We start from the raw sequence: 144,179 nt of genomic DNA on the forward strand, positions 1-144,179 counted from the left end.
CCCTCTGCAACTTAAGAGTCAGGGAGGGAAGGGGGAACTGGCAAATGAGACAGAGAAGGAACAGGCAGGAGGCAGGAGAAGAGCCCAGAAAGAGCGATCCCCTGGAAGCCAGGTGAACAAAGTATGTCAAAGAGGTTGAAGTGACCAAGCACTTCAAAGGCCGCTGATAGGTCAAACCTGAGAACTGAGAACTGATCACTGATTTTAACATCCCGTGGAACTCACTGGTGATCTCGGCAAGAGCAGGAGGCATAGAGCCATGTGGATCCGGAGCTCAGCAGAGTGAAAACCCAACCACCTTGAAGCCTTCAGCCTGGTGTGTCTGGCTGGCTGCCTTCAGCCACGGTCAGCAGCTCACCTGGTCTGGCCCCCGGGACCTTCCTCCCTCACCCAGCACTTGTGGGCTGTTCTTGCCTCCATGTTCTTTCCAGCCCTGGACCAACACTTCACCTACTGGAAGCGCTGGGATTCTGGAATCCCCTGTGTGGGAAAAGGAGACAGACAAAACAAGAGAGATGAAGAGAGAAAAAGAAGGAAGCTTGAGACAAAATGAGTAAACACTGCTTTCCATTACAGCGCAAATCACCTGTCACAGGACGCTGTCCGTCACTGCAAAGAAGTGCAAGTTGGTGGGAAAACGGCTAACACGACATTTTGTTTATCAGTTTACAAAAGGACTTTCCTTTCGTTCAAGTAAAAATAGATTATCATTAAACTAATGTGCCTAGTTTACCAGAAAGAACCTGAAAGGCCAAGAAGAGGCTGCCTGCAAGTTTAAAGTATGTGTCTTTGACTTAGCACCGTTCACCTGCAAACGACGTAACACACGTACAAGAGGGACCACACCGCGGGTTAATCTCTCTCCTCCTCACTTTTCTGCGGCTGTGGTTTACATTTTACTTTTACATGCACTATAAGGCCTACACTACATTGTTCCTATTTCTGTTCAGTCCACTGTCCTTTAAAGAGATTTAGATAGGGGTGCCTAGGTGGCACAATTGGTTGGGCGTTGGACTCTTGGTTTCTGCTCATGTCGTGGTTTCCGTGTCAGGGTCTTGGGTCGTGGGATCGAGCCCCGGGTCAGGCTTTGCGCCCAGTGTGGAGTCGGCTTGGGTTTCTCCCTCCCTTTCTCTCTGCTCCTCCTCACCCACGTGCACACGCGTGCATGCGCGTGCTCTCTCTCTCTCTCTAATAAATACATCTTTAAAAGAATAGAGATTTAGATAATAAGAAAAAATGTGTTATGTATTTACCCACACAGTTGCTCTTCCTTCTCTATGTAGTTCCATATTTTCATCTGGTGTCACTGACCTTCTGCCTAAGGGACTTCTTTAACTTTTGCTGTAGTGCAGGTCTGCTGGTGATGAATTCCTTCCTTTTTTGTATGTCTGGGGAAAAAAAGCCTTTATTTCACCTTTATTTATGACAGATACTTGTGCGAGTTACGGAATTCTAGTTAGTGGGTTTGACTTTGTTTTCATGCAGTACTATAAAGATGCTCCATACTGCTTTCTTTCTTTCTTTTTTTTTTTTTTTAAGATTTCATTTATTTATTTGGCAGAGAGAGACACAGCGAAAGAGGGAACACAAGCAGGGGGAGGGTCAGAGGGAGAAGCAGGCTTCCTGCTGAGCAGGGAGCCCGATGTGGGGCTTGATCCCAGGACCCTGGGACCATGACCTGAGCCGAAGGCAGACGCTTAACGACTGAGCCACCCAGGCACCCCTCCACACTGCTTTCTTGCCTGCATTTTTTTTTTCCAATAGGAAATCTGCTGTCCTCTTTGTCTTTGCTCCTTTATACATAATTCCTTTGGCTGCTTTTAAGGTGTTCTGTTTATCATTGATTTTGAGTAACTGGATTACAATGTTCCTCAGTGTAGTTTTCTTCATGTTTCTTATGCTTGGGATTTACTGAGCTTCTTGAGTCTGTGAGTTTATAGTCTTTATCAAATTTGGAAAAATGTTGGCCCTTGTTTCTTCAAATATTTTTTTTTCTGTTCTGCCTCTGAAGCTGATCTTTCACTGGCTGAGGAGGCAATATATGTCCAAAATGTTCTGGGGAAAAAGGCATAGGTAGTTACAAAAAAAAAAAAAAAAAAAAATCTCAGGCCTGGAAGCCAACCAAGGGTGTTCCCGCTGGGGCTGCAGCAGCGGGAGGGGACCCAGTGGAGGTGGCCCCCACGGCACCATTTCGTGTGCTGACCACCCAGCCCTCTGGCTGCCAATGTCAAGAGGAGCACCACGGTGCCCAGTGCCCCCCCCCCCCCAACCTGGCCCATAGTGACTCTGCGGCAGATTATGTGTTGGGGCTTTCTTCCTCATCACCTGGGTCGGGATGGTGGTGGCTGTGGTAATGGATGTCCAAAATCCAAAGCAGGTGGACCAGGTTCACCACCACCTACTCCCCGTGGATAGCCGCAGCTACTGAGGAGCTACACGAGGCTGAGCAAGAGCTACTCTCTGATGTAGGAGAACCACCGCCCCCACCCCCGCCAAGGTGCAACGTGGCTGGCAAAAGCAGCTACCAGCACAGTGGACACCATTGCAGGATGTCAAGATATGACCTGACCCCTTTGCCCTGATCTTCAGAGCCGCAGAGTCCTGGAGTGCCCAGGGCCCTGCCCTCTGCTGCCCCCTCTCTGGCTTGTACTCCCCCAGCTCTCCCTGCTGGGGACTGGGTCTCCCTCCTCCTGCCCATTCCCAGCATTGCCCATTTCCTGGGTGCCTGCAGCGCAGCCGGCCCCCACCAGCACCTCGGTCCCCACGAGGCCTGCCCTCCTTCGTGGGCTCTAAGCCTACCTCCCAGTCTCAGGCGCTAATGGGAACTTTGTCCTTCTGGGGTGGAAGGGTGGCTAGGAGCGGGAGCTTGGCCCTTTGGGTGGGCACCACTTTTCTCTAACCCTCCCCACAGTGGTTTCCATGGTGACAGGACCTGCCCCATAGGAGTCAGTAGGTACACTTTGTAACTAAAGTGTTTTGTGGCCCAAAAAAATGTTTTAGAGCAAGACAGCTTTTAGAAAAACATATAAATAGCATGTAAACAACAGCCATTAAAAAGAGAGAGAAAAGAAAACTTAAAAAAGAAGGAAAATGATAGATAAATATGAAAGAAGAAAATGTTTACACACTGGCAAAAAAAAAAACAAACTAAACAAAATCGAAAGATGAATGTCAAAGGGGCACCTGGGTGGCTCAGTCGGTTAAGTGTCTGCCTTCGGCTGAGGTCACGATCCCAGGGTCCTGGGATCAAGCCCCGAATCGGGCTCCCTGCTCAGTGGGGAGCCTGCTTCTCCCTCACCTCTGCCTGCCACTCCCCCTGCTTGTTCCCTCTCTCTCTGTCAAATAAATAAATAAAATCTTTTAAAAAGATGAAAATGACAAAAAGAAGGGAGAACACACATGCAGCACATACAGCAAGGGGCTAATTAGCTTACTACACAAGAGAATATTTACAAATAATAAAATTAAGAAAGATAGACAGGAAGAAAGGAAGAAAGAAGTAAAGAAAGAAGCAAAGGAACAAAGGATATAAAAAGTAGTGCACCCCAAATAAGTAAATGGTTAAGAAACTTGTAAATGTGTTCAACTAATGTTAAAGACATGCCCAGTCCAGGGCGCCTGGGTGGCTCAGTTGGTTAAGCGACTGCCTTCAGCTCAGGTCATGATCCTGGAGTCCCTGGATCGAGTCCCGCATCGGGCTCCCTGCTCGGCGGGGAGCCTGCTTCTCCCTCTGACCCTCCCCCCTCTCATGTGCTCTCTCTCTCATTCTCTCTGTCCCAAATAAATAACTAAAATCTTTAAAAAAAAATAAAAATTAAAATTAAAAAAAAAAAAAAAAAGACATGCCCAGTCCCATGTATCGTTTTTTGCCAACAGATTGTCAGAGATTAAAAACTTGGTAATGACCCACCATCAATGTTTGCAGGGTTAAAGGCACAATACAAATGCACACCCACTATTTACCCCAAAGATACAAAAGTAGGGATCCGAAAGGGTACGTGCACCCAGATGTTTATAGCAGCAATGTCCACAATAGCCAAACTGTGGAAAGAGCCAAGATGTCCATCGACAGATGAATGGATAAAGAAGATGTGGTATATATATACAGTGGGATATTATGCAGCCATCCAAAGGAATGAGATCTTGCCATTTGCAACGATCTGGATGGAACTGGAGGGTGTTATGCTGAGCGAAATAAGTCAATCAGAGAAAGACATGTATCATATGACCTCACTGATAGGAGGAATTCTTAATCTCAGGAAACAAACTGAGGGTTGCTGGAGTGGGGGGTGGGGTGGGAGGGATGGGGTGACTGGGTGATAGACACTGGGGAGGGTATGTGCTCTGGTAAGCACTGTGAATTGTGCAAGACTATTGAATCTCAGATCTGTACCTCTGAAACAAATAATGCAATATATGTTAAGAAAAAAAAAAAAAGAAGAAGAAGAAGAACGTAGCAGGAGGGGAAAAATGAAGGGGGGGAAATCGGAAGGTTAGACGAACCATGAGAGACGATGGACTCTGAAGAACAAACTGAGGGTTCTAGAGGGGAGGGGGGTGGGAGGATGGGTTAGCCTGGTGATGGGTATTGAGGAGGGCATGTTCTGCATGGAGCACTGGGTGTTATGCACAAACAATGAATCATGGAACACTACATCTAAAACTAATGATGTAATGTATGGGGATTAACATAAGAATTAAAAAAATGCACATTTAAAAAACAAACAAACAAAAACAAATGCACACCCACATATCACATAAATACTTAAGATTATAAACCAAGTAAACTCTTTAATAAAATACATTCCTTTCTCTTCCCTTAATAAATATATCTCAATCACAATCTGAAAGGCCAGGTTCAAGTTTAGAGTTGTCATACTCCTCAGACTTAGGCTTCTGCCCCAGATACAGCTCTCAGCCCCTAGTCTATCACCTGTCCCTCCTTTTCCCACCCCAGCCCCATCCTCCACATGAGGCCTTAGACCTATATGTGTACCCCCCAGCCCACACATCCAAGCCCCTCTACACTCCATATATGGTTACCCCTTGGCCACCTTAGGGTCTGGGATGAGTGGACCAGCAGTACACAGTCTGGAAGATGGATCTGGAAAGAGCCTATGCAGACCCTAGAAGGGCTTAGGGCTCTTCAAGAAGGAAATTCTGGGGTCTCAGATACACAGAACATGGTTAATATGGGTAGGGGTACAGGCTCTAGGTGGCCATATCTCCTTGACCTCATAGGACACATGCCCTATAGGAAGGGCACAGCCAGAAGAGAGCCAGAATAGAACTTCCTACAGCTGAGACCCATGGCAGGAACCCCCTGGCCCTCATCCCAGGGAGGTAGTAGATGAAGGGAAATAGGCAGGTTCATACACTAGCTGTTACAAATAAATCTGGGGCGAGGAGAGAGCAATTTGGTAGTATCTTCCAGAATTCAACCCGGCAGTTCCAGTTCTAGAAATGTGTCATCTGGACTTACTTGTAGAAGTGTCCAGTGGTGTGCGCATTATTATGTTCACTGTAACACTATAAAATCAAAAAGCTGCAAACAATATATCAACCACATGGTAAATGGGTAACTAAATTATGGTATACTCATGCACTGAAATGTATTTTGCAGCCACTAAATAGGATAGGCTGGTGTGAAAAGAGCTTCACTATCTATTTTTAAGTGAGAAAAGCAAATTAGGGATCTGATGTGTAGTATGATCAACTGCGTGCATGTGTGTGTGTGTGTGTGTATTCTCCTTATATTTGCTAAAAATCTTTCTAGAAGGAATTACAAGAAACTATGAAGTTATTACCTCTGGTAAGTAAGAGCACGGATTGATAGGGGCAGTTTTTACTTTACACCTCTGTCTGAATTTGTTGTCACAGCAGTCAATACTTTCATAATTAAAACAATAACCAAAAAAGCATTGACTAGAACTTTTCAGGTGCATCCAATAACAGCCTAGTCTCAATCAGGGACAGCGACTGAGAACCTACCAAGTGTGGGCAGTGTGCTAGGCACGGGGTGACACAATCATGAGTCCGAGAGTCTCCTTTTCAGTCTAGTGGAATTCTGTTCAGCCATTTGCAGCCAGTTATTTCTCCTTCTTCATTTCCAAGATGGCAGGAAACCCAGGAGAAAATACCCACCGAAGTGTTTCCTTCATGGATTTCCCTAGCGGGCTGCCAATGTGCACAGTGGGTCATTGGCCCCTCTAACTGCTGGTTCCCACACAGCTGGCCCAGGGCCCCTCAGGCTCAGTGGGGAGCTCTGGCCCTGACCTGGCCTAGGCTCACCAATGTGGGCAGTAGATCAGAGGATTTTTCGTTTAGTAGAAAAACAACTCAAAGTCAACCCTTCCCGGCAGTGAGTAAATATCAACATCTACAATTCAGAGAGAGGCCCAAGTTGATGATCTCTACCCAGTCATGAGGTCCTCCATGGCTAGTTCTTGATTATTGGTCTGGGAGCTCCTGGACCTCAGGAACCAGACTGGATTCGTTTCTGTATCCCCCGATGCCTGGCACAGTGCCTGACACACAGGGAATGCTGCTCAGACGGTGGCTGTCCCCTCCCCCGGGCCATATCACACCTCCTTTGCAAAGAGTTGACTGTCCCTGGCCTTCATTCCTTTGGATTTGGAACACTCACCTCCCTGAACTTGGTCCACCCCCTGGCAGAATCTGCAATATGCCTCCATGAAAACTCACCAAATGAGAACTCTTGATGACTTGCTTGCTTCACTACTGAGAGCTTCTAGAAAATTTAGAAAGTAAAGATTACTAGTCAAATAAGATCAAAAGTATATTTCTCTCCACCCTCTTGCTCCAACGGGACCCCCGGGGAAGCTACCCCCCTGGTGGATCTTCTGGCCTCCGACTATAGATTGATTCCAGCGTACCCCACTTCCTCAGCCTTCTTACCCCTTCATAGCCATCTGCCAAGGCAAACCCAGGCCTTTCCACTTCAGCACTCGGCACTGGCTGTTGCTTTCTCCAGGCTTCTAGGGACCACCCAAGAGTTTGCCTCAACCCCCGGGGTCCTTGCCAGGGTCTGAAATCCATCATCCTGAGAAGGTACCCCCAAGTCAGCTCTTGCTTAGCCAGACTTCTATCGCAGCCCCAGGATCAAGTGCCTGTTGCCTGAGCAACCAGCCTTGTGGACGACGCCATGGCCAGTTTGGTAATGAGCTGCCTGGTAGGCCCTTTATCTCCTTCCTGGCTTTTTCCCCTCACTCTTACTTTCCCGAAACCCATCTCTCCACCCCCACCCTGCAAACTTTGCCTCAGGCTCCATTTCCAGGGGAAACTGGGCTAACTAAGGCAGGGATCTTGATTTGACCTGCTCTGAGAAGAGAGGCTTTCTTCCCGGCCTTTGGACTGGGGAGTACCCAGAGTAAGTCCTTCTAGCCTAGGGCTGGAAAGGGAATACCCAGCCTTTATGGAAACAGGTAAAAGGTTAGGAAGGGTAACATAAAGCCTAAATAGACATTTAGCAGGTTCAAAATATAGTCCGTCCCTGAAATGACACGGCATTTTTTTTTTCATTGAGAACAACTTGGGCATAATGCTTAGCTGAGGCACGCCCAGGCAGCAGAGGGGAGTGAAGGAGAAGGGCCAGACTGTCCCATAGGCTGGCTTGGTTCACAACCTATTGTGTATTTCTGCTGTTGGCATGGCCATTGATGCCCCAGATCCTGTCAAGAGTATGGTGAACTGGGGAGTGAGGAGGGAGTAGGGGAACCTGTTTCAGAATTTTAAAGAGGCTTTAGTGGTTGGAAGAGCTGCATGGCAAGAAAGCAGGAGGGGAGTGCTCATTAGGCAAAAGCTGGTGACCATCACACCCAAGTTCCTTGAGACTTCAAAATCACAGGCTTGGCTGTACATCTGTGGAACCCAAGACCTCTTCCAAGAATGGCTTTGTATTCAGTAGGAGAGGAGGGGCCCTGTAAAGGAGACAAGAACTCATCATGCCCTGCAGGGGCAAGAAAGATCTTGGGGTCTTAAGTTGGCAAACTTTAAAATGACTGTTTGGAAGAGGCCCTGATGGCATACTTTTGAAAGGGGTCACCACATTTGTCCAGTAAAACATTGACTCTATCCTATTCTTGAGACTCCACTTTTCTTTGACTACTGTCAGGAAGCAGTCTCCTTATGGAGAGGCTCATTTGTTCATCATATTCAACCAGAAGTGACCAGGAAGTTCAAAGTCAAATGATAGGTCTGGCTTTGTATCTCATTTTTGAATAATAAAACCAATTATTTCTTCTGGGACTCCAACTCAGTGTTTGATAAAGATACAAGATCCAAAGGGAAATCGGGGATCTTGAGCAAAAGAAGTTCAGATTAAATTTTCACTTAGTGTAAGATGCTCCTGATTCTACGTCATGGTCCTCAAGGCCAGAAGAACAAAGAAAACATAAGCTAAGACGAATGAGAAGGGGCCATGCCCCAATGCATGGCACTGTTGAAAGAAGGCAGGAAAATGACAGTTGCTGGAGCAAGTGAATGCTGGAAAGATGGTTCTCAATCCTGGCTGCACCCTGGAAAGGCCCAGGGAGCTTTAAAAAAAAAAAAAAATGCTGATGTCGGGTACCACTCCCAGAGATTCTGATTTAATTGGTCTAGCGGAAGTCCTGGTCCTTAGACATTTTAAAAGCTCCTCAGGTGAGGGGCGCCTGGGTGGCTCAGTTGGTTGACCTCAGCTCAGGTCTTGATCTCAGGGTAGTGAGTTTAAGCCCTGTGTTGGGCTCCACGCTGTGGCACCTACTTAAAAAAACAAAAAACAAAATGACAACAAAAAAAACTTAAACAAACCACAACAAAAAATAAATAGATGCTCCCCAAATTCAAACGCGCAGCTCAAGGCTACGAACCCTATGTTAGAGGAAAGATACTTCTGTTCTTGAATCTCTTTGTCTCCAGCTGTTACTTTTCTCCTCATTTTTAAGTCTTTCCCCCCTCATAATTGGCCAAGGCGGCTTGCTCCAGAGCTCAGGTGGGTTGTGCTGACGGGTCATGTCCGGGAGTGGAAGCCAGCTCTCAGGGCCTGCTTTCCTACCCACCTGTATAGGAATTCAGCCCAGGCCTCCCAAACCCCAGCTTCCCCTTTGCCATGCTGAGTAGAATAAATTCCCACCCTCCTGCCAGCACGTTGCCTACAAAATAATGCTTGGGGGAGAGTGCCTTGCATAGTCCAGAAAGTTTCACTGGAAAGAAAGACAGAAAAGGGCAATTTGAGGTCCATGCAGGCAAAATTCTCATTTCCTTCTTAGTTTACATCTCGGTCAAGAAAAGCCCTCAGCAGGGAGGGTTGAGGGCTCTTTCCCCACTGATAAGCCTGCACCCACAACACTGGTCCGGGGCAAGGGCCGGCTGAGCAGCTGAAACCGTTAGGCTTATTGTGCTTTGAAAAGCGTATCAGTCTTCTTTCAGGTGCAGATAAACTATTTCTATGGAGACCCATTTGGAAATGTGAAAGCTCTTTGTAGAAAGGAATAGCAGTTTCTACAGAGTTCTGCATTCTGGATTGCTATGGCTTTTACTTCCTGGAGAACTGATTACCTTAAAAAAAAAATTGATGGGATCCTTTTTAGTTTATTTCAACTGAAAATGAGCCATAGACTTCAGAGGCTGAAGAGATAAATGTTTTTTTCTTGAAAACAGAACTCATTTGGGCCATTGGATTGTAGGGCTCTTGAATCTGGTGTACATGAAGTGCTGGTAAAGGTAGATTTTACTGTCCGGGGGTGGTACTGGCTAGGTAAGCCATCACGCAAAGGCCATGCTACTTCTTCCCTTTTGAGTAAGTCCCCCAGCGATGGTCACACCTAAAAAGGCAATGGTTATTGGGAGTTTGGAAAGGACAGCCCACCTAGGGGGTGGGAGGAAGGATAAGGGGGAGGGCCCGCTGTGGGTCTGCTTCTCTTCGCTCTTTGAAGGCACTCGGGCCTTAAGAACAGTCTGGAGCAATGGTTCTCACACCTTCACGTGCACCAGAATCAGCCCTTTTCTGATTTGGCGGGTCTGGGGCAGGGCCTGAGGATCTGCATTCCTAACACGTCTCTGGGTGACGCTGAGGCTGCTGGTCTGAGACCACACTTTGAGACCCACTGACCTGGAGAAGGGAAGCTGAAAAGAAGGTTGCACTCTAATGCTGGAAAACTCCACCACTGACACCAGCTCCCCCTCCCCCAAGGGCTGTCACCGGAGGCCAGAAAGAGAACAGTCTCTTCTTAACCGACAAAAAACAGATGTCTGGTTCTTTTTAGGCAGAAGTAGTTCAGACAAACACCACCAGATACTAAAAGAAAATCATGTTAGTAACATCTTTTTATGGTGGTGACTTAAAACACCATTTCTAGCCTCTGGTTTTGGGCCACTACCCCCACCATGGTCCAAGGCCTGGAATGCCTTTCTGATTCTCCTCCACCACCCCCCATAGCGCCCCCCGCAGGTGGCCTGACAGAATCTCAATAACATCTTGGCAAACAGAAGTTTCGAAGTTTTGGTAGCATTTAGAGTTAAACAGGAGTCTTAACCCCAGTGTTGCCACGAACTAGCTACATCTCTTCCTCCCTCTCTGGGCCTTGGCTTCCCCATCAATAAAAGGAGGATTGTGGACAAGATAGTAAGAGTGAAAATGATAAAAGTTTTGATTTTTATAGTTTCCTTGGCACTGGCACACATATTATCTTCGTTAATCCCTGTGAAATCATTTTTATTCCCTCCCCTTTTTCACAAAGAGAATTGGAAAACCACAGTCACTTTGAGGACTCATATAAAACATAGCCACATAGAAACTTCATGAAAACTACCACGGAAGACATGGTCCCTTATGTTATTCAGTGTCCCTTGTATAATAATTTATGTTTAAAATTCCTCCTAAAGTTTAGTGCCTGATAAACATGTCCCTTCAGAAGACATAATACGCATTGTTTTACAAGATAGAATCAACTTCATAGCCCTTTATGTTTTTCTTTTTTTCCAGTTGCCAAGAAGCTGAGAGCTAATTATGCCAAGATTGTAATAACCAATTTAAATCTCAAATTCGGGGTAACCTTATCTCTCACATCCTCTGTATCCTCATGCCTTAATGTTTTCTTACAGAGATGACCTGTGATTAGGGTGACAGTGTAATTTACCATTTCAATGGGACCCTTTCCAGAGTAAAAGGGAACAATGTTAATGATTACGCCAGGGAGACAGAAGAAAACCAGGACAGTCCCAGGCAAACTGGGAGACGTGGTTACCCTACTTATGATTAGAAATAGAATGGGTAAAAATTATACACAAAGAGCACTCAATTTGACCTTGTAGGTGCAGGAGTTTTGGGTCTCATTAAACTCAGTAAAGTCACACAGTGAAGACAGATTTCATTCATAGGAAACAACAGCAAGGAAAAAAAGGCTCTGAATGTATTTCAGACTGAGGAGGGAGAGGGTGTAGTGCTGAGAAGCTTCTCCCTTCAAGCATGCTTATACCAAGTCATTTCCTGAAGCCTCTGCCTCCTAGGCACATGGAAATATGTCCTGTGGCAGGTGGTAGCTCTCAAGGTCCTTAGAAGAGGGGGCTTAGGCAAGGCAATCTGTTTAGAAGGGAAGGGAGGCTTTAATCTGAACTGTGTAGCTCTTTACTGAAGATTGGAAAAAACGGTCCATCTCAAAGAATGGGATGGTGTTGACGGAGATGGTGGGATGGAAAAGCCAAAGTCACCAGGCAGTCCTGCTGTGTTGCAGAGCTTGCCCCCCCAACATTGGCCTGCTCACACATTGATAAGCTCCCCCCTCTCCACTCACCCCTGCTGAAGACAGGACTGGTCGTTGCGGGTCCACGGAGGCACAGATGGAGACCACTTGCGGGTTGGTGCTCTCAACAGACAACCAGGTGCCCTCGTTCATACCCAGACACACTACCTGATGCCCTTCCCACCTTCCCCTTCTTTAGTCACAGAGGCTGGGGAGCTTGTTGCCTCCAGGGGAGTCAGGGGTGAGGGGTGGGCTGCTCCAACACCCAGAGTCTTGGGTGTTACAAGAGAAGCAGAGATAGATGTGCTCATGCCCAAGAGCAGGCCTGACAAACCAGCTGTGCAGGATCCAGCTTCCCGGAGCTCAGGAGTCCACAGTGCCCGCCCTCCCCGCCTCTCTCGGCCGCACCCACTCAAGCTCCGCCCCCTGACTCCCCCGACAGATGGGCGGGCTCACCCAGGCGGCGGGAAGCCGCGGCGTCTCTTCCAAGAACTACCACTAGAGGTCACTCTTCCCCAACATCAGACGAGGCGCAGGGCAAGGACTAGCTCCGGCTCCGGCTTAAACTGCTCTGGGAGGCGGGCCGACTAGCCCTGGGCCGAGGTGCCGCCGGTGGCAGGCCCTCGCCCCAGGTGGGAAGGCCCTCCTCGGAGATCCAGCAAGCTCTGGGGTTGGCCCAGGGTTGCTGAGGAGAGGCAGCACTGTGCTGGAGGCAGGGGTGAGATGCGGGTGGAGGCGGGGAACGGCCCATCTTCACAGTCTTTCCCCTCGTCCAGTCCGTTCCCTTGTGGAGAGAATGCTGTGCTCTGTGGGGATCAGAGGGACTGCCCAGTGGCAGGGCCGGGACTCATCAGATCCGGGGAGAAAAACTTTCTGCAAGAGATGAAACTCCCGGGAGCAACAAAGGCCAGCGCAGTCTGCAGAGCGCACCAGCTAATGTGTGCAAATTGTAGGGTGCTAGGCACGCACAGGTGTCCACGCCCGGTTTCATGGGCCTGTTACTCTCTGCGGGTCCGGACACCGTGAAAGGGAGGCTCGGGCATCCTGTACGAGCCATGCTGGGCCAGGGCTCACAGGAAGGCCCCTAGCCTGGCTGGCCTGTGATTCCCTCTCCTTGTGCTCTCCTTTTCCAAGGGTTTTTCCCGGAGGCCCGGTTTTCTGTGTGACAGCGGTGGCTTCCCAAAGGCCATTCGACAGTCCTTAGTTTTCTGGTCACAACCCATTTTCAGCTGGAAGCCAGAGGGCTTACTCTACATACAGATGGAGACACTGAGCTTTCAGGAGATGACATACCTTGCTGAATTAAGGAAGAGATGGAGCTAGACCCCAGGCTGGCTCATTCCCGAGGCCTGGCCGCCCGTTCTCACAGGAGAGCTACTTACCGTCCTCACAGGAGAGCTACTTACCGTCCTCAGCAAAAGACACAGTGCTGAGGAGAAAACTGCCGGGGCTGGAAAGTTTCAAACCAGGCAAGGACTCAAAGCTAAAAAACAAACAGAAGCAAGCATTACCGCTAAGCCCCACAAGCAGCCCCTGAGTCACTGGGGCAGAGCCAAACCAACCAACATCCATGAGCCCCCTGGCTTGGTCTGCAGAGGGTGAACAGATCAACCGCTTGCCTCTATCAACCCAAGTTCTTTCTCTCTTTCTTTCTTTCAACACATGGATTGTTTTATTTTCAGGACTTTTTTTCTAACTCAACATTGCCCTTTGACTTGATTTTAGACTTCAGTTTCATGGTCAAAGTATACATCCTGAAGGAATAATGAACTTTTCTTTACTTAAAACAAGGACAATAGTATTCTAGCTGATTCTTGTATTTTTTAAAGCATATTAAAAATGTATCCCCAAAGCCAAGATGCATATCACCACCTTCAGAAAAAATGTGTATCCATCATGGATATTGCTTAATAATGGATATCTGTGATGAATACGCATCTGTGTGTCAATAATAGTAAACATTTTCCATAATGGAATGTCTATTTTTTAATTTAAAAAGTATGGGGCGCCTGGGTGGCTCAGTCGTTAAGCGTCTGCCTTCGGCTCATGTCATGATCCCAGGGTCCTGGGATCGAGCCCCGCATCGGGCTCCCTGCTCCGCGGGAAGCCTGCTTCTCCCTCTCCCACTCCCGCTGCTTGTGTTCCCTCTCTCGCTGTATCTCTCTCTGTCAAATAAATAAAATCTAAAAAGGAAAAAAAAAAGTAACCTAAATGTAGTTTAATTAATTCCATATGTAACACCCAGATATGAGCCTGGGTTGTTACCTGTATAGGATATTTTTCGAATATTTACATCTATATGTAACCATAGATTCAAAGAATGTGATTCAATTATACCTTCTATTTTCTATTTTTATTATTTTTTTAACTTTTTTTCTTTGTGACTCCCCTTCACCCATTTTCACACCCCTCTAGCCCCCCACCTCTGACAACCACCAAACTGTTCTCTGTATCTGTGAGCTTGATTTACTTTTTTAGAGTCCACATATAAGACAGATCATACAGTATTTGTCTTTCTCTGTCTGAGTTATTTAACTTAGCATAATGCTCTTGAGAACCATCTGTGTTGTCTCAAGTGGCAAGATTTCACTCTTTTTTATGGCTGAATAATAGTCCATTGAATATACATATACCACAATTTCTTTATCCATGTATCCATCAGTGGAAACTTAGGTTGTTTCCATACCTTGGTTATTGTAAGTAACACTACAAAGGACATGGGGTACATATATTTTCCAGACTTTAGTGTTTTTGTGTTCTTTGGATAAATACCCAGAAATGGAATTGCTGGATCATGGGGTAGTTCTATTTGTAATTTTTTGAGGAATCTCCATACTGTTTTCCAGAGTGGCTGCACCAGCTTGCATTCCCACCAACAGTGTAGGAGGGTTCCCCTTTCTCCACATCCTCACCAACACGTGTTATCTCTTGTCTTTTTGATGGCAGCCATTCTGGCAGGCCTGAGGTGATATCTCACTGTGGTTTTGATTTGATTTCCCTGATGATTCGTGATCTTGAGCATCTTTTCATGTGTCTGTTGGCCATCTGGATGTCTTCTTTGAAAAATGTCTCTTCAGACATTAGAACCAGCTGCGGAGTGATTTTGACAATCATGAAGCCCTGGCTGCACCCAGACTCAGGAGGTCAGCCCCTCTGGCCTGGGGTCTGGAGAGCGGTGGAAAGCTCCAGATTCATTCCACCACTTACAACCTGAAAACAGTGGGCCACAGGAAGTCTTACTGGTTTCAGGTAAAAATAATAACTGAAGATGTGGAGCAAAACAGCAAGCACCACCAGCATCATCCAGGCAAGGACAAGTGTGCAGCATTTGAGAATGGAGGAGCCTCCACTGAGAGAGTAAAGGTTTCACAGGTGTCCTACTGGGAGAAGCACCCCAGGAGCGACCCCTTGCTGATAGGGATAGCAACCTCAGAAACCCCTTTCAAGGATAAAAACACATGCAATATCTTATAGAGGAACAGTAAAACAGCTCCTTGCCTCCTCTCAACAAAGCAGATTTTTTAAAGATTATTTATTTATTAGAGAGAGAGAGCACGAGCAGGGGGAGCGGCAAAGGGAGGGGAGAAGGAGACTCCCCACTGAGCAGGGAGCCCGATGCAGGACTCAATCCCAGGACCCTGGGATCATGACCTGAGCTGAAGGCAGATGCTTAACTGACTGAACCACCCAGGCGCCCTCAACAAAGCAAATTATGAGCAGCTCCTTGGAAGAAATTCACCTTCAGCTTATTTGGTAACTGCTAATAACTAAAATACTCTACCTTGGGAGGGGGATGTCTCTTCAGATCCTCTGCCCAGTTTTTAATCAATTGCTTTTTGTTTGTTTGTTTACTATTGAGTTGTATGAGTTCTTTATATATTTTGGACATTAACCCTTTATTGGATATATGATTTGCCTTTTTTTTTTTTTTAAGATTGTATTTATTTGCAAGAGAGAGAATGAGAGACAGAGAGCATGAGAGGGAGGAGGGTCAGAGGGAGAAGCAGACTCCCTGCCGAGCAGGGAGCCCGATGTGGGACTCGATCCCGGGACTCCAGGATCATGACCTGAGCCGAAGGCAGTCGCTTAACCAACTGAGCCACCCAGGCGCCCATGATTTGCCTATTTTCTCCCACTCAGTAAGTTGCCTTTTCATTTTGTTAATGGTTTCCTTTGCTGTGCAGAAGCTCTTTAGTTTGATATAGTCCCATTGTTTATTTTTGCTTTTGGTGTTTTTGGTGTCAGATTTTTAAAAAATCATCACCAACTCTTATGTCAAAGAGCTTACTGCTTGTGTTTTCTACTAGGAGTTTTGTGGCTTTGGGTCTTATGTTTAAGTCTTTCATTCTTTTTAAGTTAATTTTTGTGTATAGTGGACCAGTTTCATTCTTTGGCATGTAGCAGTCCAGTTTTCCCAACATCATTTATTGAAGAGACTGTCCTTTCCAAATTGTATATTCTTAGCTTCTTGGTCATAATTAATTGACTGTATATATACATGGGGTTATTTCTGGGCTCTCTATTCTGTTACATTGTTTTATGTGTCTGTTTTTATGCCAGTACCATACTGTATTATAGTAACTTTGTAAAAGAGCTTGAAATCAGGGAGTTGTGATGTTTCCAGCTTTGTTCTTCTTTCTCAAGATTGCTCTGGCTGTTCAGGGTCTTTGTGGTTCTATAAAAATTTTAGGATTGTTTGTTCTATTTCTGTGACAAAGTGCTCTTGGAATTCAATAGGGATTGCACTAAATCTGTAGATTGCTTTGGGTAGTGTGGACATTTTATCAATATTAATTCTTTCAGTCCATGAGCATGGAATATCTTCCCATTTATTTGTGTCTTCTTTAATTTCTTTCCTTATGTCTTATAGTTTTCAGAGTACGGGTCTTTCACCTTTTTGGTTAAATTTATTCCTAGGTACTTTACTCTTCTTGATGCAATTGTAAATGGAGTTGTTTTCTTTCTGATAGTTCATTGTTAATATATAGAAATGCAATAGATTTTTACATATTGATTTTATATCCTGCAACATTACTGAATTAATTTATTCTAAGTTTTTTTGGTCAAATCTTTAGGGTCTTCTATACATAATATCATGTCATCTGCAAATAGTGAGAATTTTATTTCTTCCTTTCCAATTTAGATACCTTTCATTTATTTTTCTGGTAGGACTTTCAGTAATATGTTGAATAAAAGTGGCATCCTTGTCTTGTTCCTGATCTTAGAGCAAAAGCTTTTAGTTTTTCACTGTTGAGTATGATGTTAGCTGTGGGCTTGTCATATATGGCCCTTATTATTTTGAGATACACTCCCTCTATACCCATTTTGTTGAGAATTTTTATGATAAAGGGATGAATTTTGTCAAATGCTTTTTCTGCATCTATTGAGATGATCATATGATTTTTATCCTTCATTTTGTTAATGTGGTGTATCACATTGATTGATTTGATTTGAACCTGCCTTACATTCCTGGAATAAATCCCACTTGATCATGGTGTATGATCCTTTTAATATATTGTTGAATTTGGATTGCTAATATTTTGATGATTTTTGCATAAATGTTCATCAGGGATATTGGCATCCTTGTCTGGTTTGTAATACGGGTAATGTTGGCCTCATAAGATGAGTTTGGCAGAGTTCCCTCCTCTTATATTTTCTAGAAGAATTTGAGAAGGATTAGTATTAATTCTTCGAATGTTTGGTAGAATTCACCAGTGAAGCTATCTGGTCCTGAACTTTTGTTTGTTGGGAGATTTTTTTTTTTATCACTGATTCAATTTCATTGCTAGTAATCAGTCAGTTCAGACCAACTTATGTAAACCAGTTCGTGTAGGAGATGAATCTTGTAGCTTAAACCTGCCCTAGCTCTTGGTTGTCTCTCAAACCTGTGTGCTCATCTCAGCACCCTATTATGTTTTTAAATAGCTCCCGTAGTTAAGTATCTGCCAAGACCGGTCAGTGTCCCAAAGGGGAGGATCTCAGCACCTAGCTTCAAGCTGATTGAAACTAGACCCTCAGGCAGCAACTCTTGAAAATGTGCAAATATACAGAGTCCTGGGGGACCACAAGCAGAAGCCCTGCTGCCACCAGAGCCAGGTAATCTGGGAGCATCCACCGGAAGGCAGTCACAAAGATCGGGGCTCTAGGCAAGTGTTTAAGCTCTTGTCTGGGAGATAGCAGCGAGCTGCAGCAAGGCTGAGGGAGAGTACCAAGCTGGCATCTACAGCCCGTATTCCTTGAGAGCAGCTCTGTAGGCCACTAAATATGTATCAAACCTGAAGCCTATCCCTCAGGCCAATAGGGTCAGGCAAGGAGGCTCTTTCACAGAAAGACTGGGTGTGTGCAGTGTCCTGGGGATGGTAGCCTACCAACTGTCTCTCTGATTGTTACAGTCCTATGCAACCCAGGAATGGAAGTCCCCTGGCCACCAGAGCCAGGAAATCAAGGGCCATCCCCTGGGCAGCATCCATAAAAATGGGGGAAGCAAACCTAAAAATCAGGAAATATAAAAACCAGCTTTTAAAACTATGTAGATATATAGAGTCATGTAGCACCCGTTAACTAAGCCCCACTGGCCATGAGACCCAGGCCATGCAGAGGTGTCTCCTGCCAGCAACTACAAAAATCAGAGCATAAGACAAGGGTATAATCTCCCTTTTGGGTGACTCTGAATGTTATAGTCTCATGAGACCAGGAATGTAAGCTCCCTTAGCTTAGAGGGTCAGACAATCAAAAGGTATCCCCTGGGCAGCAGCTGTAAAAATCGGGACACCAGACACATGTAAAAAAAAAAAAGAAAAGAAAAGAAAATGTCCCTTCCAGGAGATATTGGTGCTTTGGTGTGTGGTGGAGGAAGAACACAAAGATGGCGCCCACCCATCGCTGGCCCTGGAGAGTGTCCAAGCAGGCTCTGAGATGCTTGCCTCTCAGGCCGATTCTTTCATATAAGCAGGTAAGCATCTTTACCTTAAGTCTGGGCACCATCGATCTACTGCCTCTGAGCTGGGCCTGCGGTGGGTGAGTCCGAGGGTGCGAGCCCTTCGGGACCCATTTCTCAGAGGGATACGGTCTTGTGGGTGTCAGGACCTGAGCCCAGCTGCTTTTCAAAATTAGATCCCATCTCTCAGGTGCAGGTCTTAAAATTTAGGGTACCTGATATGGGGTTCAATCCCTCTGCTCCTCATGGAGAAGCTCTGGGTTTTGAGTTCCCTCCCGACTGTGAGTCAGGTACCAGCAGTGGGGTTTACGGTGAGATTGTGTTCCAGCCTTCCTACCTACTTCTGTGTGTACTGCCCTGGGGCTGGTGACCTGCCAAGCCTCATTTGCCGATGTATAGTGACCACTCAGCCAGCCTTTGGGTTTTTTTTAAGAGGAAATTGTTCCATATGTAGCTGTAAATTCACTGTGTCCATGGGAGGAGGTGAGTTCAGGATGTCCCCACATCACCATCTTGAACTGTTCGACCCACACCCACCCTCCAAGCTTTAGGGAAGTGCAGCTATTTGCGTCTTCAGTTGGAAAACAGATAGTACATGGTGCCACATAAAGCCCAAGGTAGACTGGAGGTCTTCCTTCAGCAGCTGTCCAAACCAGGCATCCTCAGGGGCCACCAGCCAGGCTCATGCTGTTGCATACAGCGCAGACCCAGGTAATGGCAGAACCAGAGTGTCTAATGGAAATGTTGAATTTACTCACCCAGCTGAGCACTGGCTCTCTCTGCAGCTCGAGTATGAGCTTCTTGACAACAGGGACCATGGCGATTCATCTAGACCTATTTCCCCCCCACAAAACCGGATGCTAGGCCTACAAAGGGGGTTTCCATGAGTACTCAGCAAATCCAACCAACTTCTTCACTTCACCACTGACTTGAATTAAGCCTCAGCTACTTCTCTTGGGAGAAATTGTTTTTCTGGAACGTAGGGAGGACCCTCAGATATAACAAGTCAACATTTTGAAACACAATAACCATTTAAAGGCATCTGTTTAATTTTTTTTTATTAATTAACTCCTGGAGAAAGGACTTTGCACAAGCAGTGCTCCGTGTCTACCAAGAGCGTATGTTGTGATCATATTTCTTCTCTGTTTCTCTCTCAAGAACCAACAATTTTTTCCCCAGAGAGTGCCTTCCTCAATGTATTTCAGTACCCTTGAGAAGCCGGTTTGTGCCAGAAAGGAAGGAAGGAAGGTAAGCCCTGAGAACAGGCTCCTATATCCACTCCTCTTGACCTTGAAGATCTTCTTTAAAATATGAGGGAATGAGACAAATATTCCTGAGGTTTTTTATATCTTTTTCTTGCTAGTGGATAAAAAGGAAGATTCCTTCTATTGCCAAGGTGTCCCCAAACCCCAGCCTGTGGCCACAAAGAATATTATCATAAAAGTCACATTTTAATGTTCCGTCACCCCATAGCCACCTGATTCAGGACCTCAGCCCACCACACCCAGCGTCTCCCTCCACCACCCCACTTATTTCTGGGAGTCCCCCAGCTAGCTTAGACATGCTCAGCGTCCTCTCCCTCACAGACTTTTCTCCAGCCACTATTCACGCGCCTGCCAGCAAAACCGCGTGCGAAGCCCCATCAGCCAGCGTCCTCTGGCAACACTGTTGAGGTGCCAATGTGTTTGGGGTTCCCTCCCAGTTGCCAGCACATCGGAGGTTCAGACTCTGAAGCCAGACCAGGCTGGGCCTGACCACACTGGTCTTTGTCTTTTCCTGTCTTTCTCTCTCCTCCACCCCCCACCCCAACACCCGCAAACCTGCTTCCTCAGGCCCCTTTAGCACTCATTCATTCATCTGTTCATCACACCCGCTCGGCAGTTCCCGAGAAGGCCTCAGCAGGCTTCACCTCTCAAACTCAGTTCTACAGCAGAATCAGCATAACCCTCCAATGGACCCTATCCCTGGACTATACCTGGAAAAAAGGTGTTAAAAAGTTGACCTTGGCGACCCCAGCTTCTTATGGGCAAGGGCAAAAGGACTTGGAAAGAAATTGCTGTCTGTACTTTAATTCCTGAAGTATTTCTACTCTTACGTTACTAAATTTAAACATTATTCAATATAACACCTCCCAATAGAGAACATTAATCAGTGCTAAGTAAGCAAAAACTAAAAATATATCTATGTGCTGTAAGCTGAACTGAGTAAGACTATATTTGGGAAACCCAAAAAAGGAGTTGAATTTGGAAGGGAGAGAATCTAGGGTGCATTTTTTCTTCCTTTCTTCTGCTTTCCGTTAAAGTTGATTGAATTTTTCTTTTCTTTTTTTTTTTTTTTCTTTTAAGATCTTTTAAGATGAGAGGAACATTGATGGTTAAGTGGTTAACTCAGATAAGTGACCACATACATTGTATCAGCATGATAACCAAACCCTGTGTCTCCTTACAACTGTCTTCCCTGAGAACAGGATCCTTTTCTCAGGCCAACTTCAGTCTCCTTGAACCATTTGACATAGAGTTACAACCTGTTTGGTGCTCCTTTTCAAAACTCTCAGTCTGGCCAATTATTATTTTTAAAACACATTTATCAAGTTGAAGGTTATATGGCAATTAAGCCTGTAAAGGATACTTATTAGACTTGGTGCAGTTGCTGGGAGAAAAATGTACGTCTCTCTCCTGATTCTACCCCTTTCGTGCTCGAAATAGGACCTGAGTCTCTCTGTGGGTGGCCTGTGACAAGTACTAACTTAATCATTTTTCCCCTTCTCAGAAGTCTTTATCTTTTGCCAGGTACCTTTTTTAAAAAAAGATTTTATTTATTTATTTATTTGAATGAGAGAGAGAGAGAGAGAGAGCACAAGCAGGGGGAACAGCAGAGGGAGAAGCAGGCTCCCCACTGAGCAGGGAGCCCCAGGCGGGGCTCAATCTCAGGGCCCTGGGATCATGACCTGAGCTGAAGGCAGACTGAGCCGCCCAGGCGCCCCTTGCCATGTACCTTTCAAAGAGAATATTGTCACGGGCAGTGAGTTTCTCTTCCCCACCAGTAGGAAGGACATGAGTATCATCCCACCTGCCAGTATCAGGGTCCCCATTTCAGAGGCAAGGGGCTCCCCTGCATGTCTCTCTGTTCTTCCTTAGTTCTCAGATTGATCAGGCCACTCTACTGAGGGAATGGAGAGATGCTTTGAGGAGGGCAGTGACAGACATGCCACTAGATTGGAGGCATTTGCCTGGGGGGGACAAAAAGACCCCCCCTCCTACTAGGGTCATCTCCCCCAACCTTCCCTTATACCACTAAAGGGAACAATCTGGACCAGCCATTTCTGAGAATAATAATAATGGAAGTATTAATAGAATACTGATAATAGAAGTATTAATCTCTATTAATCACTGGCTACATGCCAGGTGCTATGCTAAATGTTGTACATATATTATTCCATTTAATCCTCATAGGTAGCTACTCAATCTTGCTCCTCTCTAGAATGGCTACCCGAGTACCCCCAGCCCCCAACAGTTCAGGAAGTTTCCTATGACCCATAGCCCCCACCACACTTGGCAGTTAGTCAGCTTTGTAACATCTGCCAATCTAATAGGTGTAAAGAGATACCTCTTTGTTATTTTAATTTGTATTGCTTTGATGACTGGTTTAAGTAAGTGTGCCTCTTATCTATGGGACTCTCAGCTGATTTTTTTCCCCCTTCTGGTGTATGCTCAATTGAAAATGTTTCCCAAGCCCTTTTCAGAGCTTCCCACAAGTATCATGTGGTTTTTCTGCCTTGTTTATTGTCATCACAGTTGACAATCAGATGTAATCAGAGGCTAACTAATTATTTCCTCCAGTCATTGGCTTACACAGTGAGCGGTATTATAAACATGCAGGTGCCTACATTTCAGATCAAAGCTTCCATCAGCAAGACTTTTGCTACCATTGTGTTTTCTGTTTAATTGTAATAAGTAATTCAACAGCAAGACGTTTTAATCACCATACTGGGGCTCTGGACTCAAGAAGGGAAACCATTCCTTTCTCCTGGTATTTGCTGCTTACTAGTAACACTTAAAAGTCACCATTCTGTCTTCCCCTCTCAGGGAAAGATGGATGCGGCTGCATGAATTTTCTGTTTTAGATCCCCAGGCGGAGTCTTGAACATGTGAGCGATTCTGTGAGCAGGGTCTGGCCTATGCCATACAAGAAGCTGGCTCGAAACAAATCCTCTCCGAGTAACAAACCAAATACAAAATGATATAAACTTCCTCTAACTACGTTACCATTTCTAAACAACATTTTGGGTTTCATACTAAGATGCCTGTGTTCCCAGTGCTACAGGCCGACTGGCCCAGTTTGGCAGGATCAGGATCGAGCTCCATGAGTCCTCTAGGGGTGGATTCTTATAAGGTCAGATGTGTAGTCAGATTTCCCTTTGCGAGTCCCTGGACTCTGGTGGCACAGTGCCAGAAACTGTTTTTGCAAGTGTGGGTCATCTGTTTCTCTGGATCAACTACATTTCCATTCTGGGGGTGTTCTGAGTTCTAGGGGGATCTTCACGCTATGGTCTCCTTCTAGTCAGGCCTGATCTGCACAGGTGACCAGATTTTGCTACTAGATGAATGACATTGAGCAAGGGACAGTCTGATGCTTCAAGAAGCAAAACATGTTCCCCTCCACGTCTCACCCCCGCTGATGCTCATCATCTCAGCTATGGATATGTCAGAGGAGAATGGGGTTGTCATGGTTTTAGAAGAACAGCTCGGGCACCTGGGTGGCTCAGTTGGTTGGGCGACTGCCTTCAGCTCAGGTCATGATCCTGGAGTCCCGGGATCGAGTCCTGCATCGGGCTCCCTGCTCAGCAGGGAGTCTGCTTCTCCCTCTGACCTCCCCTCTCTCATGCTCTCTCTCTCTCTCAAATGAATAAATGAAGTCTTTGAAAAAAAAAAAAAAGAAAGAAGACAGCTCACTGGCAGCTGCCCCATTGTCTGGTAGCAGAAGGGAGGGTTGTGTCCGGGACCACAGTGTACAATTGTGCTGTTTGCACACTGCACATGAAGGCCCATTAGAGCTGGTGAATCCAAAGGTCCAAAATCCAAGCTGTGTGTCCTAACTTAGAGCTAGGACTTCCTGGAAGAGGTAGCACAAAGGTGCCCCGTAAGCTACCAGAGACCCCGCAAGACCTGCGTTAGATCCAATAGGGCTGACCAAAGACTTAGGGAAGGATGAGAACAGGCTGAGGTTGTCTTGAACCCAGACACTGTATTCTTTGTTCCACCCTGTAGAAATTATATGCTTAGGAGGCTGCCTGAGAAATTGCGCATGAGTACCTTCCGATCCTGGGACAAAAGGGTTATATTAGCAGTTCTCAGTGAAGGCAGTAGAGATTTTGCCCCTGAGGGACATTTGGCAATGTCTAGAGATCTTTTGATTGTCACGATGGGGGGCTACTATTGGTGGTTAGAGGCCAGAGATGCTGCTAAACCCCTTACAATACACAAGACATTCTCCCACAATAGAGTTATCGGATCCAAAATATCAGTAATGACCCCATTGAGAAACCCTGGGCTATATGACAGTAGAGGGGTAAGTGTTCTCCATTGATGGATGTGTGGTAATAATGTGGTTATTTTAATCTAATGTTTAAGAAGAGCCAGCTGTACACTTTAGATTTGTCCTTTAAAGTAAAGGTTCCTCCCCTACCCCAAGCCCACCCCACCCCCTCCCTCATTTCCTTGCACCTGTCCCCCCTCTTGTCACGGAAGACAAGATGCTCAAAAGAAACTGCTATATATGATTGTGCAAGTTTCTGTGCACATGTGTCTGTGTGTGTGAGAAACAGAAACAGACTAAGAAACAGAAAAAAAGCACCTAGAGATGCAGAGAGATGTGCAGAGAAAAACAGATAGTAAGGGAGTCAGGTAAGGGATAGATGGAAAGAGAGAGGAAAAAACAACACACAGAGGAGTGACACCTAACTAAATCTTTTTTCAACAGATACCACCTAGAGCATGCCAGTCTGGAAATTCAGTGATAATAGGTGAAGGTCCCTGTGTTCTAGGAGCCCACAGTCTGCAAGAGACAGCGGCAACAAAGCTGTAATACCTGCGGAAAGTGGAAAGCTCGCGATAAAATCATAAAGCCAGAAGGAAGGCAGAAGAGAGGCTGACATTCTGCCGGGTGGGGGGAGCCTAGGGGGGGTGGCCATTGAGATGGGAAGTGGGTTTGGGGAACAGTAGAGGGTCGGGAGGTGATGATGCGGGTGGACTCAAACAGTGGAGAGGTAGAAGTGGGTAATGAGGTTGAAAAGAGCAGCTATGACCCGCCCCCATCATCTCCCAGAGCAGGGTCAGACCTAGATTCCATGCTTGAAGCTGTCCACAGGGAGGATGCCCAGAGTTTCTTGTGCGGTATTTCCTCACCCCTTTCAACCTTTACTCAAGTGTTACTTGATCAGTGAGGTCTGCCCTGAAACATTTCAACCTACCTTCCTGACATTCACAGCCCCCTCATCTATCTTTTTCTATAGTACTCATTATTGAGGAACATACTATATAATTAACTTATTAATTTCATGTCTGTATTCCTTGACTAAGAATATAAGCTTCATGAGAGCAGGAATTTTCTTTTGTTTACTAATGTATCTAGAACAGTGCTATGTGACTATTAAGTGCTCAATAAATATTTGCTGAATGAACGAGTGAATGAATGAATGAGCATGGGGGTTGGAGGCATACGGCCCCTTCCCAGAACTTTATGTTTCTGATGGCTGCTCCTCAGGGGGTGTAATAGTCCTCTAATGTTGATAACAAATTACCACAAACTTAGGGGTTTGAAACAACACACCTGTCTTATCTCACAGTTTCTGTGGGTCAGGCGTCCAGGCACAGCCTAACTGGGTCTTCTGTTTAGGGGCTCACAAAGCTGCAATCTGAGTGGCTCAAAGTGGCTTTCCTGGGGAAAGGGCTGCTTCTAAGCTCCCTGATTGTTAGCAGAGTTCAGATCCTGTGGCTGTGTGACTGAGGGCTTCAGTTTCCTGCTGGCTGTTGGCTAGGGGCTACCCTCAGCACCTGGAGCCCACCTGCAGTTCCTTGCCATATGTGGTTCCCCAACATGGCCACTTGCTTCCTCAAAGCCAGTCAGGGAGATGGAGACTCTAGCAAGATGGACGCTACAATTTTATGTAACATAGTAATGTAATCACATACATGGAATCACCCACATCCTATCTCCTTTGCCATTTTCTACTGATTAGAAGCAAGTCACAGGTCCCACCCATGCTCAGGAGGGGATCACACAAGGATGTGAACACCAGGAGGTGGGATCACAGGGGCCATTTTAAGAGAGAGTCCACCACAGGAGGTAACAGCTGGAGGGGATGCTTCTCCTTTGAACACAGTCCCTTGGTTTTATGCACAACTCAACCTCTGCACCGTGTTAGAGTTATTTATGTGTGTGTCTGCCTCTCCCACAAGGTTGGGGGCAGGAACTGTTCTTGCTCATCTTTAGAATCCGTTTCTAACACAGAGCCTGCTATGTAAGTTATCAGTTTTGGATGAATGGGTAGAAGGATGGATGGATGGATGGATAGATAGATAAGTAGATGGATGGGTGGATGGTGAATGGATTTATGGATGGATAAATGGAAGGAAGGCAGAAAAGAAGGAAATGTGGTAACAAAACAAGGATGAAGGCAAAGCACCTGACAGAGGGGCCATCCACTGTGAAGTAAGATGTAAGCACTAAGTTATGGATCTGCTCACAGTCTGAGCCTTGTTCCTGCAGCTGCCCCTTGGAGTCTTTCTATCAGGGCTGCCAAGAGACCAGAGGCAGGCAGTTCCTCTCTCCCAGATTTTCTGTTTTCTCCTCAGGAAATAGGAGTGCAAAAAATCATGAGGGATGTCCAAAGGTTCCATGTATGAAGGCACCAGTGAAATCCTGCGGTTCTTTGTGACTTTGGCAGGTCTGGAGGTAATTTCCTAAGAAATAAGCTGAGAGAAGAAAGCATTCCTTTGCAATCCTCTCCAAGGCTCCAGGCAGAGGCTTTTGATAACAAAGTGCTTTGTGCAATAAACACTGAGTTTTGACCTGAACTTCTTTGAGCTCTTGCTACTGTCTAGAATAGTGAATCTAGGCTGTTCCAGGCCCTGGCCTCTGAGGCCGAGTTGGAAGCCAGGGCATGGCGCTCCTCGTGCGGGAGGTAGGATCTCAGGCTGTCCTTTCTCTGTGGGCACTGTGGGAAGGCAACAGTTGGGCAGACTTGACTGACGATGCTTAGTGTGTTTCCCACCCAGTAGTGCCTCATGGGCAGAAAGATCCTGACATTTTTTCTGGCTTGGCGCTTTAGATGGGGTGACCTTGGGTTAAACCTTTACATGTGCATCATTCCCCCCCTTTTGCTTGAATTTTTATGATTTCGTTCACCTGTTCCATGACAGGTAATTTGTTTTATGTCAGATGAAGGCCATTAGTAGTCAAGGTGAGTGAATTGTGACAAGGTCACACTGGAGACCATGATGTTTATGTCTTTGTTAATTAGGGCCAGACTATAAGCCTGAGGAACTCTATTGTTTTTAACAGTGACAAGTGAGCTTTGCATGGGTCCATATTTGTAAAAACCTTTGTCTTTTGTGAATCTATAAAATGTTTGGTGCTTAGTCTCCTGAGGGGTAGATGAGATGCAGAATCTCTGGACATTCTGACCGTGAAGAGAATGTCAGATTCCAGGGTAAGTTACTAACTTTCAAATAAAAATTTTACTTTAGATTTCTCTTCTTGCATTTCCTTTATAACCTATCAGCATGCCAGCACCAAGCTAAAGCAGTTTAAAACAAACCTGGAGAAGCCGATGAATAACAATGGGCTTTTATTTACTGAAATTGCCCTGAGAGCAATACAGTAAGAAGAACTTGGAATTTCCAAAACACAGTGTTCATCCTTGTTTTGACAGCAATATCCTTGTTTGACAAGAAAGAGGCTTTACTCTGCTCCTCACCACACTGGCTTGTCTCCTAGGTTTTAGCTGGAAGCTCTTCATCTAATCTGTAGAATTCCAAACAGAAGGAACATGGTTCCTCTGGATCCCAAACCAGTAACTAGACCTGGAACCATCCTGAGAAACATGAGAAGAAGACCCACCGGTTCCCTGCTGGGGCCTCTGTGTTCTGAGTCCACACTTCAGGACCCAAGCTTTAAAAGCTGACTTTGAACAGGTGGAAAGCTTTTGCGTAAAGCCATGCATGAGTACCGGTCCTCCTCCTGAGCGCACAGCACTTCACTTGGCAGGTGTTCTCTGTAGGGAGAAGGGTGTGCACACACACACATACCAGTGGTTTGTCCCAAGCACGTCCTGCATGTTCTCAGGGTCCACCTTTATCCCAACCCTTCACCTGACTCCTATCTTAAGTAAGGTTTTTGATGGCACAGCTCAGGCTCAATCTCAATAAATCATTCTCAATAGTGCCTGTTAGAATGAAAGACTTGCCTTCCCCCCTTTCAACATCAGAACAAAAGGAAAGAAAAAGATAAAACTCAACAACTCCCATGCTCCCACGGAATCTTTTATGATTGTTTCTTTCCTCTTGAACAGGGGTCTCTCAGGCTGCTAGCTTTCCATCTCTACTCCTATTTCCTCTTAAGAAATTTAACCTCTATGGAGTATTTTTCAAATGCATGAAAACTTCTAACAAAAACTGCTTTCTCAATAGGTCCATGTCCTTTTGACTTTCTAATATTTAAAAACGCATTTGGATATAAAGGCCTTTCCCATCTGTTTTGTCTGGAATAGGTCCTACTCTCTTGTCCACCCTGGCCCATTTTTTTCTATTTACACAGCCCACTCATTTTTTTCCCCCAGTTTCATTTGTTTATTTGATTTTTTGGTCTGTCCTCCCCTGTTGGGCTGTAAAGCTTTATGGAAGCAGAGACCACCTCTGTTCTGCTCTTCACTATAGCACCAGCAGCTAGCAGAGAGAATCTCATTAAAATATTTGTTGGATGGAGGAAGGAAGAAAGGAAAGAAGGGAGGGAGGGAGGAAGAAAGGAAAGAAGGGAAGGAGGGAGGGAGGAAGGAAAGAAAGAAAGTTTACAATAAGTGATATAGCATGGTTTCCTTAGCTAATTAAAAGTGAAAGGCAGGGCGCAGCAGAGCAGAGGGTAAGCAATGCCATCTTTGGAGAACGGAGCAGAGTGCAAAGGAGCTGATAGGGCTGATGAGTCATATAAAGGTGGCTGTCATCCTGGAGGAAACTGTCCATAGCTGGCCCAGGAAACAGAGAAGCCGAGGGAGGATCCAGGGGAGGGTGGGCGCTTGCGTGCCCCGTCACGGCTTCATGCCAATGAGGCAGGCCACTAGATAAACGACAAGGTGTGTGTGAGCTACAAGATGGCCGCTGCTTCATTTTCACCCTCCAAATCTCACGTAAGAATCCCTCTTGTGCTCTACCCTAACCAAAATCATACCAGGAGAGGAAATGTGATTCAGCCCAGCCAAGTGGACACAATGCTAAGTCAGCATCCACTGTGTATTGCCCGAGTGAATGAACTTGAATGACAGCAAGAGACGTTTGGCCACCTGGTCTCACCAGAATGAGAGCCCCATGAGGGATGGGATTTTTGTGTTCCATTCATTGCTATATTCCCAACGCCTGGAGGGGCGCCTGGCCTGGGTACATGCTTAATAAAATTTGTGTGATGAGGGCGCCTGGGTGGCTCAGTTGGTTAAGCGACTGCCTTCGGCTCAGGTCATGATCCTGGAGTCCCCGGATCGAGTCCCGCATGGGGCTCCCTGCTCGGCAGGGAGTCTGCTTCTCCCTCTGACCCTCCCCCCTCTCATGTGCTCTCTCTCATTCTCTCTCTCTCAAATAAATAAATAAAATCTTTAAAAAAAAAAAAATTTGTGTGATGAATAGTGAATGGATCTGGCCCAAAGTCGAAGAAACCTGTGTGGAGTCATTAGAAGACACAACCAAATGAAGACTTTTCTATGCTGCAGGGTGTGGGAAATGCATGAGGAGCCATTTTATACATTTAGCATAAAGGAGCATAAAGTGGAACAGAGGGAAAAGCATATTTCCTTCTCTCACAACGTATCCAAGGGGAACAAAATATAAAACCATTGTCGTGACAGCAGGGCAAATATCATAAGTAGTAAGTCAATTACAAAGAAGCCTGGCTCCTGCAAGCCAAGAATCCTGGCTAAGGGGGAAGCGAAGAGAGAGGAAAAGTTAGAAGCATTTTCTTCACAGCCTTCCTCAAGGTCCGTGTGGGGTGTGACACAGCAGAGTAGGTCCTCCAGGGGCCTTGCCGGGCTGCGCGCCAGGGACAGGCACAGGTACCCCACGAACAGCGCTGTCAGTTAGAGCCAGGCTGCGCCCTGAGGGAATCGGGAAGGCCAGCCCCCTGGGGGGGTTTAGCTAGCTCAAGCATTCCACTCCTCTCAAGAAGGTCTTGCATGAATTCTGATGCCACCGCCTCTCTCGGCTTTTGTCTCCCTACTCCTCCATGAGATCTCAGCTTTGTTTTAAGAGATGTCTGCCTCTCGGGGCACCTGGGTGGCTCAGTTGGTTGAGCGACTGCCTTCGGCTCAGGTCATGATCCTGGAGTCCCTGGATCGAGTCCTGCATCGGGCTCCCTGCTCATTGGGGAGTCTGCTTCTCCCTCTGACCCTCCCCCTCTCATGTGCTCTCTCTCATTCTCTCTCTCTCAAATAAATAAATAAATAAATAAATAAATAAATAAATAAATAAATAAATAAAAAAAAAGAGAGATGTCTGCCTCTCTACCTCTGTGACTCTATTTCTGTATGTCAGAGAGACTGAGTGTTAACCAGGGTTTTGTCTGACTGCTGGGATTACTCGCTCCTCTACATGCTTTTCTTCTTTGTGGTGTTTTCCACATGTCTTGCACTGAACATGAATTACTCCTCTAATCACACACACGAAAAATAGTTACAAAATTGCTTTAAAGTACTCTAACTAAGGGTGGGTGGGGCAATGAAAAAGAGAACTATTTTTTGTATGTTTTTAAAATAAATATTAACAGTATCTTGGGGCGCCTGGGTAGCTCAGTTGGTTAAGCGTCCGACTCTTGATCTCAGCTCAGGTCTTGATCTCAGGGTCATGATGAGTTCAAGCCCCACATTGGGCTCTATGCTGGGCATGCAGCCTACTTAAAAAAAAATTATATATATATATATATTTGCATATATTTATACATATATATATATGTAGCAGCATCTTACAACTCAACATGAGCAACTTGAGGTAGATGCTACTTGTAAGTTATACAATATCATGGGTGGGATACCTATTGTATATCAACAATATGGTACCTGTACTTCCTCTAGGCATAGCACCCTGGGGAAGTTCATCATCTGCCAAATGTTGTTGGTTATCAACTTGAATTGGATTTTCTTTGATCTTTATGCTTTATACGCTCTATTTGTGTGCAAAAAATGCAACAAGAAATTAAAACAAAAGGAGTTAACTTCCTGTTTATTATGTGTGGTATCTGCATGGCTAAGAATTAAAGATGTCAAGATATGAGGGCATGAAAAATGCAATTGTCACTGTGTCCTGGATCTAATAAGCAGTACAAAGTAAAAGAATAAAAACAGAAATGAATATTTGGGGCATATTTGAGGACCAAGCTTTATAATTCCGCCCTATTTTCATGGTTGGTTAAAATCCATGACAGTAGATCAAAGTTTCTTTACCCAAATCTCCCTAAACAAAGTACTAGAGGTGGCCTCAGTAAAGTGGATACAGAAGATTAAGATCATTCTAGACCTTGGAGAGCTAAGTTTTATACATTTCCTCCTGCCCTAATTCTTGGTAGAGGTGAACCAATAAGAGGCACTTCTGTTTCCCAAGTTACAGTCCTGGTCTTTCTCTGCTTCTCTTTTCTCAGGTTTCTTCCTGATTTTATCATTGAGTGCAGCTGCTTCGGTTGAACAAGGTTGAAGGTCCTCCTCAGGGATGAAGGCTAGTGTGGGGCTAAGCTCACTGCCCTCTTCCATCATTTGTCTCCAGGCAAAAGTTGAAAGTGAGCACCTTGGGAAGGGCACAAGGGGCAGAGACAGAGGGAGAGTCAGGAAAGGGACCCTTGCTGCCTGAGAAGCATGTGGACAGGGAAGGTCCAGCCCTCGTGTAAGGGGAAAATCGTGGAACCATTGTATGTATGTGCCTGAATTCCAGGTTTGGTTTGCAGTAGACGAGAGAATGACCTTTCTCCCCACCACCCAATAAAAAGCCTGGCTAAAATCATCCAGGCACTTCTCTCTACCTTCTTAGATTGGCTCAGGGCTCTCACTAAAATTCCCAGGCTGGTTCTGATCTGACTGCTAGAGGCTCACCATTAAAAAGCTGCCTTTCTCCAGGAGTCCAAGGGCCCAAGCCCTCAGCCACAACCCTTAATCATGTGTCTCTAATAAATCCTTCCTCTCAAATAATCAGTTCTGCAATTTGGGAGAAGAACCAACCAGACAACTCGGATCCTGCAAATAAACTAACCTATGGAATCATGGAATGTTCCCATCCATTCTTGACCAGTTATTTTGTGCTGGAGAGACAGAATTTAATATTCACCAGATGTCCACTAGATTGAGTGCTGAACAAGCTCATGGGGGTAAGACCATGAGAATGATACAGAGTTGAAATTCTTCTGTTGTCAAAACAAACTCTATGAAGACAAGATGCACTTGGAGTTTGACTCCATCTTCTGTCTTGTGGTGGGTTACTACAGTTCATCAGGAAAACTGTTTGGAATTTGTAAAATCTCCAAATCCTGCCTTGGGGAGTCTGTGCCTCTTGGCTTCCTTACAGAGTTCCTTTGTGGCCATAAGATAGGTTTAATAATCACACTCTGGGTTGCACAGCTGGTATTTCTCCCATCAGAATAACATAGTGCAGAAAAACAGAACCAGTGTTTTGTACTTCCTCTTCAGATAAACAATTTCATCTGAAAAGAAGAGCAGATCCTATTTACCCATGACTCTGGTCCTATCCTGTTGTTGGGGCTGGAGGGTCTGCAGCAAACGATTTCAAAATAGAAGCATCGTCCTGTTCTCTCCAAATGCCCTCCTTCCTCACCCTCTAGCCTGTCTGGCTTTTCTCCCCCATGGTGACTGCATATAGAAAAGAAATGGGGAACCAGTGATTCTTGGTGCTTCCAAGGGGCCCCACGGGCCCTGTTGAGAGCTGATGGTTTGGGGGGTAGGAAGCAGCCAGTGGACCTCAAATATTTAGAGATGCAGGCAGGTTATGTAGGGATCCAAGGATTTTTAATGGTTCCCAAGCTAATATGACCCTCCCTAACTTCACTTTCTGATTTCCCTAACCTACCGGGGGTCCTGTCTTCTTCCCATGACCAAATCACAGTCATAGAATGTTAAAGTAACAAGCAAGAGGGTGAAACCCTTGATCTAGGTATAAAAAGTGCCTTGCCAAGGTCAGCTGCAAGTTCATGACAAAGCTGGGCTTAGAACCCTCCTGTCTTGATTCACAGACCTGTGCTCTTTCTAGAAGCCCTAACATGAAAAGGATTCTTTACACAAGAAACAACAGGTGTTGGCAAGGATGTGGAGTAAAAGGAGCCTCTTGCACTATTGATGGGAACGCAAACTGGTGCAGTCACTATGGAAAATAGTATGGAGGTTCCTCAAAAAGTTAAAACTAGAACTACCTTATGATCCAACAATCACACTACTGGATATTTACCCAAAGGATACAAAAACACTAATTCAAAGGGATACATGCACGCCTATGTTTATAGCAGTGTTATTAGCCAAGACACAGAAGCAGCCCAAGTATCCATCAACCGATGAGTGGATAAAGGAGATATGGTATATACATACAATGGAATATTATTCAGCCATAAAAAAGAATGAAATCCTGCCATGTGCAACGACGTGGATGGAGCTAGAGAATTTAATGCTGAGCCAAATAAGTCAGTCAGAGAAAGACAAATATTGTGATTTCACTTCTATGTGGAATTTAAGAAACAAAACAGGGGTGCCTAGGTGGCACAGTTGGTTAAGTGACTGACTCTGGGTTCCAGCTCAGGTCATGATCTCAGGGTCGTGAGATGGAGTCCCATGTGGGGCTCTGCACTCAGTGCGGAGTCTGCTTGAGATTCTCTTCCTCTTCCTCTGCCCTTCCTGGTTATGCTCTCTCTCTCTTTCTCTCTTTCTCAAATAAATAAATAAAAATCTTAAAAAAAAAAAAAAAAGAGGGGTTCCTGGATGGCTCAGTTGGTTAAACATCTGAACTGAAGGCAGACGCTTAACCATCTGAGCCACCCAGGCGCCCCATCAGTTGGTTAAACATCTCACTTCAGCTCAGGTCATGATCTGGGGTCTCGGGATCAAGCACTCATCATGCTCCACACTCAGCGGGGAGTCCACTTGTCCCTCTCCCTCTGCCCCTCCCCCCAGCTCATGCTCTCTCTCTAATAAATAAAATATTTTTAAAAATAAAAAATAAAAGAAACAAACAAGCAAAGGGGAAAAAGAGAGAGGGGAAAACCAAGAAACAGACGCTTAACTATAGAGAACAAACTGATTCGGGTTACCAGAGGGGAGGGGGTGGGGGGATGGATGAACTAGGTGATGGGGATTAAGGAGGACACTTGTGATGAGCACAGAGTGATGTATGGAATTGTTGAATCACTATATAGTACACCTGAAACTAATATAACACTGTATGTTAACTAATTAGAATTAAAATTAAAACTTTAAAAAAAGAGGATTCTGTAACTGAGCTGTTAGGAGATTCTCACAGGTTCAGTCCCTGGGTATAAATAATAATGGCCGGTCAAGATACCAAAATGGAAATAAGACAAACTAGAATAAACCTTAGTTGTATATAGCATCATTGAGAGAAGTCTACAAACTCCCTCAAGCCCAAGAGTAGGGTCTAGTAACACAGTGGCCATATTCAGTCACATGAATTTTCCTTTCCCTGTTCTGTCCACCTGGTGACCATCTGCAGCATGATTCATCCCTAACCCCACTTAGCTCCAGGTCCCTGGGGCAAAGAAGGGTCCTTAAACTGTTCAGGTGCACATAAGACCACACCCGTGAGAAGCAGCTGCACGTCCAAAGGCAGCCTCCTGATATGCAAACCCACACTTTGTCCATAGATCCTGCTGAAGTCTGAAGATTTGGTAGTGATCTGGTTATCTGGTTAGTTAATCAGAATGGGTGGCAGTGAAGCCATATATTTCAAGTTGGAATGTTCACTTTGCCACTTGAATTATTCTATTTGGCAGTCTACACTGCAGGATTCCTAACGTAGAACTGAAAAGTACCCTCCACATATATGGTTTTCAAGTCTAAAGTCTTGTGTGTATCCCTCTGTTCCACAGGATGTCTTAACGTAGCCATTCATCTCCTGGACCAGAGATGTGCTTCCTCCCAGCCCAAACGGATGCCGTGGGAGGCCTGGTACAGCGACCTGGGCTGGGCTGACCCCGCCACTCCATCTGCTCATGGGGACAGTGCTTCCTTTGTACCATTGTTTGGTTTTTTGTTTTTTGGTTGTTGGTTTTTTTGTTTGTTTTTTTTTTTTACTTTTCCTTCTGCCCGGTTTCAAACCCCGTTCCTCAGGACCTCAGTTGAAGCCAGCCTTACCCAAGCACATCCTTGCCCCAGAAATGGTAATTCTTCCCTAAGCAGGCCATGACATCTTTTCCAATGATCCTCCCGAAGTGGGAGGGTCCCAGGAAATCCAGTCGCTTTCCCTCAAATGGAGGCACCAGCCTCTGGAAAATTCCACAGCTCCGGGCCCTGGTTAGTGGGGAAAAAAAGGGGCGAGGGGTGAGTTAGGGTGGTGCTTACATCTTTAGGCCATCAGTGGGGTTCTTTTGAGTGTTAGGGTGAGTCTCCAGGAAGTGAAATTCTCAACCTGGAGTAGTTACTATGACAACAGGAGATCATCTCAGGCTAAATTATAGAGAAAAAGGCAAAGTGTATGTGTTCATCACTTAGGGTTGTGAGGTGGGAACCTCCTTCAGGCCCGGAGTCTTTCTTTAGATGGGCCACTTGAGTCTCAGAATTACTGACTTAACAGAGAAATCCCTTTAATCAAGACCCAGCTCCGAACACAGCTCTCACTAAGGTTTGGACGTAAGGTGTGAGCTTAGGGACACCTGCGCCTTCTCATGGCAAATTAGATGGTGGCCTGCGCCAAGGCATTGCCACTGGGGAGAGAAGGAATGAGACATAAGTTTAGGAGGCTGGCTGGAGAGAGTGAGGTGCCTGAAGATATGTGGGTGTTGAAGAAGAGTGGCTCAAAGATGGTACCTACTTCACGGGTTGCTGTAAGGAGTAGAGTTAACGCAGAGTCCCCACAATGGTGTCCTCGTATAGGTTCCTAAGAGAAGCGCTTTCCTCCTCCTCCTCGTCCCTCTCCGTTTCCACTAACGGTACGACTCTCCCACCTGGAGACCTCAGAGTACCCACCCCAAGGAGGCTGCTGTCTGAATCTGAATCTCACGACTGAAGGCCACGGATATGACCCTGCCTCTCCTGGTCCCCGCAGAGCAGATAGAAGTAAGTGTCTTCTCTGCAGAGCTGCACCAGGAAAACCCTGAAAGTCATTGTCTCACAGCCAGAATGTTCCCTTTGTTCCTCTGAGACAGAACCAACATCTCTGGGAGGGACAAAGAGGCAGCCTGACTCATGAGCCGAGCAGACGGCTGGGCCGAGTGATGGGGGCACAGTAGGTAGCTGGGACTGCAACCCCTGGGATTGTGATACTCACTGTGGTCTACGTTACGACAACATGCAGGACACCTTCTTCAAAAGAACACAATTATTTCCGAATGTCAGGTGCATATTCAGCCTCAGACCTCCCGAAACACACTCATACTGAGCTCCCCTGGGACGTCTTCCGGGCCCTTGGAGAACTAGACCCGAGTCTAACCACATTTTTTATTTTTTCCCCCCACAAATGTGCTCGTCCCCTCATTTATTCAACAAGCACGTGTCAAGCTTCCACCTTGTGCCAGGCACTGTGCTGGAAGCTGGGGCTTCAAAGACATGAAGCCCCATCTCTTCCACCTACAGCCTTGTATGGAAGGCAGGCAAACTGAAGACTGGGATGCCATGAGATGTGTGACAGTGAGCTGGTGCAAGCAGTCCTGGGAGCACAGAGGAGGGCCACAGAGCCCCGCCGGGTTTCAGAGAAGACTTCCTGGAGGATAAGCACGAGTTGGCCAGGCTTTCTAGGTAAGGGAGCACCAACAGGATGGCTCAAGGCAAATAAGACCATGGCTCAGTGGTTCTTACCTTTGCTGTACACTGAAATCATTGGCAGGGCTTTTAACAATTACTGATGCCCAGACCCTCACACAGATTTAAGTGTGACTCTTTGGAGGGGGCGCCCAGGAATCAGTCTTGTCAAAAGCACCCCAGGTATACCTCGGGGTTAGGGACCAGTGGGTTAAGGAAGAGTCACTAACACAAGACCTTTGGAAAAGAAAAGCCCAGAGTGTACTATAATCTAACAGTTCACTCTGCCAATACTTTTAAGACACTGGTTCTTAGACCCGATGCAAAGCACACAAGGCCAAGGGACGCACTGATACGTCCCCGAGTCTGTAACAGACTCGCTGTACAGCCCCCTCCAGGAGATAGAGCCCATGAAAAACCATTTGCCATTCTTAAAGGACGGTGCTGTGGTTCTCAAATCCAGTAATACTCTTCTTATGGCTCTGATAAGGACCTACTGGTAAATATTAGTTTCTGAAAACTCAAAAGAAGGCTTTCGATCAAACACAAAACTCCAGACACAGTACAACACTGCTTTTGACAAAGTAAATAGTAAATCAATAAATCCAGCTTGGCCATCTTCTTGGAGGCTTGGAAGAAGACACAGAAGTCCTATTCTTCAAACTGGGGCGTGTCCCAGTCTGAGAGGGAGAGGCGCTACCTTGAGCCAAGAGCTGACTAAGAGCTCCCATTCACTGGAAGGCGAATGTGGAAATGGGTGTGAATCCCAGTTCAGCCACTCTCGCTGCACCATATTGGGCAAGATGTTTAACTTCTGGGAGTCTGTCCTCTTCTCCGTGACGTGGCTATACTTATATCTACCTTACGTGGTTGCTCTTGGCTTAAAGGAGATAATGTATGTAGAGCGCCCAGCATAGTAAGTGGCCAATATCTAATAGGTGGCTTATTAGTCAGCGATGCCTCTTTTACCCAGGATCTATTCTAGCATCACACTTTATTATGAGAAACTGTGCTATAGGAGTGGAAAGAGCACGGGAGGTAGAAGGCCTGGCCAGGTCATGTTTCTTCTCCTGCTGCCATTCTTCCCTCTCCCCTTTCTCTCTCGAGGCAGCACCTGGTTCCCGAGACACCTCAGTCTGCAGGCCGCTCCTGCCTCTCAGGGTGGTCCCCAGATGCACATCTGGGCATGTGACTGGTGCCGCCCCTCTACTCGGATGATGACAGCATGTGAGAGCCAAGAGCCTGGGTTTCTCTGTCTGCAGGTCGGGGCCCCAGCCCAAATGGGAGGCTCTATCACCTCCTATTTATTGACCCCTCTGACCAGCATTGAGGAACTGCTCTTTACTCTTCCACGCTGTTGGACTTTGTTAAAAGAAAATTAGTTCCGGGGAGGTATGTTAATGGAACTTAATGTCAAATTAAACAGGAACCCCGGAGATCCTCTGGCTGGTTCCTACCTTTTTGTGCCGTGGATCCCTTTAACAGTTTGGCAAAAATGTCCACGAACCCATACAATAAAAGACACAAGACCACAAAGGAATTCAATTATACTGAAATACAATTGTATCAATTTTCCACGGAGTTCCACCCATTCTATACTGTAACGCCCTGATAGCCAAAGCCCTCACTGACAACTTGGGAAACTCTCCAAGGTCACCCAGCTATGAAGTGAGACAGATGATAGGGGCCCGTCTCCCTACTCTTGGACCTGGGCTCTTTCCACCAACTTACTTATTATTTTAGAAAATTAAGAAAAAGAAAACAGAAATCGTACTGCTCTGCAGGGAAAAATCCTGAATTTTATGCAAGCTGGAAGGTATGGATGAGGCCCTGCTGCCCAGTGTGTATTCATACGAAACTGACCTTATTTTATAGAGGATTGCAAAACCGGGCAAAGATTGTTTCCCAGCAAACATCTGGAGAAACCTAAGACCACGATCATTTGAGGATTTATCTAATACACTGGTAACTGGCAGCAGATGTCCCAGGCGCACAGATGATAGTGTTGGATTATGGATTTAAATGAGTCTGTTCAATCCCTCTGCCTCCACGTGGCCTTTGTCAAGGAGTCTGGAACATTAATCTCGGAGCCTGCTACAGAAAACTCAGCTCTCCTGCTTCCCTCAGCACTTTTTAGGAATAAGTGAGCAATTACTGTCATCTCTCTCTGAGGAGAAGGCTAGAAGGTATTTAACCTGAGCAACCCCCGACCATCCTAGCTGAGCCCTTTCATCCCTTCCGATGCAGGGGCAATAGAACAACACAATGGTCAAAAGTAGGCGTTCAGGGTCGCACTTCAGGGGTTAAATTCTCACTGCATCATTTTAGAAAAGTTGCTTGACCACCTCCTCCCCCTCAGTTTCTTTTTTTTTTTTTTTAAGATTTTATTTATTTATTTGGCAGAGAGAGAGAGAGAGCACAAGCAGGGGAGGGGCAGAGGGAGAAGCAGACTCCCCGCTGAGCAGGGAGCCTACCTGGGGCTCCATCCCCCAACCCTGAGATCAAGACCTGAGCTGAAGGCAGACGCTTAACTGACTGAGGCACCCTGGTGCCCCCCACCTCGGTTTCTTAATCTCTCTCATGTGAATGTTACTAAAGCCTGCATCGCAGGGTGTGGGGACAGTGAGGGTGAATTTCTGGAAAGCCTCCATATAGGACCCGATGTATAGTGTTGAATAGTTAGGAGCTATTATTATAATTAGTTCTAGGTTGAACGCTGCACCTCCCCCACTAGGACCCTTACTGAATAAAGCAGATGTTAAGGCAGGTGTGATTAGCGGACTGACTGTGTTCAAAGAAGCACATTCATCATGGTTGGAGCAGACCTGTTTAGTTTCTCCAACGTATCTCGGCAAGATAAGTGACTCAACCACAGTCACACGAAGGGAAAATCCTGCATCTTCTTTCCACCAACTCCACATACCTCCTTGTACCTGCTGCCTTCCTTCTGGTTTCTGTAAACCCAGAACCTGTCCCTCTCAAAACGCAGTCTCTCCACCTGTGCTCTGGGTCCCGGCCCCTCTCTCCTCAGGGTTGCTCCTGCAGTCTCCACCCGACACCCGCAGAGTCAATACTTCTCTACTGGGTCATCGCTGTGTACATACTCTTAGCATCTCCCTTAACCCCATGTCTCCTTTCAGCTACTAATTTCTCTACTTTCCTTCAACTTTACATGAGATTTGTTGTCTCCATGTCCCCTCCTCAATGCACTCAAATTGGGCTTCGGTCCCTACTATCCACAGAGACTGCTACTGTCAAAGTCACCAATGACCTCCATGTTGCTAAATCCAGAGGCCACTTCTTTGTTCTTACCTTCTTTGACCTTTCAGGAAAAGCTGATTATTTCCTCCTCTTGAAATGTTTTCTCTCTTGACTCTGTGATCCCCTGCTGTCCTCTTTTCCTTCTGTCTTCTTTATTGGCTCCTTCTCCTCTCCTCTCCTCTCCTCTACTACTACCTTTGGTAACCCCATCCAGCCCCATGGCTTTGGAGACCATCTATGGGCTTATGATCCCCAAATCTCTACATCCAGCCCTGACTTTTCCCCAAAGCTTGCCTTGGATATCCAACTACCTTCTTAACATTTCCACACAGACATAATTTATCCATGAAGAACTCGAGTTTTCCTTCCCAACTTGCTCCTTCCTCGGTCTTCCTACTTTTAGTCATTGGACGAGCATCCATCCTGTTGTTCAACCTATAAATCTAGGATTTGGTCTTGATTCATCTTTTTCCTCATCTTCCATATTCAATCTGTCAGCAAATCTTGTCCACTTTATCTACAGAGCATATTCCAAATTCATCCACTTCTCTCCATTTTCATTACAATCACCCTAGCCTAAGTCCATACTGCCTGAATGACTGCAATGCTCCCAGCTGATCCCTCTGTAACCATCCTGATATCCATTCTTGGAAGGAAAGCCTGAATGATCTTCTCACACTATTGCTTAAAACCCTCCACTAGCTTCCTATTGTACTTGAAATAAAATCCAGATTCCTCAAAGCAGGATATCATACGGCTTCCATCCACCTCTTCAAACTCATTCTCAATCACGTTCCTCCTCACTCTCTCTACTCCAGCCACACTGGTCTTTCTGTCCCTTGACAACACAAACTCTGTTTCCACCTTAGGACATTGGCACTGGCTCTTCTTCCTGGAATGCTCATCCCCATGGTCCTTGAGTGACTGGCTCCTTTTCCTCTTTCACATCTCAGCTGAAATGTCAGTTCTCAGAGAGGCCCTTCCTCACCACAAAATTGAAGTGGCCACCCAGACACTCCCCATCACATCACCTTTTACTGTCTGTGTGCTGGACTCTCCCCTGGGAGACAAGAGTTAGGACCTTGTCTTTCTTCCTCACCACTACATCTGCAGAACTTAGAACTGAGTGCTGCACAAATATTGTTGAAAGAGTGAGTGAATGGGTAAATGAATTAGTACCAGAGGTGGGACCAGAACCCAGGTCTCCTGTCTCCCAATTCAGTGTTCTTTCCTGGGGCCATGGCAAGCTGCAGCTTTACCTGTTTTGTTTTGTTTTGTTTGTTTGTTTTTTTTTTTAAAGATTTTATTTATTTGACAGAGAGAGACACAGCGAGCGAGAGAGAACACAAGCAGGGGGAGCGGGAGAGGGAGAAACAGATTCCCCACCGAGGAGGGAGCCCGATGCGGGGCTCGATCCCAAGGTCCTGGGATCATGACCTGAGCCGAAGGCAAACACTTAACGACTGAGCCACCCAGGCATCCTGTTTTATTTTGTTTTGTTTTGTTTTAAATAAGCTCTAGGCCCAATGTGGGGCTTGAACTTACGGCCCCAAGATCAAGAGTTGCATGCTCTCCTGACTGAGCCAGCCAGGGGCCCCGCTGCTTTAACAGTTTGATTGCTTTCTTGCTGTTCACCAGATGCTTGGCACCATTCAACTCTCAACTGGTTCCAGCTCCTAGTGATAAAGGAAATGGCTCTAAGGTCACAGGAAGGGGAGGAAAGAGGCCTCTGAATAGATCATGAAGTACACAATCATCCCCACAAATAATGAGAATGGAACATTCTATTATTCATTCAACCCTCCAGTAATATTTAGTAAACATTTATTACCTACCTGGCGTTAGGCAATCAACCAGGCATAGAAACACAACCCTACTCTGAAGGATCTGACGGTCTCCAGAAGGAGCCCGTAGGCCTGTGGCGATGCCCGCCTACCCCGCCGTGGTGCGCCTGAGTACAAGCATCATGCGCCAAGAGCCAGGACGGCTGAACAGAGTGGGCAAGAGTCGGGAAGACGTCCCAGAGAGTGGAACTCTGAGCTGAGTCTCAGAGCGGGAATAGGTGTTATTGGAAACCCTTAGACTGGGTTTTCGCATGAAAAGTACCGTTGTATTGTCCCTTTAACTGACAAAAGAAAAATCACTTCAGAAGGGCAGGCAGGATGACTCCAGTATTTGAGAGAACCACTTATTAATGAAGACAGGTTTACCAGGGAAACACTTAAAAAAAAAAAAAAAAAAAAAGATGGAATGGTTTTCTATTTCTTACTACAAAAAGTCCACCGAAACAAATTCATCTTCCCTGAGAGTGTTAGAGTGAAACTCCTGAAACAAGCACCTCGATGATGGCAGATCACCCACCCAGAAAGCTACTTCCCTGTGAAACCACAGACTGTGTCCTTGAAGAAATATGCTGTCAGGTAAAAGCAAAGTTTTGCAGCAGGTAAGAGACTGACAGAGATTCTGGATAGACAAAGAGATATGTTATTACATGAAAACAAGCAAGTTTCAGGACACTGGATGTTGTGGTTACTATTGTTACTATGTTACTATTGTTACTATGTTACTATGTGGTTACTATTGTTACTATCTGTGTACGAATTCCCAGGGAGAATAATTGCAAACATAACAATGGTCATGAGGTGTGGGATTATGAGGCACTTACAGTTTCTGAGTCCTACATTTCGGTACTATTTTATTTGTTTACAATAAATGTGTACTATTTTGGATTTAAAAATAAAATAAAAACTAAAAATAAAGATTTATTTAGAACATAGGTCTGATTTGTTTTATGATGCATAGAAACTCATGCTTGGCTCTACATTCCAGAAACATGCAAAGAGAGGATTTCCCTAAATTATATCATTTGCCAACATTTAGAGGAAAAAATAAACTGAGATTCAGAAAGATAATGTGATTTTTCTCAGGCTGTGACTCCTAGGCCAGTACAGTCAGCTGATTCAAGCTGAGGAATAAAAGGTAAAATATAGGGGCGCCTGGGTGGCTCAGTTGGTTAAGCGACTGCCTTCGGCTCAGGTCATGATCCTGGAGTCCCGGGATCGAGTCCCGCATCGGGCTCCCTGCTCGGCAGGGAGTCTGCTTCTCCCTCTGACCCTCCTCCCTCTCATTCTCTCTGTCTCAAATAAATAAATAAAATCTTTATTAAAAAAAAAAAAAAAAAGGTAAAATATATCGGGGTGCCTGGGTGGCTTAGTCAGTAACGGGACTGACTCTTGGTTTTGGCTCAGGTTCTGATTGCAGGGTTGTAAGATCGAGCCCCCCATTGGGCTCTGCACTCTATGCAGAGTCTGCTTGGGACTCTCTTTCCCTCTCTCCCTACTGCCCCCCCCGCACTCTCTCTCTCCTTCAAATAAATAAATAAAATCTTTTATTTTTTAAAAAATTTTTAAAGATTTTATTTATTTGAGAGAGAGAGAGAGAAAGCTCGAGCACAAGCAGGGGAGGGGCAGAGGGAGAAGCAGACTCCCTGCTGAGCAGGGAGCCCATGTGGGGCTTTATTCCAGGACCCCAGGATCATGACCTGAGCCGAAGGCAGACGCCCAACCACTGAGCCACCCAGGTGCCGCATAAATAAACCTTAAAAAAAAAAAAAGATGGGTGCCTGGGTGGCTCAGTTGGTTAAGCGACTGCCTTCGGCTCAGGTCATGATCCCGGGGTCCTGGGATCGAGTCCCGCATCGGGCTCCCGGCTCGGCGGGGAGCCTGCTTCTCCCTCTGACCCTATTCCCTCTCATGCTGTTTCTCTCTCTCTCTCTCTCTCAAATAAATAAATAAATAAAATTAAAAAAAAAAAAAGATAAAATATATCGATTTCCAACTTACATATTTGGAAACTTGAGCAACATTGCTTTGTGGAAAACGATGTGGTTATTTAGAATAAAGGAAAATATTCTTTTTATGAGGTTAATGAGAAATTAACTGTGTATTTCTTTAATGACAGGCAATTCCTGGTAACAAATGTGATGCAGGTCAAGAAGACACAGAAATTTACAGGTTAATAGTTTCCCAGAAAAACAATTCAAATAAAAGTCTCTTTTTCTTTCTTTATTTATTTGAGAAAGAAAGAGAGAGAGAGAAACAGCATGAGAGGGGAGAGGGTCAGAGGGAGAAGCAGACTCCCCGCTGAGCTGGGAGCCTGATGTGAGACTCGATCCCAGGACTCTGGGATCATGACCCGAGCTGAAGGCAGTCACTTAACCCACTGAGCCACCCAGGCGCCCTCAAATAAAAGTCTCTTAATTACCTCTAGTTCCTTTTGCAGACCTTAGAATTCTCAGTAAATTCTTTTTTATTTATTTTTTTAAAGAAGGCTCCACGCCCAATGTGGGGCTTAAACTAACAACCCTGAGATTAAGAGTCACATGCTGTACAGACTGAGCCAGCCAGGCCCCCCAAAAATGTTTTTGTTCTTTTTTAAGTAATCTCTACATCCAACATGGGGCTGGAATTCACAACCCCCAGATCAAGGGTCACACTCTCCACAGCCAGGCGCCCCTCAGTAAATTCTTTGAATAGGTAGATCCCTTCCGTTCAATTTATTTATTGAGTGCTTATAATGTGTTCTTGCACTGGGGGGTACAGCAGGGAGTCAAAGAGACAAATTCTCTGCACTCGTGTTGCTTATATACTAGTGGGGAAACACAAGAAGCAAAAAATACATCGAATCAGGGGTATAATTTAAGCTATAACAAGGATATAATAAAGCAGGCAAAGTAGTAGTGACAAGAGCACTATTTTTCAAAGGTCAGGAAGGCCTTTTAAAGGAAGTAACATCTGAGCAAGGACGCGGGAGGAGAGAGGGCAAGAACCAGCAGAGCACTGAGGGACCCAGCAAGTCAGGGCCTGAACAGAAATCAGAACTTCTCCTGTTCTGTCTCATGGGGTCTGCTATGTCAAGGATTCGCTTTTGTTGCTGTTGTTGTTATTTTCATGTGTATAAGGCCTAGTGCTATAAATTTCTCTCTATTGCTTAGAAATTGGAGAATGCATTTTATTTGGGAATTGAAGTCTCCTACAAAGGTACTGTCTTATCTACGTGCCCCCCAAAACACCTCCTGCCTTATCACGAAGGCACAGAATCTAAGTCCTAAGATTCAAAGCTGCTCATTCCACCGAGAGGGATGAGGCCCAGCCCCATCTCTGTGGAATGAGCGACTTAAGTCCACTTCTACCCCAGGCAAGAAGAGGCCACGGAGAATATGCAGCTGGGAGGGGATGAGCCGTCCGGAGCGAGAAGCTGCGCAAGATACACCTTTGGCATTCTCAGCTCTTAGCCCCAGCTCTTTCCCAACTGGTCATCTCCCCTGTACGCTGAGCTCTGGCAGAGACAGAAATGACAGTCCCTACCTCACCGTGGGGAGCCCGAGACTCAGAGAAGTGGGTGGCTTCCCCAGGATCACAAAAAAAGCCACCTGTAATTCTTAACTTTCACCCTGTTGCCTGAGCCACATTCCAGGCCAGAGACCACATGGGGTGGAATTCATGCTCCGTGTCAGGAAATGAGATTGTTGATTTTTCATTTACACAAAAATGAAAAATAAATACCAGATGCTTGAAAACATGTTGCAACTCATCTTGCTGGAACTTAAAAGTGCATTCTGACTGAGAAAATTAAATTAGAAAACCCACAGAGCAAAAAAGATGTTTTGAAAGAAATGCACTTTGTCTTTACATCCACACACACACAGTATCTCATTGTTTCTTTTGCAGGGAGCAGCTGTGAAGGAAATTGGGGGAGGGAAACGGACAAAACATCCCATCTCTGTGTTTGGTACAGAGCTAAGCTTTTAGGCCAGCCTTCCTGAGCTGGAGGGGGTGTGGCAGGCATTAAAAGTAAACATCAATGACCCTATGAAGCTTATAAAATAGCTTGGGAGAAGCCAGTCAACAAGAGAACGAATCCTAAATTGAATGAGTTTGCATGTGGAAACTGCCTTCATCTTGACAAAAAAGGTACGTACTGTGGTTTTAATTTTCATGTATGATGAATGATGCTTGAACTAGAGGCAGTCTTGGCTTTTCACTGCCCCCTTTTTGGCTAAAAATAGTAACTAACAGGATGGAGGGTTTGTACCAGCTGTTTGGCAAATTTCGTCTCATTTTTCCTCAAGCACCCTTACAAGGTAGATACTATTCATGCCATTTTCAGACGATGCAGCTGAGGTTCCGCTATCCCAAACCACAAGTCTAAGAGAAGACTGCCAACAGATACCAGACTGGGGTGCCAACCCCATGTTGACTCATCTCCAAGTCTTCTGCTTGCACAGGGCACCCTCTTGCATGCTATATAGACAAGAAGAAAATCTTCCCTACACCAATACTGGACTAGATGAGTTCTCGGGGAGTTGTCATCCACCGGTGTGCTACAGTAAAATTAACTGAAAAGTGAGCTAGAATTAATCCTGTGAATAGGAAATGCATTTAACAATATGGTACAAACCTGTTTTCTTCAGAAGACATATTTTCTTGTTAGATTCAATAGCTAAATGGGTTTTTTAGACCCATTTACTTGTGGAAATGTATTTTGTTTTATCACGTGAAATCTAAAAATCTAGTCCTTCATGATCGGCAGCTCTTTGAAAGCAGGGACTATGTCCTCACTAATACTCAGGTGTTAAGAGAACAGGCTCCGGGGCACCTGGGTGGCTCAGTTGGTTAAACGACTGCCTTCGGCTCAGGTCATGATCCCGGAGTCCCTGGATCGAGTCCCGCATCAGGCTCCCTGCTCAGCGAGGAGCCTGCTTCTCCCTCTGACCCTCCCCCCTTCTCATGTACTCTCTCTCTGTCTCATTCTTGCTCTCTCAAATAAATAAATCTAAAAAAAAAAAGAGAACAGGCTCCTAGGAGACCTGGTGTGAGTAAGCTCTGGCTTCAGAGCTTCGCGGGAAGTAACCTGGGCTCATTAACAGCATTGAGGGCAAAGAGAATGTCAATGCAGGACCCTAACAGGTAGGGTATGGTGGTGATACAGTGTGGGGCCCACTCAATATACTGAGGCCAGGGCTTCTCCATGGGGAAGTTCAGTGAGTGTGAGTATACTCAAGAGGTATCAGTTCACAGAGTCAGTGCCGGCCCAGGGTGGGTGCACCATAACCTTAGCGGAATTATTATGAAATAATTTAATATTCAGTTAAAAGAGCATTTAAATTATATTTATTTTTAAAATATGTAAACTCCCCTCATTAAGACAGTCTTCCTATTAGTATTAGAAGATGATGCAAACATACAGGTCACACATAGCCAAGTTCACAGGTATATGTTAATAATGTGACTTACCTCTGATGCGGGATGGGGCCGAGGCCCCAGAGGGAGGGCCTCAGGCCCATCGCCAAGAGGGTTCTTGGCCTTGCACGGGGAAGAATTCAAGGGCAAGCCATTGAGAGAAAGGGACAAAGATTTATTAAGTATAGAAGAAAGCAGCTACCTCACAAAGTAGCAGTCTCTCCTTCCAACTGAGGAAGAGGACTCCCCTTTGCCTCTAATAAAGGATTTTATACGGTTTTTTAAATTAGCTAACCATATAGGGAGGGGCTCACTCTTTAACTTTGGGTTTATCATTTACATTGGGTGGTGTGTTTTTCCATTGTTTTAGGATCATGAAATTACCTGCAGGGAGCAATTTTAAGAATGTCGGACCTTTGTGGCTTTTACTGCCGGAGGGGTCTTGTGGTCTTCCGTGAGTCGGATCTTGTTAACTCTTTTTACGACCTGCCGACTCTTAGGTTAAAGGGTCAACCTAAAGCCGAAATGGCTTTACTTTGCTCCTCTTGTCTCCGAGCCCTCTCCCTCCTGCCTCCCCTTCAGAAGGTGCTCAAGAAGTGTGGAGTGAACTAGAATGGGAGGGGCCTGGAAAAGAAACTGTGGATGCCATCAACCCTTTCTCTCTACAAAAAGTTTTAACCATAGGAATAAAACTACGGCAAGAAAGAAGCATCTTTGGAAAAGATGCGAGCAAGGGTAAGAATTAGCTCTGAAATCCTCCTACAGAGCTAAAGCACATGTTTCAGCCCACAATAGAACATTTTTTAATATTTGTCAGAGTAAGACAGGGAACTGGCTTTTGGTGTAACTGTCACTTGGTGAAATGAGGCTCATCAAGGTTGCAGAGGGAGGTGTTTATGGAAAGCCACCAAAGGCGGTGTACAGAAGGCAGCATGATTCAAGGTCGCTGCAGGACGGACAGTTGGCAACGGCACCCGAGTCCCAGCTCTCTGCCCCTTCTGGCACTCAACTTCCCATGTGTAGGGGGCTTGGAGGGTGGGTAAAGGACCTCTCAAGTCCTGCCAGTTTGGGGGACCCTGTAGAATGTGCATAATGTGTGACCATCCTTTGAGGTTAGATCTTCTGGGCAAGGCACTGAGCTTGGAGCCTACTGAGGGCCAAGAGTAGAGCTCCATGGTTCTAAGAATTTCTTGGAGATGGATGCAAATTTGTGTCAGTTCAGGCAATTCCATCATCTCCCAAAAGGTTAAAAGACAGGTGTTGTTTACGTGGTGGTAGGAGCTGATGGGAGATGGATTCTCAGAGAAGGTGGGGTCCTACCACCGACTTGGCTTGCTCAAGGGAGACTCAACCACCACCCGCCACCACCATCCCCGGCTGGCAGCTTTACTCATTATGTAACTGTTCCTTTGAAAACGGAGCAACGAAACCTCCAGAAGAAAAGCTATCGATTATTAAAGGTTATTTGGAGGTTTAACCATAATAAAGTGGTTATAATTAATCCTGTTATGACACCTCCTTTTAAATGCTCAGATCTGAGAACATTTTGCTTGCATTGATTCAGTCCTCTCCTTTGCAGGGAGAAAGGCAAAGAGCTGGAAATAGCTCCTGTGGAGCCACAGTCAAGGAGTCACACAGAAGAGAACAGTCAGGGCAAGAAGCAGGGAAGGGCGCTTGGGCCAAAATGCCTGTTGCCAGCTGCTGGCCCGCCTCTAGCTAAATACACATCTGTGTCCCTGTCTATTCAACTAAAAAAAAATAATAATAAATGCACATCTATGGAAGATATCCCCAACAGAGGTCCAAAGAGAAATTCAGGAAATAACTATTTGTTTCTGCTTTTCATGCTAACAACAACTAGCATTTATGAAGCATTTTCTCTGTGTCACACACCACCCTAAATGCTCTCTCTGTAGCATCTCATTTAATTCTCGCAAAACTTCATGAGGTTGGTATGATTGTTATTCCCACTTAATAGACCAGGAAGCTAAAGTGTGAACTGGACACAGTTATACTTAGTATGTGGCAAAGCCCGCATTCAAACCCATTCGGGGTGACCGTGGGGTTCCCAGCACGCGGCTGCCTGTTCAGGTCTCAGGCTTACTCCTGAGTTGGTAAACAGCCCCCCAAGATGGGGTAGGGGTGTGGGGTGTGGATCAGGGAGGCATTTCTCTTATGACTCTCATAAGACACTAAATGTCATGCACGATTTGTGTTCATCTTTTTTTTCTTGCATGGTTCACTCAACAGCTTCCACCTCCCCCTTTGCCTACCCCCACCCCACACTGTTTCTCTCCATCAACAAGTCTGGACTGTGCCTGACACTGCCAGGTTCTGGGAGTGTCCATCCTTGAAAAATGCATACTTGGGAGGGAGAAGTTGCAAAATAAATCCAACGAGCTCCAACACCAGGCAGAGTGTGCTCTCCTGGAGGGAAAAAAGGTCTGGAGAGGCTCCCGGGGGCGGAAGGGCTCACAGCGCCATTGACTCAGGTGACCCTGCAGCGTGACTGTTGCAAAGGCTTAGGGGAAGGTCCCCAAACAGGTCCCCAGAAATTATCCCCTGGTGACTGTGTGTCCTCGGGAGGCCCAGAACGACCGGAGCTGCTTTGTTTCTCTGAACTCCAGGTTCCATCCTCAGCCCCAAGATGGTGAGGGAGCTGCTGCTTTCCGTGCTGGTCGGCCTCTTCAGTGCTGTGGACGGACAAGCCTTCCACCTTGGGAAATGCCCGAGCCCTCCAGTGCAGAAGGATTTTGATGTGAATAAGGTGCGGTAAAAGGCTAACCTCCTATTGGTTTGAATAACCATCCTCTAGGCTTCAGTGTGAGTATTCTGCTTTGAGTCCCACAGCAAGCCTCGGGGTAGGTACTTATCCTATTGGGGGATCCCCCAAAGCAGACTCTGAGGCAAGAACTGGGGAGCAGAGGGTTTGGGGAAGATGATCCCAGGAAGCACCGTGGGCATGTGGGGAAGGGACAGAGAAGCAGGACAGCAATAAAGGATGCATTTCTCGACAGTAACACTGTTAACAACAGGGTTCTGTCCTGCTGGGGATCCTCTGAGGAGATGTGTAGAATGCTCCTCAGATTGTCGCACGGAGGGATGTGAGCGGGCTGTGGGTATTCCCGTGGTGCTGGCAAGGCCTTCCGGCAGAGGGGGAGGCATGGGCTCAAGGTGGGCAGCTGGCGGTGTGTGGGAATTGTCCACGGTGGCCGAGGTGAACCCAGCTAGGCTGAGAGGACATGGGGCAGTTAGTTCATGGGCAGCAGCTGTTCCGGAGCTATTATCCGCATTCTACGGATGAAGAAGCTCAATGTCACACAGCTCATCACTGACCCAGGTCACCCGGCTAATCACTGCAGAGTGGGATTCAAAACCAGGCTTCGCCACTGGGCAGGACAGCCACGGATTCCTCACACAGGGCCTAGAAGAAGACAGAACTCCCCCAAGAGGCTTTTTTGTTCCCTGCGCTAAAAAGATACCAATATAACCAGATCCCCCATATGTGGTTTTTCTTTGTGGGATCAGGCCCAGCCTTACTGTGCATATGTGTACATATATACACGCAGGGAACTGCCGAGGCAGCGACTGGGTAACACGAAATGGCTTCCGTTGCTGCGAACTCATGCCTAGAATCTCCCTCTTAAGACTTTCTCCTTAGCGGAAACTTTGGATCTTTTTTAAGAGGCTGTACTCATGATGGGTAACATTAAAATTGTTACCAGTCACTCCCTCCTCAGTGTGAATGAGTGTTGGGACCTCTCAGGGGACGGAGTAGGTAGAGGAGTGAGGGAAGAGAGCTCAGAGCCCGTGGGCTGTGGGGAAGGAGCACCATCAATAGAGAGTCACACAGGGGAGGTAGGAAGGAGACACACAGTACAGTTTACATTGACTTACTCCAAAACTATTACGGGCTGGTCCCTTTATTGAGGTAACCCTGCTAAGCCACAGGAGACTTTCCAGAAAAAATCCAGGGAATTTGAATTATATTTCAATTTGGGGGTAAAAAATCCCAAGACACTTTGAAAATTATAATTGATCTATATTTACAAAAGTCTTTTGAAGAATAAAGCGGGATGTTTAAAAAAGTTTTATTGAAATATAATTCATATACCATATCATTCACCTGTTTTAAAGTTCACTTTCAATGTTTTAATGTTTTTTTTTGTATAATCACAGAGTTATGAAACCATCACCACAATCAATTTTAGAGTATTTTCATCATCCCTACACATAAACAGTCACTCTCCATTTCCCCCTCGCCCCTCCCTGCCCCAGGCAACCTGTCTCTATGAATTTGCCTATTCTGGACATTTCATAGACGTGGAATCATACAATGTGTGGTCTTTTGTGACTGACTTCTTTTACTCAGCATAGTATTTTCAAGGCTCATCCATAGTGTACTATGTATCCGTACTTCATTTCTTTTCATTGGCAAATAATATTCTACTGCATGGATAATGCCACATGTTATTTATCTGTTCATCATTTGGGTTGTTTCCATTTTCAACTATCAGGAATAATGCTGCTATAAGCATTCATGTACACGGTTTTTGTGTGTTTATTTTTGTGGGAGTTTTTTTGTGGACATATATTTTCAGTTCTCCTGGGCATATACCTAGGAGGAGAATTGCTAGTAACTCCACGTTAACTCCAAAAGGTAACTCCACGTTAACTTTTTTGAGAAACTGCCAGACTGTTTTCCAAAAGAACTGCATCATCATTTTACAGTCCCACCAGCAGTGTCTCACACCAATTTCTCCATATCTTTGCCCACACTTGTTATTGCCATCTTTTTTGATTATAGTCCTTAAAATTTTAGTGGGCACGAAGTGGTATCTCATTGTGGTCTTGATTTGCATTTCTCTGATGGTTAATGACGTTGAGCATCTTTTCATGTGTTTATTGTCCATTTGTCTATCTTCTTTGGAGAAATGTCTGGGTCCTTTGCCCATCTTTTACTTGGGTTATTTATCTTTTAATTATTGAGCTGAGAGTTCTTTATATGTTTAGATACAAGTCTCTTATCAGATATTGGATGTGCAAATATTTCCCACATCCTGTGGATTGTCTTTTCACTTTATTGATGTGAAACTTTGATATTGGATATTCAGTTGTCCCAGAACTCTTTGTTGAAAAGACTATTCTTTCCCCATCAAATAATCTTGGCATCTTTGTTGAAAATCAATTGGTCATATATATGCAAGAGTTTTTTTGGACTCTCAATTCTATTCTATTGTTCTATACGTCTATCCTTATGCCAGTGCTATACAGTATTGATTACTATAGCTTTGTAGTAAGTTTTGAAATTAGAATATTTGAGGCCTCCAGTTTTGTTCTTCTGACTATTCTGGGTCCTTTGCATTTCCATACGACTTTTAGGATCTGTCAATTTCTGCAAAGAAGCAGAGTTGTTTGTATTTCTCTTTTATAAATACTGCACTGAATCTAGATCAGTCTGGAGAATATTGTCATCTTAATAATTTTAAGCCTTCTAATCCATGAACATAGGTTATCTTTCCATTTACTCTTGGGTCTTCTTTAATTTCTTTCAACAACGTTTTGTATTTTTCAGAGTATAAGTTTTGCGTTTTTTGGTTAAATTTATTCATAAGTATTTTATTCTTTTGATGCTATTGTAAATGGAATTTTCATAATTTACAGTGTTCGTTGTAAGTGTAGAAAGCTATTTGATTTCTGTATATTGATCTTGTATCATTTAACCTAGCTGATTTCATTTATTAGTTCTAATAGTTTTTGTGTGTGTCGATTCCTTAGGATTTTCTATTACAAAATCATGTTATCTGCAAATAAAGGGAGTTTTACTTCTTCCTTTCCAGGATTCTTTTTTCTTTTCCTTTTTTTTCTTTCTTTCCTTTTTTTTTTTTGAGACAGAGAGAGAGCGCCCGTGTGCGCACAAGCAGGGAGGGGCAGAGGGAAAGGGAGAAGATCCCAAGCAGGCTCCACAATCCGGGTTCAATCCCACAACCCCAGGATCATGATCCGAGCCAAAATCAAGAGTCGGAAGCCCAACCGGTTGAGCCACCCCAGGTGCCCCTCCAAGATTCTTTTTACACGTTGCATTCTCCTTATGTGGATAGAGAAATAGACCCAAAACCATGAAAGGGCTTTCACAAAAATATTATAAAATTATAAGGGAGCATGACATGAAAAGCAATCTTCCACCTCTGAGTTTCCTCTTTTCTGGAAAATCATGCTTCCTCAGTTTTAATTGTGGAGCACTAAAGTCACCTTAACAATAATAGAACAATTTTAAATGATCTGTATAAAATGGAGCTTTTTTTGAGGATGCCTAGGAAACCAAATGACCTCTAACCTTATTTTTGGGTGCTTTAAATGAATGTTAATTTCAGTGGTTTTAATTGACAGATATGCTTTAATAAATGAGTGGAACTTTATGTCACAAACGTATATATTTGAGCAAACAGCCATGTGACTGGAGCAATACTGCCCCCTGTTTGCAGTACACTCTCAGTTCAAAGTCTGACTTTTTTGAAGGTGAGGGCATCTCTGATTTTCCTTTGTTGAATAATACATTTTTAAATTTCTAAAATACTTTGAATTAATATTTTGACTAAGTAAATATATCCACATGGTTCAAAATTCTAAATGTACCAAAGAACATTCGATGAAAAGTTTTTCTCCTACCCCTGTTTCCTTCCTACCTCAGTTTCCCTCCCTAGTAGCAGTCAGTAAAAACAGTTCATTGTGTATCTTTTGGGAGATAATGTATACGTCCACATATACATACATAAATGCAGTAGGCAGAATGATGTACACACCCTGATCCCTGGAACCTGTGAATATGCTACTTTCCACGGGAAGGGGGATTTTGCCGATGTGATGAAAGTTATAAACTTGGAGATGGCAAGAGTGGCCCGGTTTATCCAGTGGGCCCAGTCTAATCACTGAAGGCAGAGAACCTTCCCTAGCTGTGGTCAGAGAGGCATGATGATGGAACAAGAGTCAGAGAGGTGCAATGTGAGAAGGATCTCTCCCGCTTTTGCTGGCTCTGAACATGGAGGAAGGGTTTCACCAACCAAGGAATGTGGGTGGCCTCTAGAACTTGGACAAGGCAAAAAGACAGAGTTCTCTAGAGCCTCTAGAAAGGAACACAGCCCTGCTAACACCTTGATTTTAACCAAGCTCACTTGATGTACGGAACTGTGATGAACAGAACTGTGAGACCATAAATTTGTGTTGTAAACTTGTGGTAATTTGTTACAGCAGCAATAGAAAATGGATATAATAACCTTTCCCCCCATTTTTCCATATAGTCCGTTTTTTACCCAGCTCTTTTTCCATTGAATGTATCTTGGAGATAATTGCATATGACTCCTCTAAGAGAGGGTGTATAACATTCCATTGTATGAATGTGCCATCATTTATGGACTCAGGTCCCCTACTAATGCTCACTTAGACTCTAGTTTCCTGTCTAGTTCTTACATATAGTACCACAACAAATAACCTCATATACGCACTATATGCATTTTCAGCTTTGCTAGATAATTGCCAAATTACCCCCCGTGAAGGTTGTAAATTGGAGTAGTCTCCATGCAAGGCAATGCATGGAAGCATGAAAACACCTGTCTCCCCTCACCCTCACCCACTCCGTTGCACACTTCCTTTAAGGCTGACTTTGTGCACGAAGGTATGAACTGAGACCAAGCCCCCAGTGGAAGAATGATACCAGTCTTCTAACTCCTGATCACCTGCCAAAAGCCTTTGTGACCAGCTCCCTGTCCGGGGTCATATGAGGAGAATTCAACCAACTCTGGAGTCCCAGTCCCCCACAGTGAACATATCTGACTTTGCACACAATTCAAAGATGCCTCGTAGAATCACAAAATATTTGAGGTGGCACCTTACATCACCTGGACTGCTCCCTCTCTTTTACAGAGTCTAGAATTTCACATAGATTTTGGCTGGAGGGGCAACTGACAGCATATCTAAATAAAGAGCACTTTAGGAATAAGATGTGGCATTCGACCAATGCCTGCACATCCGATTCACTTACTCTCCTTTGAATCAATATCTTGCTCAGTTGGTGTTGTGAACAATGCAGCCCATTTTGCTTGGTTTGCCGGGAAAGGGCTCTGCTCTAAAAGACAACAATAGGGAAGAGTTTGCAGGTCCCCAGAGAGCCACAGGGTTTTCTCTGCTTATTGTTATCTCTGCAGTATCTTGGACGATGGTACGAAATTGAGAAGATCCCAGTGAGCTTTGAGAAGGGAAGTTGCATCCAAGCCAACTACTCGCTAATGGAAAACGGAAACATCAAAGTGGTAAACCAGGAGTTGAGGTGAGTGGCTGTGGTTTCAAAAGCAACACAGCCCTGGAGCCAGCCTGCAGATAGCTGTCCTGGGATGACCGGGTGTCCTTGCAGTCTGGTTCGGGGGGATGCCGATGTGGCTGGGTCTGCACTCCTGCTCACAGCAGGTCCTGAGATGAAAACTTTTGGCAGGCGGAATCGTGGGGACTAGAAGCCACTCATTTATTTGCAAGCCCACTTCCTGAACATCTTACTGTATTGTGTACTTACTGTATTGTGTACTCCTTGTGAGTATTATGTTACTGTTGTATGTGTACTCCCTGTGAAAGGCACTAGGGACTCAACAGGAATCCAAACTGCGGGGTTCCTGCTCTCATTGAGAAATAGATACTCTCATAGCAAAGGACAGGGGCGACCTTCTCATCTGATCTCCAAACCAAGAGAGAAGCCCTTGTACATTATCTACTGACAGAGGACATCCAGCTCTGCTTGAATCCTTCCAGGAACTGATGGTTGCTCATCGCCTTCCATGACAATTTATTCCATCTCCAGGCAGCTTTGACTATTACAGACATAGTCCCACTCTAGTTTATGTGAACAAGATAGTCTGTAGCAGTCTACTTTTCTATTACTGACGGCTTCTAATGGATTTCTATTTGATAGAAAAATTCATACTTTAGAAAGCACACATAAACTTTAAAAAAGCCCCAGAAAGTGCTCCTAGCCACCTTCCATCAACAAAGATAAGAGCAACAATAAATGATAGTAACAAATATTAAGCATTTCCTATGTGCAAGGCACTATTCTGTATGTGTATGTATACACGTGTGGACCTCTATGTATGTACATGTAAATGAATATACATATTCATTTAATCCCCACAGCGACCCTGGGGTAGGGACTATACAATTCCCACAGCGACCCTGGGGTAGGGACTATTATTAACCCCACTTTTCTAGATGAGAAAAACTGAGGTACAGAGAGGTAATGTGCCCAAGGGCCACACAGCTTATAAGCAACAACACTGAGATTCAAGCCCGGGGAAGAAGTGAAATGGGGAAGAGGACAGAGGACGCATGAAAGGAAGGCTGGGGATGAGGGGTTGTCCTTCCTGTTCCCTACAGGATCTGAGAACTGTGTTCAACTCCAAGAAAACAACCACACCCAGCCTGGAATTTACTCAGGCTCCCAGACGCTTTGTGTGGCCATCCTCTTATCCACTAAGCTTCCTGTGAGCCAAGACACAGCGGGGTGACTCCCTGGCCCTGCATACATCATAGAAACAAAGTAAAAATCTTAAGGGCCTGTAAAGAGAAAACCAGCTTATTTTAGAGCCCAGGAAGGGCTACAGGGATTGGGAGGCAGGCGCCCATCTAAAGTTGAGATGACCTCATTTCAAATATTTTGTCCCATTCCGTGGCCAAGAGTCAGACAATGACAGATCCCCAAACCCATGAGAGTCTTTGGACTGTCCTGTGGAGCTGGCCGGGAGTCCTCTTGAACTGTGTCCTGAGTATTAGGTTGCTCCGCATGTAGGGTCACGTCTGTTTAAAATACAAGGGCACACGGAGGAAGGTTTGCTGGTTCGGGGAGGGGTGTGGTTTTCCTTTCGGGATACTGCAGGATGGGCGGAGACGCAGCGCAGAGTCTCAGCAAGCTGCTCTTAGCCAGGGTCAGGGGATTTGAGAGCTAGAGCAGTTGGCACCGGGCTCGGAGCTGAAAGGCTCTGGCTTGGGAGTTAGGCTGCCCCGTTTCAAATCCTGGTTGTCAAATACTAACGATGTGATCTTCAGTGAGTTATGATCATTCTCCAAGCCTCTGTTTCCTCTCTGTAAAATGGAAATAATCATAGAACCTCCCTCCACAGGGCTTTGTGAGCGTTGGATGAGGTAACACGTGTAAATCACTTAGTGTTTGGTGTGGAGTAATCATTTAATAAATACAGCCTATTCCGTTAATCTGGAGCTACCCTTGAAAATACAAGTGTATTTTTTCCATGAACAAAGTGTGAGTTTATGATCAGAGACTGGTGTTTTGAAAACTGTTCTGGACAAAACATAAATGATGAAGGAAGGGGGGAAAGTCTGTTGAGAGGAGTCTGGTTTGTTGCTAAGCAACTGTATGCAAATGAAAAGGGACCATCTTCCTGTCTTCCCAGCTGAGTTCCAGGGGACAGTGCAGGGCCTGGTCTCCAGCCCTACTTGATGACAGACTCTGCATCCAGCAGCATCAGAGTACATTTGCCATCCGTCCTTACCTGTTGCTTATTGTCTGGTTTCTGGGACATCGATCGCCAGTCACCATAGCTTACCGACTTTCTAACACGCAATTGCTCTAGTTTTAGTTTGCCCCTTGAGGAGTGGTGAATGGGCTGGTCCTCCGTCAGCTTCCTCAGAAGAGCACTGTGATGTGTGAGCACCCTCCTTCGGTGCATCCCTAGGCCTTTTCCCTGTCCCCGAGGTCCCCGGGGTCGTAGCACGTCACTCGGAAATGGAGTCAGCTCCCTTCAAAAGAGTGAAAGTACTTCATCCAATCTAAGACCATCACTTTTAAGACACACCACCATTTTATAAACCACTAAGAAAGAAATGACCAATTGTATGTGTAAGGTGGCATTCGGTGTAAGATGTGCGTTTCTTCACGTTTAACTAAGTCTCTGAGAATCACAAATGTTTCCTCGCTGCTGTTTTACCTGACTTGTGTCAAAACCTCCCACACTCAGTCAGAAGCTTTGCAGGACTGGCTAGGGGTCTCAGAGCTCAGGCGTATGAACGCCTTTATGGGACTGATGTCCCTGAGGCCCCAAGAGCAAGGAAAGCTTTCAGATCTCCAGACTTCTAGTAATCACAGCAGTCCTTGTTTTTTTCCTTTGGTTCATTCTCATTTTTAAAGAAGCGAATCTTCTTAGTGTATTGGGTTGTTTTGTTTGTTTGTTTTTCTCTTCTCTTTTACTCCCACCCCTCTGGAGACTGAGAGCAGGAAATGGCCTTGCAGGACTCGAAAAACAGGCCTAACGGGCAAGGGCCTAACATATTATCTGGTCCTGGAGCATTTCAGTTGTTGCTTCTTATCACTCTTCCTCCGCTTGGTCTGAGACAGTGACAAAGGAAACGGGACAGAGCCTTCCTAACTATCAATCACAGTCTTGGTGTCCTGGTCCTTTAGTGTTACACATCTTGCCTTTCATTGATTTTTGGCTTCCAATGAGTTAAGGTGTTTTGTTTTGTTTTAACTCATTACAGATCTGATGGAACCGTGAACCAAATTGAAGGTGAAGCCACCCAGGGCAACCTTACGGAGCCTGCCAAGCTGGGAGTTAAGTTCTTCTGGTGTAAGTATTCACTACCCTCAGGAGGTTTCAGGGATAGGATGTATGCAAACTGAAAGCTAGAGCCTTTTCTACCTAGAATGGTAAGTCAGAGCCCCGGGCAGGAACACTCCTGTCACATCTGGGTGTCACCTGTAGTGACTTAATACATAAGTATTTGTTGAGCACCTGCTACTTGCCAAGCTCGGGGCTAGGCACCGAAGATGCGATGATGAGCCAGACAGCGCTGGCCCTTGTCCCCGAGGGGCTTACACCCCAGTGTGGATACTGACAAGTACCCAGGCAGTTTACTGTAAAACTACCATGTTTCAATAGAGGAAGCACAGACAACAGCGCAAGGGCATGAGCAGTAGGAGACCCAATCCTGTCATGTTTCCCAGAGGGGATGGAGGCCCGAAAAATTAGTACTTAGTAGTAGTTAGTAGTGGTGTTATTAGCAGAACAATTGATATGTGCAAAAGCTTGGAAGCAAGAGATGACAAGAGTGAAGGTAACTTTGAGCCCTGGCTCTGTCTACCACTTTCTCGCCACACCGTGGCGTTCCCTGAGGGATATTTGATCATGGGCATTTGCCCTCTGAGCTCTGGGCTAACTGAGGAATGGACCCAGGCAACAGAGAAAGCACCAAATATTTGTTTTACTGTTGATACCGACACACGGGAGAAGCCAGCTCAGAAATGTGAGACTTCCTAATGCCCAGATTGCTCGAGGGTCCCTCTCCCCACCCAGGAGGCGGACACTGAAGTCACAGCTGCAAGAGGAACCCCTCCTCCCACCCCCCATCAAAGCCCTGCAGGGGGGCAGAGAGGAAGCTCTTAGTTTATACACCAAGATAGGAAGGCTGGGAGATGAAAAGAGTTCTGCCTGCACATGGGACCACGGCAATTAACGTCACCTCTGTGCCCGGTAGCGTAAAGGTAAAGGAGATGGCACATGCTCTGTAAGCTGCAAGGGGCTTCATACATGTCAGTTTCTCTTGTTTATTTTCACAAAGAAGATAGTCAAAGTGCAGAAAAGCTAGATGATGGAGGCAAGGTCACTGGACTAATTAGAGGCTGACTTGGGACCAAAACCTGGGACTCCCAACTCCCCTGAGGGATGGGGATGGGAGGCAAGGCCAAATATCATGTGCACGACCTTCCAAAGGAAGCCCGGAACAGGAGCTCGAAGAGGCAGGAGCTGCCAGGAGGGCAAGCAGAGGAGGAAGAGATTTACTCTGGTGGAGGGGTCAGATGTTTGCACTGGGTCTTCCAGGGTGTGGGGGACATTATGGGAAAGGCTGTCCCAAGTGCAGGAATGGCAGGAGGAAAGGCCTGCAGAGAGAAGCCCAGAGGATGGGCAGGTATGTGGAGCACAAGACTGGGCAGAGCCTCAAAAGCCATGTTCATGGGTTGGAGTATCTTCCATAAGCAGTAGGAGGTTGTCAGAGTTTCCTAATAAAGAGACAGGGCAATTTTCTTTGTATTTTTATTTTTTTTAAAGATTTTATTTATTTATTTGAGAGAGAATGAGAGAGAGCACATGAGAGGGGGGAGGGTCAGAGGGAGAAGCAGACTCCCTGCCGAGCAGGGAGCCCGATGCGGGACTCGATCCAGGGACTCCAGGATCATGACCTGAGCTGAAGGCAGTCGCTTAACCAACTGAGCTACCCAGGCGCCCAACAGGGCAATTTTCTTTGCTGAGAGGAAATGTCTGGGTAAATGTGTCTTGAGGGCTAGACCCTGTGGGAGGAAGACAGCCTGTGAACGCCTGGCTGTGTGCAGGTGGGGCAGGATGCTGTTGCCAGAAGAGGTTGGAAGACATATTGCCCCCCCCGGCTACTCAGAGCTGCAGAGTTCTCGGTCCAGCCGGGAACACACAAAGCAGTGGAAATTCACGGATAGCAGATATCTGATGAATACAAGCTCTCATGGGTGAGCCCGGCAGGCCGGCACCAACAGGGCTAGAAAGGTAAGTCAGAAACGGCACTCAGTGTGGGCCCCATAGCCTTGTACAGGCTTCTTTCCACCAGGAGTCCTTCTGTTTTCATATTTATAAACAGGTAGAAAGTCAGAGAGAGGAGGGACCTTGTTGGGTGGTCATCCGGACTAGCCCTGTTGTGTTATTTTCGTGCCCAGCTGGGTCCTTGATGGCCAGCCAAGCTCTGACCTCTCACACTCAGCCTCCTTTGTGCAGCTTCTCATGGTCATTCACAAGGGTTGAGTTCTGGTTTGACTTGGCAAACAGAGGGATTATTTTTGAGTGGAGGAGGTGGGATGCTTGAAACCCAGGAAAGCAAACCACACACGACGGCATACGTGTCCAAATCTTTTGTTCTTATGGGCTCAGCACACAGCTTTCTCCCATGTGGGTTCATTTTCCACTTAACTTTAACAAGGTGGGCTATGACTTTTCCTTGCCTTGGACCATGGCTGTGGAGGTAAGTTCATAGAGAAAGTTTCTGGATTCAGATGGAGAAGGTAAATCCTCCCTCTCTTTTCATAAGGACCCTTTAATGCTGAGCTTTTGATACTATGCAGATGTCAATCAATGAATCTTTATATGCCCCTTATGAGGAAGAGTTTATAACCTGTTACCACGTGATTTACCATATTCTTAAGAACAGAGGAACTTTTGAAGGTCACACAGAAAGAAAAACAAACAAATCAACATTAGTCCTTAATTCCCTCCCCAGGCAGGTTCTAGAGGAAGCTGGGAAGCACAGACTTGGAAAGCCTGGGGCCGCTGACCTCACATCCTCTTTTTTTCTTAAGATTTTATTTATTTGTCGGAGAGAGAGAGCACAAGCAGGGGGAGCTGCAGGCAGAGGGAGAAACAGATTCCCCGCTGAGCGGGGAGCCCGATGTGGGACTCAATCCCAGCACCCTGGGATCATGACCTGAGCTGAAGGCAGATGCTTGACTGACTGCGCCATCCAGGCGCCGCTGACCTCGCATTCTTGATTCCACTTATCTAAGTGGTACCCCCATTTGCACTAGTGCTAAGAGCAGCCTGTTAGCTTAGGGGGTCCGGCAGAACCCCCCATTGCCATCACCTTCTGCAGACCGACCTGCTCCCAGGGAGGGAGGATCCAGAATGATGGCTCTGAGCTCTGGCTGCACACTGGAATCTCGGGGGAGCCTTCAAGAGTCCCAACCACCTCCACATCAGAATCTGGGCAGGCCTGGAGGGAGGTGGCCTAGGATTTTTCAAAGCTCCCATAAGATTCCCACATGAAGCCAGAGTTAAGCACTCATGTAGAAGAACTAGGACCCTGGTTTCCAGGGTCCTGGAGATGAAGGTTCTCTTGCCCTGGCCCTCTTAACTCCGCCCTCCTCTGGTTCTCAGTGATGCCGTCGGCTCCATACTGGGTCCTGGCCACCGACTACGAGAACTACGCCCTCGTGTACTCCTGCACCACAATCGTCTGGCTTTTTCACATGGATCATGTTTGGATCTTGGGGAGAAACCCTTATCTCCCTCCAGAAACGGTGACCTATCTAAAAGATATCCTGACCTCTAATGATATTGACATCGAGAAAATGACTATCACAGATCAGGTGAATTGCCCCGAGTCACTGTGAGAGGCTCTAAGGGAACCTGCATTCACTCCGTGTTACTTCTTTTGCTTTGCTTCCCCCTCCTCACTCCATCCCCCCCACCCCCCCATAAAGACAAACCAACCACAGCAAATGGATGCAAACACCAGAAGGGAAATTTGACAGCAGGAGCCCGCGGAGAGAAAGTCAAGGAAAGTTGGCCCAAACACCTAGCCATGTACCAGTCTGTGACCTTGCCAGTCTAATAATAAACTTGTTGCTGACCTGCTGTGCTCACAGTAGATTCTGAATTGATTTTTGTGGGGTCTTAATTACAAGCTTATGTTTGGAGATCTTTGAACAGTTCTGTTAAAAGAAACGAAGCAGTGCACAGTTTAAAGGAAACAATCCTGTTTCTGGAAGGGGAAAGCTGGTAGCAAAGGCCTATGGAGGGTGGCCTGAATCCAGGTGTCTCCATCCTGCAGTGGGCACTCCTTTAGGGGGAATCATTTGCATTTTTTTAGTCTCTCAGAGGCAGTTTCTTTGAAGTATTTACTTTCTCATCAGGAGGTCCTCAGAGTCAGGCTAACGTAGGGGACCATCTTGGGGTCTGTGCAAGGGAGAATCGATAAGGGAGAAGATGATGGGGATTTGTTTTTAAGAAAATAATTTTGCGGGGGTCTTGCATTCAACTGATATTTACTGAGGACCAACTGCTTTCCAGGCACTGAACCCTTGTCATCCCACAGAAGCTCCCAGACCAGCCAGGGAGACTAACAAGTATAGATGCAAATACAGTCCAAGCTGAGGAGTGCAGAGGTAGCAGCACGCTGAGGGAACTGTGGGGGAGCTCCGGGAAAGTCTCAATCCCTGCAGGACAGAGGCGCCCACAGGGTTGCACAGTCATGCCTCTGGGGGTCCCAACTTCAGAGAATCGGGAACCACCTTGACTTTTGGGTGTTTTTTTTTTTTTTTTTACATCATGACTTTTAAAATCAGAAAGACCTCAGAATGCTCCCCCTGCGATTTCACTTAGTTCACATAGTATTTGTAATCTACTAATGCTTTGGGAAATGAAGATAAAATCAAGCCATCTTATTGGAGTTTTGTTTTTTCAGCATGAACATAAAGTATGAATTTCCTTGAGCACTGGAGACTCTTTAATGCTTTATATTAAAGGTTACAAAAATCCCCAGCATCTCAAGAGGTACAATTTCCATTTTACTAAATAAATACGACCTCATATTGGAGCTTCCAGTTCGACATTCCTAAAGTCTGAAAACAACCAAGCAAAAAGGCAGGAAGGGGGCGGTAGGTACTGAAGGAGAAGACCCTCTCCCCAGCTCTGCCTGCCAGTGTGCCCTGTGCTTTATCATGCCACCCACCCGACCAGAGGGCACTTGGCTCCTCCTCTCAAATACTGTTATCCCCAAGAGTGTTACCGGCCTGTCTCTTATCTCATGGTACAAAATAAGTTGTGACTGCCTTCCTCTTAACAGCTGTCTGGTAACATCAAAGACCATGAAGGTAACTACAGTTAGTACCTTTTACAGTGTGTTGCCCGATACATAGCCTCAAAGTGCGTATGGGAATGAGTTACTGACTGGATGTGTAGATGGATGGACTGGAGTTTCCCCATAAAGGAAGAGAGACCTCTGAAGCAGATATCAGGGGTGACTAAACCAGAGAAAAAACTTTTGGGAATCCAGAGGGAAGCATGTGGGCACCAAGTAGCAAGAGGAAACACGGGGAAAAGAACAAAAAACCCAGAAGGGAGAGGAAAAGAAGGGAAGTGGGAAAAACAGCAAAATAGACACAGTAGTAGAGAATAAATCCCCATGTATCTATGGTTGGCTCTAACAGTCATCAACATCTCACCAGTCTGGTTTCGGCTCTCCCCCACTGCCCCCCATATTTTTGCTAGAGGGTTTGAAGCAAATCCCAGATATCACATCCTCTTATTTTGCCCATAACTGCCTATGCACAAATCTCTAGCAAATACAGGTACTTTTTAAAGAAACAAAAAAAAAATGTAAGGTTATGTGTTATATCCTGAAGGTGCTCAGAGAATGCAATTTCAATGTGATTGAAAGATTATTTTATATAATCCAGATGAAGAGAAGAAGCATGCATAAAAATGTTCATCACAGTTTTACTTGTAGCAGCCCCCAAACCAAAAGGAGCTAAACTGAAGCTAACACTAACAGCCGAGGAATGGGATCCTAAATGGTGGGACCTGACGTAGTGTGGTTCATTGAAGTTCCTAGTTATGAAGACAATGCAGCCACAAGAGAGCTGGGGCCTGCCCACCCACACGCATTGCTTGGGGTGGGGGGTGGGGTCCCTGAACACAGCCTTGCTGCCTGCAGAGCTAGTGTCTGGAGCCACACCCGCTGGACTAAGCTGTTGGTCCACCTGAGCTGGTGACGGCCAATCCACAGGCTGAGCAGAAACCTCTGACTCTTGCGGCCTAACTGGATGGAAAAGACAGATGAGGTCAATCAAATCGGGACTTGACTTTAAGTGATCTGAAGAGAGGATGATTGAAAACTCTGGAACCGTAAGGTCATGTTGTTTGCGGTGCCCACTGTTGGTGATGCACAACTGAAGTTACGAGAGTGTGGAACGGAAATGTGGAGATGAGCAGGGACCCCACCTGAGGCCCCTAACAGCAGCTCCGGTAGCTGATGGCTTGCTGTGTCCCGGCTTCAATTCCCATGGAACTTAGCTGGCTTAGGTTCTTGTCCTGGGATTTGTGCAAGATTAGCCACACACACACCTTTTTTTTTTTTTTTTTGAGATAATTTAACTTGACTGAGTGAATGTTCCTTGCAACTGAAATAGCACTAAGACAAATGTGTTCACATTATAATGTTGAGTGAAGAAAAGAATGTACCATTGTGTCTATGCTATACTTACAGTTACATGAAATGAAGGCGTAAAATCAAGGACTAAAAGTGAACAGAGAAAATGAAAGCAATATGTGTTAGAGTGCTAGAATTACAAGGTGATTTTCCCCCTTTGTAATTTTTTTTTTTAAAGATTTTATTTATTTATTTGAGACAGAGAGAATGAGAGACAGAGAGCATGAGAGGGAGGAGGGTCAGAGGGAGAAGCAGACTCCCTGCCGAGCAGGGAGCCCGATGCGGGACTCGATCCCAGGACTCCAGGATCATGACCTGAGCCGAAGGCAGTCGCTTAACCGACTGAGCCACCCAGGCGCCCCTGTAATTTTTGCTATAGGTGTTTGCACTGTAGGCCCTAAAACTTTAGACCCAAAGACTTCCTTCTAGTTCAGCCTGACCCTCTGGCAAGTCTAGCACCAAGCAAGAAATAGGCTTTTTCTTCTAGTAACTACCTCAGACTTTCAGGCCTTTCTGGACTGTTCTCCCATCCCACCATAATCCCAATACGTTTGAGATGATGGTTTGTTGTGTGCATATAGGATGTGTTATTAAAGCAATCTTTATTTACTACCAACAAGGTCCTCTGTACACTTCTAGGAGACATGAAGAAGGATATCAAGTAGTTTAGAAAGTTATATTTGCACAGTTGTCTAAACATTATATAATTTTATAAAAGATTTCCCCCAAAAAGCAATCCCTTTCACCTTGATAATTGTGACAAACTATTAAAATTTTTAAATATTTGGGGGGTTTTGTTTAAGATTTATTTTATTTTAGAGAGAGAGAAAGAATGTGTGGTAGGGGGTGGGGAGGGCAGAGGGAGAGGGAGAGAGAGAATCCCAAAGCACACTCCCCACCGAAAGCAGAGCCCATCATGGGGCTCAGTCTCACAACACTGAGATCATGACCTGAGCCAAAATCAAGAGTCAGATGCTTAACTGACTGAGCCACCCAGGTGCCCCATGTTTTGTTTTGTTTTTTAAGGCTCTACACCCAGCATGGAGCCCAATGCAGGGCTTGAACTCAAGACCCTGAGATAAAGACCTCAGCTGAGATCAAGAATCAGACACTTAACCAACTGAGCCAGCCAGGCACTCCTAAACATTTGTTAAATATGGTCAAATTTTAAGAGATTTTTTATTTAAATTAAATTAACATATAGTATTAGTTTCAAGGTAGAGTTTAGTGATTTATCAGTGCTCATTACATCAAGTGCCCTCCTTAATGTTCATTACCCAGTTACCCCATCCCCCCACCCATCTCCTATCCAGCAACCCTCAATATGTTCCCTATAGTTAAGAGTCTCTTATGATTTGTCTCCCTCTCTGATTTTTTTTAATTTTTCCCTCCCTTCCCCTATGATCTTCTGTTTTGTTTCTTAAATTCCACATATGAGTGAAATCATATGATAGTTGTCTTTCTCTGATTGACTTACTTCACTTACCATAATACCCTCTAGTTCCAGCCATGTTGATGTAATACATTATTTGGATGTATACATTTTTTCAGAGGGATACACACATTTTATTCCTATAACTTGTTAACATTCTATAAATGCATTGGATGTATTACATTGTTCCTGGACTGCCAATTATAATTAAAATCTAAAATGTCAACCTTCAGCCAGCTCCTCAGCGTGCTCAATGCATCCAGAGACGTGGGGGAAGCTGAATTATAAAGTGACTCTCAGTGAGCACAGTTCAAAGGGGACTTGAGGGAAGTGTTATCAAAGGCCAAATGCCAACCTTTATTCCAAATCTCTTATCCTAAGGTGCCGAAGCCCTCCTGATGCCTCCGGATACCTGCAGAGGGGCAGGTGCACGCTTCTGCTGGAGACTTTGGGCGCTGCCTGCTTACGTTCTCTTGGCTGACATTTCAGCCCTCCTGGTGGCCCTCCCAGCCCAGTTTCCCTGCCCCTCCCCCCTTGGCTCTTTCTCAGGGACCCGGTCTACTGGTCTCAACCAAGGCCTGCCACCATTACCTGAGAAAATGTATCTGTTTCTTGAGGAGATACCCCAGAATGGGGAGAGAATGGGCAAGAGGGTAAAGATTGCAAAAAGTACCCCCAAGCAGTGCAGATTTGCTTTCAGGCCTCAAATGGGAACTGCTGCTTTGTCAAACAAAACTGACTACTTACTACTTGTGTTTCCCACGCCTACACCTTTGGTGCACATCATTCCCCTTACTGAAATCTACTGCTGTCAAAATCCAGCCCACCAAGTGTACATGGGTACTTTATCTGAGCAGTTTGGCAGCATCTAGACAGATTGAGGATGACATAAGGTTTGACCTAGTAATTCTGTTCTCTGGTAAATATTCTAGAAATGCTCTACACATGAGCACGAGAAGACATGTGCAAAAATCTTCATAGCATTGCTGTCTGAAAGACTGAAAAACTATAAACAACCTAAATAAATATCCATCAGCAGAAGAATTGATTTTAAGATTGAGGTACACACACACACACACACACACACACACACACTGGAATACTATGCAACAATGAAAGTGAACTAGAGTTACATGTTTCACCATATATAATTTATAATATATATGTTTACATATATAAACAAAAATAAGCAGAAGTATAAAAGCAAAAAGCAAAATGTGGAACGATACAGTAGAATACATAAAATGGCATTATTTCAGAATATATACATATGTAATAAAAGTATAATGAAATTCAGAGAATTATAAATGCCAAACTCAAGGTCTTAGTTACCTCCTGAGGTAGGAGTGGGTTGCCGTTGAGTAGGGAAACACCAGTGGCTTTCTTGCATTGGTAATTGTATTAATTTAATTTTCTGTGGCTGCTCTAAGAAATTATCATGAACTTGGTGGCTTAAAACAACCAACATTTATTTTCTCACAGTTCTGTAGCCTACAGTCCAAAATCCAGATCACTGAGCCAGAATGAGGGTACAGGTGGGGCCATGCTCCTTCTGGAGGCTCTAGGGGAGAATCTCCTCCTTACCTTTTCCAGCTTCTGGTGGTTGCTGACATTCCTCGGTTTGTGGACCCACCACTCCAACCTTCAAATCTCTTCCAGCTCTGTCCTCACAGGGCCTTCGCGTGTGTGTGTGTGTGTGTGTGTGTGTGTGTGAAATCTCCCTCTGCCAGCCCCCTTATAAGGATACTTGTGATGATATTTAGAACCCCTCCAGACAGTCCAGGATAATCTCCCCATCTCAAGACCCTTAGTTTAATCACACCTGCAAAGACCCTTTTTCCAAATTTAAGATTTACGGTTTTAGAGATTAAGACCTGGTATCTTTGGGAGGGAGGGAATTTTTAGCCTACCATAGTAATATTTTATTTCCTTTTTTTAAAGATTTTATTTATTTATTTGACAGAGAGAGAGAGAGAGGATGAGCAGGGAGAGAGGCAGAGGCAGAGGCAAAGGGAGAAGCAGGCTCCCCGCTGAGCAAGGAGCCTGACACGGGGCTCAATCCCAGGGCCCTGGGATCATGACCTGAGTCAAAGGCAAAAGCTTAACCGACTGAGCCACCCAGGTGCCCCGTAATGTTTTGTTTCTTAGGCTGAATGTTGGGAAATAGCAGACATAGATTCATGGACCTCTACCTTGAGTTCCAGCTATGTGTGTCTTAATGTCAGACACACTGTGAACCAGTCATGGCAAGAGGCTCCAGGTCTCTTGGAGGTCTCCAGGAGGCTGAAGAGCAAGGAAACGAGAGTAACCTAGGGGGCAGGTGAGAGAACTAGGAGTTATGTTCTAAGAGTAGAGTATATGAATTTGTCATTTCAGAGATGGGGTAATTCTGGGTAAGTCACTTATAAATGGACTCTTGTCATTTTTAGAATGTTTTGTGAGTCCCTTTTAAAATGTTAAATTATAATATTTATTTATTTATTTATTTATTTATTTTTAAAGATTTTATTTATTTATTTGAGAGAGAGAGAGTGAGAGAGAGAAAGAGCACAAGAAGGGGGAGCGGGAGAGGGAGAAGCAGACTCCCCGCTGAGCAGGGAGCCCGATGCGGGACTCGATCCCGGGACTCCAGGATCATGACCTGAGCCGAAGGCAGTCGCTTAACCAACTGAGCCACCCAGGCGCCCAAATTATAATATTTAAAGAGTGGCCCCTCCTCCAAAAATTGAGAGAACTGAAGACCGAAAACAAACAAATGAAAACCTTTCAAAACTGAGTGGATTGGATGCTAACTTCTGGCAGTCAAATTTCAAGCACTGAGGACAGGTCAGGAGAGAAAAATTCCAGCCATATTACATAGGCAGCCACCAGCTCCACCTGCTTCTCCTCCAAGCCGTCTGTCTGTTGCTAACCGCTCCCAGGTCAAACAGGAATCCAATGCTCTGAGTCAGCTCTATTCCCAGGAGATGACAAATGGGCTCAGAAGCTCCTTGGCCAGCATGAGCAGAGCTGGAAGAAGCAGCAGGTGGCCACTCTTTTCTCAGCACAGTTCAGCTATGACTAAGCAGGTGTTTGATCTTTACCTGCAGCCTGGTGGGAGCAGAACTGATGAAGCCAGAGCATGCACCACAGAGTCAGAGGACTCCCTGCATCTTCTGTCCCCAAATGAGGGAACAGTGGGTGTGAAGATTAGTACCAGGCAACCTCATTTAGAATGGAGCCGGGAGGTCGGCAGGGGGAGCTCAAAGGCCCCACCACTCAGTTGCAGACCCAACAGTAAGAGCCAGACCTTGCACATGGATACTACATTACTATCCCAGCAAAAGGAAGGAAGTTCTTACTCCTCCCCTGGCAACAGCCCAGCCAATGAAAGGCTGTCACATCTCAGCCAATGAAAAGCCACTCTACTGCGAATTCCCAGTATTCCAGTGGACTTTTGATTTATAACAGCTCCCCCCGCAACTTTCTCCTTACCTCTATAAAAGAGTATTCTTCTCTCCTTTGTTCTCAGGACTTGTCTATAGTTTTGCCATAGATGGCTTGTCCTGAATTGTGATTCTGTCATTCCCAAATAAATCCACTTTTGCTGGTAAAATAACTGGCAGTTTTTGGGGGTTTTTTTACCACTTCTTTTTTATTTCATCTATTTATCTGACAGAGAGAGACACAGCGAGAGAGGGAACACAAGCAGGGGGAGTGGGAGAGGGAGAAGCAGGCTTCCCGTGGAGCAGGGAGCCCAATGAGGGGCTCGATCCCAGGACCCTGGGATCACGACCTGAGCTGAAGGCAGACGCTTAACGACTGAGCCACCCAGGTGCCCCCTGGCAGTTTTATTTTTAAACTTAACATGGGTAATGGTTATTTGGAGGATGGCCATCCTCCAACCCTATTGGAAGATGCCATGAGAATCGAAAACATTGAGGCTGACATTTGTGTTATTCTGCCTGAGGACATTTTGTTCATTTTGTACAAAGTGTTACTGTGCACAGGAAACAGTCTAAATGGGTCATTTTTGCAATTATGGATTACTAATGTGAATAACCTCTCTACTTTTTCAGGCCTAGGAGCTTAAGTTTGGCATTTCATTTGTCAAGTTTCAGCTCAGATGGCATCTCTATAAGCATCTACCTGCAAGTGATTGGCTCCATGACCCTCAATCCCATAACCTTTTCTTTCTTAACCTCTTTTTTTACTCTCTGCAATTATCTTATATACTTATTTGCTTATGTAGTTATTGTCCATCTTTCCCACTAGAATGTAGGCTTTCTGAAATCAGGAGCCCCGCTTTTTTTCTTCTTATATCTTGTATCCTCAGAGCTTAGGATAGTGCCTAACATATTAGGCAATAAATGGTTACTGAATGAATGAGTGAATAAATGAATGGATAAATGCAGAGGCTGAATAAATGCCCCAGGACTCAAAAGAATCAGTCATAGAAGTGAAAACAGAACCCAAATTAATGTAAATATCCCATATTCGTGTGCTTCAACATATTCAGCTAAGATTGCTTCCCAATTTACTATTTCTGCTTTGTTCCCACAATATACTACCATGTGCACATTCATATAAACATTTGCACATTCATCTTCCAGATGGAGAAACTGAAGCCCAGTAAAGTGAAATGACTTGAATAAAACTATGTGGCTAGTTATGGTTGACTTGGACCCTATTTTCTATCAGAGAGGTAATTTACTCATAGGATGATTTGGGATTTTTGCTTCTTTTTGCTCCTTCCCCCACAAATAAAACAACAAAACACTTCCTATGAGAAAATGGTACCATAGATTTTTGTCTCACAAAGACACGGTATAAAGTCAGGGTGACATTCGGCAAGTCAATAACCACTACACAGGAGATTATATACAAGACATGGTTATCAAGAAAGCAACTTTGGCAGGACACCTCGGTGGCTTGGTCGGTTAAGCATCTGCCTTCGGCTCAGGTCATGATCCCAGAGTCCTGGGATCGAGTCCAGCATCGGGCTCCCTGCTCAGCGGAGAGCCTGCTTCTCCCTCTGCCTGCTGCTCCCCCTGCTTGTGCTCTCTCTCTCCCTCTAATAAATAAATAAAATCTTAAAAAAAAAGAAAGAAAGAAAGCAACTTTGGCTAGGCTTGTTGATACTCTGTGTCATTAGAGATGAGTGAGAGGAGGACTCCCCAGGGCTACCAGGTACACAAGATGACCAACGTGGAAGTCTTGGACTTAGACGCTGGTTATTTTTAGCATTAGGGATATTGTTTCACATAGTTAAGGGGCAATTCTACTAGGAAGTAAGGCACTGACTGATTTCGTGAGACCTTCCCAGCATCTGGGTCCATCTAGACAAGGACAGAAGGAACCATGAAAATAGGAGCTCCTAGTACCTGCTTCTCCTCCTCCCATGAGACTAGGCTGCCTCCTTTTGACTTGAGGGGCAAAAGCTGATTGCATGTACTTAATACATTGATTGAGAAACATTACTAATTTTTAAATAAGCCTGAATGGGGGCGCCTGGGTGGCTCAGTCATTAAGCGTCTGCCTTCGGCTCAGGTCATGATCCCAGGGTCCTGGGATCGAGCCCCACGTCGGGCTCCCTGCTCCCTGGGAAGCCTGCTTCTCCCTCTCCCATTCCCCCTGCTTGTGTTCCCTCTCTCACTGTGTCTCTCTCTGTCAAATAAATAAATAAAATCTTTAAAATAAATAAATAAATAAATAAATAAATAAGCCTGAATGTTTTATCTGTGCCCAGTTCTCATTTTCCATTTGTATGTTATAGAAAATGCACCCTAATTCATTCATTCATCCTTTCTTTCTTCTTGCTCCTTGAAAATGTTGCTCATTCTGAAATCTGTTTTGAATTATAATAGAAAAGTATAGCTGTCATTGAAAGGAGAAAGCATTTCAAATAATTTCAATTTTAATAATTTCAAACAAACAAAAACCCTGAGGTGCCATATCTTTTCATAAGTAAGTTCACTGTTAACCGACAGCAAAAGAATTACCCACAGTAAGGGGAGACTATGAAGATGAGAAATTTACCAAAGAATAGCCTATCTTTGAGAATCTTTCTTAGCTCCCAAAGAAACGTCATAATTAACTGATATTATTCATTATAATTAATAATATTGTAGCAACCACTTCTACCACCATCCTAAAGAAAGGCATCTCTTTTAAAGCCCAAATAGCAACCAATAGGTGGCTTCCTAAAAGATTTTTTTTTTTTAAAGATTTTATTTATTTATTTGACAGAGAGAGAGGCAGTGAGAGAGGGAACACAAGCAGGGGGAGTGGGAGAGGGAGAAGCAGGCTTCCCGCGGAGCAGGGAGCCCGATGCGGGGCTCGATCCCAGGACCCTGAGATCATGACCTGAGCCGAAGGCAGACGCTTAAAGACTGAGCCACCCAGGTGCCCTAAAAGATTATTTTTATTTTTTTTATTTTTTTTTTTTTAAAGATTTTATTTATTTATTTGAGCCAGAGAGAATGAGAGAGAGAGAGAGAGAGAGAGAGCGTAGGGTCAGAGGGAGAAGCAGGCTCCCTGCCGAGCAGGGAGCCCGATGCGGGACTCGATCCAGGGACTCCAGGATCATGACCTGAGCCGAAGGCAGTCGCTTAACCAACTGAGCCACCCAGGCGCCCCTAAAAGATTATTTTTAATACAGAATGATGGTACCCTAAATGGTAAACACAAAACTAAAAAAAAAAAAAAAAAAATCACAAAGCAAAGCAATTTAAAATTAAGCATAATTATTTTTTCAGAATAACAAAATAAACTATTCAGGTGGTAGAACAATTTTCTAAAAACAGAATCCACAGAATGTGCTGGAAAACATTACATTAAGCCACCAAATTCAATACTGGTCAAGAGATAGTATGGTAGTTTTCCACCTGAGGGACAAAGATTGGTAACGTGTGCAATGTTTTCAGGTACCTGCTCTGAGGACTGGTTTGATTCATTATTTGAATCATGCCTAAGAACTCCAATGGCTCACATATTAGCTGTGGCAGGAAGGAAGCTATTCTTCTTAGAATTACTGCCTCCAAAGATAAATCCAATGTGTCCACCCTAAATAATAGACCTACATTATTTCCTTGACTCTTTGCTGTTAGTTGCCAGCACACCTCTCCTACTAGATGGCGAGGGCCTAGAGGGCAAGAATTTCTGTCATTCATGTTTGTATCCCTCATTCTAGCACAGAGGAATGAAGTTAACACATGACTGGGTGCGGTGCCTGGTTCAAAAGTCAACCCTCTTTTGAGTACCTTTTTCTTCTGTCTGTTCTATTCTTTGTTCCTATATTTTAGACACTTTAAAGACTTTTTAAAATACTTTGATCAAAAGCAACTCAAACTTTGTATTTCAAATTAGTTCATAACAGATTTGCAACATCTTATGAATGATGGTATTGCTACTTCCCTTAGAACTGTTATTTTTGGGGGCGCCTGGGTGGCTCAGTTGGTTAAGCCACTGCCTTCGGCTCAGGTCATGATCCTCGAGTCCCAGGATCGAGTCCCGCATCGGGCTCCCTGCTCAGTAGGGAGTCTGCTTCTCCCTCTGACCCTCCCCCTTCTCATGCTCTCTCTCTCTATCTCATTCTCTCTCTCAAATAAAAATAAACAAAATCTTAAAAAAAAAAAAAAGAACTGTTATTTTTCTTTTATATACTATGAATCAAGATCTCAAATCACCTTAAAATATACTGGATTCTGAAATGTTAATTATAAATACTAATTTTTACCAAATATTATGGGTGACAGAAAGCAAGTTATTTCAACCATTCATACTTGGGATCCACCCACAAACAACAGTCTTCAGAGCCTCCATATCTCAGTATCTCATCCACGGCAATGCTTCCAGATGTCTCCTAACTGCACCATCTCCACTGCATTCAGGCTTTGCTGCTCAGCCTCCATCATGGGTAACCACAAACACTACCTCTTTGAAGGGGAGTGCCCTAGAGCCATGTCTAATGTCTGTGGAGAGCCAGGAATTCCAGCAAGGAAAAGCCAACTAAATTGCAAAAATCAAATTCCATCAAGAGAAAACAAAATAAAAATGCCAAAAATTAGGGGGGATAAAAAGCACGGGATACCCCCACAGATACCAAAAAGGGGCAATATGTTAGGCACACTGCTTTTAGAGAACTGACCTGAGTCTACTTGAGTTGCCCAGAGCCTAGAGGGAGAGATAAACAAGAAAATCAATCATCACAACAGAGGAGTCAGAGACCCTGGAGAATTAGGAGGCTGTAATCGAGGTTAGAATGGGGCATTATGGGAGCACAGAGGAAGGTCACTTGACCCTGACCTGAAAGAGTCAGAGAAGGTTTCACTCAGGAGCAAATCCTGAGCTGCATTCAGAACAAACTAGAACAAGTCCGAACTATAAGGGGGAAGAGGTGGCATCCCAGGCAGAAGAAAGACTGTCACACACAGAGAACTCACATAATTCAGTAACATCTGGGGGCCAGGATCTATGGAGGAGCAGTGGAATATGAAGCTAGTAGGTGGTCAAGGGTCCACTCCCATGAAAACCATGACAAAGAGTTCAGGTTTCAATGCCACTATCAAGGGGGAGTGATCTAGGAAGTAATTTAACTTGCATTTTAAAAATAAAACCAGAATAGCAACTTGTTAATTTACAGTGAAAGTGAGAAAAAAAAATGAGTCAAAGTTCTTGATGAAACGTGGCGATTGGCAAGAGCTTATGAGATGGCAGTGACTGAGAGGAGCGGACAGGGATGCAGAGTAGCTCAGGAGGCAGTTTTTACCTGCAGAGGTGGGCGGGGGTGGAGGAGTGATGAGGAAGGAAGCAGCCTGGAGAGTCAAGGGAAAGCCCCACCCCTTCTGGGCCTTGGGCTCCATGGCACGCAGTGAACATCTAGCTGTGATTTCTAAGAGCTGCACGGAAGAGAAAAACCAGAATTCTGTCAAGGCGAGGAATGCAAGCAACATTCTGGGAAGTCATTTGGGGTCCCAGGAGGGCTGATACTCAGTGGGTGTGTACCAGCACAACAGAACCAGGATAAGCCACTCTTCTGAGTCTCCAGAGTGTTCCCCATCATCTCACCACCCTGGGGGCCTCCCAGTGAGCCCAGAAACTAAAGGGGTAGGTAGCACTTGGTACAGCAGAAGCCTCCGTGAATTATATGAACCCACACCTGCATGGTGGCCATTTTCCTTTCTGCTTGGTTGGGGCCAGCCCGCACTATTTTGGTTATCAAATATTCTGATTATCACCCAGAGTATAAGCAGTTTGTTTGTGAGGAATGGAGGCTGACTGCCCAGCATACAGGGCTGAGGAGAAGCAGCACTGAGATGCTTGTAGATGACAGTGGGGAAAGAGGCTGCATATCCAGGGAAGCTAAGAGTGATAGGACTGGGAGACCTAGTGAGCAGAGCTGGCCTTGGGTGTGAAAAAGCTAGCCACTATGCCCTTTGAACTCTCTGAGAGATGGCTGAGCTGGGAGAGAAGTGCTGCTAGCCTAGTTGGCTCCTAGTTGGCCTCCCAAGAGGGAAGAGCTTGGCCGGGTCCCAGAGCCTGGCAAAATTGAAAGCAGAGTTCAATGCCTGGGCTGGGGGAGGGGGTCACATTTGTGCTAAATTCTGCTTAGGGTTATTTTAGCATTGACCTAATTTCATTATGTCCTAATCCTTCAAATGTAATCTCACACTTAGTAGTTATGCTAACTTGATTAACCAGAGGATTTTATTCCTACCTACTCCATACAATTTTTCTTTATTTCTATTTCCCCCATGTAGAGAGAGGAAACATGAAACAAAAGTAGTTAACATTTTTATGCATTTGCTTTGACTCTAAAAAAGTTGTGGGGGCAGAGGGCGCCTGGGTGATTCAGTCGGTTAAGCGTCTGACTCTATCTCAGCTCAGGTCTCTATCTCAGCTCAGTCCTTGATCTGAGGGTCATGAGTTCAAATTCCCCCTTGGGCTCCACACTAGGAGTGGCGCCTACTTAAAAAAAAAAAAAAAAGGCCAGGTAGAATTTATTCTGCATGCAGCCTTAAATCATTGTTTTCTATTTGACAAGATCTAGTAAGATCAAAGTGAATTTCAGCTATGATCACCCATAAAGCTCCACAATCCTACACTGCAACCCTTTCTAGCACAGAATCAAACGTGTTTCTGCACCCTTCTGAAATGTGGCAAATACAATTGTTTTTGACAAGCACAGCTGAAGAGTGTATTTAAGAATACCAGAATATTAGGGGTAGGATAGATCTTCATAAAACTGAAACAAAATTAATGTGAACCAAGGTCTTATTTTGGACAGAATTGGGTTTCCAAGTAGGTAAACTATTAATGGCAGGCAGTTAGAAAGAACATTCTAGTTAGTTATCTACAATACAACAATATAGGTGCCCCAGTTAAAAAAAAAAAAAAATCCTAGGGACAAAACTAGTTTTTACTTTGGCTTCATTTTTAATTCAATTTCATTCAAGATGCTGGCTAGAAAACCCCATATGAGAAATGGTGAGAAGCAAATTCTTTCGTGCCCTAGAATGTTCTTGATAAGAGATATAAAAAAAAGATTACTGGAAACCTTCATCATTTCCTGCTTCATGTTTCACAGATGAGAATGTTTGCACAAAAACCACCAACCCACGTGGCTCTGGCTGCTGGTTTCCCGAACGTGAGCCTCTCTCCGCAGTGTCCCTTGTTTTGCTTTCCCCTGACTTTCCTGTCCATGGGGGAGAGAGCTAGACACCAGGTGCTCTTGTGAGAACTCTGTGTGTCCTCCTGAGGGTTCCCCGCTGCCCCCCCCCCCCCCCCGTCGGCCCCAGCAGAGCATGGAGGGTCTGGAATCCTATCCAGAGCACATGCCCACATAATACAACACCTGAATGACACAAATAGGAAGATATACCCTCAAAAAAAGCAACTTTATTCTCACAGAGCATAGAACCAAAGCTTGGAGAGACCTAATTAAAAGTAGTTGTGCATAAAAAAAAAAAAGTAGATGTGCATGTGTGCATATGCACACATGTGCAAGTGTGTTTCTAGTGATGACTTTTTTTTTTTAAGAAGGGTTCTGAACCTAAAATGAAAAGAAAGAAACCACTGCTATAGTTCAGTTTATGAAACCAAGCTACAGGTAGTACCTAGGACAGGGTCTGGCATATAAAAAGCCCTCAGTAAAGATTTTTGACTGTCAGCAGGACAAACATCCTCCTCAATGCCTCCTCTACCCTCTTCAGTAGCCCTCATTTCTATAATTTCCTTTCCAGCATTACAGCTGTTCATACCACAATCTGGCACGTAGAACAAGATATATAATCAGCTCATTTTCCATGTTTTTAAAGGCACCATCATTTGGATGGGGGAATTTCAGAATGGTTTATTCACTGCTTTGATCAACACTTGTTGAGGGCTTTTTATGGACAGACACCACATTCATTAATCTGTGCTGTTGGCGAGTAAAGGGAGAAATGCACCTGCCCCTAAGAGGCCACTATGTGAGAGACAGACACTTAGAAAATTATGACCCTATGAGACAGAGGAATGCAAGCTGTTCCTGGGGATCTCGGCGGAGGCAAAGACTAACTGCCTGAGTGGAGTGGGGAAGGAGGTGACCTTTGAGCTGGGGTAGTCCCAGGGCAAGAAAGGAGGATGGCATTTCACACAGATTGGGAAAGGCATGAAAAAGTGAAGGCACATGGGGCGCTCTGGCACCTTGAGAAAGAGCTGGTGTGAAGAACACAGGGAGAAAGGAAGGGGATGTGAAAAGAGAAACAGATGGGGCCAGACTGTGGAGGCCCAAGGAATTTGGACTTTATCTTATACAACGAGCAGTCACTGAAGACAGAGCTCCTTGAGCAAATGACAAAAGTGGGGAAGGATCTACTTGCTCCATGCTCTACGATACAGCTGGAAAAGCAGAATTGAATGTATAAATTCAGGCTCATGATGTAACCCAATTTTTGTTTTAGCATGAAAGCAGTGTGAAGATGAACAGACAGCAAGGAAAATGGAGACTGGCCCCTAGACCAACCCGGAGACTGTAACATCAGATACAAATAAGAAGATTACATATCTGAGAAATTTCAAAGTAGAATAAATGCAAGTGAACATAAGCATAGTTATTAAAGGAAAAAGTCTGCGTAGTGTAAACAATGGCTATACAGACTTCAAAGTGCATTTCGGGTTTTCCAGGAAGTGTCTATACGAACATCACATGTATTCTGAATCAAAATCTATACTCCTGATTCCATTATGAGTTCACAGAATATTAAAACGCCATAGAGTCTGGCAACATTAGCACAATGAAATTACAGCATATGGCACTGCTTGCTTACTTCTTGCAATAATTTACAAACCAGACCAGTTGACATGTATGGAAAATTTACAGTCACAAAAAACTGAGTGATTTCTGGCAGGCACAAGATAAATTTGTGGCTTAGCCAAGAAAATAATTCAATTTCCTACTTACCATTCCAAGGCTCTTCACACTGCTTATCCTGCCTTTTCTCTTTCCTTTTTTTTTTTTTTTTTTTTTGTCTGAAAGATTTAGGAAAAGGAAGTGCTTCCTGAAATTCCCTCAATTTAGCTAGTTTTTAAAGGGTCAGGAAACACTGGGAAACTAACAAAACCTTTGTATACCTGACAGATCTGTCTATGTTCTGTGAGTCTTTTCAGAAAAGTATTTTGGCACACTGGGGGATTTTGTGGTAAGGTTAAGGAAACTTTTGGGAGATACCTTTGAAGAGAACAGTGCAAAGTTGCAAATCAAAGTCATTTTTTTAAAGCAGAAAATGATTCATCTTTGTCCTTGGCTTTCTCTCTTTTTGAATACTTTTTGTATTTGGTTTAAATAATCTCGCCCCTGCTACCATGAACTTCTACCACGTGTACTACAAAATGTGTGATCTTCTTGTCCTGTGGGGGGATTACTTGAAAAGAAAATGAACAATGTGCTATTCTTGGTAGGGAAAGAGCTACTGTTGACTAGTGGTCATTAAGTCAAACCTTTGGGTACTGTTCCAGAGGTTGGAAGGCAGGTACTATCATTTCTCTGCTCAGTGAACCCTGGTTGATGACGTAGGCAGGCTGGGTAGAGCGAGCCACTGGAGCCCTTGCTACGTTTGAAATTCTGTTCTTGGTGAGAAACCAAGTGGCATTGGCCTCAGTTAGCCAATTTCAACGAGCAGAGAGCCAAGAGGCTTAGCCACATACACGTGTACATTAAAAGTATCTCCTGTCCTCCTCTCTATAGGTAGCATTGAACCAGGCAACCATATGAAGTCTTCAAAAAGAAAGCAGGAATAACTGTGAGATAATCCTTAAACATGAATATATTTTTATATATATGATTTGTCTTGAGCTCAATAGCTACCTCCAGAAACTGGATCCACAATGGAAGATTCCATCCACAATCCATCTCTTGGCAGCCAAACCCTCAACACTCAGGAAATAATACCAATACAGCCAAATTTAGTGTTTGGGCTGTTTTGTCCAGATGACTTCCTATAAGAGTGGATCTCAGCAAGGCATAGAAGGAGAGCTCTATTTAGAGGCATTTGGAAATCTTTGGGCCATGCTGAGGGATCAAGTGGTTCAATTATTCTAAAATATAAGGAAAAGCTGTATTGGCACTCACAGTCTTGCAAACTAACATTTTATTATTATTTTTTTAAATATTAAGAAAGTCCTCTTTGTCTGCACTCACTTTTAGTGGGGTTGGGGGTGGAAGAAATAATATGCAAGGCAAAGTTTGAATTTTGATGAGGGAAACATTTTTTCAAGGTTCTTCAGAGAACTCATTACTTCCTGTTCCAATGTATTTTATTTTATTAACTGTAATAAAACACATGAGGTCATACTATGGTAGGCCTTTTCATTAGAGGGTCTCAAAGCAAGGCAGTGCTTAATTAGGAGCCCCGTCACAGGTTCAGGGAGGTGACTGTGGGCCCAAGCAGGAACAAAGCAAATCTGCCCAATAATTTAGAATATGATGGGAGGTTTTGTGTATTCCCTTGAAAACAGGATTACCACTGCTGACCTGGGCTCCTGCTGACAGCGCAGGAGAGGCAACGCAGGTGTGAGAAAATGTGGTGGAAAGGACTCAGGAAGGGAGGTGGCCATCCTGCTTCCCCTTTAATGAGAACCTTCTCTCTGGCCCAGGGGCTGGGTGGGGCTATCAGGGTGTGAGGTCAGATCGAGTGGTGGTGAGGGAGGAGGGCAGCTGGAAACCTGTGGCTTAGAACAGAGATGGGGCCAGGAGGGGGAGGTGCCAAGAGTGACTGTGGAGGGCCCACCTGGGGAAATCCCTGGGGAACACAGGGGACCCTGACTGGCAAAGCTGTTGCCTTTCTGCCCTTCCTGCTCACTTCCCCTCCATTATCTTCATTCAGCAGTCATTCATTTACTGTTCCATGCCAGAATCTCAGCGAGACTGGGGGGCAGGGGGTGGGGGAGGGCAGACAATAAAAGCAGAATAGTTTTAAGGAACACTGAAGTCATTTCTGAGGAGCAAAGTTCTAAGGACATGAACTGTGTTGCTCCTTAAGGTGCAGAGCCTGTGTTAAGGGAATTGAGATGTGGGGCCCAGAGATAGGAGATGAGTGAGCGGGCTGCCATCGGGGTAAGATAGAGTACAGCCCTTACCCCCTGACACATTCTCTCACCCCACTCCCTACCCCAGTGGACCAATGTTGCTGGGAACCAGGTGTTAGCTCAACCTGAGGAAGAACTGAAGTAAAAACTGTCTGAAGATAAAATGAACTGCGTTGGGGGATGGCAAGCTCCTGGTCATTTGGGTTATTGGAGAAGAGGCTGGATAGCTACTGGTGGGATTGACAAGATCCCTTCCAGACTGTGATCTATGAATCCCCAAGGGGCTGGTCTCCTGGAGATGGCAGTTCTGGGTGAACTAGTCTGCTCTGCTCTAGCTGGTCATGAGGATGATGAGGCCTGATCAGGAAAGGGTAGTAGGAGAAAGCCTGGTGAGGAGGGCGTTGGGAACTGGGGGAAGGAGTAGGAGGGAAGGGGGTCTACAGGGCTGCCATAACAAAGTACCACAAACTGGGTACCTTTAAACAACAGAAATTTAGAGTCTCACAGTTCTGAAGCTTGAAGTCCAAAATCAAGGTGTCAGCAGGGCTGGTTCCTTCTGAGAGCTCTAAAGGAGAATCTGTTCCATCCTTCTCCCAGCTTTGGATCACTCTGCTTTTCCCTGGCTTACGGGTGTATCAGTCCAATCTTCTGTCATCACACGGTGTCCTTCTTGTCTTCACACGGCCAGCTTCTTACAGAGACAAAAGTCATATTGGGGGGCACCTGGGTGGCTCAGTCGTTGGGCATCTGCCTTCGGCTCGGGTCGTGGTCCCGGGGTCCTGGGATCGAGCCCCGCATCGGGCTCCCTGCTCGGCGGGAAGCCTGCTTCTCCCTCTCCCCCTTCCCCTGCTTGTGTTCCTGCTCTCACTATCTCTCTTCCTGTCAAATAAATAAATAAAATCTTAAAAAAAAAAAAAAAGAGTCATATTGGATTAGGGGCCCACCCTACTCCAGTATGACCTCATATTAATTTAACTAATTAGATCTGCACTTACCATATTTCCAAATAAGTTTACACTCTGAGGTACTTCAACATATCTTACTTTTAGGGGGGATACAATTCAATCCGTAACAGGAAGCAACTTGCGGAATCTCTGAGACCTCAACTTTTCCCATCTGTACAACTCCCAGTGCTGGCACTGCATGGAGAGAGGCTGGGTGCCTGGAGTAGACACCACTCCCTGGGCTAGCCCTAGCTTGACTTTATATACAGCATAGTTCTGAGATTGTTCCCAGGGCTTCAAACTTCTGCCCTTTCCTGTTTTTCACAGAATCCCCATCTCCTCATGATATCTACAGCACCCCCAACCTGGACACCCACTTATCCTGACACCCTAGAGGCTCAAGCTCTCTCCTCTCATCAAAAAGCTCTCTGAAATCTTTCCTTCACACCCAGGCACAGAATAACATGGACTTGGGGAGGTTGTGTGTGTGTGAGGTTTTTGGTTTTTGGTTTTCTCCTTTGGGATTCTTCTTACAACTACCTAAACAGCACCCAAGATTTCTGGCCTATTTCATCCAGTGTTGGACAACTGGCTACCTTCAATGAATTTCCTAGATTTTTTTTTTAGGGAGACAGATTATAAATCACAATTCTAGAAATTTATGCCAGCAATACCTTCCATGGGATTACAAACACATAGGGAGAATGTGGTAAAATGGGGAAACACCAGACTCAGAGACATCAGAGGTCAGAAGTCTCAAGTTCTATGACCACACACTATGGTTGTGTGACAGTGGTGGTCAGGTCACCCTTCTCTGAACTTTATACTCCAATGGTAAAACAAGTTAGACTATTTCAAAGCTGGTATTCTATGATTTCATAAAAGTCAGTATTCTGTGATTTCATAATAGGTCTCTAAGGACCACTCTAATGCTGATATTCCATGAATTTATAACAGCTAAAACTTTTTACGCGATTAAATGGAAGGAAAGAGGTGACACATATATCATTTCTCTGAAAATCAGCAAACATCTTTGTGGAATGATGTCACCGTGAGCCTCAGTTTTCCGATTTATAAAACACAAAAATAACAATATGGACCTTATGAGGTGGTGGGAGTGAGGGTGCCTGGAGCGATCTGTACCTTTATACGGAGGCAAACCAGAAACCTCTCTAAACGTTCTCTGTAACAGCTCCCGGACTCTGCGCCCAAGCAAGCCAACCGAAAGACCGGGAGGGGGCGGGGCGAGGAGGTTGGCTTTGTTCTCGCCCCGCCCCCGCCCCTCCCTAGATATCGCGAGAGGGCGGGTCCGCTTGGCTTCGGCGTCGGCGTCGCTCCCGCGCTGGGGCACTAGGCCGGCCTCTGTCCGCGGGCCGCGGTTAAGTGTCGGTGGCGGAGGGCGCGTGAAGGGCCGCCAGCCGCGCGGCGTCGGCCGTGGCGTCGGGGTCGTTGTGTCGTGACAACGACTCCGGTAGCCGTCTCCGCGACAGCAGGTGCGGCCGCTTTAGCCCCAGGCGGGCTCAGCGGCTGCCTGGCGAGTCTGTGGCTCGCACCCAGCCCTTTCCTTCCTGGAGCCAGCGCCAAGCAGCGACGCTGAGCCGACCGCCGGAGCGGCGGGCAATGGCGGCCTCGACGGCCTCGCATCGGCCCATCAAGGGGATACTGAAGAACAAGAGTTCTACGACTTCCTCTGTGGTGGCCTCGGACGAGCAGCCCGGCAGGAGTGTCGACGAAGAGCTGAGGTGAGAGCCGGGAGCGACGGCCGCGGGTGGGCCCAGGAAGCTCTTCCTTCCTTCCCGGGCGGCCTCGCCTCTTCCCTCCCCCGCCGTTCCTGGCCCCGGACCTGGCCCCGGACCCAGCCCCGACCCCGAGCGCTGACCGGCGGCCGGGGCGGCTGCGTGGATGCGGCTCCAGCGCCGCTCGGGTCTCTCTCTCCTCCAGCCAGGCTGCCGGGTAGAGTGATTTTAAAGAAGGCAGGAGCTATGACGTTAATCGTTTTATTCCTTCTTAAAAGTATACACGCATACGTCATTTTTTAAAACAAACATCTTATCTTTGAACTTTGGGAAAGTGGAAACATTGAAGAATCAGAAGTTTCAAAGATTCCCTTGTTAAGCTTTTATTATTTCTTAACCTCATATCTGAGGTATCTAAAATTCTTCAATAATAAAAATCTTTTCTTGACTTGGGAACCCTTTAAGATCTAGTCTCAAGCCAATACGAGACCTCTCCATAAAAGAGACCCTTTTCTCCATTTTTCTAATCGAGCTTCCACAGTCATTCCTTTTTAGATGAACATTATCAGAAGCATCATGCCACACTCAACTCTCTTAGATCCTGGTTTGTCATTATCTCTACACTAAGAGAAACCAAAATTTTCCAAGTCTTTGGTCTATATTTAATGGAAATCTATTGCTAATTATTTTTGCATCTGCAACAAGAATTTGGAGTGCTTTCTAGTCTTTGTTCCTCTTGAAAGACATAACTAAGCTCAGAACAGTTCAGAAAGTAGCAACTTAAAATGATCCAGTGATATGTACTTAGTCGTACATAGTCACAGGTACACATATAAAAAGATGTTGCCCGATAGCATTGTGTGTAATGGTAAATAATTGGAAACAACCCAGGGTCTATTAATAAGGACTAGTGAAATATTAATTATGGTACATTTGTATAATGAAACGACATACCACCCTTTTTAAAAAGAGCAAGGAAGATGTTTATGCACAGAGGAAGATATCCAAGGTGCAATGCTCAATGAAAAGAAAATAGTACCATACATACGGTGTAAAATATACCATTGGATTAGAAGTACTAGGGGTCTTGGGTGTTACAAGATACTAAAAATATAAAGACTCTATATTCTAGAAATAAGGCTTAAGAGAAGTTATCATTGAAATCTGTAAAGTCGTAAAGCTAAAATGAGGGCATTTGTAAAAACTTAGAATATTACAACTAGAGCACACCTGTTTAAGTATCAATTTAGGACTATAAAAAGAACTACTACTTGGTGGTGATAAATTTATAGAAATTTGTGTTACTTTGAAGAAAACATTAAGTAGGATGACAGCTTATACTCATGGCCTTTTGGGATTGAAAAGGACCTTAATTTGTCTCACAACTCCTACGCTCCCACTCTCTTTTGGATGCTTGACTTAAATTCTCTAACAGGAAATTTTCCAACCTCTATTTTGGGTAAGTTGCTTCAAATGGGAATTGGTGGGGAATGACGGCTGTAGGTTACTGAATTAAGAAAACTCACTGGAACATAGCTATAGCAGGAAGACTAAGATAATTAACCAAACAAACTGTAGAAAGCTCTTATACAGTTTCAGGGTATTGGACAGCAAGAGTATCGTTCTCACTGGGATTTATGTTACTTAGTTATTCTTAGTGTGAGCTTCTTTTTGTTTGGCTACCAAGTGGCTTGTTTTTTTTTTGTTTGGTTACCAAGTGGCTTATTGTTTTCCCCTATCTTTCTCTGCTTCCTTATCTTCTGCTTATTCTCAACTTGGATCTGCCATAATTTCCTGTGGGCTTACTCAGTGGGTTAGCCTCTTTCTGTAATTGTCTGGAGTTTACTTCCAGGTATTTCTGCCTTGAAAGCCACTATCCTAGGCTGCTAGCAGGACAGATTCACTTAAAAGGGGCCTTTTACAAGGTTCCAAGGTGGATGATTTTGGTTGGCTTGTCTTAGAGGGTTGGACAGCTCATAAGTCTTCAAAGGGAACTACCAAGCTCTTAATTCATTGAGGTTCATGATGTTTGTAGTAAACAAGTAGTAAAAGGGAATGGGCTTTTTCATTATTAGTGTTATATGTCTGTAAAGCAAAGAAAATTCTGTTGGTAATATAATACACATTATTTATGTCACAGCTTATGCAAACATTATTAGCAATTTTATGAGAGCGTCTTTGAACAGAAACAATAAAGGTATAGTTGAGCTTTCTGTGTAATGTTTAATTTCATTTAATTACAACCAGTATTCCCCTTTTGCTATAAAAAGGACTGAAAATAATTATTTTATTTAATACACTTTATTAATACACTTAAAATTCAGAAACTAGTAAGTGTAGTGTAATGGTTTAACTTTAAATGTTGGGACAGAGTATAAGGCAAAAGAATCTCATATTAATGTGAAAATGACCCAGGATCTAAGTCAGTTGTGGTTATTCTCGGCAGTCCTGGTCTATAATCACCACAAACTCTGAATTAGTGAATACTGAACCATTGCTCCTAGGAGAAATAACAGAGTTAGGTTCCTACAAGATTCCTCCCTTTTTTTTTTTTTTAAATATTTTATTTATTTATTTGACAGAGAGAAACACAGCAAGAGAGGGAACACAACAAGCAGGGGGAGTGGGAGAGGGGGAAGCAGGCTTCCCGAGGAGCAGGGAGCCTGATGTAGGGCTCGATCCCAGGACCCTGAGATCATGACCTGAGCCGAAGGCAGACGCTCAACGACTGAGCCACCCAGGCGCCCCTAGACTCCTCCCTCTTGTGCTTAGAACACTGGACAGCACTTCAGCACTACACTTGGGAGCCGTTTATTTTTTTTATTTTCTTAAAAGATTTTATTTATTTGACAGACACAGCCAGAGAGGGAACACAAGCAGGGGGAGTGGGAGAGGGAGAAGCAGGCTTCCCGCAGAGTAGGGAGCCCGATGCGGGGCTCTATCCCAGAACCCTGGGATCATGACATGAGCCGAAGGCAGACGCTTAACGACTGAGCCACCCAGGAGCCGTTTAAAACAACGGATTCAACAAAAACACAAAAAAGTAAAAAACGTGTTACTAAGTGGACGCAAAAGAGACACTTATTTACAGTTTGAGAGCTGAAACAAGGTAAAGTATCAATCACCTTGTTTAACAGCTGGGAAGATGTGCATGGAGCAATCAGAATTGTCCCTGTTCTGCGACATGTCTGTGAGAGACGGAGAAATCGCCTCCCTCATGTAAGACTTTGGAGTTACAAATAAATTTTATCAAGTAGGCAAATTTGTAAATACAGAATCCACAAATAACTGTATCTTTTATTGGTGACTTTATCAAGTAAAATGCAGTGGTAGTTTCCTTTTTCTGCACACACCACTTCACCCCCTCCTCATTAGTTGTGAGGATATTGTTTAACATAACATTTTATTTAGCATGAAGGGTATTACCAAGGGATTTTTTTTCTTTTAAGGCCAGAAGTTGAGTTGTCTTATGTGTCTCTAAACTCTTTTATTGTGTATCTTTTTAGTAGGAAAAAATTCAAATATGCTTCAGATATGTTTGTTTATAATTTATCTCATATATTACTATTATTAGATAATATTTCAAGGCTCAGTATACACTTAAAAGTAAGATTCATATAATGCCATATTTCAGATAGTCTTAGAATTTTTTTACGCGGTTCTTGTCAAACTTTTTTTTTTGGTCTCAGTGCTGTTATTTTCTTTCTTTTTTTTTTTTTTTTTAAAGATTTTATTTATTTATTTGACAGAGACAGAGACAGCAAGAGCAGGAACACAAGCAGGGGGAGTGGGAGAGGGAGAAGCAGGCTTCCCGCCGAGCCGGGAGCCCGATGTGGGACTCGATCCCAGGACCCTGGGATCATGACCTGAGCCGAAGGCAGTCGCTCAACCAACTGAGCCACCCAGGCGCCCAGTGCTGTTATTTTCTTATTCTCTTTATGCTTTGCATTTGTACTGTTATCTTCGATGAATGGTTTCTTCAGTTACCACTTGTCAGATACCATTTTTTGAGATGCCATTTTCAATTACAACTGGATAGAATTTGTAAATCCACATAATCAGGCATAGATAAATCAGCATATGGTATCACACTATTCAACTAGTTAGAACATCACTGTCATCTTCTATGATTTTGGAATTCCCATTCTATCAGGATTACCTTGAATATAGTGTACAACTTGTAAAGGTCTAAAATAATAGATCTAATGAGTAGCTATGTGCATTTCATCAAAAACAAGAAACCATTGATTCTAAGATGTACTGTGATTTTATGTACCACCAAGAAAGAAGAAAATACTGTGAATTATAAGATGCCATCCATTTTAAGATACACTGTTTTCAGAGAGATTAAAATGAGAATGTGCATTTTTAATTGGTGAAAATAAATTAAATGTTACTAAAACTTAGGAGAAGTGTTATAGGTTAGTGATTAATCTGGGACTAGATGGTCTGGATTTGGATCCTGTCTACTACTTATTACCTCTGTGACTGCCTGTGACTTATTCATTATATCCATGTGTAGTTTAATTATATTAAATGAGTTAATAAGGGGCGCCTGGGTGGCTCAGTCGGTTAAGTGTCTGCGTTGGGCTCAGGTCATGATCCACTGGGGAGTCTGCTTGTCCCTCTCCCTCTGCCCCCCGCCCCTGCTTTAAAATAAATAAATAAATAAATTAGTTAATAAATGAAAAGTTAGTTTAGCTCAGTATCTCACCCTCAAATGTTAGTCTTATTCAAGTAGAAATAACTATAGGAATCTAATTTTTCCCACATCTCAGTAGATTGTTTTATACAATATGCTTTGAGGTCACTATGTTCCATTCAAATTCAGTAGTACTCTTAGTAATGTAGGCGAATTCTGCTTAAAAGCATTGCACTTGAATTAATTTCCTTTAATATAATTTTATATAAACATGCTTCAAATTCATCTTTTTCTGCCTGTAAGGGGATTTGGACTATAAAGCCTCACTGTACTGTAAAGTTTTCCAAAAGTGACTTTTTGATTACTGATTGCTTTTTAACCAATTGTTCAGTAATTGTATCAAGCTTCATAGTCTTGTACTTTGTCAGCCTATGTAAGTTGAATCTTTATTTAAAGAAAGAACCTTTTCTTGAAGTGTGCAATTAAAGTTTAACACCTTGAAGCAAAATCCTGCTTCCTACTCCCAAGTGTGGCTAAAACTTACCAAATGAGCAAATCACAAGCAACAAGAGTAGGGGTAGGTCTTTGAGGCGGTATCATATGAGCTATCAAAGTGAAAGTGAGAAGGGGTGACTTTTTCTGGACCAGATTTAGGCTGTAGGAAAACCAGTCTTCCAAGAGGGAGGGGGGAAATGAAACCAGCAGGTACTTTCATCCTCCCAGCAGATCTGCGATAAAAGTGGTGGTGCCCATATTTTTTCTAGGTAGAGATAATGAACTACAGAAGGTCACACAAGCAGCTTGGAATCAAACTCACTTTTGCTTTTTGGATTTTGTTACTCTATAACTAATGTTAATTCTGCCAAAACTTTAGAGATGCTAATTTCCGTATTTAGTGTCCTCTGCTAACAGTTCCTTCTACTTCACTACTTCCTGCATAAGAATTCCTGGCATGCTTTGTAATCTGTTGTTTTATGCCCTTATTTAAACTGATGTTTTTGCAAGATATTGTTCTCTTCTTTGGAGCTGAATAATTCTAAGAATTTCTTTTGCTCTTAGTATTGTGTTGAGGAAGTCGAGTAAAGCTTTGAATACATAAAACTTTAGTTATTTTAATAGTGGAAAATAAACTAAAAGACAAACCAGGAAGAATTTGGGTTACATATAATGTGGTTATATATAATGTGGTTTATACCTTATATGTATCTTTGGTTTATATATACATAACATGGTGTAAATCTCTACCTTTGAGTTCTTTATGTTTTTCTACATCATTGTAAGTCTATGTATACAGATGTACAAGAACTTGCTCATATTTCAGTGTAAAGAACTTAGATTTATGAGGTTTCCAATAGAAAGGCAAAGGATGTAAACATAATTCATAAAAGGAAAGTAAAATAACAAAGCATTTCTTCATATTTATAAGGTAATGAGCAAAGAAACATAAAATAGCTTTTATTTATTTATTTTATTTTTTAAATTTTTTTTATTTGCGAGAGAGAGAATGAGAGAGAGCACGAGAGGGAGGAGGGTCAGAGGGAGAAGCAGACTCCCTGCTGAGCAGGGAGCCCGATGTGGGACTCGATCCTGGGACTCCAGGATCATGACCTGAGCCGAAGGCAGTCGCTTAACCAACTGAGCCACCCAGGCGCCCAAAATAGCTTTTAAATAATGATTTGTACTGCTCAGGTGGAGATACCACATACACAAATAACCAATCTTGACAAAGTTTTGGTAATTACTGGGGACATTACATATTGTTCTCTCTTTTGAAGCTATATGGCAATATGGAATGAACTGTAAAGCTCCTGATGAATTTTAACCCAGATATGCCTATCCTAACAAGTTATCCTAAACATATCATTAAACAGAATATGCACAAATGTGTTCATTTCTGCTTTATTCTAAATAGGAAAAACTTGGATTCAATATAAATATCTAACATTGGGTGAATAGTTTATTATTGAGTATTATGCATTTATTTAAAAACTAAAGACTAGAAAATACAAGTGGCTTATTATAATAAAATATATATACTAATAGCTTCTATATCAGTAGATGTATTTTTTATATATTGTATCTAGTGTTTTATAAATAAAATATATATACTAATGCTTCCATATCAGTAGATGTATTTTTATATACTGTATCTACTGTTATATGTATGTACACAGTTTATATTTTCTTGTATATACTGATAGCTTATATATTTTTATATAATATATATTATTTTATATAATAATGGAATTTGCAGAAATCAAAATTGCTAGTGGGCTAGGGTGCTGGGATTATTAAATTTTATCCTTAATTTTAAGAAAACATTATTTCTGCTTGTATCCTACAAGGATTCTTTTTTTTCTTGTTATCTCACAAAATAGATATATAGGGTGTTTGGGTTTCCACCCATTAGAGAAACCTTTCGAACTCCTAATGGTCTGTCATTTTTCTATCCTAAGCAGTAATGATGATAAGTTATCATTTTTAATTCAATATTGTTAACATCATTTAGGAAATAACTTGTTTTACTTTGAAGTTAGGAAGTACCTAACAATGTCATTAATATGTGTTTATTTTAAAGTATTTTGTTGTAATATAAATATGGAAAGGTGTGTTAAATGTAATTTTAAAGTTTAAGAAATTATAAAATTACAAATTAATATATTTATATTATAAAATTATAATATATTTGTATTATAAAATACCCCTGTAACCACCATTCTGGTCAAGAAAAAGACTGTTTCCATCACCTCAGGACTGCCCTTTCCAATCACGCTCTTTCCTCCCCTGTCTCCCAACATAACCACCTTCCTGACTTCTATGGAAATCACATAAGTAAGTATACATCCCTACACACTTTAGTTTTGTCAGCTTTTGAACTTTATATAGAGGTGTGCTAGCTTTCTTATACAGTATCTTTAATAGGAAATCTTAATAAGACTGTCTATTAATGCAGGTTTATGAAACTTTTACTTGTGATTTTGTTTCTGCTGGCACTTAACCTCAGCTGTCATTTCAGAGGCATTTGTTCTCTCAGGAGGGAACATCTAATTATGGTATCCTGAGTCTCCCTTTGCTTATTAATTGGATTGCTTTCTTCACAAACTTTATCTAATTCTCTTAAAGCTTGTGTACGTTTCTTTCACGGTTCTTCTAATCAGAGCTGCTTGATCATGTCTGCTGTCTAAAATCTTTAGAAATATATCTCTCCACTATGAGTTTCCCTATATAGAATGAATAAACCTAGTCATTTGCTTTCTAAATTCACAGTAATTTATAGATAAGAACTATATAACAAAATGTCTGAAACTATAGACTTAGTTGAATACAAAACTGGTTGCTTTTTAGAAAAATTTGTTCTGTGGCAGATAGAAATTTTTCAAAATCATATAAATGTTGAGTCTTGCAGGGCAAGGTGGAAGGCACTCAGTTCAAAGGCAATTTTAAACATTTCTTCAGGATAACCTTTCTCAACCCATTCTCTACAGTTCTAAGTGAGATATGGTTTCAGGATTTTTAACCCAAAACTGGATTTTAAAATCATAAAAACTCCTTATGTTTGTGTGGTGTTTTTATAATTTGATTTTACAGACATTATTTCAGTTGATTCTCTCAGTAACCCTGTATTGTAAGAAGGACTGTTACTAAAACTCCCATTTTATTATAATTTCCATGTAGAGTAAATATAGCCCAAAAGAGGGTATTTGTTGGACTTGCCTGTAATCACAGGACTAGTGAAGGGTAACGAACTTGATCCTGAAACCTTAAACATGCTGGGATTTTTTTGTGGGTTTTTTTGTTTTTTTTCTGCCACAAGACCAATTATGTATTACTCAGCAGCTAGACATATAAAAAAAAATCAGTATTATAAAGCAGGGTCCATTTTTCCAGTTCAGTTCACTCAAGTGTTTTTTTAATATTAGTGAGATTTAAATTTGGTTAGTTGAAAGTTCAGGTACATTCCATGCTGAATTAAAAAAAGCAGCTCTTTAAAGAAGAAATATTGTTTCTGTGCTTCAGTTAATGACCAATATGTCTTAATTTTTAGCTTCTTAACAAGCTTTTAAGATTTTGACTGTTTCATGGTGAGGAGACATTAGGTAACTTCTGACTGCTTTTAGGGGGGAAATGGGAGTTGTTGTTTCAGTCACTTGTGGAGTATGTCTGGACCAACCTTTGTCTCTTGATAAAACAAAGGATAAGCAGCTTGAAGTTGTAGTCCAGGTACTTAGTCTGTAGTGGAACATTAATCAGCTTTAAAAAGGAAGAAAATTTTGATATATGCCACCACATAGATGAACCTTGAAGACATTAAGTGAAGTAAGCCAGTCACAAAAGAACAAATACTGTGTGAGTCTATTTATGTGAGGTACCCAAAGTAGTTAAATTCAGAGACAAAATGGAATGGTGGTTGCTTGGGTTGGGAGAGGGGAGGATGGGGAGTTAGTGTTCAGTGGGTAGAGTTTCAGTTGGGGAAAATGAAAAAGTTCTGAAGATGGATGGTGGTGGTGGTTTCACAGCAATGCGAATGTACTTAATGCTGCAGAACTGTACACTTAAAAATGTTTAAAATGGTGAATTTTATACAGATTTTTCTACTAAAATATGAAGAAGAAAAAAGTGCTTAGTCTGAAATAGGGTGATTTGGAGAAGAAAGCAAGAGAACATAAAAGTCAGGCTCGCCTGCCCTGAGCAGGCACATATAGTTTAAAGGTGACTCAGGGCATGGAGAAGGGAATATGATATTAAAGTTTAAGAATGTAATTTTTCTAGAACATTTCAGAATCTGGGTGTTGGTAGGTTTAGGAAAATTAAGAATATCTACAGTAAAACCTCACCAATGTGTGCAAGTGCAGAAAAGATTTGAATCTATGTAAAATCTACATTGATTTTTAGTTTTATTTTCAAGTATATAACCAAGGCACAAATTGTATATGTAACAAAATATTGTTGGTGGCAATAATGAGTAGATCCAAAGAGTTTGTAATTAAGTCATCTAATTATTTAGCACCTTAAAAGTTGTGTAAATATTTTGTTGAATGGATATTACTACGGATGTTCATAAAACACTTTATTTTTTTTTAAGTAAATTTATCTAAAGTACCCTGAATATACCATTTCTTAGCAAACTCTTATTTTTCTAGATTTTAAAAAAACGGCTGAACTATAATTTTGTTTGCAACCTAAATCTTTATTAATGGTATTTAAGTTTAGTGAGGTATTCCCTGTAGTTTTATGTTCTAATTCTTTTGATTGTTTTGGATATCTCTGAAAAATTAGGCCAAGGAGGTATTCATTGTTGTTGTTTTTTTTTAATTTTATTTTTTTGTGTGTCCCAGGCTTCTTTATTTAAGGAAGTGATGAGTGATGTGGGGATTAAAAACAAGAGCATCCTTGAACTTCACCTTCCCTCCAACCAGTTCCCCCCAAATTCCCTGCCTCCACACCCTTTGCATTCCTAAATCCTTTCTTAATGAAGAACTTAATCCCAAAATCCTCGTACAAACCCCGGGTTCTCTTTGCCTAGCTCTCCCCCTTCCTCTGGCCGCCATTCCTGGGGAGGGTTGGCATCTCAGTTTGAATGCATGGGAGAGTGCAGAGTGGTGACAGACACAGAGGGGGAAGGCTTCACCCTCAGAGAGAGGGACTGAGGAGTACAGCGTAGTGAAGTGAGGGCCCCCGTAGCCTGGGGTACCAAAATGGGGTTCTGGTGCCAGAGGAAAGGATACTCGTGCTCTGAGAAAGGGGACCCAGCAGCCTCAGAAGCCTCTCCTCGCTAAGAGTCACTGCTTCATCATTTGCCCTTCTGCCAGCGATGGCAGAACCATGCTCAGGTCACATCCTTCTCAAGCCCAAGCTGCTGGGCAGTGTGGCGGATCGGCCACAGGGTGGGTTTCTGGCACTGCAGGCACATCACGTGTTTTCCAGGTTGCCTCTCACTCGGTTCTTGGTTCTCGATCCTTGTTTGGTACTTGTTCACTTTCTCTTTCGGGCCTGCACAAGGGTCTCTGCTTTGCATATCTCCTGTAGATTTTTGTTGTTGTCAGCTTCTCCCACCCACTTCTGCAGCTTACACATGTTCTTGAAACTGAGCTGCAGAGCCTCAAAATGGCAGATCGTGGTTTGGCTAAACAGCTTCCCAAAGAGAAACCCCCAGGGTGAGCCCCACATTAGCCTGAGTATATCCCAGGGTGGTCCTCTTCTGCTTTAGGAGCTTGGCACATTGTTCCAGGTCTTTCTGCAGAGCTTTGATGTCCTGGGATTACTCAGGGTTTTGCTCCAGCTTCTCCTTGTCCGGCTTCACAGCCCCAAGTGGGGCAACACTGGGCTGGGCAGGGGTGGGGAGGCCCCCTCAGAGTTGCTTTCCACCCCAGCTCCTACTTACCTCCCTGCTTGCCCTCCAGCCTGGAGGTCTCCAGGCTGCGTTGGGGCACTAGCCCCTCTCCAACCTGAGGTCCACAGTAGGCAATCCCCCGCAGAACTCATAACTGCAGGAGGGCATGGGAGAATCTTCTATAGGCCAGATGAAGCCTAAGCATGTCATAATATAATAGTGTCTTGAATATCTGGTGAAGATTCTGAATAGTGTGTTTTTAATATGTGGGTACTAAGTATTCTATAAAATATTTTATTTTATTTTAATTACTTATGGCTTTTACCCTATGTCTGTTTCTATTCCAAGAAAGTATATGTAAAAATAGAAGGTAGCAGTCAAATAGAAGTTGAAATGTGGGATTTGGATGTTTGTCAGTTTTAGATGTGCACCTTTTTTATCTTTTACTTCACTGAGGAAATTTTTTTTCTTTTTAATTTTAGTAAAAAATCCCAGAAGTGGGATGAAATGAACATCCTGGCGACATATCATCCAGCAGACAAAGACTATGGTTTAATGAAAATAGATGAACCTAGCACTCCTTACCATAGGTAATGTTTTATAGATTCATTCCTTTTTTTACTTCCATTTTGCATTCCATATGAGCTTCTGAATAACAGCTGATTTTAAGTTTCTCTTTGATTTTATATTTGTTACTGGAGCATGAATCAATAACCCAACTGCATATTTGTGTATAATAGTATAAGTAATATGTAACTTTTACTTTTTTTTTTAAAGATTTTATTTATTTATGAGAGAGGGAGAGGGAGCTAGTATGCGCACAAGCAGCGGGGAGGGGCAGGCAGAGGGAGAAGCAGGCTCCCCGCTGAGCAGGGAGCCCAATGTGGGACTTGATCCCAGAATCCCGGGATCATGACTTGAGCCAAAGGCAGATGCTTAACCCACTGAGCCACCCAGGCATCCCAGTAATATGTAACTTTAAAACTTGGGGATCTAGGAGCACCTGGGTGGCTCAGTGGGTTAAGCATCCGACTCTTGATTTAGCCTCAGGTCATGATCTCAGGGTTGTGAGATCAGGCTCTGCACTGGGCATGGAACCTGCTTAAGATTCTCTCTCCCTCTCACTCTGCCCCTCCCCACCCCCCCCCTAAGAAAAAATTGGGAATCCATTTTGTACATTATAATTGTAGTAGTAGATGTTTGTTTGCTGTAACTCAGTGGTCCCTAGCCACTGATGATACACACAGATTAGTGACTTTTGCCTTCCTTAAGATAATCTATTTATAAAAAGGAAGATGAAGGTTGGACTTGTTTGCTTTCTAAGTAGAAATCAGGAGCTTACTCAATCCCCGCAGAAAAGGATAACTTCACAGCTTTTTTTTAACCCATTCAAAGACAAGTGGTCATTACTATTGTTCCATGTCCTTATTTTTAAACTTATACTTCAGATAATTACATTGTGATTATTGGCAGTTTTGAGTCTTCAGAATTTTTTATAGTGTGTGGTAATAATTAGTGTGAAGACAAAAATAATGTACCAGTAAGCATTATGAGAAGATAGAGATTCTAAGTAGTAGAAATACCTAATTCAGACCATGCCCTAATTTGTAATGAAGAAGATTTCCAGGAATGAAGTACTTTGTCTATGAAGGAAGGTAACATAAATCCAGGAGTTACTGTTAAAATAGAGTTAAGAAAGTCTATATTTTGAATCAGTGGAGGAAAACTTTGGAAGGTAAGTTGAGATAACTTATAACTTGTTGATAGCAAAAACAGTAAAAACAAGAATAAACATGGAGATTTTGACAAAGGTAGAAATAATAGGTGCAGGTGCTGAAACTCAATACTAATAAAGCTTGAGGGAAGAAATGGACATATCATTTATGAAAAGTTCATACTCTCATTTTTCTTCTAATTACAAGAATATACTTTATATCTTAAAGCTTTTATTGTGCTGGAAGCCACAGTCAGGGCTTTCTTCCTTTTCAGTAATGGTAGTAGATAGACATCCCTTCCTTATCTGTGTTGGTTGGAAATATCTATCCTAAAAGAATTAAAATTGAACATGACTCAAAAAGTTGTAGGCATTATTTTTAGACTGTTTATATTTAAAATATAATAAATCTGAATGGTATTTATTTAGTACTGCTTTTTTTCCCCCTTTACCTTACCCATATCCATCCTCCGGGAGTTGCCGAAGTCATTTGGTTCCTAAGTAATTGAGGCTATATGTATGTACAGATATATGTGCTTAGCTTTTATCGATTTAGTGCTCAGTTTTACCAGTTTCTTTCATGGCCTTTTTTTTTTTTTTTTTAAGAGTTTTGTTTAATAGAAGAGGATGCTTTTTATAGAAAGATCATGTTATACTATCTAAGAATTTCACACGGTTAGTATACAGAAGTTACTAATGCTTTCATATATACGTATGTATGAATGTACACACACACCAAACACACACATGTAGTTTGCCTGTAAATTTTATAATATAACATAGAGTTGTCTGTAAACGTTCTACAGATTGATAGATTGTTTTATTCTACTCTAATTGTATCCAATAATGTAAATAACTTTATTTCAACTTCCCATGGGAAAAAGAGCATCATCTAAACTATAGCACTTATTTAACTTGTCTCCTCAACTACCAGGAAAGATATAAGTCAGTATTTTTTTTTAAATATAGGTGACTTCTGCTTTTATACACCTTTAAGTGGCTTGAGAATTAAATATGCCCACGTTTGCAATTAAGTGGGGAGAAAATTTTTTATTAGAGGATAGATTAGGAAAGCTAATAGCTTTTAAATGCTCTGAATTAGGTCTTAGGATCTTTTTTTTTTTTAAAGATTTTTATTTATTTGACAGAGAGACACAGAAAGAGAAGGAACACAAGCAGGGGGAGTGGGAGAGGGAGAAGCAGGTTTCCCGCCGAGCAGGGAGCCCGATGTGGGGCTCCATCCCAGGACCCTGGGACCATGACCACCCAAGCGCCCCAGGTCTTAGGATCTTAATTATGGTATTTTACCTAGCCTTATGTCTGCGTGGATCATTTGTTTCTGTCTTCAGGTTGATGTACAAATATATATTCTAAAACCAGACAGTGGTTTTGTTTTTGTTTTCCTACATATTTGTTCCCTCTCACTGGATGGAATAATTGAAGTTTTTTAATTTTTTACAAATGATTTGAGTTCTTAATATTTATTTTCATGGTTGCAGTAGTGGTTTTTTAAAATCATTTGGAGAGTTTTTTTGATTGGTGCTGTATTTTCAAATATTTGCATGGAATAGAAACAATTTAAAATTAAGCCTCAGGGCACCTGGGTGGTTCAGTCGGTTAAGCATCTGCCTTTGGCTCAGGTCATGATCCCAGAGGTCCTGGGATCAAGCCCTGCATCAGGCTCTCTGCTCAGCAGGGAACCTGCTTCTCCCTCCCCATGCCACTCGCCCTGCTTGTGCGTGCACTCTCTCTCTCTGTCAAAGAAATAAAATCTTTTTAAAAATAAAATTAAATTGGGCGCCTGGGTGGCTTAGTTGGTTAAGCGACTGCCTTCAGCTCAGGTCATGATCCTGGAGTCCCGGGATCGAGTCCCACATTGGGCTCTCTGCTCAGCAGGGAGTCTGCTTCTCCCTCTGACCCTCCTCCCTCTCATGCCCTCTGTCTCTCATTCTCTCTCTCTCTCAAATAAATAAATAAAATCTTTAAAAAAAAAAATTAAATTAAGCTTCAAATAGGACAACAGAGCTATAAATATGTTGATATTATAACTAAATCAATAGAATTATGGTTCCTTACCTCGTTTTTCTGCTTGAAAAATTACAGTTTAGGTATTAATTATAATGTGCTTGTCATTCTAGTATGGTAGGTGATGATGAAGATGCATTGAGTGATTCAGAAACCACTGAAGCCCTGACCCCAGATATCTTAGCTAAGAAGTAAGTACTGATGACTGAAGCATTTTCACTTACACATTTTCACTTGTTTTTAATTGTTCAGAGTTGAAGCCATTCTACTATACTTGTACAAGTGTAAATAAAAAGCATGAGCTAAGTTTATTTGGATTTTCCTAGTAACTTTTATAGTCTTGTCTCTAGATTAAAATCAAAGTATGCAGGTAGCAGAAAATTTGGAGTACTAGAGCCTGGTACACAGATGCCTTGTGTCAATCCCCTATGCTTTTGTGTTTTTGTTGTTGTTTTAATTAATATCCTATGTTTTAAAGATCAAAGTAAGATGGTACATCTGGCTGGCTCAGTCAGAAGAGCGTGCAGCTCTTGGGGTTGTGAATTTGAGTCCCACATTGGGTCTATACCTAGAGATTATGCAAAAATAAGTGGGTTCATAAACAAAAAGCTCTATCTCTTTGCTTTGATTTCTGTCACCTTCCACTTTTCTTATTGCTTACTGGTTTCTATACTCATTCCCACTTTCTTTTTATTTTCCTCATCAGGTTATAGCTGGCATATTAATAATCTTTAAATGTTTTTATGAGACTGAAGAGTTGAATGAATGAGACACTCAATAAAAGAATATCACAGTGTTGATTTCTTTGTAAATGATTGTTGTGTAGATTAGCTGCTGCTGAAGGCTCAGAGCCAAAGTATCGGGTTCATGAACAAGAAAGCAGTGAAGATGAGGACAGTGACCTCTCACCTGAAGAACAAGGTAGTTGATTGCCTTTTCAGCAGTGTGCTAATAATCTTTGCTAAAATAAATCCATTATTTGAAGGTTGTCAAGTAGTTTTCCTTTTTGGGGAAGTGGATGGTGGAAGGTTAGGGAGCAACATTTTTATAATTCACATTCTACTTATGTGGGTTTATTGGATAACAGCTTCCCCCCCCCCCCCACACACATACACCACCTCCCTTGGTTTCAAGAATTTGGGAAAATATTACCATCTTTTAAGTAATTATAGTTCCTTTGTACTTTTTTCTTTTTTACTGTCTGATACAGAGTAGATGCTCAGTAAATATTAATGCCTTTAGAGTCATTGAGTGTTTGGATGATCTTAAAATGGATAGCAGTAAGAGCTAATTTCCCAATTGCTTGTGCTTTTTCTGTTTTAAAACAGTGGTGAAACTTACCAAATGAACCAAGATGGTCACATGTAGAGTGAAGATCTTTCTTAGGTCCCATTAAATAAAAAAAAGAACAGTAATGTCATAGGCCAGGAGATTAAAGAGCCTTTTCAACAGGGTTGGAAGAGGCTCTTATAGTGCATACAGTACATACACAGTTAAGGCATTGCTACCTACTCACAGTTTATTTTTACAAGTAACAGTGGTTATCTGTGGAGGTAAGAAGAAAAGGAAGATATTTCATCTTGTTGCTTTTTACACTCTTTGAACCATGTGAGTGTACAGTCTTTTCAAGAATTAAAATTGTTTATATAGTGTTTAACTATTTTTTAAATTTTATTATGTTAATCACCATACATTACATCATTAGTTTTTGATGTAGTGTTCCATGATTCATTGTTTGTGCATAACACCGTGTTTAACTATTTTTAAAAGGAAAAACCAAACCTATGTATAGGAAAAAAGATGCCAGAAAAACACAAACACACCCTCACAAGAAAGAAAAAGAAAAGAGGGGCGCCTGGGTGGCTCAGATTGTTAAGCGTCTGCCTTCAGCTCAGGTCATGATCCCAGGGTCCTGGGATCGAGTCCCGCGTCGGGCTCTCTGCTCCTTGGGAGCCTGCTTCTCCCTCTGCCTCTCTCTCTCTCTGTCTCTCATGAATAAATAAATAAAATCTTTAAAAAAAAAAAGAAAAAGAAAAGAGTTAGTAGTGTACTTGAAGCCTTGAAATGTGGATGTTACCTGTACTGTAAAAAAGTTCAGCAACTTTCGAACTGAGATTCTGAATATTGCTAGTTAATTGTCAGAATCTTTGTTATGTGTAGCTCCTAAGGTATAATTTGCTACTCCTGTCTCATCTTCAGAATATAGCTTATTCAACAAACTGTGATGGTCTGAGCCTAATTGTGGTACAAGAGAAAAAAAATTTTTACGTATAGCCTAATCCCAAGTTGTATTATAGGTCTTGTATTCTCAGTGACTTCCTAACTTATTATCTAAAAATATACTCCAAAGACCCTTGAAAACGGTTTCAAATATAAATTGTTTCTGGAGCTGGTTTCTTCATTATCCTCTTAAAAACATGATATATTGAGGGGTGCCTGGGTGGCTCAGTCGGTTAAGTGGCTGCCTTCGGCTCAGGTCATGATCCCAGGGTCCTGGGATCGAGCCCCGCATCGGGCTCCCTGCTCAGCAGGAAGCCTGCTTCTCCCTCTCCCACTCCCCCGGCTTGTGTTCCCTCTCTCGCTGTCTCTCTCTCTCTGTTAAGTAAATAAATAAAATCTTAAAAAAAAAAAAAAACATGATATATTGAGAACAGAAATTTATTATTAGTCTATATTGTCAGTTTTCATTAAGGGATTTTTTTTCCTCCCTCCCCCCCAAATTGTAGTTCCAGAATTAGCCAGCAGGGGGAACAATTTGGTTACAAGTTCACAAGTTCAGTTCTTACTAGTAGGTACTGACTCCTGTAGGTGTTTATTGCTTTTAAACAAATTACATATCTGAAAGTTCTTGTTTATTGATACAAATTCTTAGAAAAAATTATCTTGTAACTGATACCATAACAATTAAGATATTGGCTGTGGAATCAGACAAATCAAAGTTTATACTCCAGGTATGTCATATGTCTAATTTGTAATTTCTCTGAGCCTCAGTTTCTTTAAATTGACATCTATAAAAATATTTAGAGGTATTGTGAGTATTAAATGAGATAAAGAATTTAAAGCACTTAACACTGATTCTGTCATATTGTAAGTGTTCAGTAAATAATAACTTGTAATAACTTAAATAATTGGTGTATTATTCTCCATTATTTTATAGAATAGTAAAAGAAAATATAAAAAAGGTAATTCACTTGTGAAGTTCACATGGAGAGTTGATTATTGTTAGAGCCAGGCCTAAAATCTTAACGTCCTTGTACTCTTTGTAGTATGTTGCTCTACGATACAAGGATTATAGGTAAAATGAATATAAATAGTCAAAGAAGATTGAGACCACTTGTATTAGCATCTTTCTACAAAATGAATATATTGTATATTTTAAACTTACATAAAGCATTTTGAGTATTCTAAAATTAGAATGTATAACAAGCAAAACCAAGTTCAGCATCTCTTAGAATTAAAAAAAAATTTTTCTTAGACTGTAAATATTATTCACAAGAGAGAAATACTGTAATGTCAACTCCTAGGAATAAAAAATTGCAAATTAAAACAGCATCATGGGGGCACCTGGGTAGCTGTGTTGGTTTAGCAGCCAACTCTTGATCTCGGCTCAGGTCTTGATCTCAGGGTTGTGAGTTCAACCCCTGTGTGGGGCTCCATACTCAGCATAGAGACTACATACATACATACATACATAGTACATAAATAAGCACACAGCATCATGGTCCCTTTCTTTCCTTTCAGATCAACAAAGATTAAAAAGAATGAGTTTCTCTTTGGGTGTGAATGTAGAGAAATAAGTTACTCATGTACTTATCGGTGGGCATGAAAAATGGTTTGGTTTTTCTGGAGGGCAATATGGCAATATACGAGCCAAAAGCTTTAGAAGAAAATGACACCCTTTGATCTAGCAATTCAGTTTCCCAGAATCTGTTCTAGTGTTTTGTAAACATTTTTGACTAAGTCCTACATGTTATACATGTATGCATAAATTACAAAAAGAAAAATTTCACAAAACAGTACTCACCTTTAGTATGTGTAATGCATTGCAGTTTATTCTGTTCTTTTTTTTTTTTTCATTTTTTAAAAAATACTGGTTGTAACCCACTAAGGAATCCTGATGCACGGTTTGAAAAGACACTAGTGCACACTGAGAAAGTAATAGAACCAAAGCACAAAATGTATGTGTATTACACTCTAAAAACATTGAAAATACATAGAGGGAGATTAGAAATCTTTGACCGAGAAGAGAGAAATGGTAACTCAATACTTTATAGCCATTTAAAAATTATATAAATCTGCTATGTACATGGCAGAATTTTACTATATCTTCATATATCTAATTATCTAAACTCTGGATCATTTTAGGGTGAAAGAAAGGGTCATATTATACTTCCTCAGATGGTAGGCATAAACTGAACCTTGCCTGGGCAAACTGGGACATATGGTAATTGTAACTATATCGTAAGTGAAAAAATAGCATATATAAAAATATAGGAGTTATTTTTAGAAAAATTTCTAGAAAAAATTCTAAAGTCATAAAATATTAATGGTAATTTCTGAGTGAGGAAATTGAGTGCTTTTTTTTTTTAAGTTTCTACCATGAACATGTGTTATTTTGTAGTGATAAAAAGTGTTACCTTTTTAGTAAAGAGATGTGGTATTGGAGGCAATCAGAACCATTTTTTAAAATTCATTATTGAAGTACAATTGATGTTACATTAGTTTTCAGATGTACAGCATATGGATTCAACAATTTTGTACCTTACTCAGTGTTCATCATAAGTATAGTCACCATTTGTCACTGTATAATATACAGTGTTATTACAGTGTTATTGATTATATTCCCTTTGTTGTACTTTACATCTCCGTGACTTAATTTATTTTGTCACTGGAAGTTTGTAAAACCATTTTTTTGGTTTTTTAATATTGGTTTTTACATCATTTGAATACTTGAAAGGCATCACTAAAAATTTAGTCACGAGGATTTGGTCTTTTTATTGGCCTCTTTTTTCAATTTTACTTCCCTCTACCATATGGTATTCTCAAAGAGTAAAATAAATCACAAAAGCAATTCATAAGTAGAGAAGAAGAAAGATGCCTGGCAAGATCTTGGTCGTTTGAAACAAATGTTTATGGAATACTGAGTTGGTGGTCTCAGAACTTTCCTTTTCCCAACCCAAATAGAGGCTGAAAAGTGATTGATCAGTACTAACAAGAACGATAAATGCCTGCTTTTGAAACATAAGTAACTGTAAGTCATCTGTAAGTATAGATGATTATTAAAACTTAGAGGGAATTAAAGGAGACTGAGAAAGTACTTTGAGTAGCCTTATGCAGAGATTTCTCTATGCTTTTTGGCATTAAAATACTTCCATGAACATAATAAAACTCTGATAAATGAATTTTAATGCTCTTGTTTGACAAACAGTTGGCAATTTTATGTCACCCCTTTTTATTTACCAGTCTAAGAAATTTTAAAATCTTAGAACTATTTCTACAGAAATAGTCTTTAAATGCTGTTAATAAAATATGATCAGTTAAGTTGATTTGCTGCTAACCCTGTGTTTCTGTGGTGAAGACTATAAATGAAAGAATAGTCTAGGATTTCTTCACTGTGCCTTATAACAGCTTTTTCTTAAAATTACTCTGGGAATGAAGTTATGTTTTAACTAGCAGTGTTTTAAATCACTGCAGTTTCTTCATGGATAATGAGAATTTTTATTTTTTTGCTAATAATTCTTCTTTAAAGATTTTATTTATTTGAGAGAGAGAGCACGAGCAGGGGGGAGAGGTAGAGGGAGAAACAGGCTCTCAGCTGAGCAGGGAGCCCCACAAGGGGCTCGATCCCAGGACCCTGGGATCATGACCTGAGCCGAAGGCAGATGCTCAACTGCCTGAGCCACTCAGGCACCCTGCTAATAAGAATTTTTGAGGGAATTTATAATTAATTATAAAAATGGAAGACTTGAAAATACTAAAATTACCCCATAGTTCCTTGTCCCACAATTAACCATGCTAATTGTTGTCTTATTTTCTGTGTGTATGCATACACGTGCATGCAGACTTTTTACCTGACACATATATGGTATTATATAGCTTGTTTTTTTCCTCATTTCAATTCTTTCTGGAGATTTTTCTTATGTCTTTAAATTTTCTTCACAAATTTACCTAGTAATGGTTTTTATTCCTATTTTCCCATTAAGATGTACTTGACCCATCTAAAGCAGAGGTGTGCAAACTTTTTCTGTATAAGACAAGATTTAGGTTTTTCAGTAAAATAAATAAATAAATAAATATTTTAGGTTTTATGGGCCATATGGCCTCAACTGCACCTATTCAGCTCTGCCATTGAGCTCAAAAGTAGCTGTAAGTATTATAGAAACAAAGGAGCACGATCATGTTCCAATAAGTTTTTTTTAAGATTTTACTTATTTGAGAGAGAGAGAGGAAGAGCATGAGCAGGGAGGAGGGGCAGAGGGAGAGGGAGAAGCAGACTCTGCACTGAGCAGGAGCCCTACTCGAGGCTGGATCCCAGGACCCGGGTATCATGACCTGAGCTGAAGGCAGACGCTTAACCGACTGAGCCACGCGGGCGTCCCCCAATAATAGTTTATTTACCAAACAGACGCAGGCTGTATTTTCCTAATCCTTGAGCTAAAGACTTCCTAAACCTACTTTTTGTATCTTGTAGAAAAAAAGCGACAGTTTGAAATGAAAAGGAAGCTTCACTACAATGAAGGACTGAATATTAAATTAGCTAGACAATTAATTTCAAAAGACCTACATGATGATGAGGAAGATGAAGAAATGTTAGAGACTGGAGCCGAAGAAAGCATGAACATGGAAGAGTCAAATCAAGGTTAGATGTTTCTGAAATTATCACTGAGACACTTGTGATTCTTTGTGCCTAAATGACATACTTTATTTTGCTTTACACGTTTAAAAAACCTCAAAATTTTTTTGAAATTCACTTAAATTTATTATGCCAAACTTTCTAAAATCTCAACCCCTGTGGCCAATTTCAAAATAAAGTTTTTATGCCCAGAGGTGTTTTGATTTAAGACGATATGTATATGGCTGGGTTTTTTCATTTGTTTACTTGGCTTAAGCAAGGATGTTTGTCTTCACATTAAGCTGTATTTTGTTTTTGATGTTTCATATTATATTTTATCTGTCCTACCAATCTAAATTAAGGTTTAAACTTTTTAAAAGAAGCATGTTTTTAATACAGAAGATTTGTTTTTAACATCCTTTCAAGTACAGAGTATGTCATATCTTTCCAATATTAATTCTTTTGACTACTGGATTGACAAAATACCTGTCTGATTTTTATTTGTTTTTAAGTCTTGGACAGTCAGCCCTTGCAACCTGCCAACTCTTGATCCAACATAGTTAATAGATTTTATTTATTTTTTTAATTCTGGTATTTAATGAAGGTGAATCTTCTATACTGCTAATGCAGATTTTGTGCCCATTTACCTACTCTTTGTACTTGAAAACTGTTGCTTTATACTTGAAAACTGGAGATGTAACTTTATTTGTTGTGCCTCAGATGGTTAAGCCTTAGGAAAGTAACTCAGTATTATATTATTGTTTTGATGAGCATATATGAAATATGAATGATTCTGTGATAGAACCTGATGACTCTGTGTCTCATTTAATGTCCTAATTACAATATTTTTATTCCATATTATGCTTTAGACTTTCATTTTGTTTCATATAGCTTTTCACTTCCATTATATTCACCATAGTTGTTTTTTAGCTTATATTTAACTGAACAAACTTCATTTTAAGTAATTATTGTTACATGTCTCTCTCTTCCTCTTTTAAAGTTTATTATCCATTTTTAGGTGACATACCCTAATCAGTCTTTGTTTCCCATATCTTGGGGATTTATTTTGATGTATTCAAAATGAATGTTTTTTTTGGTTATAACTTTTCATCAATTTTTGCTCAGACTTTTAATATCAATTCTTAGTGACTCTGGCAAAGCACTAGGAATGTCCTTCATTTGCTGGAAATTTGCATCAGTAACACTGTGTCAAAGATTTAAAGGATTTTTTTTTAAGATTTATGTGTTTATTAAGGGGTGTGGGGAGAGGGAGAGGGAGAGGGGGAGAGAGTCTTAAGCAGACTCCGCTCTGAGGTCAGAGCCCAGTGTGGGGCTCCATCTCATGACCCTGAGATCACGACCTGAGCCAAAACCAAGAGTTGGACACCTAACTGACTGTGTCACCCAGGTGCCACGGATTTCTTTTTCTTTAAGCCGTGGCTTTTGAAAAATAACTCTGGCCTTTTGTCTGTCATTGCTGGTAAGATACTAGATTTCACACATTTAGTACATAAATACATTTTTTTCTTTTAAATTCAATAAATGATTCTCCAATTTTCAAGTATAAAATTTGTGTTAGCTCACGGCCTGATTTTCCTTCAATGACAGGCTTATATTTTATCATCATTAAGTCCACAAGGATAGAAAAGACTATGTAATAAGCCTTAGGGAAGTAAGTTCCTTATTTGTCCTCTACTCTTTTTGAGTCCTTAAAAAAAAAAAAAAAAAAAGTCTTACCAGCTTTTAAAATCTCCAGGTTCTATGTAGCCCATTACTTTATGAGCATTGTCATTCTCCTCTCCCCAACCTCTGCCCATCTTCATCTATTTTATTGCTGTTTTTATAAAAAGAAAAGTAGCATGTTTAGACTCTAAGGAAATATTTTCTTGTTTTGAGATCTTTTTATAACTTTGGATATTTGAGTTGTCTTAACTGCTGCTTTTGATTTATTCACAGAAACATTTCAATCTGAAACCTTTTGTCCCATCACCAAGTAGATACTCTTGTTCTGCTCTTTAGAATATTTAGGAGGTATACTGATTCTTTTATGTCAGACTAATGAGCCTACATCAAACATCCTTATTTGTTTTTTTAGGTTTTTATATTTATCATCCGTAGCAGTGAAAGGGGACTTTAGCTCAGGTAGTTCCAAGGTTGACAATACACAATAAATTATATTGACTTTTTTTTCTTTTATCTTTGCAGGATCTACTACAAGTGACCAACTGCAAAACAAATCACAGAGTTCATAGAAAAGATTTGTTCAACACTGTAATTGTCAGATACAGACCCTGTTACTATAATACACTGCTTCTTGTTCTCAACAATTCATGACTTAAGTACCAGAATGCATACCAGTTATTATATATTGCCAAGAATTAAATGACTTTTGAGACTAATTAGACTGAAAATGCCTAATTGATACATATATTCTTGTGCCTAGTACTTCACCACAAATATAGCATAATGTCATCAGTCCAAAACTGCATTACTTTTGTAAGAACACTGGTTAATTTGTATATTATATAGCTTTTTATGCTTTAGAGGTTAAAATAATATCTTTTGGGGGGTCTAATTTATTTTCTTCACTTCTAGGTGTGATAGCTCTTATAAAAAGTGGTTTTTTTTTTTTTTAAATCAAAATCCAGTTGGAACAAGAGATTATATAAGCTGGTAAATATTCAGTCAGTCTGAAAAGTATTTTAACATGTGTCTTCAACTTGATTTGTCTGTTCAATTGAAAAGGATTATAAGAGTAACTTGCATTTTCTGGCCTACTATCTTTAAAATTCCCCTTGAGTTTCTCTATGTTTACAAGGACAGGATTGAATTTTTCCTCATCAGAACTAGCTTTTTTCACAAATAAATAATCAGGTTAAACTTGCACTAACATCGGCTCTGTTTTTTGTACACTTGATGGGCAGACTTTCAGATCAGTTTTTTAAATATTTAAATACAATTCTGGTATAGTCTCAACATTCCCTTTATATACCTGTCTTAACCTCCTGTCTTTGTTTCTTACTCCTTTCCACATATACACACACAGCCCTTTACTTTTACAAAGCATAATAAAGATTGTCATGAAATTAGGAACTCTTCCTTCTCTCACATATTCTATCATTTGCTGCTACAATGAAATGTTTGACTATCAATGCCTATTAGTTCTAATACATGGAGAGAATTGAATAGCGGCCATACTGTAGACAGGAAATACAATTCAACTGTGGAATTTCTACACCTCTCTGATTTACAGCTTGCTAATTAAATTGCTATAATTAGTTTATTGTTTGACTTGATTAGACCTTAGAAAACAACTTAACACGTTTTTTGCATGATGAGAGAATTGTGTGTAATCAGTGATATGATGATAGTTCCTGAATGTACAGACAGAAGTAATCCTGAATACTTTTTAATTTAAAAACTTTAAATAGTCCCTGCTTTAGGGGAATATGATAATGTATACTATGACAAATGTGCTTTATTCTTCTAACACAGTAAGATCTGGATTTTTTTCCTGAAATGAAGTGCAGTTCCTGTGTTAGTTTAGTGATAGTTTCATTTCTAGTCAATTATTTGTATCTTAATTTTTTGTCAATACCAAAAGAATTCATTATATGAACAGACTTTTAAAATAATTTCTGTATATTGTATATATGAAATGGCTTTTATTGAACAGCTTATCTTCCACTTGCAAGTTTATGAAAATACCAATATGTCAAAATAAATAAAAAGTGGGAGAATTCTTTGCTGTTAGAAGAATGTGCTTTTTATTTTGAATGACTTTTTTTTAATGGGATCCAGTCAGAGTACTTCTAAACTATATAGTATTCCGAGTGAAACTTATTAGCTCATTATACCTCTGATTTATAAACAAAATAGTGCTTTTGTCTGCTTTCTGAATTTAGAATGTCAAAGTATTCTTACTGGTTTAAATCCACTTTGGGGAATTTAGCTGATACATATGTGTATACGTATGTTTATGCACATAGACTTCTGTTCTTGGTGTTCTCATTTTGAGTTCTGAGAAAGTATGCACATACTCTTTTATATTTGTAGAAATAGCTGCTATATAGTGAAGAAAAGGTAGGATCTTTAACAACTGATTTGCTTTGTTGTTTTCTACAAACTTTCCTGAAACTTAAATCACAGGCAAACTCTCATTTCCGGTTTCAGGAAGTACGTAAGTATTTCAGAGGAGTAAGACCTGAAAAATGACAATGCGCAGTAGAATTTTAGGTAGTCAGATAAAACAGCTTTCGTGTCTTGAGTTCCTCATTGACATGGTATTGAACTGTATTAAAAAAATGAATATAATTCAAGTTAGATTTTCCTTTGGAGAAAGTTAACTGTCAGTGTTCAGTTCTAGCCAGGGTAGATTTTATTTTCAACTTTGTAATCAGTATCAGTTCTGCTTAATTCTTTTGGTATCTTTTTTGTGTATTCATTTTTCAGTCTGAAATCGAGCAGTGATGCTCTTTAAAATCTGAGACATAGGGGCGCCTGGGTGGCTCAGTTGGTTAAACGACTGCCTTCGGCTCAGGTCATGATCCTGGAGTCCCGGGATCGAGTCCCGCATCGAGCTCCCTGCTCGGCGAGGAGCCTGCTTCTCCCTCTAACCCTCCCCCCTCTCATGTACTCTCTCTCTCTCTCATTCTCGCTCTCTCAAATAAATAAATAAATCTTTAAAAAAAATAAAATAAAATAAAATCTGAGACATATAATGGTATGAAAGATGGTTAAATATGAACAACTTTAAATTGAATATTGAAGGAAAGTGCCATTTTCCCCTAGGCGTTCATAATTTTTCCCCTTTTAAGTTCCATACAGTAAACACATTATAAGAAACTATAGTAGTATGACAATTTTCTACCTGTGGATTTTATTTTCTTGCTACCCAGTTGTCTTAGCACCATGTTCTATTAGCCAAGTGTTCTGGATACCATGAGAGGTTCTTGGACTATATTGTGGCAAACTAGTTGTTTTATGATGGAAATGATAAGAAGAACTACCATTTCTTCAAAACCTATTATTTGTTCTTGCCCATCATTGTGCTCGGTCTTTATAATCTAATCCTCAAAACAACCACACAAAGCAAATATTCTTACTAATACTTTGTAGGGAGGAAAAAGCTCTTGGCCAAGTTATTCAGTCTCAGTCTCTCATAAATGCTAAATGACAGGATTCAAATCCAGACCAACCAAATATTATGCTTTTTAAGATACAGAAAATTCTCTCATTTTATAAGTTGCACCTTACAAATAAACTTTATTTGGATTATTGATAAACATTGCTTGTAGGAATAATATTTTTCAAGTGTTTAGTTTGAGTTTTTATTTCTTGTTTTAAACTGAAAACTTGGGAATAATTTTATTTTGTTTGAGGTTAACATGCCATTTAGGGAAAATCTCAAAAGCACAGTAATCAGATTAGTGGCTATAGAAATCTAAATACATGTGATTTGGTTGCATTCGGCAAGTTTTTTTCTAAGCGTGTTGTTTCAAACTCAGGACATAAGTTTTTCATAGAACTAATACTATGAACTAAGAACTAAGCTAGTCTATAAAAATGTAACATGTACCTAAACCAGTGTTTTTCCAGTGTGTTCCATGAAACCCTCATCTCACGGTATGTTCCATGGAAAGGAATCCAGGAGCAAATAAGCTCTGCACATAGTACATACTTTATTCCCCTACTTTCTTGGAGATTTAAAGTAATGTTGATTATCATATTAAAGAGTCTGAGATATCCTGCATAAACAACCTGTTTTTAAACTACCATTTTCAAATATATTTCACTATAACTTCCTTCCCTCAAGTAACATAGCAAATAGTGGGGAGCATGATAGTTGGAACTTCCTCCTAAAAGAAGAAGAGAATAATTTACCATTGAAAGAGGGAAGGCTTGGTAGCAATAAGTGCACAGTATCTATAGGTCGTATATAATTTGTTAAACATAAGACTTTAATTTTTGCTACCTTAGGGACGCCTGGGTGGCTCAGTCGTTAAGCGTCTGCCTTTGGCTCAGGTCATGATCCCAGAGTCCTGGGATTGAGCCCCATATCGGGCTCCCTGCTCAGCAGGGAGCCTGCTTCTCCCTCTGCCCACCACTCCCCCTGCTTGTGCGCTCCCCCCACCCCCCCCGACTAATTAATTAATTAATTTTTGCTAACTTATGCAAGAAACAGTAAAATACATATCCAGGACAGACAAAGATGTGGTTGATGTGGTTGGTTATAAGCTGCTATACTTTAGTATTTTTTTTAACTGCAATACAGTTGACATACGCTGTTCTGTTAGTTTTAGCTGTACAACGTAGTGATTTGTCATTTCTATACATTACAAAGTGATCACCACCATAAGTCTGTCACCATACGTCGTTATTACAATATTATTGACTGCATTCCCTATGCTGTACTTTACATCCCTGTGACTTGTTTATTTTATAACTGGAAGTTTGTACCTCTTAATCCACTTCATCTGTTTTGCCCATCCTCCTGTTCTCCTCCCTGCTGGCAACCACTAGCTCTCCGTATTTATGAGTCTGTTTCTGTTTTGCTTGTTCATTTGTTTTGTTTTTTAGATTCTCCATATGAAATCATATGGTATTTGTCTTTGTCTGACTTATTTCACTTAGCATAATACCCTCTAGGTCCATTCATGTTGTAACAGATGGCAAGATTTCTTTATTTTTTATGGCTGAGTAATACTCCATTGCATATATATACTGCATCTTTATCGATTCATCTATTAATGGACACAAAGGTTGCTTCCATATGTTGGCTATTGTAAGTAACGCTGAAGTAAACATAAGAATACATATATATTTTTGAATTTATTTTTCCATTTTCTTCAGGTAAGTACCCAGAAGTGAAACTTCTGGTGTTAACATTTTTAATTTTTTGAGGAACCTCCATACTATCCATAGTTACTCGTAATGGCAGTACAAATTCACGTTCCCACCAACAGTGCATCAGGGTTCCATTTGTCCACGTCCTCACCAACACTTATAGTTCTCTTTTTTTTCATTTCATTTTTTAAAGTTTTTATTTTAATTCCCATTAGTTATCATACAGTGTTACATTAGTTTCAGGTGTACAGTACAGTAATTCAACAGTTCCATATGTCAGCCTGTGCTCAACACAACAGGTTGTTCTTGTCTTTTTGATATTAGCCATTCTGACTTGTGTGAGGTGATTTCTCATTGTGGTTTTGATTTGTATTTTCCTGATGATTAGTGATATTGAGGATCTCTTCTTGTGACTGTTGGCCATATGTATGTCTTCTTTGGATAAATGCTTATTTAGGTTCCCTGCTTATTTTTTCATTGGATTGATTGTTTTTTGGTGTTGACTTGTATGAGTTCTTTATATATTTTGGATATTAAATCCTTATCAGATAATATGATTTGTAAATACCTTCTTTTATTCCATAGGTTACCTTTACATTTTGGTGATGGTTTCTTTCACTGTATAAAAAGCCTTTTAGTTTGATGTAGTCCCAGTTGTTTATCTTATTGCTTTTGTTGCCCTTGCCTGAGGAAACAAATCAGGGGGAAAAAAAAAAAAATATATATATATATAGCTAAGACCAAGGTCCAAGAGTTTACTGCCTGTATTTTCTTTCAGGAGGTTTATAGTTTCAAGTCTTACATTTAGTTTTCTAGTCCATTTTGAGTTTGTTCATTTATTTTGATATTTTTGTTGTGTGGAGTCTTATAGGGTTTTCCACATACAGTATTATGTCATCTACAAATTGCGGCAGTTTTCTTCTTCCTTACCAATTTGGATGCTTTTATATCTTTTTTTTTTTGTCTCATTGCTGTGGCTGGGACTGCTAGTACTGTGTTGAATAAAAGTGGTAAGAGTGGACATTCTTGTCCTGTTCTTGATTTTAGAGGGAAAGCTTTCAGCTTTTTACTGTTGAGTGTGATGTTAACATTGGGTTTGTTATAAATGACCTTTATTATATTGAGGTATGTTTCCTCTATACCTACTTTTTTGAGAGTTTTTATCATAAATGGATGTTGAATTTTGTCTAATGCTTTTTCTGCATCTATTGAGATGATCGTGATATTCATCATTTTGTTAATATGTTGTATCACATTGATTTGCAAATAATAAACCATCCTTGCATCCCTCAAATAAATTGATCATGCTGTATGAACCTTTGAATGTATTGTTGAATTTCCTTTGCTAATATTTTGTTGAAGATTTTTTGCATCAGTATTCATCAGGGACATTGATTTGCAGTTTTCGCTTTTATAGTATCTTTCTAGTTTTGGTGTTAGGCCAATGTTAGCCTCATAGAACAAATTTGAAAGCATTCCTTCCTCTTCAGTTTTTTTTTAAATAGTTTGAGTAGGATAGGTATTACTAATTCTTTTTGAAATGTTTGGTAGAATTCACCTGTGAAGCCATCTGGTCCTGGACTTTTGTTTGTTGGGAGGTTTTTGGTTTTTGGTTTTTGGTTTTTGGTTTTTGTTACTGACTCAGTGTCATGGCTAGTAGTCAGTCAGTAATCATTTCTTCCTGATTCATTCTTGGAAGATTGTATGTTTCTAGGAATTTATCCATTTCTTCTAAGTTCAATTTGTTGACATATAATTGTAGTAGTTTCTTATAATCTTTTGTATTTCTTTTTTTTTTTAAGATTTTATTTATTTGAGAGAGAGAGAATGAGAGAGAGCACATGAGAGGGGGGAGGGTCAGAGGGAGAAGCAGGCTCCCCGCCGAGCAGGGAGCCCGATGCGGGACTCGATCCCGGGACTCCAGGATCATGACCTGAGCCGAAGGCAGTCGCCCAACCAACTGAGCCACCCAGGCGCCCAATCTTTTGTATTTCTATGGTGTTGGTTGTAGCTTCTTCATTTTTGACTTGGAGCCCTTTTTTTTTCTTTATGAGTCTGGCTAAAGGTTTATCAGTTTTGTTTGTTGTTTCAAAGAACTGGCTCTTCTTTTCACTGATCTTTTCTATTGCTTTTTCAGTTTTTCTTTCATTTCCTTCCACCCTGATCTTTATTATTTCCTTCCTTCTATTAACTTTGGGCTTTGTTCTTTTTCTAGTTCCTTTAGGTGTTAGCTTAGATTGTTTATTTTTGTTTCTTGAGGTAGGTCTGTAAGCTGTGAACCTCCCTCGTAGAACTGCTTTTGCTACATCACACAGATTTTGGAATGCTGTGTTTCTATTTTTACTTGTCTCAGTATTTTTTTATTTCCTCATTGATTTCTTCTTTACCCATTGGTTGTTTAATAGCGTGTTGTTTAGCCTCCATGTGTTTTGTTTTTCCACTTTTTGTTCTTGCAGTTGATTTCTAGTTTGATATTGTTGTGGTCAGAAAAGATGCTTGATTTGATTTAGATCTTCTTAAATTTATTGAGATTTATTTTGTGGCCTAGTATGATCTATCATGGAGAATGTTCCTGATGCACTTGAATGTGTATTCTGTTTTGGAATGGAATGTTCTATATATTATCTGTTAAGTCCATCTGGTCTAATGTGTCATTCAAGACCATTATTTCCTTATTGATTTTTTTTCTTTTTTAAGATTTTATTTATTTATTAGAGAGTGAACACGAGCAGGAGGAGGGGTAGAGGGAGAAGCAAACTCCCCTTTGAGCAGGGAGCCCAACACGGGACTTAATCTCAGGAACCTGAGATCATGACCTGAGCCAAAGGCAGATGCATAACTGACTGAGCCACCCGGGTGCCCCTCCTTATTGATTTTCTGTCTGCATGATCTAACCACTGATGTAAGTGGAGTGTTAAAGTCCCCTGCTATTACACTTTCCCCTGTATATCTGTTAATATTTGCTTTATACATTTAGGTACTCCTGTGATGGGTGCATAGATACTTATAATTGTTCTATCCTCTTTTTAGATCGATACCTTTATCATCATGTAATGCCCTTCTTTGTTTCTTGTTACGGTCTTTGTTTTTTTTTTTTTTTTTAAGATTTTATTTATTTGCAAGAGAGAGAATGAGAGACAGAGAGCATGAGAGGGAGGAGGGTCAGAGGGAGAAGCAGACTCCCTGCCGAGCAGGGAGCCTGATGCGGGACTCGATCCCGGGACTCCGGGATCATGACCTGAGCCGAAGGCAGTTGCTTAACCAACTGAGCCACCCAGGCGCCCACGGTCTTTGTTTTAAAGTCTATTTTGTCTGATAAAAGTATTGCTATCCAAGCTTTATTTTTATTTCCGTTTGTATGTAATATACATCTTTTTCTATACCTTCACATTCAGTTTGTCTTTAGGTCTGAAGTGAGTCTCTTGTAGGCAACATAGATAGGTCTTGTTTTTTTATTCAGTCAGTCATCCTATGTTTTTTTTTTTTTTAATTGATTTTTATAGTCAGCATTTTAATGAGCTGGCTGGGGTTAGGTTCTCTAACTTTATACCAAGAATGCTAACAACTCCGAGTGTTGGGAAATGGGCCAATGAGTAGAGAGGCCATTTTCTAGGCATAGCACACCATACCACTGACAAAATCACTTGTTGATTTTTGTAGTTCTCTCTTCCTTTATTCTTGCTGTCTTCCCTTATGATTTGATGACTTTCTTTCAGTGTTATATTTGGATTCCTTTTTATTTGGGGGGTATATATTACAGGTTTTTGGTTTGTGGTAACTGTGAAGTTCATATATAACACCCTGTGTATATAGCAGTCTATTTTAAGTTGGTGGTCACTCAAGTTTGAACACATTCTAAAAGCAGTACATTTTTACTCTTCCCTAGTCAGGTCTTATGTAATTGATGTCAAATTTTACATATTTTATCTTATGTATCCCTTAACTGATTATTGTATATATAGTTGGTCATACCACTTTTGTCTTTTAATCTTTATACCAGCTTTATAAGTGGTTGATCCACTACCTTTACCATATGTTTGCTTTAACCACCAGTGAGATTCTTTTCTTTCATCATTTTCTTGTAGCTTTGACCTTTTCTTTTCCACTTAAACAGGTCCCTTCAACATTTCTTGTAAGGGCAGTTTAGGGGTGATGAACTCCTTTTCTTTTGTTTGTTGGGAAAACTCTACCTCTTCTTCGATTAATTGTCAATGATAACCTTGCCAGATGGAGTATTCTTGATTGTAGAACATATCGTGCCACTCCCTACTGGCCTGCAAACTTCCTGAGGAAAAGTCAGCTGATAGTCTTTAGGTGTTCCCTTATACATAACTAGTTGCTTTTCTCTTGCTGTTTTTAAGATTCTCTTTTTATTTTTAGTTTTTGACATTGTAATTAGTATGGGCCTTTGTATGGACTCTTTGGGTTCATCTTGTTTGGGGCCCTGTGCTTCCTGGATCTTGATGTCTGTTTACCTCCCCAGGTTAGGGGAGCTTTCAGATATTATTTTTTCAAATAAGTTTTCTGCTCCTTTCTCTCTCTTCTTCTGGGATTCCTATAATGGGAATGTTAGTATGATTGATGTTAGCCCAGAGGTCTATCCTCATTTTTTAAAATTATTTTTTAGTCTTTATTGTTCAGCTTGGGTGATTTCCAGTACACTGTCTTCCAGATCACTGATCCGTTCTTCTGCAGCTTCTAAGCTGCTGTTGATTCCCTCTATTGTATATTTCGTTATAGTTATTGTATTATTCAGCTCTGATTAGTTCTTTTTTATATTTTCTATCTCTTTTTTGAAGTTTTGTGTTCATGTGTATTCTCAGTGCAGTATCATTATGACCTTTACTTTGAACTCTTTATCAGAGAGATCTCTGTATCTCCATTGTATTTAGTTCATTTTCTGAGGTTTTGTCTTGGTCTTTTTTTTTTTTTTTTAAGATTTTATTTATTTATTTGACAGAGAAAGACACAGCGAGAGAGGGAACACAAACGAGAGAGGGAACACAAACGGGGAGTGCGAGAGGGAGAAGCAGACTCCCTGCCGAACAGGGAGCCCAATGCGGGACTCGATCCTGGGACTCCAGGATCATGACCTGAGCCGAAGGCAGTCGCTTAACGAACTGAGCCACCCAGGCGCCCCTGTCTTGGTCTTTTATTAGGAACATATTCCTCTGTCTTCTCATTTTGCCCACCTCTCTGCATGTGTTTCTATGTATTAGATAAATCAGCTATGTCTCCTCATTTTGAAGGAGTGGCCTTATGTACGAGTTCTGTGGGGCCCAGAAGCACAGTCACCCCTGGGGACCAGAATCAGGAGCTCCCAGGGTATTCCCTTTGTGGGCTGGCTCACTACTGCTGTGGGTGCACTGGTGGTCAGGGCTGGTCCCCCTGCTTCCTGGGCAGGAGCCATTTTAGATGAGCACTGGTACCAACTAAGACTGCCTAGCACATGTGATAGGGCAGGAGCTGTTTTGTGCTGTGGTTTACTATTGATACAACTATTGCTCAAAGACTTGCTGCCCTAAGCAATTTTCCTAGATGCCTTCTCCTCCCCATCAGCTCTTACATAACTGGTTGACAGGAGCACATCTGCTACACATTAGGAAAATAAAAGAGCATATAGCAAGTGTCTGTGGTCCATGGCTTACACCCCCAAGCCTTGGTTAGCTGCCCCAGCAAAGTAAATTTGGGGGGTTCTGGTTGGGGGAAGGGGTTGACTCATCTAGTTTTTTATTTGAGGAATTATTTGGGGGAGGTAATGCTGAAAGTAGGTAAGTGAGGGTGGATTTGGCAAGGGTTTAGTCATGATTTTATCTCAACTGCCCAACCTGAAGTTTCTTCAGTAAGTCTGCCAAGTGAGTGTTCAGCATTTCAGTTCTATTACCAATAGGATTATTGGAATGGAAGAGGATTTCTATAAATTTTTGTTCTCGTCTGTTTAATTCTTTTTGAATCGGTAACAGAGTGTTTGACTAGAAATAGAGGATTGTGCAGGCTGATCTTTTATCTTAATATCATTTGACCTCACTTTTTAAGCAAAAAGGGATTATAAGCAGTATGCTTTGCAGTATGAATTGTTCTAAGAAAATGGTCCAACCTGAGAAAGTCTTACCAGTAACAGAACTAACAAAACATAGGAAGAAGAAAGTTTAGTTATACTCTTGTTTAGTTATACTTCCTGCTATCTGAAGTATCTCTTACATAAGCAATTACTTAAAAGACAATATATAATTGACACTTGAATAATGCAATGGTTACGGGTGTCTACTGCCCACACAGTTGAAAATCCACATATAACTTTTGACTCCCCCAAAACTTAACTACTAACGGTTTACTGTTGATCTGAAGTCTACCAGTAATATAAACAATTGATTAACATTTTATGTTATATGCATAATATACTGTATTTTTACAATAAACTAAGCAGAGAAAAACAAATGTTGGGGTGCTTGGGTAGCTCAGTCATTTTTCATCTGCCTTCAGCTCAGGTCATGATCCCAGGGTCCTGGGATCGAGCCCCACATCGGGCTCCCTGCTCAGCGGGAAGCCTACTTCTCCCTCTCCCACTCCCCCTGCTTGTGTTCCCTCTCTCTGTTGAAAAATAAATAAAATCCTTAAAAAAAAAAAAGTTCGGAGGACAAATAAAGAGCTCAGTTTTGGACATGCTGTTTGATGTGGGAGCCATCTTATGTAAGCAACAGACATTCTGAACCCTCTGTTCTACTTCTTATATCTTATGTTTTGATTTTGGTCACAGTAATTGCGTATCTTTTTTCTAAAACCATCTTTTATTTACTTTTTTATGCACACTGCTCAGTAAATTCCTACGCATATAGTTAGTGCTTAATAAATGTTTAATAGTGTTCTCAAAAATAAACATCTTTCCCCTTCACTCAACTTTATATTCATCAATGTGTTATCTAAACCATAAAATTTTGGATAACTCTAGTCTAGGTCTACAGAACAATGCTTGAAGCTTCGAATAACAGAATACTATTCTGGGTCCAATTCACTTTGCAATGTGGTCAATTTTCCCCCACTAGGGCTGTTTTAAAGACTCCTAGATTAGATTCTATACTTTGTGATTTACCATGAAAAATCCAAGATGCTCCCAGTAGGTTAGTGGAGAATAATTTGCTTCTCAAAGTTAGCACTGGATCAGGGCACATTTCCTGATAGTTTCAAGTCAGAGTGGGACTCCCATAACTGTGGTCTTGACTCAGACCTTCTTACCCCATCCCCCCTTACTCCCAATAAACTGACTTAGGGATTACTAAAATGGCTTAATTGGCAACAATCCATAATCTGCTTCAATTTCTGAAATCCAACATTGTGGAATATGCTTTAAAAAAAATCATTTGACATTTCTGATATCTGTGGAATCTAACTTGCTTAGTAACAATTTTGTCGTAGGTGACTAAAGAGATTGTACTTTGTGGTTTTCAGGAAAACTGTATAAAAACTGGTACATAGCAAAGTCTTGCTAATTATAATTAGTCCAGCCTTCCCTACAGAAAGGCCTCCTCAGAATGGCTAGAGAGGGTAAGTGCACTGCTTACTCCTCCTTTTTCCCCCAAAGCAGTGGTTTCTGCTCCATTTGCACACATAAATTTGAAAATCTTTAAAGGCAGGGAAACTCTTCTATGTCCATAGCTCCCAATTAGCTTGACATGGTGCCCTACAATAAAGTGCTTATTTATTTTTCAATTGGGTATCTCTTTTACATAGGAAGATAAAAGAAAATACAGTTGACCCTTTAACAACAGTTTGAACTGCATGGGTCCACTTACATGCAAATTTTTTTTTGATAGATCCACTATAATACTATAAATTATTTTCTCTTAAGATTTTCTTAAAAACATTTGCTTTTCTTTTTAAGATTGCATTTATTTATTTGACTGAGAAAGACAGCGAGAGAGGGAACATAAGCAGGGGGAGTGGGAGAGGGAAAAAGGCCTGAGCCACCCAGGCGCCCTCCTCCAAACTATTCTTTTTTTTTTTTTTTTTAAGATTTTTATTTATTGACAGAGACAGTGAGATAGGGAACACAAGCAGGGGGAGTGGCAGAGGGAGAAGCAGGCTTCCCAAGGAGCATGGAGCCCGATGCGGGGCTCGATCCCAGGACCCTGGGATCATGACCTGAGCTGAAGGCAGATGCTTAACGACTGAGCCACCCAGGTGCCCCCCTCCAAACTATTCTTAATTGCACTATTCCCCACACTAAGCATTCTTCCACTATGTCATTTCTCAGTGTTGATTTTGTTCATTCTCTCATATACATAAAACCAGTTCCTTTAGTAAACATTTTTGACTACTCCATAATGTATCATATCTCTTGCCTTCTCCAATCCCTACTGCAGTATCCTAGTCAAGCTCCATCGTAATTTGCCTAAACTCCTGTCACAACTTCCTGTTTTCCCCACTTTCATTCTATCCCTTTCCAATCCATTTCCTATAACAGCAAGCGTTGCTGCCATAGTTAATCCCTTCAGTGATTTCTCTACCGCTTTCTTTGCATGTACTGGTCCCCACCTACCTCTTCAAATCTTGTGCCACTCTCTTGCACGATGTTCACAAACTAGTGACCCCAGACATAATGTTTACTTATTGACTCCAGTTTGTTTTATGAGCATTGATCATTGTGTTGTCTGGAAGTCTTGCCCTCAAAGCGAATTGAAGGGATTTTTCCCAAGTCTAACAAGCTGGTTTTTTTTTTTTTTTTTTAATGTATTTTTTAGATTTTCATTATTTAAAATAAACAAAAAGCCATCACATTTACACTCACTTATATTTATAGAACTAAGCCAGAAAAACAAAAGAATACGGTAAAGTATGCTCTTCCATTTTAAGTCTTCAGAAGAATCTCATCAACATATAATTTTCCAGAATTTGGGCAAAGGAGAAAGTTAAGTGCTCAAAGTATTCAAAATCTGGTTCTCAAAATTCATAGAACTTTTTGGACTCATGTTCTAGTTGGACTACAGGACACAGCAACTGGTATTTTTTCAAAAGTGTTAAAGACCTTACTGAGACAGGTAGGCCTGGGCACAGTTCAAGGAGTATTACGTTACAGTAATTCACCCTCGTGTGAAATCTTGGGAATTACAACCAGAAACAAAGACACTAAGCCAGAAATGAAATGCCCCTTGGCATCAAGGAAAACAGTCACAAAGCCCACACCCAGAAGTGGTAACTACCCTCACATATTTTACTTTTGAAAAAGACCAGCAAAGCGGTGCCTGGGTGGCTCAGTTGGTTGAGTGTCTGCTTTCGGCTTGGGTCATGATCCCAGGGTCCTAGGATGGAGCCCCGCATCGGGCTCTCTGCTCTGCGGGAAGCCTGCTTCTCCCTCTCCCACTCCCCCTACTTGTGTTCCTGCTCTCGCTCTCTCTTTCTGTTAAATAAATAAATAAAATCTTTTAAAAAAATAAACTACATAAATAATGAAAAGAGCCACTTACTGGATTTACCTATAGAAGGTGTGGATAGACCAATAAAAGATACATTGGAACATATCTTAAACATTTCAGACACTCAGTACTAAGTATAGAATTAACTTATTCAGTCCCCAAAGCAAGAGGGTTAACATGACAAAGTCTTCATTAGATTAAGCGTCACCTAGATTCTGGTGATCTTGGTGAGAACTGACTTCATTGGGCTTGTGAAGGTGGAAGGGGGCTGTTACAGGGGGCTGAGGAGTGAGTGGAAGGTGTGGACACAGAGACTGATGTGTGGGTAGCTTGTTCCAAGAATTTAGCTGTGAAAGGGAAGATGGAGATAGAACAGTAGACAAGGTAGAACAGAGATTTGTATGTTTATAATTCTATTTTACAAATCAGTATAGACTTAGAAGATAGGAAGAGAAGGATCACCTTTTGTAAATAGGTATGAATGTACACATTACTAAAGATTAAAAATTAATCACCAGCAATAACAGTGTGAACAGAGACCTGTGGAAATACCTAATTAGTAACTGTGACTTAGAGTTCTTTGAAGTACCTCCTTATCTGTGCATACTATAATGTACACATATTCTTTATTAAGCATCTCATTGTGGCATCTTCTCAGCCTGTTCTTTTAAAGCAATGCCTGAAGCACACCATTGTTTTCCGTAGTGCAGGTTTATGAGAGCTGTATTAATATTTTCTATTACTGGGCGCCTGGGTGGCTCAGTTGGTTAAACGACTGCCTTCGGCTCAGGTCATGATCCCGGAGTCCCGGGATCGACTCCCGCATTGGGTTCCTTGCTCAGCAGGGAGTCTGCTTCTCCCTCTGACCGTACCGCCTCTTGTGCTCTCTTTCTCTCTCAAATAAATAAAATAAAATATTTAAAAAATATATTTTCTATTATTTTCATGTCTTTTGCCTTCAAAAGATCATCTATTTTTAAACCATTAATTAGTTTCTAAACAGATGGCAAACAGCTAAAAAATATGTTTTAGAGTCAGAGGCTTTGGTATAAAGTTAGAACCCCAAACTTTATGGTTCTTTGTTCACCCATCTTATTAACAAAATTTATTGCATCCAAAATTTTGTTAAAATAAAAATTAAAATATCTACTGATGGTAGGGAGGGGAAAGGCTATTGAGAAAAACATTTAAAATTACCACCTCCTATTTTTTTTAAATGAAATTTTGGACAGTAGAAGTGGCAGGTCTTAGAGAAAGGGGATATTCTAATGCCCCAAAACAAAGCACTTGGGCACAGGGCTAGACAGCTCAGAGCTAATTTTAGAATTCAGCAGTCAAAGCAAAATTTTTCAAAAGGATATCTGGAAAAAACAAAACAAAACAGTTTTAAGTTTGCATCCTTTTGTTTCAACTCAATGTGCACAAAACTAAACTAAAATTTCCCTACCAAACAATGCCATAATTGCGGAGTAGTGTGTTCCTGTCACCCATGCTATGCACAGTCATCTTTGATGCCCTTCTTGTCCTCATTCTTACATCTTCTAAATTACTAAACTGTGAATATTACCTTCAAAGTATTGCTTTAATCTGTCCTTTTCTAGCTTCTCTGTAACTGTTCTCACTCTGATCCTTTATTACCCACCTTCCAGCTAGTCTCCTGCCTTCAGTACCTCTTCTATCACTCTTGCTAATCTACATTCGGTTCCTGGATGTTAATTTCCTTTTAAAACGGAAGTAATCATACATTAAAATATTCCCAGTTTGGAGACCCCGGGCTCCCTATGGCCCGCAGGATAAACTTGAAACTCAGTGTCCTCAGGTCCTTTATGCTCTGACCCTGGTCTACCTTCCCAGGCATAGTTCTCTCTACTCGCTGTATATCCCCTGGGTTTGGGTGAGGCTGACAGCTCTTTTTTCTCTAACATAGCTTTTGCTTTCTTTTCTTCTTTTTCTTTTCTCTGTCAACCCTCTATCATTCTGATCATTTCTGTCTTTTAGGTTGTTTCACCTCTTTCATTAACCTCTTTTCCTTATGATTTTTTTCCCCTGTGAATCCCTATTACATTATGCTTATTTTTCCCTAATCATGTTCTGTTCTGTGTTATAATTATTTATGTACCTGTCTTCTCTTTTCTTGGACTAATCACATCTGATATGTTCTAACACGTAGGAAAGTGCATGACAAATGTTTAGTAATTCTTGAATCTTGAGGTATATTGACTAGTGAAGCATTAGTATGTGATTCCAATCTCCAATGATGGAGCCTGTGATATAATGATTTATAATAAATATATATGTGGTCATTCAGATGACCAAAATATATTTCTTAGACATACTCGGTCTTCATCCACTGTGCCTGAAAATGCTTCAGACACAAAAAGGTGAAAGGGGTGACTTATTAGTGAAGGTGACTTTGGGGTCCCACCCCCCAAGGTTGAGACTGGTTGCCAGGAGCACTAACCATGTAATTAGAGGGTTGGGACTTTCAGTCCTGCCCCCCCCAACCCCCCACCTCGGGAGGGCAGAGCTGGAAGTTGAATTGGCCAATGGCTAGTAGTCTATCGTGGCTATGCAATGAAGCCTCCATAAAAACCCGAGAGGACTGGGTTTGGAGAGCTTCCGGATTGGTGAACACGGGGCACACCTGGAGAGGGTATGGAAGCTCCATGTCTTTTCCCCATGCCTTGCCCCATGTAGCTCTTCATCTGGCTATTGATTCATATCCTTTATCCTATCTTTTAACAGACTGGTAAATGTGTTTCCCTGACTTCTGTGAGCTGCTGTAACAAATTAGCCCAACCTAATAGGAGGCTGGAGACTCCACAGTCTGTAGCTTTTGGTCAGAAGCACAGGTAACAGCGTGAGGCTTGGGACTGGTGTCTGGAATAGTGGGGTGGGGAGCAGTCTTCTAGGCCTGAACCCTTAACCTATGGAATCTGATGTTCTAAGTAGATAGTGTCAGAATTTAGTTGAATTGGAGGACACTGAGCTGATATCTGGTGCATTGATTGGATGTGTGGGGAAGCCTCCCACCTCCACACGTTGGAAGTTGGGCCCAGGAACCCAAAAGAGAGCCCTAGTGTCAATTTATAGCTGGATATAAAAGGAAAAGATTCCAGTGCCTTGGACCTGTTTCTTTATTGGATGTAAGAAAACATGACAGTTGTGTTGCTCTTCCTCCCTCTTTAGTTCTAGGCACCAAACAAACTTGCTGGATTACCAATGTATTATCTATATGCAGATTCCAACAGACGGGATTTGGGCTGCCACAGACACATCGATTCAGTGTAGTTAGTTTGAGCTGAGTTTATCCACCCTGTTCAAGGCTTTACAGTATTCAAAGGAGATAGGAATTAATAATAACATAGTCCCTCTCTTGGGGGACTGGAGTTGGTTTGGCTTAACAGCTGCTTCTAAATGCTGGTTAGCAGAAAACACAATGCAATTTTGTATTTTTCAGTAACATGTGGGTCCATGGAGATAAAAATGTTAATTTCAGCAGCTGTGTCAATTTTACTTAGAGAAAAGGTGTCAGAACACTGTACCACCACCAGAAATAGCTTCTTAAAGGCACTGGGTGCTTGGACTTAGAAAAGCTAAAAATAAAAACAAAAACATGTTTACTTTTCAAATGGTGGTAAAATATGTTATGCTTTACACCAAAACTTTTTTCAGTGTGCTTATTTATCAGGGTTGTTTCCTGCATGACCCAAATGATAAACATCTCTGCCAAGTTTTTATAAATTTCCAAGGGATTTTTCACCTGCCTCTCTCCTTTCAAGCTATCTACTGATATCAGAAGATTGTTTCACAGCATTTTGTTATTTACATGCATCTTAACCCAGTTTTGAAGAGAATTTGTTTTTGGCTGCTATTCAATTCCAAGAGAACAAATTAAGTAAGGTGGGTGACTGCATAGCTGGTTGGCAGCTGGGTTTCAGAACAGCTTTGTTCTTCATCTGGTCTGCTTCAATTACACATTACTCTAATTTCCTTCTTACATTCAAACATCAAAAATAAGGTTTTTCTAAATATTGTGAGAGTAAGGGGAAAGTTATAAAATATAAAATAGGGTGAATTTGTGGATATGGAATCACATTACACTATTGAAAACAGATGTTGCCTTTTTATTATTACACAAAGATGCAAAAATTGCATTGCCATGGTACACGTATTAGTTTTTACTGAGATTGAAATCACTTGCTCTGAAAAGTAACAAATACAACGAAAGCTTGATATGACATGGGTCATTCCTAAGGTACCTCTACTAGCATGAGGTCCTCTGTAGATCTGAAAACATGGGTTATCAACAATCTTGACAAAGTCGGTGCCTTGCTTTATTAGCTAAGCTGACATTGATTTCTAACTTTCATCCTTATCCATCCTGTAACATCCGTATTGAATTTTTAAATTTAACAGGTTCTTAAAGCATTATATAAAGTATGTTGTATAGACAGAAGCTATTACAGATTTTGGAAAATCAGAGTGTCTTTCATAGAAGGTATGTATATCTAGAATCTTCTGGTACAAGTGACAAACTAAATTCTTAAGCAGAATAGGAATTTATGGCTCCCATAACTGTCAAGTGCAGAGGTGATCTGACTTTAGACATGGCTGAATTCCCAGCAGGGCTCTGGTTCCACCTTTTGGCTCTTCTGTGTTGGCTTCCTTCTCTCCACCTAGTGGTAGATAGAGTTGGCTGCTGGTACTTGGTCCACACCATCTGTAGAGGCTTGAGATGTCAGAGAGAGAGCATCTTTCTCCTACGCTTTGGCAAAAACCTCAAGGAGGACTCTGATTTGTCCCAGTCTGGGTCTTGTGCTGTTCATTCTTAGAACAATCACTATGGGTGTACATTGCAGAGAGTGGGTGGGGACAGTGAGGGCAGAGTATAGATGGACGCCTCTGGGCAGACCTGGACCCTATTTCCCTCCTCACCATTATTACATGGACCAAGAAAAATCATGGGAAGAGGGAGGGCTGGTCCCCTAAAGGAGAGAACAATGGGCAGGAAAGCCCTTCAGTGTGTTTATTTACACCCTTTATATTTAAGCCCTTTAATATTATCCAGTACTGGGGCGCCAGTCAGTTAAGCGTCTACCTTCAGCTCAGGTCATGATCTCAGGGTCCTGGGATAGAGCCCCATGTTGGGCTCCCTGCTCAGAGGGGAGTCTGCTTCTCCCTCTCCCTCTGCCTCTGCCCCTCCCCACTGTTCGTGCACTCTCTCTCTCTCTCTCTTTTTCAAATAAATAAATAAAATCTTTAAAAAATGTATTATCCAGTACTTTGGAGGAGGCTAATTTCATTTATGGCCTGAATTCTATAACAATTTATATATTAAAAAAATATACAATTTTTCTGTTTAAAAGGTTTTTTCCTTTATATGTAAGTTTTTTGTTTAAAAAATAAATTGTAGGGGCGCCTGGGTGGCTCAGTTGGCTCAGCGTCTGCCTTCGGCTTGGGTCATGATTCCGGAGCCCCTGGATTGAGCCCCACGTTTTCTGCTTCTCCTTCTGCCTGCTGCTTCCCTTGCTGGTGCTCTCTCTCGCTCGCTCTCTCTCTCTCTCTCAAGTAAAATCTTTAAAAAAAAATTGCAGATTCTTAATTAGAGAACTCTGCATTAGTGAACTCAGGCTGTTGCACAGCTTGGTAGTTAATAGTAATAACGGCTGACATTTACTGAGCACTTGTGTTCTAGAAATTATTCTAAGGGTTATATATGTAATATCTCATTTAACCTTCAACACAACTCTAACATGGTAGGCACTATTATTACTCCTATTTTACAAGTGGAGAAATTGAAGTGCTGAGAAATTAACTTATCCAAGGCTACACACAGCGGTGCTTCCAAGATTCCAACTCAGGCATATCAGAGCCCATGCTCTCAACAGGAGTGCCACCTCCTTTGTCTACTGTTTGTGTTGCTCTTCCCACATTTTTTGAGTCCATTTTCTTCCTCTTATGAGCACGATAAAACGCATGCTTTCTGCCCTCGCCTGCAAGGCTGCATAAGTGGGCCTCTGCCTACCTCTTCAGCATCATCCACCGTTGTCCCTGCTTCTCCTTGCTGTGCCTCAGATATGAACCCCAAGATCATTCTGACTTCAGGAACTTCACAAATTCTGTTCCTTCCCTTGGCCTGGACTGCCTTTTCCTCAGATTATTGTCTAGCTTGATCTCTCTTTATTCAAGTCTCTGTCCAATGTTACTTCCTCCCTGGATCACTCACTAAGCCCTGTCCTGTTTTGTTTTTCTTTGTAGCATTTATCACTTTATAGCATTTATCTACTACTGTCTATTCTGATTTTTATCAGTCTCCCTTTCTGCTAGAATGCAAACTGCACGAGGGTGAGGATTTTGTCTGTTTTGTTCATAACCTGTTGCTGGTGGCCACAGCAATGCCAGGCACACATAATGCTCTGTATTTATTAAATGAATAAACTTAGTTTCTCCCAAGAGGCTCTGAAGTAAATAAGGTAGAAAATATATCCTTTTTATAGTCGAGATGGTCTCAGAAAGATGATGTAAATACCTCAAAATAGACTGGCTAATAAGTGGTTGGAACTGAAGTGAGACTACTCTTAGATCTGGGCAGTTTTCATTGTACCACCATGGTCTGCCTGATGTCATCTGTTTTTCTCCTCTTCGCCTTCAGAGTAGTTACAAAACATTTCTGAAATTATCACCTGTGTCACTCATCGCAGTAACCAAACCACAGCTAAATTGACTATACTTAAGAATTTGTAAGTCAGGGCGCCTGGGTGGCTTAGTTGTTAAGCGTCTGCCTTCGGCTCGGGTCATGATCCCAGGGTCCTGGGATCGAGTCCTGCGTCGGGCTCCCTGCTCGGCGGGAAGCCTGCTTCTCACTCTCCCACTCCCCCCGCTTGTGTTCCTGTTCTCGCTGTCTCTGTCATATAAATAAATAAAATCTTTAAAAAAAAAAAAAAGAATTTGTAAGTCAGTTGCGCTAACTTTTGTTGTTTCTTGACATGATTGGTCTATGGCTGTAACCAAAATATTTATAAACCTGTGTTTTTTTTCTCCATCTCCCATTCCACATGTGGTCAGGCTATTTTGATTAATTTGAATTCATATATTAACTCAATGTGGATTTAAATCCTGGCTCTTCTATTTACTTCTGTAAGTCATTTAATCTTCCTGGGCCTCAGTTCCCTCATTTAGTAAATAATGGTAGTAATAGAGGCTGTTCCAATGATTAAATAAGATAAAGCACCTGACACATGGTAATATTTCAATAAGCAGTAATTACGAACTGTATTGCTATGTTCTACACACTCAGTGATGTGAAAATACAACAGTGAACAATCCAGATTTGAACTCTCAGTCTAAAGGGGAGATAGTTAAATAACTAAATTAAGGGAGATAGTTTAACAAATAACACCAGAGGTTGTGTCTCTGTTAAATACTGTAAGCAGGGGAGAGAGTATCAACCTTGGAAATATCCTTGACTTCTCCTCTCACATCCCACATGCAATACATCAGCAAATCATGTCACCTCTACGTCCACAAGACATCCAGAATTTGACCTCATCTCTCCACTCTTACTGTTAGCACTCTGGCCCAGGACTCCATCGATCTCATCTGTATGACCCTAATGGCTTCCTACCTGGTCTCCCTGCGTCCACCCCGGAGTGATCGTCTTAAAACTGAAGACAGATCATGTCACTTGTTGTAGGCAGAATAATGCCTCCCTCTCCAAAAGATGTTCATGTCCTAGTCCCTGGAACCTATAAATATGCTACCAAAGGACTTTGCAGATGTGATTGAGGACCTTGAGATGTGGAGACTATTCTGGATTATTCAGGTGGGCCCAACCTAAATCACATGAATCCTTAGACGTGGCTGTGGTCAGAGGCAGATGTGACCACAGAAAAAGTGGTCACAGAAATGTACATTGCTGGCTCTGAAGATGAAGAGAGTCTCTGGAAGCTAGAAAACACGAGGAACAGATTCTCCCCCGGAGCCCCCAGAAGACACACAGCTCTGCCCTGCCAACACCTTTATTTTATCCAGGAGAGACCTGTGTCTAACTCCTGACCTCCAGAACTGTAAGATAATCAATTTGTGTTGTTTTAAGCCACTAAATTTGTGTGATTTTTATAGCAGGAATAGAAAGCTCACATATTACTCTTCTGCTCAGAGCCTTCTAGTGGATCACACAGGGTAAAATACAAAGTGACCTGCAAGGCCCCGAGCCATCTGGCACCCTACCTCTCTGACTCACTTTCTTCCAATCTCACTCTGTTCCAGCCACACTGGCCTCCTTACTCTTCTTGAACCCTCCATGCACTCTCTCCACTTGATGCGCTTGCACTGGTGGTTCTCTTTTAATGGACTATTCCTCCCCCCCGAAAGCCACATGGCTGTCTCTTTCTTCCTTTGATCTCTGCTGAGAGGTCACCTCCTCAGTGAGCCCTTCCCCTACCCTCCCAATATAAAATAGGCACATGGCCCTTGCCCTGCGCACACCCTATCCCCTCTACTCTGCTTTATTTTTCTCATTCACACTGTCACCAGCTGACATTCTAGATAGTCATGTATTACCTTCTCCCCTCACCCCCTTTTGGGAACTATGAGCTCATGAGGGCAAGGACTTGGTCACTTTTGCTCCTCTATCTCCTTGCATGGAGTCAGTGTCAGAATGAGGGGGAGAGCAGGGGCGCAGGGAACGGAGTACTGTGGGAACACAGAGGGGACATCTAAGGCCGTGTAAAGGAGTGAGGAAGACCTGAAGGGAAGCTCAGATGCAGGAGGTGACTCATGTTAGGCATAGGGAAGTGCATGTGGGAGGTCACAGCACTGGTCAGGAGGCAGGAGCACACAGGGTGGCATGATGAGGCTTGGAAAGTATTTTAAGCACTGTTCTCTGCCAAGGGGAGCGAGGCCCAGTGGCCAAGAGTGCTGACTCGAACTGGACTGTGGCTCGGGTTCAAATCCTAGCTTGCCTCTGACTAGCTGCGGGTCTTTGTGCTGGTTACTCATCATCATTGTAAGACGGGTCTGATAATAATCCGGCCTTCTAGAGCTACTGTGAGGAACAAATGAGTGAAACGTGTAAAATGTTTAGAAGAGGGCCTGGCATATGGTAAGCGTGTTTGAGTGTTAGCTATTATTATCACTGGCAACCAGGGGCCACTGAAGGGTTTCATGCAAAGGACTGACGTGATAGAACTTACAGTGTAACAGCTTCGCTCTAGCTATGTATGCAGAAACGGAGAGTGAGGAGCAGGGAAAATAATTGTTTTCTGAAAAGGGTTTTACATGAAACATGAGACCTTTTGAACCAAGAGTGGTGATTACACTTAGTTTCAGAAAATTTTACTACATAATTAAAAGTGAGTTAGATGGTTCAGTATGAGATAGCACAAGGAGTTTTTGCTTATGTGTATGGTACTTTTCAAATTACAGGTTGTGACTCTTTAGTGGGTCATAGACCAATTTCGTGGGTCAAAAACAGCTTTAACAAAACAACAATAGAAAGGAAAACAACATAGCATTTGGAAAGGGTAACATTGTATCATGACATTCCCGTTTCAATCACACAGATGTATCTATTAACCTTGTGTATGTTTATGTTACACTCACACTCACTGGTCACCAGGTCAAATGTATTTCTGACCATGTGAGAAACACTGCTGTAAGCTAGCTGTGACATCCTGGGGGGGTTCTTTCCGGAATCTTCACGGTTCTTACGGCTTTGTAAACTTACGACTCTCGATGCTGGAAATCCTCTCTGTTTGGGTGTGTGGCCAAATGTCTCGCTGTGACCTAGAGTGAGACAGAAGAAGCTAAAACCCAACACTCCTTGAGGACAGTCCCAAGGAAGCAGTTGGCAAAGCATAAGCCATAGCAGAACAGCTGCAGGAGGCTGAATCCAGGTCCCAAAGTACCTTGTGTTTCCAAGTTAGGGAGTGGGAGGAAGCCCGGGGAGGTGTGAATTGCCTATCTCCATAGTGCCACCCACCTCTGCTGCCTTCCAGAGTCACTTCCACAAGCTGCCGACAGCTCGGTGACGGTGCCCCTGCCCACCCTTGGCCCCTGTCAGCTGCCGATTATGGAATCAGCTGAGAACGGGGAAGGTTGGTATGGCCCTCGGAAGACTGGCGGTCCCCACGCGCTGATGGTCACCTCTGTGGAACTTTGCCAGAAGTTGCCTGGCAGGTCAGCTGCTCCACGGGTGGAGGGGAGGGTTGACCTAGCGACTTACCCAATGCCGGTGGGCTCTGTACCTTCTGTCAGTGACCGCTTGGCACCGGGACCAGCCCACCCATTAGTTCTGCTCTAAAGAATCTGCTGATTGTCTGGGAGGTAAGAAAGCTGGGAGTCAGGTTGGGTAGTGGCGGCTGGGACCAGGAGAGTTGGACAACTTCTGCTCTTTGAACTTAATTATGCTGTGACCAATCATGTAGAAATCACAGTACATTGAACAGCATTACACTTTGAGGCATTGAGGCCCCACAGCTGGGGGTGGGGAGTGTTTAACCCCCTGTACTCCTGGACTCTGCCACTTCCTTAACAGTTTATTCCTTGGTCTGGCTCTTCTTTACTAAATTGAAACGTCGTCTTTCCCCTTGTCTTCTCAGAGCACACAAATCTGCTGTTTTGAATGTGTAGTTTGGGATTTATAGCGCTTTGGCAAGCGTTTGTTTTGGTGCAAAAGGCTATTAGTAATGCCAACATTACAACATTTTAGAAATGAATACCTCAACTATTTTCCAATAAAAATAAAATATAAAAATGAATATTTCCCTCTGGTGAAACTAAACCTCTTTTTATTTTTTATATTTATTTTTTTTTAAGATTTTATTTATTTCTTTGAGAGAGAGAGAGAGTGAGAGAGAGAGCGCAAGAGGGGGGAGGGTCAGAGGAAGAAGCAGACTCCCTGCTGAGCAGGGAGCCCGATGCGGGACTCGATCCCGGGACTCCGGGATCATGACCTGAGCTGAAGGCAGTCGCTTAACCAACTGAGCCACCCAGGCGCCCCTAAACCTCTTTTTAAAAGACTTTTTTGAAGTCATAATTGTAATGTAGATCTGTACCATGCTGTGGGACAGTATATTCAAAGGAACTAACAAATAAGTAAAATTTATCCTCTCCCTTCCCAGTCCCCCACTTTTTTTTTTTAACAAGAAGAAGCCACTTTGTCATTAGGAGAGATGCAGATGCCTGGGTCAATTGGTTAAGCTACTGCCTTTGGCTCAGGTCATGATCCCAGGGTCCTGGGATCTAGCCCTGCATTGGGTTCCCCGCCCAGCATTTGGGCTCCCGGGAGTCTGCTTCTCACTCTGCCCCTCCTTCCCCCCTGCTCCTATTCTCTCTCTCAAATAAATAAAATCTTAAAAAGAAAAAAAAAAAAGAGAGATACAGGTATTTGGTGTAGGTAGCTTCTTAGTTTTTCAAATTAATGGACATATTTAGTTCTATTTGTACTGTTGATAAAAATTGAAGAAATGTTTTAAATTTCAACCACAGAAGTCAGTAGCTTGGTTTACCTATCAATACCAATTTTATCACGTGAAAGAAGACAATTCTTTTTCTATTGCCTAATACTTCCCTTAGCATCTCCACCTAGAATCTAGAGGCAGTTAAAGGGAAAAGAAAGATATTCAGAAGAAAAGCAGTTAAGGGTTCATGCTGAAGGTTGTGGGTGGCTTGGCATTTAAGGAGAGAAACAGTGAAGTCCAAGACTTGAGTGCCCCCAACTTCAACAGCAGCAGGGGAGAGACCTACTCTTCACTGCCTACCCCTTTGTACCATGTGCAAATGTTTTAAATATTTAAATCATAACAATAGCAACAAAACTAAAGTCCCTGAATATTTTAATTTAACCTTCGTTTCCATGTTTGGGAATGCCAAATTTTCTTAAAAATAATAAAAGCAAAAAACATAGGGTACGTGTTTTGATGCCCACCCAAAGGAAGCACCAGAATATCCTGTGATGATACCACATCCTCATGTAGAAGCACTTTCAAAGCTGCGGATTCAGCATTTGAGAGAGGTTTCAGTGGAAGTGCAAGTTAGTTAGCTAACAGGTAATAGGAATATAAATTAAGCTTGTATAAATTCCTCTTGGAACTCTGGAAAATGTCTTTCTTAACATGCTGGTTTGAATTCTTTCTTTAGCTAACTAGAACCACATTAACAGTATATTTCATTTTTAGCCTTGTCAAAAAAAAAAAAAAAAAGCCTAGGTTTTTGGCATAGCTTTTTACTCTTTTCCCTATAAGGTGTTAATTTTTTTAAACTTTCATTTTAACTGCCTTATTTAATATTTTTTAATTTAAGAACTATGCAGGATATAAATAATTAAAAGAAAGTAAGTAGATACAACTTGAAATTCTTCAGGATCCACTGTTCCTGGAATAATGGGTCTGAAAATTTTTTTCTGATTATAATAGTAATATAAGGGGTGCCTGGCTGGCTCAGTCAGAAGAGCATCTTGATCTCGGGGTTGTGAGTTTGAGCCCAACATTGCATGTAGAGATTACTTAAAAATAAAATCTTTAAGGGGCCCCTGAGTGGCCCATTTGGTTGAGCGACTGACTCTTGGTTTTGGCTCAGGTCCTGATCTCAGGACTTGAGATCAAGCCCCGCCACGACTCTGTGCTCGGTATGGAGTTTGCTTGGGGTTTCTCTCTCCCTCTCCCTCTGCCCTTCCTCCTCACCCCCTAAAAAAAACAAGTTAATAAATCTTTAAAAAAGTAAAATATTTAAAAATATATGTATAACTGTCTACAACAAAAGAAGATACTGCATAAAAAAATGAAGCAAAACCTATAATCATTGCTAGCATTTAATTTATTTCCTTTTTTTTCCCCCTAAGAATAACTTACATGGTATTCTACTATACGGATATATTGTGATTTATTCAACCAATGTATTAGTAAAAAACTTAGGATATATCCTTTTTTCCTCTAGGAACAACACTGCAGCAAACATGCATATGTATATGTGTCCTATCTTTTTCAGATAAATTGAAAAGATACACCTATTTAGCATTTTGATACATATTTCCAGGATGTCCAGAAAAGGTCTATGCTCCTACTAACAGCTTGCGGGAACCTCTGTCTGCACAGTTTCACTGATATTTACTTAATTTTTCGCTTTATACATGTTTCCTGTTTCCTTTTTTTTTTTTTAGATTTTATTTATTTATTTGACAGAGAAAGACACAGCAAGAGAGGGAACACAAGCAGGGGGAGTGGGAGAGGGAGAAGCAGGCTTCCTGCCGAGCAGGGAGTCCGAAGCAGGGCTCAATCCCAGGACCCTGGGATCATGACCTGAGCCGAAGGCAGACTCTTAACGACTGAGCCACCCAGGCGCCCCTCCTGTTTCCTTTTTGAAAGCAGTTTATCTTCTCAGGAGCCTGAGCTCTCAGAACTTGTAGCATCACCAGCCAAGCTTCTTTTGAAGAATAGGCATTTCCTCCTGTGTTGTGTGTGGCAGAGGGAAGGCTGTGGGACTGGGATCTGCCTGCCTCCTCCTACAATAAGGAAAGCCCCAATCTCATAAATGCACCTAAGTGCTAGTCATTTATTTAATATTAAATAGTAATTGAGCTCCAACTATCTGCCAGGCCCTGTGCCACATGATAGGAATACAGTGGTGAGCAAAACAGACGGTCTCTGCTCTCAGGAAGTTTATATTCCTAGTGGACCATTTCCTAAGGCATTCTTTTCTATCTTTACCATCTAAGAGGGGAGCAAAAGTATATCTTTCTAACTTGCATGTGTTTGATTTCTGAATCAATAATTTTTTGCCCATTTGTATTTCTTCCACTTTTTAATATGACCATTCTTGGTCTTTTCTTTCTGATTTGTCAGGATTAATTACATTAATCCTTTGCCATGGTGGTAGATACCAGTGCCCTCTTTGTCCTTGCCAACTGGCCCCTGACTTAGTTCAGGTGCTGGATGACCATGGTAAATGGAACTGGATTAGGTGCCTGGGCTTTTAGGAGAAACAGGAAACAGCGTGCTGAGCCCTGGCTAGGCACTGAATTCCCACATGATCTCGTAAGTGCACAGATCACTCACTCACTGGGCCTCTGTTTCCTCACCTGTAAAATAAAGGGGCTGGACAGGACAATGTTTTTAGGTTCCTTCTAGCTCAGATAGTCTATAATGTTATGGGTTTAAGAGTATGTTTGCAAACTCAACAATATGTATTGAATGTTAATGCAAGGAACTATGTTAGACAGTGAATACACACAGAATAAGATAAAGGATCCATGGGCTAGTAAGGGGACATAGATGTATAAACAAACAAAGAGTAATCTATTAGGATGGAGTTTTCAGTGCATGAGACAATGAGCTATCTCTCTCTCTCTATATATATATATTTTAAGGTAGCTATCTTGCACTATTCACAAATATTGAGTCCACATGTGATTAGAGATTTACATGAGAGGAACAAAATTTTTGAAGATCATATAAAAGAATGTCTTCATAATCTCAGGGTATAGAATAATTCCTTCAAATACAAGAAGCACAAATAATAAACAAAAAGATAGATTTGGATACATTAAAAATAATTACTTCTTTTTATTAAAAGTCACCATATAGGGGCACCTGGGTGGCTCAGATGGTTAAGCATCTGCCTTCGGCTCAGGTCATGATCTGGGGGTACTGGGATCGAGTCCCACATCGGGCTCCCTGCTAGGCGGGGAGCCTGCTTCTCCCTCTGCCTCTGCCCCTCTCTCTCTCTCTGACTCTCATGAATAAATAAATAAAAAAAATTAAAAAAAAATAACAGTCACCATATAAAAAATAGAGCATCCACAACTGAGAGAAGATAGTTGCAACACATAATTGACAAAAGATATAAAGATGTTCTGTGAGTAAAGGAAAAAATAACTCTAATAAAAACTGGGCAAAAGACATGAATAAACATTTCACAGAAGTGGCAACATGACTGACCAATAAGCATTGTAAAAAGATGTTCAACCTCATTAATAATCAGGGAAACATATATATGTAAATTAGAAACTCAATGAGATGATTTTTATACCATCAGATTGGCAAGAATTAAAACATGTGACAGCACCAAGTATTAGAGAGGGTAAGGAGTAATGGGAGCTCATGCAGGGTGGGGGTAAGACAAAGTGGTTTAACACTTGGCAATAAGGTATCTCCATCTTATAAAGTTGAGGGTCTGTATACTCCATGGCTCAGCAATTCCACTCCTAGGTATACCCTGGAGATACTCTTATAAACGGATACATATCTGTGTGCATGCACCCCTCGTGTCCCTTCCTCTTGTTATAAGGACACCAGTCGTATTGGATTAGGGCCCCGAACTTATGGACAAGAATGCTCACAGCGGCATTGTTTCTGAAAACAACAACTGTAAACAACTTAAATTCACAGGAGAACGGATAAACAAAGTATATTCATACAGCAGTGAAAATGAATGATTTAGAATGATCTAGAATTATAGATATCAATAGGGGTAAACTTCATAAACATGATTTTTAGCTTTAAAAAAGTACAGGAGAATATATGTAAAGTTAAAAAATTATACAAAAGTAAATAATCTGTTGCTTAGGGATACAAATTAAAGTGGAACAAAAAGTAAGGGATTAACAAATGCAAAATTCAAGATAATTTCCAAGGGGGAGGTAAGGATAGGCAATCAGGGAACTCATAGAGGGGTCCAACAGTGTTGATAATGTTCTATTTCATAAGCTGGGTGGTGGGTACAAGGCATGTATTGTATTATTCTTTATGCTATGTATTTATACATAGCATACATACATGCACACATATATAACATATATATTTGGGAGTGGTGGGGGGGGGTAAGTTATTTCTTGCATGAAGGAAGCAGCATGAAGTAGCATATGAAGGGGCCCAGGAACCCGAAACAGCACAGTACACCTGGGGAACTATAAACAGTTTGTCATTACTTGAGCATAAAGTGTGAGAAGAGGATTGGAGATAAACTCCTTTACACATTTGTAGTGCATCTACTTAGAGCTGGGCACCGTGCCATATATTAGGACACATAAATAACAGGGTCAGTTCCTGCCTGTGAGCTCACTATCTATGGAAGGACAGTATGGTAAATGTTATGGTGGGAAGTAGACACCAGTGTATTGGGAGTACAAATAAGATGGTCAAACCCAGAAGGAAGGCTTCCCGGAGAATCTGACATCTGAAGTGGATTTTGAGGGATGAGTATGAGTAGCAATAATCCTGCCTTAGACCTGAGGAAGGCTGGTCTGAATGCAGGGAATTCTGTGTGTTAGTAAGCAAGAGATACTGAAGACCTGAACCAAAGCGGTGGCATTGAGGTTTGGAAGGTGGGCACAGTGTGGTGGTTATGAGAGAGGAAGACTTCCAGGAGAGCCCTCAGAGGCAGACCACAGCCAAATCAAAATGTTAGGAAGCAACTGCTTAGAAACATTAGTGTTTTGGGATCCCTGGGGATGGTAATTGGACAGAAGATGAGTCTTCCTACTAATTAAAAAAAGCAGGAAGGTGGGAAGGGGGCGGAAGTTGGGAAGAGCAGGAGAGAGCTCACTGAACACAGACCCAGCAATGAGAGACTGAGAAGTTGTCATCTGGGCCCTTTTAACCTAAATCTACCTTTTGCCTCAAACCCGTGGCTTGTTAGATGTAAAATGTTATATTCTACACGTTGAAAACATTATATATTTCAATTCCTTCTACTATATTTAGTGAGCTCCTACTACATTGTTAGTCTCTGTGCCAGATTCTGGAGTTACAAAATGAACATTAGCATTTATTGAGTTTCAGTGAAGGCTGTGCATCAGAATCATTCGTGCGATGGATGCCCAGCACCCTCTCTGGAAAATATGATTTAGTAAGTAAGGCCCATGAATCTACATTAAAAACAAACACAGAAAAACTCTATTGGGGATTCTGTTACATAGCCAGGAGGAAAAACTACTGATGAGTCAGGCATTGTTAGGCACTCTTATGTGTAGCTTATATAACCCTCAAATCACCCGAACATAGAAGTATCATTCTCTGAGCTCATAATCTGTTGGAGAAATACATGCATGTGCACAAGTAATCATGGGGATTTGAATAAGGAAAAGATCACTGTGGAGAGAAATACATCCATTTATTCAACCTTTATCAGACACTAAGTGCCAGCCACTTGGGCTTGGTTCTAGAGCTACAAAGATGAAAATAATGTCACTACTCAGAAGCTCCAGGTCTGAAGAGAATATGGGTATAAAACTCTCAAATTATAATACTGAACTCTATTCTAATAGTTACATGGAACAGGAGCACAAAGGAGAAGTCAGGTCACTGTGAGTGGGGAGTACCTGAGATTCTAGTTAAGCCAAGTTTGAAATAATGAATAGGAGCTCCGCAGGCACACAAAGGGGGAAGGCCCATTCGGGCAGAGGAAACATCATGCCCAAGGTGGGGCTGGGAAAGCACCAGACTAAAGCCGTTGACAACAGGAATTCCTTTGTGGATAGATGAACCCATCTGGAACAGACAGACTGGCAGCAAGGAAGATAGGGAAGGTTGGTAGGTGCTGGATACTAAAGGAACCTTACGTTTAAAACTAAGAAATTTGTTACAGATCTGTGGTTTCCAAATTATATATTTCTCAGTGGAGCTGTAACACCCCTCGGAGTCTACCCGTGAGTCATCTGGGGTGGGGAGTGGAGCAAGGCGGGCAGGGCTCTGCGTCTCCCATCCATTTCAACCAGACCAGCTTCACTATTACCGATTTAATGGTGAGCATGGCTGAAAGACTTTTTCTTTTAAACAAAGGGTTCCGTGATTAAGGAAAGTTTAAAAACCATAGCTTTAGGCAATGATAAACCAGTGAAGAATTAGAAGCACGAGTTTTCAAGGTGAAAAGGGCTGCAAACAGTGTCAAGTGCTAAAGTGATGTCAGGAAAAACAAGTACTGAAAAGTGTCCTTTGGTGTGTCAAATGGAAAGTGGCCTTCTTGAAAACAGTTGGTGGGGGTGGGTAGGGAGTGGAAAAGAGAATGCAGTGGCATAGCGGAATTAATAGGAGGAGAAAAAGAGGAGGTTGTGCTCTTAGGAGTCTTAGATGGAAAGCAATGGAGGGAGATTTGGCCATAGCCAAAGGGGTATTTGTCCAATTCACATGTCTCCCTTCTTTGCTAACTGACCCCCTATCCATACATGGATAGCCATGTATGTACATACTGCCCCCTTGCTATAGTTGACTGGCCCTTGATGGGGTACATCATGCAAGCTAGGCCAATACTTCCTCAAGAAATTTATAATTTGGGCCAAGAGAGAAAACCCTTTCACTCCAATTAGTTGGTTAATCTTGAGAGCTGGGCCTAGAGAATCAGATGAAATGAGCTATAGATGTGCAGAAGAGCAAAGTATGTATGGAAAGAATGGAAGGGAAGGAGCATCCAAGCTTTACAGGTCCTGGTTGCCAATCCTTCTCAAGGTCCATGGAAAGCCTATCATCTGGGCTTAGGGTAAAGCCATTCTACCTAATCATGAATTCTTTATTTTTGCCTTATTCACTAGTCTCTTAAACACACACACACAGATCCTTTTGGATACAGAGGGTGTATGCTTTTGTTTCTTTCTCTTTTCTACAAAGAGAAAAGAAAGGTCACTTGAGAGAAAGGTTGAGCATGCAGAGAAAGAGGTAATTGATAGAGCCATTCTCAGAGGAGAATGGAAGGTATGAGGTCTGGAGCACAAGGAAGAGGTGTACTTTTCTTTGAGATAGATGGGTAAGAAGTAAAGAAGATGGGAATGTGGGTGAGTATGTGGGTCAGGGCTAGGAAGAGTGTTCCTACCCAATGATTCCTATTTTCTTTGGGAAGAGTCAAAATTATCTACAGTTTATGAGAGGGGTGGGCCACAGCTTGGACAGCAAGTTTAGGAACAGCCATTGTGCCAGTAGGCCAGGGATCTGGCCACAGATAAATAATACAAAGACAGTTGAAAATCCCAAGCATGTCATGTCCAGGTCTTGTATCATCAAATGCAGTGAAGTAGTCTCAGCGTTAAAAGCCTTCACCTCTTGCCTACCCAGCCCCCTTTAAAATGCAAATCAGATCACATCACACTCCCTGGCTTAACATTTTTCCAGTGGCTCCCAATGCTTTAAGATACAAATTGTCTCTAGCATTGCTCAGCAACTAGGAGGGGGAAACCGAAGGAAATGCTTGGATTGATCTAGTGCCGGGTATGTGACACGGTCATCGAAGGGCCTGGGAAGAGGTTTGGGGGGGGGGTTGTTGACGTGGAGAGGAAAGCAAGACAGGTGGATACCAGCAGCCTAGGAGATAAAAAGAATCATGGGGTGGGGTTGGGAGTGTCAAGTGAATGTATGTGAGACAGCAGGAGACATTTGAGGCTGAGCTTGTGTATGGAATGTACAAGGTTTAAGGACAAGGTTTAAGGTGGGTATATGTAAGGACTGTCTGAAGTGACTTTTTTTTTTTTTTTAAGATTTTATTTATTTATTTGACAGAGAGACATAGTGAGAGCAGGAACACAAGCAGGGGGAGTGGGAGAGGGAGAAGCGGGCTTCCCGCCGAGCAGGGAGCCCGATGTGGGACTCGATCCCAGGACCCTGGGATCGTGACCTGAGCTGAAGGCAGACGCTTAATGACTGAGCCACCCAGGCGCCCTAAAGTGACATATTTTGAGACAAAGAGATAAACTTTCTTCTCTCTATGGATAGCACCACATCCCACCAATCATTCTCTAACTTGAAACCTGGAGTCACCCTAGGAGTTTAGTCTTTTTTTCCTCCCTCACATTTAGTTGATCATCAGATCCTTTTGATTTTGTTGCCTAAACATCAACGGCCTTGGTTGAAAACCTCTCAACTGCTATGTGTTTTGTCTCAGTCCTGATAGCCCTAACCCCTTGACACACTCTCCTTTAAAATTCAAACTGTCTCGCCTCACTCCAGGCTTAAATTCTTCTAATGGCTTCCCATTGCCTTAAAATATGAATTCCTGGGATACCTGGGTGGCTCACTTGGTTAAGCATCTGCCTTTGGCTCAGGTCATGATTCCAGGGTCCTGGGATCAAGTCCCACATTGGGCTCCCTGCTCCTTGGGGAGCTTGCTTCTCCCTCTCCCACTGCTGCTCCCCCTGCTTGTGGGCTCTCTTTCTCTGTCAAATAAATAAATAAAATCTTTAAAATATATATATATATGAATTCCTTACGGTGGCAAAATCCTTTGTATCTGGTTACTGTTAACCTCTGCTTTAGTCACACAGTTCCCTGTGACTAAAGGTCCTTGGGAAAAACTTCCTCACCTTTCCTTGGATCTTACTTTTCTGCAAGATATAAGAACCCTTATTTCCTTCTCCAGGAGAAATGACTGTCAGAGTATGAATAGCCCTCCAAACTCTAGAGGGGAAATACCGTTTATCTCACTTGTAAACCTCAGAGCCTGTCATGTGTCTGGGCAGCATACCTGCTTAATGGATATTGTTAAATGAAGAAAGAATGACTGAATGTTAAAATCACCTTAGCTGGTGGCAGGAGTTGGGGTGGAGGACTATGAGTCAGAGGCCAAACATAAAGGTTTACTAGCTGTGTTTTATGGGACCAGGCCATTAATACTCTCTTTTAGGGAAACTGCCTTGCCTACTAGGCACTTGTCCTATAGCCTCCATCCTGACCCCCATTCCTGTAGGAATGATTAAATTGGGTAATCCGACCCTCCTATTTGCTGGCTGGGGACCTGTGTGACCTGTCATGAAAAGATGAGCTGGGTTAATCTGTTTTCTCCTGGGATCTGGGAATTAGGAAACAGATTAAAGTGATAAGCTCCAGCATAGGTTGAAAGGATACATCAAGAATTGTCAAAAAAATCTATAGCAGTTGCAGAGTAGCCCTGAAACTTATTTTTGTGAACTGTGCAATGTTTTCTAATAATTTGAAAGTGTTGCCAACATTTGAAAATTGGGGAGGTTTCACATTAAAATCTGGCTGTTTGGCTTCTCTTATAAAATCTGAAGGCCTGATATGGCAAAAACATCCTGGAGCTGAGCAGTACACGGGGCACATGCTTCCCCCCTTCACCTCGGCCACCACCCCCCTATGCTGCTTACACCTGGCCAGCTTCCTTCACTTACATCATCTGCTTGGGCTCCCATAGCCATCGGACCACCAGCTTGTTGAAGGAACCAGTAGCAATTCGGCATTATATGCAAGCCAGGCTCACAGGGAAACAGAATCCACACAGAGCAGAGGACACCTGGTGAGAGTTGGACAGTAGGTGAGAAAGATTGAGGATAGAGCTACCAGGAGAGGGAAACCAGTTCCCCCAGGTGTCTGGGTTCTTCGGCTTCCCAGTTTCAGTAGCTGCCCACAGTTACCCTCATCATAACTCCAGGCTCTTGACATAATTTGCAATGCAGTGAGCCAGGCTAAGGTAGGGAGTGAGTGGGAAATTGGTAGAGAACAGCAACGAGGACAGTAAGACAGTGGTGTAGCTAGATGACATTATCTCCTCAAAAGAAATTCTTGTATGAAGGTGGAATGTAAATTGTAAGTTGTCAAGAGTTAGATTCTTATTGATTATGTATCCTTGGCCAAGGAGGATCAGGGAAGGCGTAGTGAACAACTTCTACTCAAGAGGACGTACAGTTAAAAGTATCCTCAGAGAGGGGCGTCTGTGTGGCTCAATTGTTTGAGCGTCTGACTCTTGATTTCAGCTCAGGTCATGATCTCAGGGTTGTGAGATTAGGCCCCATGATGGGCTTAGCGCTCAGCTTGGAGTCTGGTTGGGGTTCTCTCTCCCTCTCCCTTTTGTCCCCCTTCCACATGCGTGCATACGCTCTCTAAATAAATGAATAAAATCTTAAAAAAAAAAAGTATCCTCAGAGGAAATCAGAAGCATTCTGGGAAGGAAGGTCTATGGGTATACAGGGTTCCAGAGGCTTTCGAGGAAGGGACTGGGAAGTCTGGGGAAAAGACATTTGTGAGATTTAAGGTTTGATTATTTATATCCTTTACCGACTAACTTTCACTGTGTGTTGAAAAGAGAGGTCTGTATTTCAGCAAACTGAGAAGGCTTCCTGAAAGAAGTGGCATTTGAGCTACATCTTTAAAATGAAATGGATGAAAAGGAAATGTTTCTTAGGCAGATAGAACCACACTTATAAAGGCCAAATTCTAAAGGGGAGAGCAGGCAGTTTGCAGTTAAGAGTCTGGTGACATGGGGCCTGTGTTTAGCTTGAGTCACCCAGCAAGTTATTTCTATACCTTGGGGCCTTGGTTTTCATTACTCTAAGTCAAGAATATTATGTTTCTTCTAAGACTCACTATTCCCACCCTAACCCACTTG

General features: G+C 42.4%; 2 protein-coding genes and 2 pseudogenes across 5 annotated transcripts; 3 read left to right on the top strand and 1 right to left on the bottom strand.

The window, feature by feature from the left end:
- Positions 1-15,009: 15,009 nt before the first annotated feature.
- Positions 15,010-15,215, top strand: LOC110582559 (annotated as a pseudogene).
- A 30,732-nt stretch (positions 15,216-45,947) lies between these two features.
- APOD (apolipoprotein D) lies at positions 45,948-62,844 on the top strand. 2 transcript variants are annotated; one of them, XM_044914387.1, is made up of 6 exons: positions 46,084-46,129; positions 49,486-49,504; positions 50,035-50,161; positions 55,596-55,717; positions 58,930-59,018; positions 62,343-62,844. In XM_044914387.1, exons 1-6 carry the CDS (start codon positions 46,084-46,086, stop codon positions 62,576-62,578), a joined length of 639 nt encoding a protein of 212 aa, XP_044770322.1. In that variant the 3' UTR covers positions 62,579-62,844. The 2 variants fall into 2 exon arrangements, with proteins under 2 accessions (XP_021548071.1, XP_044770322.1); XM_021692396.1 differs by lacking the exon at positions 49,486-49,504 and having other exon boundaries at positions 45,948-46,125; positions 50,022-50,161.
- Positions 62,845-83,627: 20,783 nt separating this feature from the next.
- Positions 83,628-108,486, top strand: PPP1R2 (protein phosphatase 1 regulatory inhibitor subunit 2). 3 transcript variants are annotated; one of them, XM_044914397.1, is made up of 6 exons: positions 83,628-84,062; positions 95,512-95,619; positions 98,882-98,959; positions 99,595-99,692; positions 105,460-105,627; positions 107,806-108,486. In XM_044914397.1, the coding sequence occupies exons 1-6, from the start codon at positions 83,941-83,943 to the stop codon at positions 107,850-107,852; spliced, it is 621 nt and encodes a 206-aa protein (XP_044770332.1). In that variant the 5' UTR covers positions 83,628-83,940; the 3' UTR covers positions 107,853-108,486. The 3 variants fall into 3 exon arrangements, with proteins under 3 accessions (XP_044770332.1, XP_021548395.1, XP_044770334.1); XM_021692720.2 differs by having other exon boundaries at positions 99,595-99,689; XM_044914399.1 differs by lacking the exon at positions 98,882-98,959 and having other exon boundaries at positions 99,595-99,689.
- On the bottom strand, positions 94,268-95,197 carry LOC110582595 (annotated as a pseudogene).
- Positions 108,487-144,179: the final 35,693 nt, after the last annotated feature.

The sequence above is a fragment of the Neomonachus schauinslandi genome, chromosome 1 (genome assembly GCF_002201575.2).
Source record: "Neomonachus schauinslandi chromosome 1, ASM220157v2, whole genome shotgun sequence".
Classification (NCBI taxonomy): domain Eukaryota; kingdom Metazoa; phylum Chordata; class Mammalia; order Carnivora; family Phocidae; genus Neomonachus; species Neomonachus schauinslandi.

What these genes read in the sequence shown, in the direction of transcription:
- APOD (XM_044914387.1), top strand. Translation starts at nt 46,084, where the DNA reads ATGAGTTTGCATGTGGAAACTGCCTTCATCTTGACAAAAAAGGTAC. An exon ending in AGGATTTTGATGTGAATAAG is followed by an intron (nt 50,162 to 55,595) that starts GTGCGGTAAAAG and finishes TTATCTCTGCAG; the next exon opens with TATCTTGGACGATGGTACGA. An exon ending in GGGAGTTAAGTTCTTCTGGT is followed by an intron (nt 59,019 to 62,342) that starts GTAAGTATTCAC and finishes TCTGGTTCTCAG; the next exon opens with TGATGCCGTCGGCTCCATAC.
- PPP1R2 (XM_044914397.1), top strand. Translation starts at nt 83,941, where the DNA reads ATGGCGGCCTCGACGGCCTCGCATCGGCCCATCAAGGGGATACTGAAG. An exon ending in AGTGTCGACGAAGAGCTGAG is followed by an intron (nt 84,063 to 95,511) that starts GTGAGAGCCGGG and finishes TTTTAATTTTAG; the next exon opens with TAAAAAATCCCAGAAGTGGG. An exon ending in CATGGAAGAGTCAAATCAAG is followed by an intron (nt 105,628 to 107,805) that starts GTTAGATGTTTC and finishes TTATCTTTGCAG; the next exon opens with GATCTACTACAAGTGACCAA.